Consider the following 128,568-nt stretch of genomic DNA (forward strand, 5'->3'; position numbering starts at 1 on the left):
TCTCCCCCCCCCCCCCTTCTCTCTCTCTCTCTCTCCCCCCCTCCCTCTCACTCTCTCTCTCTCAAACCCCCCCCCCCCCTCTCTCTCTCTCTCTCTCTCTCTCTCTCTCTCTCTCTCTCTCTCTCCCTCTCTCCCTCCCTCTCTCTCTCTCTCTCTCTCTCTCTCTCTCCCTCTCTCTCTCTCTCTCTCTCTCTCTCTCTCTCTCTCTCTCTCTCTCTCTCTCTCTCTCTCTCTCTCCCCCCCCCCCCCCCCCCCCTGTGTGTCTCTCTCTCTGGCCATGCAGGCAGCCCTCTGCTCCCCAGTGCCTGACCACCACTAACACCCATGAGAAACCACGTCCTAATTACTCGTTCAGCCTGACAGAATCTCCTTAATTACAAACTTCATTAGCTCCCAGGACTTTGTTTTTCTCCAGAAAAAGGAGTGTGTGTGTGCGTGTGTGTGTGTGTGTGAGGGCGATAGGGGGTGGTGGGAGGGGGTGGGGGCGGGATTTGGGCCGAGGCAGGCAAGGGGTCGCGATTCAGCACCTCTGTCCTCACCACTTTTTTTTTTCTTTCTTTCTTTCTCTTTTTTTTTCCCCCTCCATTTTTTTTTTCTTTTTTTTCCATGCCAAAGAGATGCTAAGACCCCGGTCGAGATCTAATTAGATTCATGGTGAGAATCACACACGTTTTAACTAGCCTCTGAGGCTACCCGTTAAAAGGACAGCGGGAGCTACGCTACCAGCGCCGCCGAGAATTAAATGGAGTCTGCTGCGGCCTTTCAAGTGTCAAGCGCTCTGATTGGCTGCCGTCCGCACCTCCAAAGACCAGCACACAGACCTACGCGCTCCCATGGAACCCTGCGGTCCTGATACGGCCCCCCGTCCTATATGAAGGAGTCAGGGGTTAATGTATAACACAATGGATGCTGGTCCGCGGTTTATGTCATTATCATTGTTGTTTCAGCGGTCGCGTAAATTACCGTGTGTTTCAGCGTGCTGGACTTTAGTTAACAAGTTAACTTATAGATATATTGCGCATTGCAATGTTAGATGTAACTTTATTTTCTTGTTTTGACAGCGTTCCGTGGGAAGGTAGTGAATCAGACATGGTACGCCCCACATTGGGGGTTAATGGTTTACTTGAGAAGCCCAAGCCTCTACTGTAGTCTGTAGTACTGCCACTGGCTTGGAAGATTAAACGTCACACAGAGGAAGAGAAAAGGTTAGTGTTAACCAGCCACAGTCAATTGTGTGGGGTTAGTTATATATACAATGCACAGAACAGATCCCGGTAATGCACAATATCGCGATATTGATAAGTTATAACTTATAATTCATTTGTTTTTTTATACATACAAAAACAAACAACCATTGTAATGACTGATAATTAATAGGTAGAAGTTCATATTGTTTAACTTCCATAAAACAAGTTGAACAAGTCTTCTCAGTTCTGACCACATGAGCACTGCATAATGCAACCTTTAAAAGAACGACGAGCCATAAAGCTTATTATGAGATGATATTAGGAACTTCCAGATCATGTATTTTTCCCTGTCCTCACCACTGATTTCAAATCAATTTCGATTCCATATCAATGTGATGGCTAGCTCTAGCATAGCCTACTTTCTGCTTCTAGCGAACAGTTTTTTTTAACCATTACAGGTTAGGTGGAAGCTAGCCAACATCAAAGTCCCAGAGTCCAGCCACTGCAGAAGTAATCATTTTTCATGTTTAAACGGAAACATTAAACCCTTTCCAGTTAAGTTATGCTTGTTACCTCCCCTTGAGAAGTCCATTTTAGATTGTTGGGGAAATGTTCTCTAGCAAATGATGTTCCCTTCCCTCGGAACACTCTGTGGGAGATGAGTGACTTTGAGCGAATGATTAGCAGCTTCGATCTGAGGTAGGAGATGGGGGGGGGTTACTGATTTTGCGGAGGCCCCACGGTGTTCGCTGATCAGTAATAGATGTCATATCCAGGATCATCAACACAAATCATTTATCATAACAGATCATTTACACCGTCTGGGATGAAACACAGTCCTAAAGTGTGTGTTTAGAGGGTTTAGAGACACAAACCTAAATACCTCCGTTCGCTCTACAATTCTTTTGCTTGATATGGAAGATAACATTAACATCTTGGTTAGGTCTCAATAAATGTGTCAACCAAGTCAACAAACACGTACACTTTGTTGTGGTTCACCAAGCAAAGGGAAATTGGCACACATGCACCCAGACAAAGTCATTATAATCATGTAACTATTCGTTCTTATGCTCCAACTGATTGCAATCTCTGGCCAACATAGCTGTGGTGTATATGCAGGAGTTCATGCAAGACTATGGCTATTATGACGGCTTGATGTGAACGGGCGTTGTGCTCAGTCTCATAAGCTGTAGGTCTGAAAGGCTACTGGGAGAGTACAGCTATATTTGGCCCTCTCACAAGTATGCTGCCTCATGCCATTCAATAGTGCACCAACATTGGCTGAGATAGTGCCAATTGGATGTATAACTACATATCATGATGTACTGGTATCCTTATAAAGTATAAGGATACAATCTTTAATTGGGAATGACCAAGAACAAAATTTGAATAATAATTTCAACAACTAAGTATCCATGGTCCACAATTTCAACATTAAAGATTTTGTTTTTTGCTTTTCTTTGTTTATTTGTTGTTGACTCTTGCTAGTTAAAGTTACCCTTACATGGGCCTAGTCTTTGTACTAATGCTACTTATAATTAATAACAATGTTCTTATTATTTTACTCACAAACATCCAGTTGTGCCAGATGATTTGTTGAATAACAAGGACGTTATTATGGGACAGCTGTTTTAAGCAAAGCAATACCGAACCAGCAATTGTAGTTTAGCGTTTATAAAACTGAAATTGACTATTCCCAGGCACCTTCTCTCACAGCTACTATTCATATCACACATTCAAACATGAGCATACTTCAAGAATGTAAGTCCATTTCATATTCTGCGAAATAAACTGATCCCAGTTCTCGGAAAAAAAGCATTTCAAGTCCTTATTTTAATGCAAAAAAAACAGCGTGAACACCTCCAGCAGAACGGGGAGGGTTACCCCGCCTGGCCCCCAGCGAGGCAGCACTCCTGGACAGTCATGCACGGGGGGCCAGAGCCAGCCAGACGCTGGCTGCCCGTCCTCCTCTCTCCCCCACTGCTCTCCTCTCGGCTAGAGCCGCCAAGAGGGGGAGACACTGCTACATGCACCGCCCAAGCGGCCTGCCAACAACAAGAGGCCGGCCGGCGGGGGGGAACAGGTGCCCATAGTTTCACCTGTCTGCCGAGGCACTCGCGCCCCGGCAGGATATGCATTTCACCTCTAATCGTTGCCACATTTGCAGCACATGGAGGAGACGTGAGACTGGCCAGTGTGCGGGGAGGAGGAGGAGGAGGAGGAGGAGGAGGAGGAGGAGGGATGTGTCATCATCCCGGACGTGGCACACAAGATAAACGAAACACCAAACATTTTTGTTATGTGTTTGCCTTATTAGCGGCAGGTTATTGTGCGTGCACGCCTGCTGCCGTGCGTGTTAATGTGCGCGCGCGGATGTATGTGTGCATGTGTGTGCACAATGCATGCATGTGTTGGTTTAACATGGAGCTCTCAAGAACAAATACCCGGGCAGGCATGTGTTTATGTGCATGCATGTGTGTGCGCGTGCATGCATGTGTGTGTGTGCGTGTGTGCGCCTGCATACGTGTGTTGGTTTAACATGGGAGTTCTCCAGCGCAGACCTCTGAGTGAACCCTGGTCCCCACGACCTCGTGAACTGGCCCGGGCCCCTGCAGCAGGTGAAAGCGAAAGCTCATAAAACCTGTGCATTATTGTCCTGAGTACCTGCTGGATCTCCCATGGCCACTGGTGGAGCGCTGGAAAGACCCGTATCATGGCTGGAAATGTGGGAGGGGATTCTCAGGTCAGGAGACACAGAAGAGTTCAGCAGGCACATGGGATATATTTAGGGAGGCCGATGTTTGTTTTATTTAGGGAGCGAATTGAGGATTTTCCAAACTGCAGGGGCCCTGAGGTATTTGATCAGGTGTACAGTCCGCCACATGCTACCCATTAGTGTACCGGGGAGAACGCAGGTTGCAGATATAACCTATCAAATGTTCACTGTTTCAAGTTGGAGACTTCAGAGGTTCTGTTGCCCTTCTGAAGTGTTTGTAGGCATGGGGGGGGGGGGGGGGTCAGTAGAGCAAGCGAGATTCGAGCCCTACCCGGGTAAATCTTGAAGCAAATGCTAACGTAGAATATTATAGTAAAGCATACAGCAATTAATTCGATTTATAGCGCAGAACAGTGTTGTTTTATTTACTATTGAGGAAGGAAGAAAGAACCTTGCCTTTAGATCTGAGGTGTTTTTGAACCCCGTTTTAATGATGATAGGCTATGTATGAATATTTAATTAAGAAATGGCCATTTTATCTCTGCAGGCCAGAACATGGCTTTCACTTATAAAGCCTTCAACGCTGCCTGGGTCGGCTGAGCAAGTAATCGTGTTGCATAAGTATAACCTTTAATGTGATTCATCAGCTCCCAGAATCTACCCTATATTTACCACCTTAAATACAATTGGCCGCATTTGGTCTGATTGGATTTAAGATGCAAAAAGTCAATGCGTTAATTGTGGCACCATCTCTTTAAAGAAATGGAGTCGGGTATAAGTCTAATGAAAGAAATTACAACTCTACAAATGAAGACGTGTTATAGGCATACAGGCCTGTCTAGCGATATACATATTTACTAAGACTATACCAAATATGGGTCATCAATAAAGGGAATTATTTAATAATAAAAAATCGACTGAATCGTAATTATAAAAAAGTTCCTGCATTTAAGTAAACATGAAATGCGTATTGTAGGCTATGGTGCAGAATTGAAAATTATGAGACCTATATTTTAAACTATTAGAGAGGCTATCATTTCTAGACGGAAAAATACGCGGCTCTATAGGCCCCTATATAGGCCTGATCCACATGCATTCATGTTAAGAGTGTGTGTAGAAAACCTAACTAGTGTGTAATATACTATAGGGCTGGCTATGTAGACCTAGAAGCAATATTCGAATTACATTGAACATCTCTTTCAATCCATAAAAGATCAAATACGATAGGGCCAAAGTCTGTTAGTCTTTATGGGGGGCGGTTACAAAGTGCTTTCATAGTTTGTTAATCCGTAACAAGAAAAGCTCCTTGTAACAATTGCCAATCGTAAATGGTCGTGTGGTCATCTGAGCACATGACGGTCAAACGGGCCCGTCCCGCCCTGGTTATTAATAATAAAGACAGAAACTCCATCCGGGCCACCAATGTTTAATGTATTATTATGTAAGCTATTTGGAGGGTGATTATATGGTAATTGCTCATTAGTCTTGTATATTTATCGCTGTACCTTATGTCAAGGCCAAGGGAATTGTGTAGGGTTCATTCTCTCGTTTCAAGGATCAATTTCAAATGCAATTTGTGAAACGGGGAGATCAAGTTGTTGGTGACGTCACCTTCCGACAGCCCAGCGCGAGGCTGAGACACATGTGGCATATTTAAAACATTTTTAACTTGACATGATTCAATTTGGCAAAAAAAAAATTGAAATGATAGGCTTCTGTAAAGGCCTAGGTTGGGACCATCGCCTGAAGCTGTTGGTGTAGGCTATGCGGTTCCCCTCGGTGCAGCCCAACAGGGAGATGGAGCAGAAGTCTCTCTGAGACGATCCTAACGCACGCTACAAAGTAGCCTTTTCCCCAACTGAAACGCTCCAACTTTCCCTTGAACCATCATCTGCAGTGTGGAGGTCAACTATTCAGTGATAACGTGTTGGGCCTCCGATCGAGTTGCTCGCATAAGCATTCACATGACGCTGTACAGCGTGCGTAATTATACCTACTAATTGCAGATTAGAGGTTTTGGGTCAATGAGGTCATTTGATATGATGGACTCGGATACTCTGCTCGGATAATCATTTCATGTGCTATACGATCACCAAAAGGGCTTGTATAACTTCAGGTCCGCATATGCACACTGTGGGCCTATCCACCCCTAAAAGCGACATAATCTAGGATTATAAACTTGGCCACTAATCTATTGTCTCGTTTAATTTCCTCAGCCACCAATCCTGAAACCGTGTTGATTGATGGTTTCCTTGCTCTCAACACGTTTGCTTCTGGAAGCGCAGAGTTTAAGGTTAAGATAAGCGGGTCACTGTGGTGAGGCCTTTGACGCTCATTGTTGCATAAAATCCCGTCCATTTGTGGATGTGTCGTATTTAAACCTCACATCCACATTTAATTATTATTCTTATTTTTAGGTTACCCTTTAGTATTCCCCATGTTTCATAAAGGGCCTTCAAGACACATAACCATGGCCCTATTACAAAACGCATCACACATCCTATACTGTGCTGTCCAAACTTGTGTTGGCTTTGTTTCTGCAGACGCTCCGACCGATGCCGGCACCGACACTGGCTCATTGTTTGATTTGAATTGACCATAGAACCTATAGAGCGACAACGTTTAAGCCTCAAACCGACTCCATGGAACCAACATTAAGTGGACGACTAGAATAACATTCTTGTGTTTAACATTAGGTTAACAGAACCATAAAGCCATGAGTCAGTGAAAATAATGTTTTTCAATTTGCCCGCACTATAAACCCATAGATGTAGGATTTATACTATATTTTTTTCTTGTTATGTTTATGCCTTGCCTTGAAGCATTGTAATAATGGAAAAATTATTACGGGTAAAACAATAAAATAGGCCTACACAGAAAATATATATCCATGCACAAACAACCAACAAAGTAAAGCCAACATTTAGCAGAAGTATTAAACGAGGGACTGTTAATAAGGGAGCCGCTCCCCGCTGCTCCGACGCGGCGCACTGAACGGAAAGTGCGCCAAATTTGTTGTGCAGCGGATCAAGGCTCACCGCCTTCACTGCACTTTCTTTATCTTAATTCCGACTTGAAAAGATATAATTATCTAGTTTGAACAGGACCGCTATCAAATCCTTCTTTAGGCTGGGTGGGGAGAAGCTGGAGTGGATTGGGAGCTCTGAGCCGCTCGGTGTTGCGGGAGATAGGAGTAATGAAGTTGTGGAGTCCGGAGATACAAAGGGCATTAACCTCATTAGCATGAAACCTTTTCTTCTAACTATTGTGGGACCCTTTCAGTCCTCTAATCCCCCTATTTCAAAGCTGGGTTTGTAATAAAGCTTTTAGGTTTTTTTTTCCAGAGCTAATGGTATTCTCTAAAGATTTTTTATTGCGGTTATAGTGTAGATAGATAGGAAATTCCCTATAGTTTTTATAAGAGTCCCGTCCCGCCAGCGCCCAATACCAGTTTACACACGCGCACCAACGAGAAAACAATAATTAAAAAAACATATTTCGATGCGTGACAAATGTTCTGAATGTCTTCGAAAAAAAAGAAAGAATCCTCGTTGAATGAGCTATGAGTACAAAATGAATATTCAGCCTATGTTAAGGTGTATTTATTAGTTTTAATTAAGGAGTTAATTTGCTTAACATAGCCTAATAATAATTAACACTGTGCATCTATATTATTAGTATCACCTATAGCACTATTTAGCCGATACTCCAATATAGTGCAACCGTTTGGCTGTTCAATTAAAACACGAATTAGACAAGACAAGGTTTCAACAAAGATCCTATTTTGTGGCACATTGCAACCTTTCCTTATCGCATCGTGAGGGGTAGTCAGATTGTACTAAATTATGTCCAGCCGAACCCTTTGGATGCATGGATTAAGAGATTAGAGCGGACCACTGGGCAATGCATCCCCTTTCCCCCTCATATTACCCGCATGATAATTGCCTAAACTGATTTGCACTTTCACAAAAGCTTGTAGGACTCTTTGTGGTTGGAGCAGGCTAGACGTTAGCTCGGAAAAAAAATAAAACCATCAGAACGAGAAACAAACGCCCCCTAAAAATACAGAAACCCCAGATTTCAGGCACAGGTCTAAACGATGACAGTGACTTTAGATTGGTGGACTTTTATATCTGCCTGTTTTAGGACACTCGTTTGTTTGGATATTACAATTTAAGAGCTGAATTAGGCTGTATCTTTTGTTGTAAGAATACCGCACACAGGCTGATGGTCGCTTTAAAAGTCGCTTAACAAGACCCTCCTAAAATCAAAAGCCCTATATGCTCAAGCTGCGCGCAACATATTGATAAAACTTTATTGACAAAATATTGACAATTACATACTTCTTGGAAGTATACTTTGTGTTAAAATTGTAGCAAACTTAACACATACACAAATTATTTACATTCTGTAAAAGAAGGTTGAACAGAAACATTAACTTTTAGTATTTCTGTACATGGAATAGGCTCAGTGCTTGGAGTTTTCTCGCCTCGGGGGCAAAAGCTCTCAGTTAGTCCTTGGGGCCACTTTCACGGGAGGGTCGAGTCCTGCCGGTCGGCCCGGGCCAGAATCACGGATTGGTAAAGCTTTAGGTTAAAGGAATGACCGTATACCTTTTTCATTGACGTACTGTAATCTGTGGTGTGATAAACTTTCATAAAGTTTTTGAATTGTCATTTTCTGTTCTCTTTTCTTTAAAACACTATAACGCAGCACTGCTACTTCATGTTTTCACAATCACTTTTACACGAGAATTATTAATTAAAGACTGCACACTTTGTAAAAAGGAAAAAGCACAACATCTCTCAGTTTGAAAATAGAGTAAAAACAAAACTGTTTTTTGAGAAGTTGGTCAAATTAAAACAACTACCAGAGGGAAACTTCTACCATGCAGTTCAAGTTTTACAAAAAAAAACTGTTTTGTGTTTTGGTTTTTTGAGTGAAAACGTTTTTAAAAACCTTCAGAAGTGCAAATGTCCAATGTGAATTGGAGTACAAATTTGGGTTTGTTGACGGGGGTAGTGTGTAGTGGTGGGAGGGTGCGTGGGAAGGGGTCAGGGAGGTGGATCGATCACTGTGATGGCCTACGGTGGGAAGGCCCCCTTCTCCGGGTACAGCCCAGCCACCGGTACGACCTCTCGCCCGCAGCTGCCGACCTCCGCACGTTTGAATTCTGACATTGGCTTTGTACCCCCGCACTGTCTTTTCCCAGCATCTATATCCATGTCATCCTTCACGATGCTGCTTGTCCCAGGTCAAAGTTTGTCCTCTTTTTAATCGTCCGAAGTGACGTCTATTTCCTCCGGACTGCCCTGTTTGGTGGCCAGTCTCCAGCGGTTGATGTGATGCGTTCCCTTCTTCTTCTGCTGCGACTCGGAGCCCTCCTCTTCCAACTTCTGCCGTTTGAACTTTGTTCTTCGGTTCTGGAACCACACTTTTACCTGAACAACAACAACACAAAAACGAACACCGTGTCATTATTGGATATAAAAAAAACGCGCGCAACATAAAACCAACACCAATTTATGCATATTAAACGGCGCGCACGGACGTGCGCTATAGTCCAGTGCTTACTCGGACTAATGACCCAATATTCAAGCAGGCCTAGAGAATACAAGATCTCAGTGAGCTTGTACACATTTAGATTTCACAAATGACACCAAAACAACACAGAACACTTGAACAACACGCAGCCACAGGCCTGCGCGTAAAAACGCAATACTGGCCATCGCGACGTGCGCTAAACTGCGCTAAAAGTGCGCCTATACTGGTCTATCCAAACGTGACGCTGATCGATGGGGCTGATGTACTGCACTGGCTACGTGAGTGAAACAAATAAAGCGTTTAGGTCTAGTTTTCAGTTGACCATTGTGGCTTAATTTTCAACACGTTTAAAGATGTTGACACATATGACAATGGCCTGGGACATTAGGCCAGCATCATCCAGACCGATCAACGCTCTGTGGGCTTTGTTAACAACGCCCTGAAGGTCTTCGTAGCAACTCAGTTGTATTTAATATGCCTTCTCTGGGCTAATTGAAGTAGGCGATGGTTCATTTCTCCCTTCAGCGGCTCTATGGGCCCCGTCTCTGAGAGAGTCGCTGCTGACACGGGGGACAATAGACGGGGACAGGGTCCACAGAAGCGCCGCTTCAAACGCGCTCTTAAATATGAGCTCTACGGAGAATCCATTGAACCTCCGTCTTGTTCTTTGTATGGCGAGTCCCATAAAACGGTTAACTGGTTAATCACCCTCCATTTTGCACAGAAACATCCTCCTTAGTGCAGAGCAGCCCCTATTTAGAGCACGGCAGGCCTGATCCACCGGCTGTGAGCTTCAGTCCCACTAAAGTCAGCGACCAACAACGTGAAGGCCAATAGGTCGTAGGTGCGATTTTTTAAAATCCAATTTCTATTTGTAATCCATCTTAAAGGTTAGGCTATTTCACTAGGCTATTTCAAAACCAAAAAAATGATTAATCATTAATTAAACACAAAAAAAGGTAAAAAATATATATATGTTCAGGTTCGGTTCTTTGGGAAAATATTTTCTTAATAACAAGAAACATAAAGTCAAATAATACGTATTGCCAAAGTGATTTTTTCCTGGGTCACTACGGCCCATGCCGACATTAAAGGCCTACACACACAATCACCTCTGCAACGACAACAGGCCGAGACGTGGACAACAAGCGGCCTACTCTAAGATACAATATAACACACATTTACGCATGAAGACGGGTGATCGGACGGAGCTTTGGGCGACTCTCACCTGAGTTTCTGTGAGGCTGAGGCTGTGCGCGAGCTGTTTCCGTTCGGCCCCCACTACGTAGTGGTTCTTCTCGAACGCGTGCTCCAGCCGGAGGAGCTGCGACGGGGAGAAGGCTGTGCGGATTCTTTTGGGTTTTCTCGCCAGTGCATTGTGCAAAAGGAAGCTTTCTGGACTTGTTTCGTTACCTGCAAACGACCAAGGTTTTTTTCATTAGCATCATGTGTGTGTTCTCATGTTGCCTGACGAGACACTATAGCTGCCGACGTGCACACACACACACACACACACACACACACACACACGCGCACACACACACACACACACACACACACACACACGCACACGCACACGCACACACGCGCGCACACACACACACACACACACACACACACACACACACACACACACACACACACACACACACACACACACACACACACACACACACACACCATGCACAGCCGCAGCAAAACCGAGGAAATAATCGGAGACCATTCGTGTAGAATCACACAACGTCCACACTTTTTTAAATTGGGTTTTAAAAATAAATGATGAAAGCGATACATCATTTATTTGGACTAATACACTCGACCTCCACCTTGGTCGATAAAAGACATGCCCTTTTTTAAATATAAATGTGTCTCCTCCAACTAAAAAACCCTCCGTGCAGGTATACGAGCGTGCAAACAAACGTGTTAAAACTAGAGATGTTCATTATTTTTTAAATAATCGATAGTAGGCTATAGTAAATAAAAAGATTGGCTGATGGTGGTATAGGCCTAAAACCCAGTGTGCCGCCACTGGGTAAATATAACCAGACTGTCCAGTGCATTAAAACATTTTAGATCAGGATCATCTTACTAGACATTTATTGTCAGTATTCTCAGTATTTTACCAGACAGAAATCGTTGCCTGGAAAATAATTGGACTATAAATTCTTCGGATGAGAATCGGCCTTTTAAAAGGAATATATGTTTTAATACGCACACACATCAGGATTATTGGTGGGTGTGAATTTCATTAAAAAAAAGGTTTCATACTATCTAGCAATTAATTGTAAATTACGTTGGGGGTGAAGCCCATTTCGCTATAAGGAAAAATGTAATAAAACGTTTATAATTTAGAAAACTACAATAGGCCTACAAATAGGAAACAAAAAATATTTCAATAGTCCCGTGGACATCCCAAATTGCGTTTTCAATCAAATGACGATTATGCCTTATTAGACCAAATTATTTTCTTGAATTGCATTTGACTAAATGCATTGAACGTTTTTTTTTATCAAAATGTAAACTCAAATTTAATTCTATGGATGTTTTCTGTGCCATTTGACCTGGCAAGAAATAAAGAGGGCTAATACAATGTAGGCTACATGGAATCGACCATCACTATGGTTACATTAATATTTAGCCTATTCAGGCCTCATTTAATTCCAACCTCGCTTTTAAAAAAAACCAACAGTGCATGAACAGTAAGCATCGAACATTCGATTACGTGTAAATAACAAGCAAAAAATTCGCAAACCTACCTTGGAATCGGTGGCCCAGGTACCTATATCTATGTATCAACCAGGGGTAGAAAGTGGACGGGTCCCTTTGCTGGCTGGCGAAAAGGGGGTGAGGGCTGCTGTGGGACGAGGAGAGAGGGTGGCCAGACAGGGCGTGGGGAGGGGGAACCGAGTGCACCGGTACACCCGAGTTAGGATGCGATACCGCCTCGGCGAACACCAAGTCCGGGTTCGAGTAGACGCCCCGGCCGCCGGAGTGAAAGCCGTTCAGAAAGGGGTTCATCTGGCCGGGGTTTGCATAGCTCAGAGCGGCGGGTCGGATGGGCTCCTCGGACCTCGACACCGGTAGCGGATTATCCTTCGCCACCAAAGACTCGATGGTGAAACACCTCTTGGGTGTGGGTTGAAACATGGTTTGATGGTCCAGATTCCCCAGCTTAAGTTGGAAGTGTTGCAGTCGTTCCTCGTTGAAATACTCCACCACCACACGAACACACACGCTCACCCGCGAGAGGAAAGTTTCTCAGCAGCACAAGTTGGGAAGGAAAACGCGACGATACAGAAAGCCCCAAAAACAAGCAAATCGCAGTAAAAGTGGGACTACTCCAGACAATCCATGGATGTGATCGTTTCCCCCGTACCGGTTGTGCAGCCGATTTGTTAGTTCATGAGCCTAATTAGTGCTGGAGTCCCATAAACAGCTTCCTCTGAAGCCTGTAATGGCATGGTGATTGGTCGCTTCTACTCCCCTTAAGGTTGAGGGAAGAGGCTTTAAGTGCGTCAATAGAAACGCGCACGGAGAGGCGGACTCGCGCAAAAAGGGAACGGATTCGTTCAGAAGCCCATCTTCACAACATTTCACCTACTCAGCTGAACCAGTAGAAAAGCTACTCGAGGTACTTACGTTTGCATTTATGTCCAACGATAAGGCCTATGAGACTCCGACTTGGAGGAGAGGGTGGGGGGGGGCATGTAGGGTTAGCGTAGGCTATACGACTTCTTCTAATTATGAGGGCTATAAACAACAATATTTCGGTATTTCTGCGTTCATCTATTTGAGGACACATAGCATACATAGCAGTGCCAATCAGCCCCCAGGATAATTTGCACCCATTTGTTATTCCGTAATTTCTCCCAGCTTCATGTTTTTGGAACAGCACTGGCCAGACCTCTTTATTCTCTGTTATATATGTTTTCAAGATATATTTACTAAATCGGAGAGAATGTTTGATGTTTTTTTTTTACACACTGGACGTTATCCGTTTTACCACAATTTAGCAAAATCGAGTTTGACATCATTTTATATAATAGGCCAACATCAAACATACAGCAAACAACGCAATATAGCCCCATCCGCAGATGTAGTCCCATGTCATGCGGTTGGTATGTCAGAACCGAGATACACACAATGCTGGGACTACATTGTTAAATTACAGGTTCAATTAGATTTTATTATCGGGACTTTGAATGTCGTCATGTCTAATTGTATTTATTTAATTTTTCAATGCTATTTTGGATTCATCTTTAGGTTGGCCAAAATTAAGACGACCTTGAGATATTTGTTTAATGCTACAATACAAGTGCATTATTCATTTCTGTGTTTATGCTTGACCAGAATCCATTGGAGTTATTTAAACCTAGCTGGAATTAAAGACTGCAACACTAAATTGTACTTGACAAATGGTCATTGTGTGTTGCTCGAAAGCCTTCACAGACTAATATAAAAATCATTAACTCAAATGAATAATAACAGGAGTAGCCTAATTAATAGGCGTGGTTTGCTGGATTGTTTTTGCCGTCGTGCAAAACCAAATATCTTACCGACCTTCCCTATGCCAGGTGTTCAGACTTTGCATAGGGCATATAATATTATGTTATCGTAGAATATCTGACATATCAATATAATGCGATTCGGACGTGTAACAAATATGAAATAGTAGAGCTTATAAATGTAAAAAATAATAAAATAGTTTGTAAAATATATGCATGCATTCATTATCTTTGCTCCATTATAATCCAATTATATATAAATATATCACATATATACTCTGATTGGCAAAAAAAGGCGGCTTCCTAGAAATTAGGCCTATCGGTTTTAAGTCGGTGACCATCAACACCGTTTGTGAAAATAAAATGCTGAACGTGTTTATTTGTTTTAAAGAAATCATAAATTATCCGTTTTTTCTTTTCAATTGAACATTTTTGTAATTATTTTTTACAATTATATAAATGCAAATAGGCCTACAAATGCCGTCAGTAGCCTCGAGGTTTACCTGGCAAGTTCAATATCAGCCATGTGAAGGCGATTTGAGATTTCTAGGGGATTTTTAGACTGGTAATAAAAATGTATGTATTTATAGCCTACTGATGGATCTAATATAATCAAATTTAAGTTGACAACTCTTCTGTTAGGCTGAGAAGGTATCATATGCATCTAATGACTAGATCATTGCCTTTACAAGTCGAAGTCCTTCGTCCATGGCGTACTAGCGTCATCCAGTGGACACCAGATCGTGGTGCACTCAAATTTTACAATGCCGCTTAAATCGTCGAATCAAAAAAAAAAAATCCCCGCAAACGGTTTGGGCAAATTAGTAACTTTATTGCAGACGTAAAGCCACTTATATTCAGATAATTGTATAAACAGCAAGAAAATGTCTTAAAAAAAAAGAATTTGGACAAAATTGGTGAGCAAACCGCTTTATTAATAAAGGCTTCATCATGTACACATTCAATCTCTTGTCATACAGTTGAATGCTACAAGATTGAACCAATCCACGGATTTGGAGAGTTATTTTATAGTCTAACCATGCACATCAAAATGGAAATCCCAGTTAAAGAGTTTATGAAGTTCACAAGATGACAAGGCAATATACTAATTCAGATTAGAAACTTGGCGTTGTATTTATTCCATCACCAGAAAGGTACTACAAGTCCACAGTTGTAACAGGTCCATAGTGGAAACAAGTTAAACCATTATAGAGGTACAATGCAATTTCGATGTGTGGTGTATTTTGATCCAATTAAATAATCATTCTGCGCAATGACACTCCAACACACCGGGGGCAGTCAGCCACAGACAAGATTGGCCACTCAGCTACAAACTCACAGGTGAAGCAACTGATGTAATGGCGGGTTGCACAACCATATCCTCACAGGAAAGCTGAAACTTGCACTCTTCATCATCTGCTTATTATATATATATATATATTTATAGATATATATATTGAGAGAGAAATCAAAGAAAAACATCTGGAATTACTAATGCCTATAATAATTGTACCACTCAAAGTAATCATAATGAGAATGGGGTTGTACAAAAGCTTTGCCACCAGTGTGCCCGCGAGCCCCTGGGGTCCACGGGGGTCCACGGGGGGCCCCTGGGGTCCACGGGGGGCCCCGGGGGGGCCAGGGGGGGTCGTCTGTGAGCAGCGACCGGCCGCCCTGTGGCTCAGTGGCTCAGCGGCGGACGGTGGTCCAGCCGTCATCGTCCTCGGGGGCCTCTTCCTTCTTGACGGGGCGCTGGGGCTCCTTCTCGGCGGGGGGGGGCGCAGCGGCAGCGGGGGCGGCGACGGCGGCAGGAGCGGCGGCGGCGGCCGGGGCGACGGCGGCGGCCGGCGCGGCGCTGCTACGCCAGGCCGCCTTCTCCCCCTCGGCCTCTCGCACCACCTCGCGCTCCCTGGGCTTCTCGCGCTCCTCCCGCTTGTCGTCTCCGCCGCGCCGCCACAGGCTCCCTGGGGGGGAGGGGGGGGCACGCAGCACAGGGTGAGAGCTGAACCACAGGCCTGTAGCGCGGGGGGAGCCGTTACGGGGACAACACTACACACCTTGGAGCGATGGAACCGGCCTTGGATTTAACAAATCGAGTTTCGCAAAAAGAATAAGACCATTCCATCCGTCATGTGGACGTGATAAAGGTGCATTAACTACCCCCCCACTGCTGACCGTCTGACTCTAAGGCCCAATCCCATTTCTACCCCTTACCCTTACCCCTTCAAAACAAGGGGGAGGGCTAAGGGGAAGGGGTAAGGGGTAGAAATGGGATTGGGCCTAAGGAGGTTGAAGAGAGCTTTAAGACCAGAGAGGGTCCACATGCAAGGGTCCTCAGAGTCAGTCCTCACACCTCGGCAGATGGAGTCTATACTTTTAGGGATTCTCGGCGGTTTACGAAGGGAAAGGGTGACATCCAGTGGTCACTGGTGATAACGCAGCCCTTTCTGGTCAGGTTCCAAACCCAGTGGGACGTGGTGGGGTGAACTGAAGAGAGCTAATTAGTGTACGTTGCTGTACAACCACAGCTTGGAATCCTAGTCTCGACGACATAACGAGTGCACCCTACACTTTGCAACCTGGTGCACTCAAATCAGCCAGAAAGAGGCAGTGTTAAAAAGGCTTTGAAACAATGGCTAAGACGCCCATCTGAGGCACGTCTTAATTATGATCATCGTCATGTGTGTGACCGTTGGATAGTTGTGTACATTATTTGAATGATTGATGTCTGATTTGCTGCTTCTTGTTCTTGCCCTCTTCTTCTGCCCCACAGGGACCACAGCGGAAATAAGCCTTCGGGCTTTATCGCGTCGTCCCTGACTATTTATGTATTTTAAATGAATGACAGAGTGCTGTTCATATTTTATATACATCAATCAAACAATCAATCATCCATCCATCAATCAATCCATGGGCCCTGTGCTCACCTTCGTCGTCTCTGGGCGCCGGCCTCGTCTCGCGCTCCCGGCGCGGCTCATCGCGGCGTGGCTCGATGACGCGGCGTTCCTGGCGTTCCTCGCGCTCCGGCTCCTCGGTGCGGCCCCTCCAGCTGCTGGTCTCCTCCGTGCCCCCCCTCCTCCAGGCACTGGCCTCCTCTCTGGAGGACACAAGGGGAGCCTGGGGGTTAGCACTGAACCAAGCAGGGGTCCTCAAAGGTTTGACAGCTGAGGGCCAATTTAGGAACCCAAAATTTGACTGAGGGCCACCAAAGGAAAAATATATAAAATCAGGCGGGAAACGCCGTCAGCATCCCAGTGGTTAACAAAACCATTGCACCGTGGACCTCTGGGAGGGAGGTCAAGTGAGGTCTAAATCTCGAAACTGAGGTTCATCCTTTCAAAGTAATGTACAGTCGGATTAAAACTAACAAGTGTAACGGGATTTTATTGAAAGCTAGAGAGAGTCGACTTTTGTCTTTATATATATATCTGTGGTCGTTTAAATTAATATAATAATTTAAAAAAAAAAATTAAAATCTGGTTTTTCTCCTTACATCTGTATGTCATTGCGGGCCGCCTGGAATGTTTCTGCGGGCCTCCCTTTGAGAACCAACGGTTGAAGGCGGTATCAGCCACGTTGGGTGACCTCACTTCTGTTGGTGTTGAATAGAGGTCCCAGACAAACAGAGCCCACTCACCCCTCCCTCCGTGTTTCATGCATCCAGTAAAAACTACCGTGAGCGCAGCGCAAAACCCCACAACACGCACCCCTGGTCGGTGGTTGGTTGGAATACTATTTAATTTGGTTTTGAGCGGTTGGCAGTACCATTTGTTTTTGTGTATGATATCGGAGCATAGTTTTTTGCGACGGCCTGCTTATGGGGCGGGCAGCAAGCGGAGCGTGAGGAAAGATCAGATGAATGTGATCATTTATGTTTCGGCCTAGCATCGCTGATGCAAACTTTAAGGCTCAGGAACCCTTCGCAGGTTTTTTGGAATAATTAGCTGTTTAGAGTTTGAGCCTACAATATTTAACTTTTTTCACAATTCAGATTTTCTGAGATTTGGGGGTTTTAAGTTTAGTTTCACCTTTTAAGTTGAATTACAGAAATGAATGATCTTTTGCACGATATTCTAAATGTTCCAGTTCCGCCTTTAGGCCAGCATAAGGTGAGACCGTGTGCTATTTGCACACCTTCTCAGCAGAAGACATTTTTCATTTACATTTTAGTTTAATTAACCCGGAATACACATTGAGGGAAAACCCCTCCTTTGCAATGGTGCCGAGGGTACAGTGGAGGTTAATACATAGACTAAAAACAAATAAAGTAAATAATACAACTAAGTAAACCAATACATGTATCAGCATCAATTTGGATCTGAAACCCTCCCAATGGGGAAGACTCCTCGTACTACGCTCGGGTGGCCGGCGATTCAGGGGGGGGGGGGGGTCCATAAAGGGCGGGGCCTACCTTGGTGGAGGTGGGCGGCGCTCTCTGGGCTTCTCCTCAGCCTCCGCGGTGTCGTCAGCGCCACCGTCGCGCGGCGGTCCCCAGCTCTCCTCCCGGGCCTTCTCCCGCTCCCGCCAGCCTCCTCCTGATGGTACAACTACAACCGTAAGTCCACCGTACACCGAGAACTACAACCGTAAGTCCACCGTACACCGAGAACTACAACCGTAAGTCCACCGTACACCGAGAACTACAACCGTAAGTCCACCGTACACCGAGAACTACAACCGTAAGACCACCGTACACCGAGAACTACAACCGTAAGTCCACCGTACACCGAGAACTACAACCGTAAGACCACCGTACACCGAGAACTACAACCGTATGACCACCGTACACCGAAAACCAACAACGTTTTCCCATTGTTTGTTTAAAAGGATCCCCATTAGCTGTCACCAAAGTGGGATGAGCTAGTCTTCCTGGGGTTCACAGAAAGACACAAAACATAATACACAAGAAAAAAAAACGTTAAAGTGTGTCCCATGAGCAGCCTCTAGTGGTCCGGGGTGCAGCTACCGTTAGAGCGGTAGAATTAACACACGATAGCTCGGTTGTACGACGGGAACTTCTGAAGGACAGAGATTCCCTTCATGGGACACCCTCCATCCCATGTTCCCTGAGCGACTGATGTGCAGCAGGTGAGTGCCGGGTCCTCTCTCGCCCTGCCCCTACCAGGTTTCCCCAGGGGCTTCCAGGGCGTGCCGTCGTCCGCGCCCCGCCGCGGCCCGTCGTCCCCGCCCCTCCTGCCGCCCCGCTCCTCGTCGGCGCCCCTGCGGGGGCCCCAGTCGTCATCCCGGCGGGGCCTGGAGTCCTCGGCTCCGCGGCGGGGGGGGCCCCGGTCGTCCTCGAAGGCCCCCCGGCGGGGGGGGCGGTCGTCGTCGAAGGCCCTCCTGGCGGGGCGGTCCTCCTCCGCCGCGGCCGCGGCCCTCCAGGGCCCGCGCTCCTCGTCCACCGCCCTGCGCGGCGGCGGCGCCCGCTCCTCGTCGGCGCCGCGGCGCATCGTCCGCTCGTCGTCGAAGGCGCGGCGCAGCCCGCGGTCGTCAGCGGCGGCGCGGCGCAGGGGGCGGTCCTCCCGCTCCTCGTCACGGCCCTCCGGCTTCCTCTCCCTGGAGGGCGGAGAGCAGACGGGTCATTCATCAGACTCAAACGTAATAGAACGCCATCTGCAAATCGCAACGCCAGCGACTACAAATATAATACACACCGATTAGTATTGTTATTATTTTTTGTTGATTCGTTACAATTACTGACTGGAGATCAGTAAGATCTATATTTATTTTTCTTTTACAATTTTAATAGTTAAATAAAGATGTTATAATAACAATTCTTCTCTCTACATCGGCCTGGCCTAAAGGAAAGCTCTGTTTATATGTTGACTGCTTCCAGTGTTGTGCTGGTCATACTACAGAATGATCCAGTGCTCTTTTGGCGAATAATACAGAACAGAACAAAAAATATGCATATTAAATCGCGATATTGGTCAAAAATAAATTGCAGTTAGACTATTCCCCCTCATGGTTCCGCCCTACAGACGAGTGATCAGCGCACCTGTCAGGGGCCCCTCGGCGCCACTCCGAGTCTCCGCCCCCGCCGCCGCCGCCCGCCGCCTCCGTGCGCTTCCTCCATCCTCCGCCGCCGCCACCACCGCCGGCGGCCGTGCTGGCGCTCTCCTCTTTGTCACCCCAGTCCTGCTGGAAGCAGAGCGGTGAACCCCGGAGCCAACGGGGCGATCCACACCAACGACATTCATCTTAAAAAGCCCGCCAGGAGGCATACTTACAAATCCTACCACGGCCATACCAAGACACACCTGGCTCTCTTGTGATTGGCCGGGTTGCATGCAACTCAATTGGACGCTGTGAGCGTTCGCGAGCGTCACAAAAGAGCTCTAACCCCCAACTCTAACCCCTAGGAGCTAATATCAAGCCTGTAAAAGCGCAGTACTCGAATCCATAGACAGCAGAATCAAAGATGTGTGACGGACCAATCAGAAACAGAGGCGGGCGTGTCTTTTCGGGGCGTACTGGCGTTGCCATAGTAGGATTGGTAGATTCGCTGCCAGGAAAGGGGCGACGGCGAGGCGAGGCGAGGCGAACCTTGGTGGCGGGCTTCTCCTCCGGAACGCGGCGCTCCTCCTCGCGCCGGCTCTCCCGCTCCTCGATCTCCTGCTGGCGAGCGCGCTGCTTCCTCTCCTGCTCCTCCAGCTTCTGCAGCTTCTCCTGGTACTCGCGCTCCTCCTCCTCGCGCTGCTCCTGCTCGATGCGCTCAAGCTCCTCCCGTTCTGGGGGGGGGGGGGAGGAAGAGGAGGAGGGGGATAAAGACTCGAGGAGTTTGGCCGGTAGAAACAAACGACGACTCGGGATTCGTTGCTGTCGTAAATACGTGAATCGTCAGGTAGAGTCCAAACGTAAAGAATTATAACAAATGTAAGCTACAGATGTCGACGTAATATTGATTTCTGTCTGGCCACATTCATTTTAAAAAGAATGATCGACAGTGTGTACTCAGGAGCCGTTAAACCTCACAAAATATAAAACCCCACCAAAAATAAAATAGGTTTTCGATATTAACTGATTAAAGCCATGGTAGGCCATTTATAATAAATTCATGTGTTGAATTGTTCTTGACATCCGGACAGCAATCCCTGGGCCTTCCCAGCGACCCTCTGCCAGTGCTCTCATAATGCAGACCTGAGGCCTCCCCACGCCGGCAGACCTGATGCTAAAGCTGACGAGTTACTGCCCCGTTGTGGGGTACTCGTTAAGGCTTGCTACCTTCAGAATCTAGCAGCCTCTGGATCTTCCAGACGAGGGCCGTTCGCCCGTGAGGTGTGTGATCCCGAGCGGCCTGCAGGGGGCGGTAGGGGGGCCGGGCGCTCACCTTTCTTCAGAGACTCCTCGTGGATGCGCTGGGCCTCCTCCTCCTTCTGCCGGTAGTAGGCGGTGCGGCGGTCGTCCTTGCGTTGCCGCTTCCGGTCTTCCAGCCGCTTCTTCTTCTCATCCACCACGCGCTCCTGGAATGCCGCGAGTTTTTCCTTCAGACGGAAAAAGAAAAGAGGCAATTTGTTTAAATTGATGACCTCGTTCGACAAGCTGTGAGCGCATGCGTCTGTACGAGGGGTCCGTGTGGAGGGGTTCCCGGGGCCGTACCTCGTAGATGAAGCTGCGTGCTGCGGTGATCTTGGACACAAAGTTCTCCTTGTCCTCCATCATCCTGGACATGCGCTGCTTGTGCTCCAGAGCCTTCTCCCGCTCCACCTTCATGTTGCTGATCTGAGGGGGAGAACGCGCGTCGTCACGGTTACTACAGGTTCACAGGCGGCCGCCCGGCTGCCCTTCCTCAGTGAGCAGACGTACCCGCTCCTCCTCCTGCAGCTCCCACAGCTCCATGTCCTTGATGCGCTGCTCTTCGTAGGCCTGCTTGATGAGGGGGATCTCCTCCAGTCGCTTGGCCCGCTCAAAGTAGTCGATCTAGACGGAGCAAACCACACGTTGTTTAATGTTCCCCGCGTCGCTCCACGCAGCCTTCGTGAACCAGAGGAGGGGTGTACGACGGCGGACGAAGCGGACCTTCTTCTCCTGGTTCTTCAGACGCTCCTGCAGCTCCCTCTTCTCCTTCTCCAGCTGCTCCACCTGCTTGGCCATGATGAAGTCGGGGTCCAGCTCCTCCAGATCCTGTTACCAAGTCGACAAGTTAGTTTGATGCTAGTCCACTTGGGCCTCCTCGTGTTATGATTCCTATAGCTACTCTGCAGTCTGTCCAGTAGTTATTTTTGCATTATCCTTGTGCAGCACTTTGAATCTGCTAAATGAGTAGAAGTAAATGCACAGAAGTGTTTGTGGCGGACTTCTATAAAAGGAGATCTATAAGGAAAAGCCCTTTTTAACGATTGCACTACTGGTTAGATTTAAACTGCATTTCGTTGTACTGGTTGTCCTTACTTGTCCAATGAAAATAAAGTTGAATCTATCTAATCAACCACGTCATCCGAGTGCGTACGACGGGGATAGGGCCGCCCAGACAGGCCCGTTCAAAGGGACTCACCTCGATGTCGATGTCCTTGAAGGCCTTGGCTCCCAGCTCCGTCTTCTTGATCTGCTCCAGGCGCTCCCGCACCGTCTTCTTCTTGATCTGCTCGTGCTCCTGCATGATGCGCTCCTTCTCGCGCTCCTTGGCCTCCTGCCGCAGGCGCTCCTCCTCCGCCTTGCGCACCTTCTGCTGCTCCGCCTCGCGCTGCTCCAGCTCCTCCTTCTCCCTCTGGATGTTCAGGCTCTCCAGGCGCTCCTTGCGCTCCTCGATGGTCTGCCGGCGGGCCAGGATGCGCTGGTGGTCCTTGCGGCCGTTCTTCAGGTAGGCGGCGATGGCCAGCTGGCTCTGCTCCTCGCGCTCCGTCTAGAGAGGGGGGGGGGGGGGGGCACAGAGAGAGGCCAGAGTCAGGCAGAGGACAGACACCAACACCCAGGGACTTAGGGTGTACACATCAAGCCACACAGGGACCACAGTGGAAATAAGCCGTTCGGGCTTTACTGTGTAACCCCTGACTATTTATGCATTTTAATGTATGACACAGCGCTGTTCATATTTGATATCAAAATGGTAAAATAAAAAAAATATCACACGTGGAGTGTGTTGATTTGGACGTCTGAGAACCTCAGACCGAGTTCCCCATTAATCTTTTAACAAAAGATGAATTGAAAAAGGACGAGCGATGTTCTCGTCTTACAAAGGGCCCCAGCGAGGGAACACTTGGTGAGAGAACAGTGGATAGGCCACAGGGTCCGGGGTTGGGCAGGACGGGCACCCACCAGGATGGAGGCAGGCCTGATGATCTGGATGGCCTTGGCTAGCGAGGAGGACATGGCGGTGAGCTGGTTCCGGATCTGCGCCGAGGGCATGTTCTGCAGGAAGGGCCCGACCGGGGAGTCCTCTTTGGTCGAGTAGTTCAGGTCCGACCCGAAGCGCAGAGTTCGAGTGGAGTGGTCGATACGAACCTGGAGTCAAATAAAGGGATATCGTTTTTATTAGGGGTAGAACAGTACGCAGAAGTCACGGTTCAGTACTAACGCTAAGGTCCGCTGGGGAACACTAGACCAGACTAGAGTTAGCTGTATAGAATAAGTGTACTGTTTTTCTTGACACAGTCACATAACCACGCCTGATTAAAAAGGAAAAAGAACAATAGTATTCCATCCATTATTGGGGTAGGATTGTAAAAACATCTAAGCAAAACATTTGTCTTATCGTTGGTTTGCACAACATGTTTAACATGTTAAGTACAGTGCACCTCTGCCTCAACCCGAGCGTACCTGCAGGTCACAGTGGCGGGCGGCGTCCACGATGGAGCGCTCCAGCTGGAAGGCGTCCACGAAGGGGACCAGGGAGGCCAGGCGGCTGAACTCGATGCTCTGGTAGATCTGGGCCACCTGGTGTGCACGGCGAACAACAGCAGACGTGGTTAGGCTGTGTGCGGTCGGGAGGGGACACGTAACAAGGTGTTCTCGGTGGAGTAGGTAGGGGGGGGGTTGATTGAAGGTGGGGGTACAGTGGGGGGGAGGTTACCTGCTGCAAGAGCCGGAGGATGGTGTTACTCTGCAGATGAGGAACATACTGCTGCAGGTCCGACTCCTTCTCGGCCTGGTCCCTCACCCAGTCTAACACCTGTGTGGAGGGCGACCGTGTTCAGTAAGAGACCGCGAGGATCCAAAGACTCGGGTAGAGGACAGGTTTAGGACGCACGTGTTGAGAATTGATTTGTTAGAAGACTATTTAAAAGAAGAGTTAAGATGGATAAGTTAATAATAAATAAGTTAACATTAATACTGATAGTTAATATTCAACATTTAGATTGACAGTTCATGTGTCAGATACATATGTGGTTAAAAACAGACTATATGTCATTATGATTTGAGAATTGTATTGAAATGGACCTCATTACCCAAAATGCATTGGGCTAGGCTCGAAGTTCGTTCTTGTCGAGCAATCATCTGTTCAATGATTTTGCTGAGCATGCACACGCTGTAATTACCCATTTTTTATTTCACTAAAACGTCTGAATTTCAAACCACGTCTTGTTTCGTTATTCTTAGTCGTTAAGAAGATGAATGCACAACAGCATGTTTCGCTTCTACCAACTTAGGCTCCCCACCTTGGTGACTCTTCCGCTCAGCTTCAGGGGGTGGAAGTCCATCTCCAGCCAGTTGTACAGCTCTTTGACCTCTGGTAGGATGTACTGCAGCAGGTTGAACCGCACCTGTTGCACCCACAGTGAACAGATTAACATTCAGTCCAGAATACGTATTCAGTGTATAGGACGGGCGGACCCAGAGTCCCGTCGACCGTAGTGGACTCGTGTGGCGGAGGACAGCGCACCATGTCGTTGATGAGGCTCTGGCGGGTGGGGGGGGACTGCAGCCCCAGCAGGGTGGCCAGACGCCGGTGTTTCTCCACGATGATGCCGTCCATGTCCAGCAGCCGGGCGATGTCGGTGCGCTCGGGGGTGATGGGGATGGACAGCGTGGCCAGCAGGACTCTGGTGGACATCCTGAGCGTGGGGAACAACCAGGGCTTTAGTGGACTCATTCCATGGTGGGACAACAGGTATGCAGACCATACAACCCCCAAGATATCTTTAGGATTAGGGAAGCTCCAAAAATTACCCGATATCTTTATTGATATAATACTAGTTATTTTTTTGCATATTTAGTGTTGAATTACAATTTGAGCTCATCTTGAGGTTTTATCTAATCCAATATGAAAAACCGTACGCACAAACTGTTGCATTGGGGAAATTCTAATGTTTTTTTCGTAATAGTACTGGTTGACGACGCCCTAGATGTGATGGATGGTTACCTCTGCATCTCCTCTTGGGTGAGATTCTTGCGCATCTCCCGGGAGAGGTGGTAGAGGCGGTGGAGGGTGCAGGCGTGGAAGAGAGCGTTTCCCGACTTCCAGAAGACAGTGGACACCTTGTTGTAGTAGTTGGCCATCAGCTGGGGCTTTGGGGGCTTCTTGGAGAGAGCAAAGAGCCCGTGGATGTCCTCCACAGCCTTGAAGGCCTCCTACCCCAGGGAAGAAACAAGCAGAATCAGGGACACATCCTCGATCCTCTTTACGGGGGTCAGGTGAAATGATGAGTGCGTGTTGGGATTTATTGGGGGTTGATGGTTATTCAATAAAGTACGGAGGACTGACCTGCCACAGCTCCATGCTGATGGCGCTGTCGAGCTGGACCAGACGGGTCTCCAGGTGCATGGACTGGCTCTCGGGGTTGTTGAGGTTGATGGCGGTGCTCTGGTTGTGGTGGCGCTGGATCTGGCCCAGGTGCATGCGCAGGTTGTCGCAGAGCTTGCGGAACTCAGCCTTGCGGGTGTACTGCAGGCAGAACTTGAAGGCTGGGGGGGGAAAAAAACATAAGCTTGTTTACACATTGGATTGAAAATAGCTACCGATTAGAAGTGAACATTTCACAACCCTATTAAGAAACTGAATGTTATCCGCAGAGGTGTTTATGTGTTCAGCGGGCGGGTCTACCTTGCTGGGCGATGTCATGGTAGAGGCGCTCCACCTTGGAGTTGTTCCTCAGCAGATCCAGACACTGCCTGTAGGACTCCCACAGGAACTTCACCCAGGGGGTGAGCAGCAGACGGTCGGTACGGTCCTGGGTGTCCTCTCCACTGACCGCACTCAGGAGCACACTGGAGTCCCACAAGCAAGCTCAGTGTGAACACGACCCCACGGAAATACACAATGTGACTTAAGCTCCCACAGGTTAACCACGTGAAATATATAAAAGATGACGTCACAGTACCAAGTACACAGTAGTAATCTAGTCAATTTCAATGGCTTAATTTTAGTCTCGAACACAATTAATAAATGGCTACTTTGCACATGATCCATGATCCACCCAGACTCACCTCTCGGGGGTCTGGATGTTGTCCAGGTCCTCGATGTCCAGAACCATCTGCTGGGACTCCCCCTTGGCGGTCTCAGTCTTCTCCTCGGCGAGCTTCAGGTACGCCCTAACCACATCCTCAAGAGACTTGATGTTCACCTACAGCCACGGAGGGGGAAAAAGTAAGTCCTCGCATGTAATCATAACCACCCAGATAACAACTTTCAAATTTGCCACGTAGTCTCATTCAAACCTGCTGGCAGATGTTCTTGTACTGGTACAGGCCCTCTTTCGCCAGGTGGCTCTTGCGGAGATCCACGCAGAGCTCCAGGTACTTGAGCATGATGGGCTCGTGGATCTTCTGCCATGTTCGATGCTTCTTGCTTTTGATGACATCGTAGAGAACATCCAAGGCTGGCTGCTTCTTGCCAACCTCCAAGAACTCTGCAGAAAGGCACTGTAGTTAGTTTATCATCCGTATGCTACAGCGAGAGCGCGGAGGTGACCCGGTGGGAGTAGGACATACGGGAACGTCATCGTCATGTCAGCGTAGGATACCTCGTATCTTACAAAGAACCCGGGACAATGACAGGCGTGTAAAGGTGTCCTTATTAAACAAAAACAACTGAAGGGCAGATCACTGGATCTATAATTGAGGTTAAGCTAAATGAGGAAGGCTACTGACGTTCCCATTCCCCACTATTGCATTGCTAACCGCTGTGTGGCAGGACTCTGTGTGCAATATGGCCTCCACGCCATTCCAACGAATGCTAGCACCTAGCTAGCCGCCGCTGAAAGCGACGTGCTGCTACAGCGAGGATGCTATCGTCAGCTAACCTAGCTTAAATGACCGGTGCCTTCATAGTTCTACAACAGGGTCCATGCTTACCGTTTGCTCGTTTGAGAGCATTCTCCGGGCGTTGAAAATAGGCCGGCATTTCGGTGGCGTATTAGCGAAACTTAGGATCGGCTGACTTGGGTGAATTTTACCAATTTCACCAGTCCATCCGGGCCAGGCAGTAACCCGCTTCAACACGGAGTCGAGAAAGGAAAAACCTCGTGAACGGCCTAGCTAGGGTTGCCAGATGAAAAGGCAGAAGCCCCCTAATACAGCGTTGCACAAGTGCATCTTTATAGTTACAATACACATTCATATATTGCATTGTTCTGAATGGATATATTTGCAATAATGACATACATACCACCTTTGGTGAACCATACACAGTGTTTGTGTTTTTTTTGGGGCAAATGCAATGTTTTTTTCATTCATTACATATATTAATCACGATTATATATATTAACATTCCCAAATCACTTTTGTTCATATGAAGACCTACTGATAGAATCAAACACAAGTGGTTTTGTTTTTAGAAACTGAAAAGGCAAAGAAATAAAGACAACTTCTAACATTGAAATTGAACTGTGCTCTATTATTGCATTTATTATTTTTGCTATACATTTTTTAACAAATAACAGTGCATATATAGGCCAATATATATATTTATTCATCTATATTTATTAATTAACTATTTTATTTTACTTTAATGAAGTAGTATAATTTGAGATAATAGTTTGTGTCGATTTATTAGATAAACGTTGTCAAAATCGTATCTGATCTGTATATAATATATGTATATCTGTATATTGTCTTTTTCTAATACTGTATCTTCCTCTGTCTCTCTTTTTCTTCGACAACGGAAAATTATTACTCATTATTACTTATCTTCTGACCGACCACAATACTGGCAACCCGGTATGAATGTATATTGCGCATGTGCAACAATGCCATCTCTGTGACTGGTTGCGACCATCCTGTCTCCTCCCAGCGAACATCTCGAGTAAGGAAAACGGAAGCGACCTGCATAAGTAAGCAAAGTCTGCTGACAGTAAGCAGAGGATAACTTCCCTTGTTCAAGTTCATGTACATTAGGTGGTGAGCAGGCAGATATATCGAGCAATCATCGCGGTTATATATTGTGAATTGGCCGAAGGACAAGGTAGATTACCTTTGCACTGCACTCATATTTACTGAATAAGTTGCAGGATCTCTGCTGACTCCCTCAAGTATCTAACCAGGTATGTCAATTATTCCAGGTATGGAATATGGCATCATCTGAAGCACACCTTATGCTAAGCGTCGGACTAATCGGTAAGCAGATCTCATTTTAGTACAATATGTTTCTTCTGTTTAGCTCTCTTAAACCTGTAATAACGTTAGCTCGGCGCCTTGGCATGTCAAATGGAATCACATGATAGCATTGTGATCAACAATACACGTGAGTGACTCCTGGTTTACAAGGTGGTTTCCCAACATTTCAGGCCCAACTTTATGTTAATATAGGTGATATGGTCACAAATCTTCCAAAAGCTCCCAATGCTTACTTGGTTTTATTTTGTTAACACAAGAGAAAGACGCGAATGGAGACACGTTGTGGGTGTGGTGTTACCCCTCTGTCACCGCGGAAGTGAGACAGATCCTCCTCAGCAAGTGCTGCCTGACCCAGGATGGTCGGGAGCTCCACTCCTTTGTATTTGGCCAGTTCCGCCGGACCTGGTACTATATTACCACGGTGGAAATACAGGAACCGACTGCCCTAAAGAAGGTAGGGACACTTATCAGTAATAATTACAAAACATACTCTTATTGCAGCTGTTAATGAGGTCATCTGATGCCAGTTGGCTGAACACATCTTTAATTTGGTGTATGCATTTCCTCCTTAGGTTACACATTTCTCACTAGTTGTCACCACGAAAGACTTCAACCCTGAGAAATATGCTGCTTTGAGTAGAGTGTTATGCAGGTAAAATGTAGACTCGGTATACCTCTGTTTTGCATGTTTGCAAGAAGAGGATTGTGTGGTTACAGCGTTTTTATTCCCCCTCTGCAGATTGTATAACAAACATGGCAGTCCAGTGAAAATGATGGAGAGTTACATTTCGGTTCTAACAAAAGGAATTTGCCAAAGCGATGAAAATGGCTCATTTCTTAACAAGAATTATGATGTCAGGCTGGCCTATTTAGCAGGTTCCCTCAAAGGTAAAACATACAATAATTGATCGTTTCTGCCCATGTGTGAAGGATGTGAGAGTCAAGATAATGATAAGATCATTCAGTTATGGTTCCCACTATGTTCCTATGTTAAGATGTCGTGGCCCAGTTTGGAATGGAGTCCATTATCCTGTATACAGCCCTCATGCTGAAGAAAAGAATCGTTGTCCATCATCCTCGAATCGAAGCACTGTTGGAGTTTACGAGGTAACTATTTGTTAGAGAGAGAGAGAGAGAGAGAGAGAGAGAGAGCGAGAGCGAGAGCGAGAGCGAGAGAGAGAGCGAGAGAGAGAGAGAGAGAGAGAGAGAGAGAGAGAGAGACTATCCTATCCTATCCTTCTGTCTTCCCCAGAGCGTTGCCTGCCTTTACGTGGCATAGGAAGGACTGGTCGATCCTGTACCCCTACCTGCACCTGACCGAGGTGGAGCTGGACGACCTCAGGCAGTGCCCAGGTGAGGAAGCCCACAGACAGGGCCGTCCACTGGGTGTGGCAGCTGCCCCACCTTGACCTGTGGTGGGTCAATGTTTCTTTCATATCAAATTATGAAGAAAAATAAAATAAACAGGGGGCCATGTAGATTTCAAAGGCAAATTATTAGGTAAATTAGTTTTAAAACAGATTTTCATTTTATTTTTTATTTAATGATCTACTTTCGAGGGACTTCTTTCATTTAGTATTGTCGCATGCCAACATGTCCATGCATACACTATAAAATACACAAATACCTTGACTTGTTTCAAGCATTAAACGATGCCTGATCATGCATTTACCCAAGCGTTGAAAAGGTGACGGAAATGTCACTGATTGTGGGGCTGTTTTTTTCTAGCCAACATCCCCACTGAAACAGGCCCGGACATGTTTTCAACAATTATGCCATTTGACAACAATGGTGGTTTGGGGCGTTTCATTGGCGATGAAGGTCTTTCTGCTTGTCTATTCCTCCTTAAAGACTGTATTTTCAACATGTTGCGTGTTCTCTAGGATACGTGGCAGGGTTCACCAACCCAGAGGTCGGCAACAGGGCAGATCTATTTGATGTGTACGTGAACCTCCCAGACAGCACAATCACTGTGTCTCCCGACGCCAAAGGTTTGTTGAACATCAAATGTAATGTTTGGATTTTAACACTTAAGGGCTGATTATGGTCCTACGTTCACACAACGCAAGGTTGTTATGGAACCCGTACGCCCTTGCAGACCCTCCTTGCGTCCACCACAAGGGCCGGACGTGCGCCTCTCAAAAATTTGAACCATTCGTTGAGGCGACGCAGCAGCAAGGCCTGTGATTGGTCCGCTTGCTAAAACCCGACTCAGAGCCATAAAGGTTCACGACTGCGTCGAAGCGTCTGCGTGGTCATTGCGTTGCGTGAACTTGGAACCATAATCAACCCATCACACTTAGAATCTTCAAGTAAACCAGGGTTCAAAACGGTCCTTCTTAATTTTTCCACTCTGCTGCCACAGAGGCCTTGGCTATGGGGAAGGTTCATAAAGACATCGGTCAGCTTATGGTCCAATCAGCAGAAGATGCTGAGCGAACGGACGCTCAGGTGATCAAGGTAAGAATGTACGCAGGGTATCAAACATGAAATGACAGCTGGAAATGTTATCGTTGCGGAGATGGCCCTCCAAAACCACTAACCATGAAGTCATAAAGTTCACCTTTGGATTCTACTCCTCAACCTCACGGCCTACATTAACATTAATTATTTGACTGTCATGCATCATAAGATTGATGCACTTTAAGTTTTATGTAGTAAAGTTAAACAGGCAACTCTCAAAGAAAAAAAGCAGAGCTCTTGTTTTCTTTTGAGTCTGCTCAACCCTGAATGGTGCATCGTTTTCCATATTCTGTTTTGTTGCATTTCTCTACTTTTATTTTTACTTTCCGTTTTTAATTCACAGGACATTTCTACCAAGACTAAAGAGATACTTGCTAGCTTGATGTCCCTGGCGGCAGAGAGTGAAAATTCTAAAATAACGGTAGAAGGCTTGAAGAAACATCACTTCCCCCCCGCCACGGAGAACTTCCTGTTTCACCTGGCGGCAGCTGAGAGACTCTTAAGGATATGACTTCTGCCTACCTGCAAACATACTAATCACGGGACGGGACCTCCTCACTGTCTAGGGATTGTCATGAGGACTCACTGAATGCGCCTAGGCTTCTAACCAGTGCCATTATTAACAACTTGAGCGGGATTAAATACTACTACTGTTCAATAGAAAGTTATGAAAGGAATATTTCAGTTGTGAGAATTTGTTTTCAATCTTGTTTTTACTAATAACTTTTGTTCCACCCAAGTACAGGCAATATAATGTTTTTTTCTTCTCAATCACAATTTTCCTTTTGGTTCAGGCCTGACTTCTTGACTGTACTGTCATATGCTAAATGCAACCAGGGATGGACAGTTTGTTTTGTTGACATTTCTGCATAATCATTTTTACTTTGGAAGATCCAAATGCCCAAAACTGTATTTTTGTGTCTAAATATGTTTATATTAGTCTGTGCTGTGCAATAATATGTAGTTTACATTTGGAAAAAACGTATTTTCATGAATTAATGTTTCTTAGCAAAAATAATTGCACTCCATGCATCCATTAAATACATTTATTATCAAAACAATGAGTGGATTTTAATACAAACATTTGTTTAATATACACTAAGAAGCACAATAATTGCCCAGGTTGTGCTATATATTCTTCATGTCTCCCCAAGATATTACCCTTCCATTTGTCGTTTAAAACACCAACAGCATCCAATACTCCTGGACAGGAAGCGGTAAAGCAGAACGATAATGGGACTGACGGTTTCGATGTCTTGGTGTGCGAGGTTATCTGGAGTCAATGGGTAAAGCCACAGGGGTCCATCGCTCCTCAGAGCCCCCGGTGGTAGAACAGCTCGCCAGCGACAGCGGCCGCCTGCAGCTCCTTCTCCAACTTGTCCTTTTTAATCTGCAGAAGAGGGAGGACGTGAGAGGTGTGGTGTCTCCGACCCCCGGTGGAGTATGGAAGGGAGAGGGAAGATGAAGCCTTACGGTTCCCAGCTGGGGGAAGATGCTGAAGGACAGTGGGATCATCATTCCGAAGACCATCGCCGTGCTCACATGCCGAAGAGGCGCTCGGAGCATGGAGTTCTGGTTGAACAATCTCGTCCTGTAAACCAACACTCTGCTTAGCAGGAATTTCCTTTTGGAATATCTTTTATATCCACTTTAATATAATATCAATCATGTCTTCACAGATAAATCTAAATGAAACCCTTCTCCAAGTCATGACACGTGGTGAGGAAAAATGTTGTGCAGCAACAGGTGTGCTTCACAGTTCAAGGCCCAATCCCATTTCTACCCCCTCCCCCTCCCCCTTGTTTTTAAGGGGTAAGGGGGAGGGGGAGGAGGAAGGGGTAAGGGGTAGAAATGGGATTGGGACTAGATGTGTCCAAAGAGAGGCCGGGGGGGCACTGCCACCACGGGGAGGACAGACTTACTTCCCCGTGAAGTACACCAGAAGGTTAGGAACAGCAGCCGATGCACCCAACAGGACTGCTCTTGACCACGCAGTGTCCCTTATAGCCTGGATGCACAAGTCAAAAAGCAAGTTAAATGCACTGCATCACATATTTGAAACGGGAGGGAGAGGGTTTGAATCCTTACTTTGTCTCCAGCTGCTCGAGAGATTCCTACAGAAGCGCCGTTGGAATCAAACACCTGGATTCCATTATCAGACTCTTCACTCCTGATGGTAAACACGCTGAAGAAGCCCAGGGCAGCTGGGGAAGGTTCCACAACTTACTGTGAGCTGGTTTCATTTAGAAAAACGCAGTTTACAATGGGCCTAAGTTTGAGTTTCATGCAAGAGTAGATGGTTCAACAAACAAATGACCTGCCTGAGAGAGGAACCGGCACGATCGACCTGAAGAAGAACAGCAAGGATTGGCTCCCGATGGCAAATCTTTGGATTAAAATGAATGGAAGTGCCTGAATAATGAAGATTTTTATTTAATTTATTGCATTATTCTTTTAATATGTGAAATATACAACAAAAGTATACCATATGTTATGGGATATCACGTTGCAATGGGGAAACAAAACATGAAGTTTGATTGACGATCGAAATGCAATGTCCATAGAAAACAAGCAGTACCCACCCCTGCACATGTTGTGTAGGAAACCGACCCTCCGATCAAAAGAGCCTGTTTCAAAGACATCTTCTTGGCCTGCCGGTCAGAGATAATGAAAGAAAAGGCAGATAATGCAAACGAACCCACAGGAGATTAGCCCAGCTGGCCTATCTCCTGCAATTCCTCAAATAATGCAACTGTCCAACGGGCTGGCTGACACTGGGGTTTATCGCATAGGGTTACACCCTTGTCAGACCTTGCAGAGGACTTTACCGCCTAAACATGGTGTACACCTGTTTTAAGCAAACAACTGTGTCTTTTGTTTGAATATGTTAATATTTTGGCATAAATCAGTAACAAAACTGTACCGTAGCTTAAAAAAAAAAAGAGCGATTACCTTTTCTGAAGAAGAATTTCTATGGACATGGTTAAATCCAGCCATGTAACTCTGCAACAAAAACTGTAAAAAAGTGTTGTTGTTTTTTTAGAATCATCTGAGGAATATTTGGACATATTCTTTGTTATGTTTGGTTAAATGGGGTTTCTACCTGACAAAAAAGAGCAGACTTGACACTGCTGTGAGGCAGCAAGCTGGCAACGACCTGGGAAAAATGTGGTTCAACATTAAAATGTTTTACTGCCAATGTTAATAGTCTATGTAAACTAATAGAACAGGGAAAAATACATATTTTTATTTGAATAATATAATAATATAGATTCAGCACTATTAATACACATTTTCTTACCAAAGGAGCCGATACAGGCAATAATGCTAGAAAACAATTTGAAAAAATAGCAATATTAGCAGCACAAAATGAAAAGATCATGTAAAGTTTCAGTAGGCATTAAAAAGATGGTTGGGTTATCTACCTGGAGGGCGGAATGCAAATGGAAGCACAGCCCCAGAGTCAGCATGAACAGAGGACTGTTGGAGAAACAAAACTAGACAGTTTACTGAATGTCTTAGCAGGAGAGAGGGTTGAGGTCCCATTATAATAGATTCATCCACAACCATCCCTTTGTCATGCTTGGATATAGTCTGACTTGTTTCTGAGATTTTCCTCGAAGTGACAACATCATTGTTGTTTTCACTGTTTTGGGCCATTTTGAAAATACAGTTTTTCCACATCCAATCTCCGCCTCTTGACAGGTAATCAAATCAACCTTATTGTATTAATTCTAGTTTTATTCTTAGTACCAAAGGGACATGTTAGTATCAAGTCCACATCACTTGAATGCAATCCCTACAAATGAATTCTTACTTCACAGTGTTGTCATTCCACTTACAAGAGATAAGGTCCACGCACTTCCATCCTATCAGAGGACAAAATAAAAATATTTAGCATACAGGTTTTAATTAACTATGATGTATTTAAAAGATTGGGGGTTGACCATGTTCCTTACCTTTTCATTTATTTTCTCAACACTGCCAACAGTGACACGGGCGTTCTTTATTTCAGCCTAAGCGAAATTAAACATTAGAGAATACCTGGACTTCAGTGATAAAACACTACGGTCATTAAAACGTCTGCTACTTACTTTTGAGGAGAGCAAGGAACTTGGATCAAGGAGATTAGCCCATATTTTAAGTCGACTAAGGAACATCTGAAAAGGGGTTCAGATGTACATTTTAAAGGAATATCACAACCAATATCGACAGTGTGATTGATAGGGTGATAGGGTGATTGATAAAGACAAGGGAGCCTCACTGAAGCATCCCATATCGTTATGAAGTCAATGAATGATGCTCAGTGCAGGCTCTATGGGATGCAGTACTTTGCTTTGCACATTATTACCTGTCCCTCACTTTTCCAGTACTGCAGGTTGGGATCCATTTCAACCCGTGTATTGCAGATTATTTACGTTAAACGATATTAAGTATACAATACTATGACATATTATCCCAAAATTCTCCCATGCTTTAAGGTCAAGTTGTATTTACAAAATCGTTTCCGCCTTGTGGGGCGGGCCTGTTCATGCGTTGCTATGTAGAGTCATTCTGCGCCAATTTTACGCATACATTCCCAAACTATATTTTCGCCTCCCATGCCGGGAAAATATTTTAATACACACCATTTTATAAATATATATTTTAATTTAACAAAATACACACATTTTTTGCGTTGGAATATGTTATAGACAACATGCGCAGATAATGGACGTAAAAAACTACTGAGCACACCGGCTGTCAGTGTCATCATCCAAAATGGCAGCCACCGTAGGAAGACTGCTAAAGACCTCTGTAAGTGGATACGGTTTAATTAAGACTTGTTGTCCATGTTTGCTGTTAAAAAATGTATATATTTTACTGAAAAATAGGGTCAGTAGTTCGGTTTAATGCGACAACATTTTGAATGAATTATAGTCATGTCCAGGCGCTTTCTACGCACTTTAATTGGAGACGCGCATGACATGTCATATGCAATACCCTGCAAGTGTAGAAGTCATAGAGAAGTTTGTTTGTTAGATTCATTTAATGATATACTTTTGAATGGCAGTGGGAATCTATATCTCTTCAATGGGGAATTCAATTTCCAAAATTCAAAACAAGGATTTGTTAGTGAAATATGATCCGTGTGTGTAGGCAAGACTCGCAGCGGGAGGACTCTCCAGAACGGCCAACTGCACTGCCCTTCAAAGAGGCGGTTTCTCCACCAGTATGTACCATGTTCAGTCCAAGCCCAACTTCTTTGATGTTTTGATACATTTCTGCTCAAGAGGTTAAATTTAGGCCTAATAGTGTGTTATATATTTTGAATTTGGACTATTTAGAATTTGTTTAGAATTTGGTCCAATACATTTCATTGGTCTATTCACGGTATTTCTGTACACTTTCTGAACTTTGCTTCCAATGGGTTCTTTACTGACGAGCTAATTCAGATTTTGCACAGTAACCAGGAGGAACAAGAGCTGATGGTTGCAAAGGTTGGCTAAATGTTATCTTTAACTGACCATCTCAGGCACAGCCAGATTTGCTGCCGCGGTCACTCATCCGGCACCGGCCTTTAAAGGCACCGCCGTCCACAATGGAGAATTCAAGGAGATGAGCCTGGATGACTTCAAGGGCAAATACCTTGTCCTCTTCTTCTACCCACTGGATTTGTGAGTAGTAAGACTTTCCTCTCATAAATGCCCTCATCGCATCATTATAGATTATCTAATGTTACACAGTAAGTAGGTCTCACAATGCATATGACTATTTTTTTAACCAAATAATATTGAATTGCTTATTAAACAGGTCTTGTCTATGCTATGGTAATATGTATGACGCAGTGAGTCTTTGAATTCAAACTTCTCTTTATTCGACTTTGCAGCACCTTTGTATGCCCGACTGAGATCATTGCGTTCAGTGACAAAGCGAACGAGTTCCACGATGTCAACTGTGAAGTTGTGGGCGTCTCTGTGGACTCTCACTTCTCCCACCTGGCGTGGATGAACACTCCACGCAAGGTACGCTGACCCACTTAATATTCACTGAATAGATTGTACTTGTAGTGCCCTGTTGTAGTTATCATGAACAGCGTCATGGAGTTCCTTTAATCGGTTGTATACATTTATTTTTAGTTGGTCTCTTGTCTAACCCTTTCATCCCCATTAGGCTGGGGGGTTGGGTCACCTCCACATCCCTCTTCTTGCTGATCTGACCAAGCAGATTTCCCGGGATTACGGCGTCCTGCTGGAGGGTCCCGGTATCGCACTAAGGCATGTCCCTGCTCCAGCCTCATGACAGCGGGGTCGTTTGAGCTCACACAAATGTATTCATGCTGTTGTGAATGAACATTATCTTTATGTTCACACATTTTAACATACGTTTAAAAAAAAGAAATATATATATTATTCAAGTTTTGAGGAGGTAAAAGTGATCAGTTTATAGTTCTAGAAGTGGTCTGAAGGAGAACATAAATATATTACGATAAAAATGTTTCTTTCATATATTTTTTACTGACATTACTTTGTCAATGTCAAAGTGACACAGAAAGTGTCTATATATTTGATCCATGTCAATGTTAATGGTGGTTCTTCTGCGTTCCTCCAGGGGCCTGTTCCTCATCGACCCCCAGGGCGTGGTGAAGCACATGAGCGTGAACGACCTGCCCGTGGGCCGCTCTGTCGAGGAGACCCTCCGTCTGGTCAAGGCCTTCCAGTTCGTGGAGACCCACGGAGAAGTCTGCCCCGCCAGCTGGACTCCAGAGTCCCCAACGGTGAGCTCCATCATGAATAGATCCCCATCCAAGTCAATGTGGACGATACTCGCCCCCGTTACAACTTTGAGTAAAGCCTCTTCGTATCATGCTGGGTTACCATAAGCAATGCTGACAGGATTAACAATTCCTTGACACCGATTTAGTTTTACTTTTCTTTTGATTCATGTTTTCTTTCATGCTTGACTTCTTGAAATTGACCCAAAACATATATTGGTTACGTGATAATGCCCCATGATATGTCTTAACTCAAATCTCTCTACTTAATCCATGAGACGCCCAAACAAGTGAAACCGTTTCTCTTCCATTGCAGATCAAGCCAACCCCTGAAGGGTCAAAGGAGTACTTTGAGAAAGTCAACTAAATAAATGTGTCAAAAGCTTACTAAATTGGCATATCGTCCACATCAACAAAAACCATAATGTACCCTATCATAGATCAAGTGTCATTTGTCCTTATTTCATGCTCAGTTCAGTAATAAATATTTCAGTGTAATTTAGAGATGCCTCCTTCATTGACCATCATGCTACATAACAGTAACAAAGCCACTCTTACATAACCCCTGTACATAAACATGTTTATTTTGTTTTTACAGCAAGTTAATATGCAGATTTGAAATGTCTTAAAAGACATTGGTACACAACGAGGTGCCAAAAGAAATCAACTTAGTGAAGAGGGGGATGTTAAATAAAAAAAAAAAAAAAAAGGCATTATCAATTTTCATACATGTAAGGTACATACTGTATTTACAGTTGGGACGCATTTGAAACACTCTGCATCTGGTAATGAAAACATCAAGTGTACATTAATTTCACTCTGTACAATATGTTTACAGGAGGGAGACCGACTACTGCTCCCAGTCCTTTGGACATTCACGAAGATGTTTTTGGGTTAGGCAACGAAACGTGTGTGTGGGGCTTACCAGAGGTTTTAGAGTCTTCTTAAAGCTTATAAAATTATATGTAAAACACAGACAGAGGAGACGCCCTTTCTGCAGGCTTTTCCGAACCTCTTTATACAGTTCATCCTCAAATAACAAACCCCAAACGCATAGCTGTCTCCGGTTAGAGATGCTCAGAGCAAACCAAACAGCGCGGAACAAAGTAGAGTGATGAGCGCATCGTTAGGTGGAGACTTCATGCAATTTCAGGCAGGATGTAACAGAGCCACCAGCCCGACCCCAAGCACCAAACACTAAACTAAAAGAGAAACTGTCCAGAACAGAATGATTGGTTTAAAAAAAGAAAAGAAAAAAATGAAAACCCTGTCGTAAATCTGTACAACGAAAATACATTTGGGATCTACATCTAAAAAGGTACATTATGGTTATATACACTTTTCCCACCTATCCATATATTATCTTTACAAGTAGACTTCATTCAAACCCAAACACTAAGAAAACAGACTACGTAGGGGAAATGGAACTACGTCAAAACATCCATTTCAGACAATCTGCGTTGAAACGTACCTCAACTGTTGGGTCAGTTCAGCTTCTGTTTAATAATTTGTTTTGAGCAGGTGGAAAAAAAAAAAAAAAAAAACTACAGCAGGACTAAAAATAACTTCCCTCAAAAACGGTGAGATATTGAAACGGAGTATGCATTGTCAAAAGAACGTAAGGTGTGTTGGGACGGTTACGAGAGCTCCTTGAGGTTGGATGCATGGCGTTTCTCGGCTGTGGCTGTACCATCTTCTACCAACCTATGCATTTACTCCCCCGTCGTTTACGGTAAGAGCGTGAGGAGACCGAAAAAAACAATAGTAACCATATTCAGTGTGACTCAGTAATACAAAATAGCATCAAGTCCGAGCACAGACACAAACCTCCCTCTCCGATGTTCCAGTACAATAGAACAAAGGCTTTCGATACACTTAGGCCTCTTCACTGAAGAGAGCGAGACTAATCCATCAATAATAAAGATCTATGTTCTCAGGTCTCAGGAGGGACTGGAAGGAGCAATCACCACATCCGTAAACATCTGCCCCAACATTGGTTTCAAATCGTTTGATTAAAAACAGAACCAATGTTTCGCGTCTTGCCACGCATCCGCCCGTATTCACCCGTGTTGCGGCATTGAAACTCATTCTGGAAAGAAGACATTTGGGGAAAAGAAGACATTGTACAAAGTGAGATTACATGAAATCTCTTTGCAAAAAGAAAAGGGAGATAAAAAAAAAATAAAGAATGACTTGTGCCCGCCGCCTTGGTCAGGATGCCCGTGGTCAGATCTCCCGGTCCTAATCGATTTTCACGTTTGTGTAGATCTTCCTCACGAAGGCACTTGTTCCGACGTAGCCAACGGCACCTGCAGGAAGAGTGAAGCCTTTAAATCCAAGACCTTAACTGGACACCTCCCCAGCTGTACTCGGTCCGTTCCAATAGCCTCGTCCATGCCTATCATCTCAGCAGTTATCAAGCCCTTTAGCATTGGGGGTAACCTTAGATACTCCCGTGTCAAATCATTGACAGAAGTACAACAATATCCCTTCAACCTTTTGATAAACCCTGGATGGACCACAGAAATCCTTGTGATTCGAACACAGAGGGTCAAGGACTTGACTATTCCTGGAAAGTCCTTGAATGTCCCGAGCACTCACCACACATGATTCCCAGGGAGGTGCTGAACACCGCCATGTAGCCAAAGTAGAAGGAGGTCTGGAACAGCCCGTACATTCTGAAACAGCCAAAACAAATAGAAGATTAGGTCGTTTAGAATAGTATATAGGATTTTCCTTACGACTAAGCTCCCTGATGGTCAACGGGAAGTATTGCAACGACTAGTCGGTAACAAAGAAAAGGCCCAGAAATCGGTTCAAATTGAGCCACTTACAATCCAAGAGGCTTGTCAATGTTAAAGATTTCTATATAACAAACTTAAATGAGGCTGATAAGTAATCCATTTACATTATTGCAATGGGTTCTCATGCAGCAAATGGAATACGCGTCGCACCAGTCAAACTGTTAGGTAGGGGTACAACAGCTATGTGTTAGCAGTGAAACGGTGGACTGTGTCGAGTACCTCAGTGGGAGTGGTACTCGTTTGTACATCCATGGTCGTTTAGCTATAGGCCTATAATTAATAACAGGTATTTAAATGGGGCGTTGGAAAGACCGACTGATCGCGAACGCCAATGCACACGACTGCACTCACCATGTGGAGAGCGCAGTTTAGAATTATGAACCAGATTAGATTAAATCATTAAATTAATGATTCAATGTTTTGTGAAACTACACGTCTGTTTAGGCCTATTAAAAGCCTGGTCTAATTATACTAGTTTTAAAGTTTATAAAATCACATGTAAAATAAGAACAGTTTGTTCCCCTTCAGCAGGCTTTTCCGGTCCTCTAAGGTTAGTCCATAAAAAACAACAACTTGGTGTCTCAGGTTTAGAGATGCTCACAGAGAAGAAATTAAACAGAGCGGAACAAAGCAAAGTATGATGAGCAGCAGGTTAGCTGGTTAATAACAGCCTCCAATGTTAGCCGTTATATCCTGCCAGAAATGCCCCCCCCCCCCCCCAAGGGAAAAAACTGTCCAGAACGATTGATAAAAGTAGAAAGATTCTGTAAAAAACGAAAATACTGCATAAAAATACAAGAATCAAGAAACAAGAAACCTATCTGCATATTCATTGGAATAGTGCATTGCCACGATTTATACAAATCGGCAGAAGTGGTTTCTCAGAGAAAACAATTAAATCAACTTTTAACCAACGGCAATTTCTGCTATCGAGCAACGACTATTTTATCTACAGCAATCTCCAAGAAGATAAATTGAAATTGCCCGGGGAAGGGGTGGGGGGACGACTCACTTTGTTTTGAAGAAATAGTAGTAAAAGGAGTACATGTAAACATATACAGCGGTAGACGCTGCAGACAGGAAGCTGGTCCATTGCCTATGAAGAGAAACATGAATAATAATAATTAATCAGATGAGTTCTACAGGGGGCATGAAACAGCCCAACCAGGGATGGACTAGAGGCATTCCTGCGCATGTCATTTCCATTAGGCCTGCACAATTCCGGGAAAAATATGAATCACGATTTTTTTTTAGCTTAGAATTGATATCACGATTCTCTGCCAAGTTTATTTTCTCACGATATGTAATTTTTATTACACATAACCCCAGAAAAAAAAAATGGCAGTACCAAACATCGTTTTTTGGCACTTCTAGCACGTTGCGTTTCATATGGCCCTTTACAAATGATTAAAGTGCAGTATCAAAAACGGTGAAACTTAGAAATTAAAAAAAAGTAAATCAAATTAATTTAAACATTTAATCCACAGGGGTGTGAATCGAGATCACGATTTTATAGCGATTTATCGCGCAGGCCTGATTCCCATCGTTGGTAAACCAATCAGGCCAACGTATCGGCCGTGGCGGAGCCTCACCATCTGTAGTCCTCGGCGTTGAGCAGGAAGTATGTGCACACGATGGTGACGCAGACCGTCACGATGCACAGGATCACCAGAACCAGCATCATGAAGCCGTACACGTAGTAGATCTTGTAGGCCCAAAAAGATGTGAAGATAAAATACCTAGGGGGAAGGAATGGATGAGGCCGGCAGAGCACAGAGGAGTGAGGGGGATTTCATTACACAGACAAACGGACCCAAAGACACACACACAGTCTGCTTCACAGAGCACACACACAAGGCTTACATTTCAATGAAAATGGATCCGAACGGCAGGATTCCTCCAAGGCAGACTATGACCGCCGGCTCCATGAACCTAGGGGAGCACAGTGACACGAGTCACATCATTTGACTTTAAGACAACGAGAAAATAAATGAAAAGTACTTCAAGAGCATTTGGACAGATACTATTTGTATATACACGCATGTCTTAACACCAAACCAAAGACTAATACAGCCCAAGTCAACATCTACCATCTCAACCAGTGTCTGCCAAAGTTAAGCTAGGAGGCCCGTTAAAGGTATAATACTTTTGGTTGTTATATTGTCATTATCATTTCTTATTGCAACGTGACCGCCGATACCAGCACAATTTCCTTTTTACTACAAAGTTCAAACCTGTCCATAGTTCCGGTTTTACATATTACAGTGGAAGGAATGCTGGCTCGCCATGCAAAACTGGTATGAACACGCCTCGCTCTAGAATACCTTCTTCTATAGCCATTAAAGTGCACTGCATACCGCACATACAACAGAAATAACCCAAGGGGACGCCCTTCTCCCATCACGGCGGGAGGGTGCGTTGATGCCTCGGCTGCAGGTGGAGAGATGCTGCTTCACAGCCACACTACACCCAAGCCCCACTCACCACTTCTTCTCGGGGATGGGTCTGGGCACGGCGTTCACCCGGCAGGGGAAGTTAGGCTGGCCGGACAGATTCCTCCCCAGAATGGTTCCCACCAGGTTGAGCGGCAGGATGACGAAGAAGCAGATGCAACAGACGGCGACCTGGACAGAGAGAAGCAAAACAAGACGCGTTGCGTTCACGGCCGACACGGAGCTCCTGGGGGGGGGGGGGGGGGTGTTCCTGGAGGGAGGCCGGCGCCGGGTTTCTAACTCACAGAGGAGGGGAACTCACCATGGTGCCGAAGGGGATGGCTCTGGACGCGTGATAGTACATGGCGATGAAGTTGATGAAGAAGGCAGTGCCGCAGACCATAGCGGGGATGAGGAAAGCCCCGATAAACATCTGCTTGATCCATCTCCTGCCTGAGCAGACGGAAGTCAATAGCACACCGTTTGGTATAAAGGCCCACCAGAAGCACGAAATGGCCTAATTAATTAGAGAGCGGATGACTCGGTGAAACAGGAAGTAGTGAGAAGAGTTCAGGAAGAAGAGAGAAGGGTTTATGACTACCTCCTTGCTTTGCATACAGACTTCCCCCGAAGTAGCCGTTGACGGGAGAGGTTGCAGCGTACACGAAAATGGCTGTGCTCAGCATGGATCCTCTCCTGCAGAGAAACAGCCCATAAACGTCTCAGAGCGGGCGACTCGAGAACCCCACACGTCACGGCGATAGGACCAACGCTATGCATCCCCGAGCCCCTGGCCACTCACTCCGTGTACAGGTCCTCGATCATGGCCACGATGATGACGATGAAGGACACGGAGAAGATCTGGCAGCCGGAGCCGATCAGGGAGGAGAAGAGCATGGGGTGGCTGGAGGGCCGGAACACGTCCCCGTGGACCTGCTTCCAGCCGTACTCGTCGCCCAGGTCGCGGTCCTGGAACCAGGCGGAGCACAACATTAAGAACAGCAGTGCCCTCACGTCTGAGCTGATGGGGCCTGGTTACGAGTGGACGACTGCTACAAAACAGGCTGCACATGAAGCAAACTGAGACTACGGCAGGGCATGGACAACGCGCTGAAGCCCTTTCAAGGGCTGCCGAGTTTCCATGGGGAAGCATGGATGGTTCATTTGTAATGCTTAACTGTCGTCAGTCACTCAGGGAGAAGAAAGACTCAAGACAGTGCCAGTGTTCTGTCCCATGCTTGGCCAGTGACAAAGCATGGGCAAAGCGTGAGTGTGCTTGTGGGCGTGTCTTATTTTCCCTCTATCTTCCCAGGTCACGGCCCTCCTTTGTTCCTTATTGGGCGGCCAGACCACCAATCCAAATCAGCTACGTTATGAAAACTCCACATCCCAGGAAGTCTCTCTGGACTTTGTTTGCCTAAGCTACGTGTCGAAGGCTGCAGCTAAAGTGATTGTCTGTTTAGCCGTGTGCTACCGGCTCTCCATGTTGTCCTCCCAGGGAAGGGCCCTAGGTAGGCTGACGGTACCCTTTACACCGCCCACACACGTAGATAAAACCCTCGTCTAGAACACTACATGGGATACCTTCAGTGTACTATTGCTAGCTAGTCTAGTCAGTAATACTTTGTTCGTTAGGCCGTGCGCTTCAGTAGTAGTTTTGTCGAGTTGCTTTTATTTTTTCCCTTCTCTCATTTGGGGTCCAACTACATTATTAATAGAAAAACAAAGGGGAAGGGAATTCCCTTTAAGGATATTGTCCTGGAATCAAACTTTAACACAAGACAAACAGATCAATGAATATCTGCAACAGATGTACCAAAAACCATGAAGTACTTCCTTACTGTAATCTAGCAATTACTCCAAGTGCCTTTGAGTGCCTAAGATTAATGTGGAATATTAAACCAAAGCATTTCGTGTTGGAATTGACATATTACTGCATTAAAAATATGAATTTAAAAAGCGCAAACTGACAAGTATGTTTACCATGTCATCCATTTCCTCTTCTTTGCTGTATCTGGCGTAATCCTTCCGCAGCGTTCTCATCAGAATCATGGACACCAAGCCCACCAGGAAGATGACCATCATGAAGGAGTTGAAGATGGAGAACCAGTGAATCTGAAAGCAGAGCAACCACCTCAATCTCCATTCACTAAATCGTATCACACATGCAAAACTAGATGCAAAATTGGCAACATTTTATTTTATCGCTAAAGTAGGTTCAGTGCATTCATTCATAGAGTGCTGGGGAGAATTCTGTTGGAGAAAACAGTAATAGGGCGGAAAACAAACCACATTCTTACAGAAAAAGCAGACTGTCTGGTAGTCAAATGTAGTCTTATTTTGAAGAAATGCCCAATAACGCTGCAATAACAAAAGACCACTTACTCTGTGCTGAAAGAAGGAAGGATCAAGGTACTTGTCGAACCGGTCTTCAAACTTAACGTCCGACTTCTTCCACTTGACCTGCAATGGGTTCAACAATCAGCAATGTTCTGCCTTGCACTTCTATGGTCATTAAGCTTAATTGCCTAGCTAGCAATTTGAATCTAGCCATTTGTCTTTTTTATACCGTAACAAAACCTATGGTGGCATACCAGTGCGGAATAATCGGGAGCAAAAATGACTCTGCGCGTTGCGCACTTTCGCTGCACTCACGGGCAGTACTTCTCTGCTTCGGGGAGCGATTAATGAGGCCCCTGTCCGTACAACTGTTGTTTAAACTCTTGAGAAGGGATGCACCGAAATGAAAATTCTTGGCCGAAACCGAACATACTGAAACAGTTTGCCGAAGGCCGAAACCGAATTCCGAATGTGGCTTTTACTGTTTTTCATTCATTTTGCTTTAATTTTTCACCATTGCATAAATCAAACAATTAAATGTCCTTTATAAACTTTTTTGTCTTGCTTTTCTATAAAAAAAAAAATCAATTACAAATCTGATACAAAATATTGAATCAATACTGAACGTTTTCTAACATTCCAGCAGACATTATAGCAAGAATTTAAGAACAATGTACCTTTAAATAAATGAGTAAAACTTATTTTTATTTTTTATTTAAAAAAAATAAAATAAAAATGTTCGGTGTATTATGTTTAGCCTTTTTACTCCTTCGGCCGAAACCGAACATTATGTTTTGGGCAATTTTCGGCCGAACATGTTCGGTGGCCGAGTATTCGGTGCATCCCTACTCTTGAGTGTTTTCTTGCACACTCTTGATATTTATTCTGCTTGCGCATCCGTTTTCCTTTTGAAACTTAGAAGGCAGATCCAGCTATGGCCGGTGTGTACCTAAATTGATTGGTTACACGTTGCTGTATACGTCAAAGCACCGCTCGGATTCCTTGGAAGACTTCTTAGGGAGTATATAAAATATTAAACAGACCAGGAAATAAACGTTAAAAATACTGAGTTAAGAGTAATTTGCCATAATTAATCAAATTATAAAAGGAAACTACATGAATTGTAAGCATTGCATCGCTGTAGTTAGTGTAACGCAGTTATTAATGTGATGATAATATATGATCGCCTAATGAAAACTATAACAATTCGTTGGGTCGCGCGATTAATACGTCACTCGTAGGCGCGGCACTGTTTACAGCCAGCCGCCGACAGGTTGGTTCACGGTTCATGCACGCCGATAGCGAGCTTTAGTGAGAGCGACCACAGCTTGTATTTTGGTCATATCTTAACACTGGACTGTAGGCCTATATAAAAGTGTTGTACCTTCACTGTCTTTGGGTTAAAAAAACTCCTTCAACACAGTATCCGTCTAGTCCAACAAAAAACTCTGTCAGCTGCTGCTGCTGCAGACGTTGTGCAGACGGGCTCGGAGTCGGCACTGCGTGCATCAACAGTCACTCAAAGCAGCGGTAGTAATCACACAACCGGACGGTGTAGAAAGTCCCATCAGTTAAAAATAGTAATCCAGTTTTTAAATCCAAGTTAAAATCGGCATGATGTAGAGCTAGTTAGCTTAAAAAAATGTAGCAAACAGTGTCAAATGTGATGGGTTCAGGTCGGCTCAGTAATGTGATTGATGTGTTCAAATGCAACATAAAAAAAATGAAATTTGAGATTTTGGCGAAAACTTGTTTTCCCAGCTGAATAAAATAGATAGTAAAGATGGAATTATGACCAGTTTAAGGTCCTATCTTGAGCTATGATCATCTTATCAGCAATTAAAGCAATAATACAAGTTCTATTTCAACAAAATAATGGATAAGTACCAAAAGGGGCATCAATAAAGACTTCGATCCTTAAGGAGTCTCGAAAATGGTATCAATATCAATAAAAATTAACGATCTGAGAGAAATTAAGATGATTTAATTTATTTTTAACCGTTAGTATTTACCGGTTAAAGATCTTATCGGTTAAACGGTTAACCATGGACATCCCTTATATCCCTGTGTACATATAAATGTATATCATACATTGTATGTTGTTTTTGTGTCATCCCAGTTATGCTTTTTTATCATTTAACATTACTTTTAATAGTTCCAGGACGTTGGAGCAATAACCTGGTGTTTTGACACTTCAGTCTGCACTGTGAATTTGAAGTAATGTTCAGTTTTTGAATAAAGATGCGGCAATTACAAATGTTTCTGTTTTTATCCGATTCATTGATCAATCGAAAAAATAATCGACCGATTAAATCGATTATTAAAATAACCGTTAGTTGCAGCCCTACTTCCACAGCCATTTCTTGGGATTCAGAGAAGGCAAGTCGACTTGTCTACGCACTGTTCTGCGCACGGGAAAAGTCAATTTTACTTGTGATTTTCTACAGTGGCATGCCGCCGTTAAAACACAACATTAAAACACTATTTTGTAAGGTGGTTTACCATTGTCAATCCCATAGGAATGAATAGTATTCAGTACTCACAGAATAGGACATAGCGATTCTCGTGTTGGGCACCAGCTTGACTTTGCCTTCACTGGTCAGGTTGACGTCAACAATCCGGTTCCCATTAAAGCCGATCTCCAGCTTCTTGTACGTCCACAGGTAATGGTCCTCTCCATTTTCATCGGCCTCACCAACAATACCTGATCAACGACACACAGATCATGCTTTTAAAATGCCAGAGGTAATGGGGTCATTGGTTGCAAGCAATACCATTCCTGTTTGGTAGGTGTTAGGATGTTATGTGAATCTGTGGACTGGCCATGGAATCAGTAATAAATTGATTTTCATTTTTCATACACCTTCAGGTATGTTGCTCTGCTATTAGACATTGCAGAAAGGAAAACTTAAGTCTACTCCCTACATTATTTTCAGCACTTGTGGTATTAAAGCCACCATAAATACAAGAAACCGGATACAGGGTTGAAGTCCATATTTAGTTATTCTGAATAAACAGATTTACGTTGTGTTTGACGTGTGTAGCGAGTTATATAAGAGCTCTCGCCCCACCCTTTGTTCAAATTACAATCAGGTAACAGTTGCACTGTTTGATTTACTCTGGGATGGGCCGAAAAGAAAGGCATATGACAAGCCATGTGAACTTTTAACTGTCACAGCTTATTATGTTACTATTATACAGCACTAAGCACAATTCTTATAAAAATCTAACTTATCTCAAGAATTTACACTGCAAAATTAACCAGCTTTGGCTCCTATCTCAACTTACAGTAAACTATTCAAGCACGGAGCTAATTGGCACGATATACAATGAATGAAAACTGGTTCTTCCTTTGGCATCAGGTTAAACAAGTGTTCTAGGAGGCATGAGGTGTCAAACGGATACAAGTTTCCTGCTTCTAGTTAAACAAGTATATAAAAGATGCAAACTAATTGATAGTACATACTGTAAATTTAGTGCATGCAAGCTTTCCTTTCGAATGATTCACAGATGCAGGCATACAAAAACCCTGTTAATAAATCGCTCCAAGCTCCAATCAAAGCTTTGAGCGATTAATGAACTACCAATACTGTCTGAGCAATAAGTATTACTTACCCCAGATGGGAAGGTCATCGATGTACATCTGGTACCAGTAGTGATTGTTTATGGCGTAAACAAAGGCATCCCTTTTGGCTTTGTCCAGCTCAATGTCACAGTATGAGGTTTGCATGACTTCATCTAAAAAAAGAAGAGAGCACCAAATCAACGTTGAGATCCTTCAAATTTAGAAATGTGGCCAAGTGTTCCAGTTAACAGTTAAATACCTTTGAACTTTATGTCTAGTCCGCTGAACTCCAGCTCCACTCCTTGCAAAGCTTCTCCAAGAGTCTCGTGGTAATGACTGATGGTCTTCTTGGTGCCCACACAGAAGGGCAAGGAGAAGTACTTGTACGTCTCTTGTCGGTTATGGTAAGGCCCCACCGTATTCATCCATAACACCACCTCCTCCTTGTCTACGTACTGTAGAAAGAAATGGCATTTGATCACTTTGCTGTTGGTTATGGCTGAATAACCAAAGAGTTTAACCAATAATAAATGTTCTATAAAAATGTTGTTGTGCCATATGATAAACACTTCAGGGATTAAGCGCAACCTAGAGATCAGGGCGAACTATTGGAGACAGCTGAGAGCTTGGTTAACATCCGTTGCGTTGTTTATTTCAATATATATTTATTTGGTAGGTTTAGAAAAGAAATAATATACTTCGTAGACTTGTGTAAATCGTTCCCTAGTTCAGTCCACAATCAAATGGATAAAATAAAAATAGCCATAGTAAGCGACATCTGAAAGCAACGCATGGAATGAGATTTATGCGACATGAAACAAGCTTCTCCATAAGCATCAGTTGCAGAAAGCATTTCACAAGTTAAACGGTGGAAGACCAGACTTTTTTCAAGAAAGAATCACCACGAAAAGGCCCTGAACCGGCTTGAGAACAGGAAACAGAGTTCGTTCACACATGCACCACACCATAGGATACCAATGCCATTAGAAAGGCAACCAAATGATTAACCCTATTTAAATGTCAAACGTAAATGCAGTTTATCTGCAAAACTGGGCTCGGGTCTGCAGCTTCCGAACTGACTGGGGGTCGCTAGCTGGCTAGGGTTAGCTAGCTAGCACTAGCAAGCAGAAAGATGTCCGCTATGTAGCGATGAAATGTTAATGCGAGCATTAAACAGTCAGAATACAGACCACCAAAACCCCAGGCTGCCAAAAGAGTTAATGAGTTGTCACCAGTTTAACATCGTTATTGTTGATTGTCGCTCGCTATGCAGGCTAATGTTAGCGTGTCTCACACTAAGCAGACACGTCCATTATTTCCAATACAAGCAGGGCTGCTCTTTCCCTCCGGCCTCACAGACGTCTTACCGTATGCTCGTGTTCATCTGCCCCCACAGATAATAGTGAACACTCTACTACGAAAAGCACCGCCACTGCAATCTTCCACCTGGAAGACCCCATTATTTTCGGCAAAAGAATAGCGAAAAGACAGGGATGTTAGCTTTGCACGGCTATCCCACCTCCTTCCTGGTTGTATGACAGAAGCGATTTTTTAAGGGACGCTGTCGTACGCATATGGCGTAAAGGAACCCGTGCGCATTCATCGCACAGGAGTGTGATTGACTCGGGGACGTCACGTGGAGCCGTCCCTCCACTCACGTTCAGCAGCGTTGGCTGCAGCGATGATTAACACAACCGCTTCCACATCGTCCGCAACCTTCAGCCACGTCATCCGATTGCCAAGAGAGGAGCTGCGCCTTCACCTTTGACAGGGGAATTCATGGGATACATTATCCTCATAACGTTGAATTGTGCTTGTAAAAGTACATTTATCTAAAATAAATTGAAAGAAGACCGTTTAACTCCAACATCTGTGCTGCGCAGTTGTGGAGATCTGTGTTTTAGTTGTAGACTGAATGTGTTGTTTATCTTACTCAAATAGTCAATACTAATCGAATAATGATCACTGACACATATAGGCTATATATATATATATATATATATATATATATATAGCCAGTTATTTGAAGTAAGCATACACTCCAATCACATTATGACTTGCTTATAAATATTTTGAGGACAATGTTTTTCTAAAAAAGTGAACAATGGGTTTTATTTTATTTATTGTTAAATTATATATATATATATATATATATATATAGTTAAATTATGTATATATAATACGTAATCGATATCATATAGGCCTATTGTTTTCAAAGTCTACCAGATAAATCTATCTGAAATGTAGAATAAGTGCTTTAGTTTCATGGCAATAGGAGCAAGGATTTAGCCTTTTTCTTAATACAACAACAATTTAACAACTATTGTATGATCCTCATAAAGTAGAATAGTGCTTGTAAAAGTACATTGAGTTAATTTAAATACGGTTAAACAGTTCAAAATGTAACATCATGAAATGTTAAAAATGAAATAGTTTATACTTTTTTGGTAAAAAATAAATAAATTATACTCTCACAACTGATAAATAATAATTTTAAAGATTAGATTTATCATAAGTCATCGGGCATAATTACTTAATATGTTTTCTGTATTCTTGTCTGACATTATAACCAGGTATGTCTATGTTCATTACACCCAAATCTCCAGTAGAGGGAAACAAACACTGCTTTATTTTTGGATTATTTGACCGTGGTGGAAACATATTCATTATCACTATATCATTATTAACATTAGATTTAATGTTGACCTCCATTGTTCCCGGAATCCGAGGCCTTTCTTGAGATCTTTACAAAGCAAGCATGGCTTCAGTTAGTGTACACAAATAGGGTCATTGTTATCGTCCACAGATCGATGTAATTAAGTTGTGTAGTGCAAATCAAATCACAGGCTACCTTGCTCCATTAATCTGACAGCTGGGTTTTTCAGCCACTCTTCAAGGGGAGAGGAAATGTAATAAATTATTCCCCGGGAGATAACCGCGGAATAATTATTGTAATGAGACGTCTTGGAACAATTTAATTTGGAAACATTAAAAAAATGGCAAAAGATATGGCAATGCCCTCTTTCTTTTTTCTAAAAGATTGTGCCTCATCGTACGGTACAACGTTGATTGCATTCCCTGCTTGAGTACCAGCTTCTAGTTATTTCTTACCCAGTTCTGAGATTGTGTCCCAGATGACAACAGCCTGAGCCTGCTTTGAGCCGACGGTAACGCCAGGCAGCGTCCGTGGTCAAGCCTCCCGCCGTTGGCTCTCCCTTATTAGTTCCAACAAAACATAACCCGTGAAACAACAACAATGAACCTGCTAGATTGTCCGATTTGTATTCAAACTTGTTTTGCTCTTTTCAGAATAGAACAAACTGATCCAGAGAAAAACAAATCCCAAGTATATTGGGCCATGGTTGGAGGACTAATATTCTCTCTAGGCCTAATTAAGAACCTAAATCTTAACTTAACAAAACAGCACAATCTTCAATATACAACCTATTGTTATTTTTCCCCCATCTTATATTAGATGATTGAATACGATCCCATAGTAATGGGAGTGTAAACCAACCTCTGTAATCCATTGACAAGACACTGTCAATGATTCAACTCAGTTGACAGATAAGCCATGCTAATTATTTTGGTATTTTTGATCTTTTATATTTTTATAAAAACACTATTTTGCGATGATGGCGACACACGTTCACAAGTCCCAGGCGATTCTGGGCTGCCATGTTTTATATATCAGTCAGATATACATCCGTATGTATAACATAAATATTCCTATACAGATTTTGATTTAACACATTTAATAGTAACGTCTGTGTTCTACCAAGATATGAATGAAAACTGGATTTCCATCGTTCAGGGATCTATGGCACCATGCAGAATCCTTCTCTTGAGCCCTTCCCCATTTATTCCTTTGGACAGTGTGCCCTAAGGAGCAATGGTAGTAATAATAATACCACAGAGCCTGCAAATAGAACTTATCTTTTCAATCCTTACTTGAAATGGTGGGAGCATGTTCCATTCGGCCATGGACTTGGGAACACACGATGAGCTAAGGGAGATTTATTCCTCAGTGGTGAGGTGCATGTTGAAGGTGTGTGGAGTACCGATGAGGACCCAGACGCCCAGAATAATCCATCTCATTTCAACTCGTTTTGGTGGGATTTGTCGACTCGTCTGTTGATCCCGAAGGCCAATTCACCGCAGAATCATTCAAATGATAAACAAATGGCAGAGCCCACTTTCTGATCACCATGGGATGGTGTCTCAAGCACACACGTTTGACTGAATTTCCTGCTAGACTAGCAGGAATGGAGTTTAAGGCCCAATCCCATTTCTACCCCTTACCCTCCCCCCTCCCCCTTGTTTTGAAGGGGTAAGGGGTGGAAATGGGATTGGGCCTAATTCTACTCTCAAGAATTGTAAGTGTAGTCAGAATTGTTTGAACTATAGCTGTTCTTTAGATTTGTGAACTATGGAAGCACATTATATTCAAACCCGCCAGCTTCCATTGCTGAAAGGAGCAAGAGGGATGTCTGTCACGAACCGCCTCGTCTCAAATCCTTGCGTTTGAGTCGAGATCGCTGTGTGTAGGAATTATGTTTCTTTCAAATCCACCCCTGATCCGAATCAGCGGCAGAGCTTCAGAGGGGGTCACACACCAGACGAGCCAATAGGAGACGTGTCTAGCAGATGGAGAACGCACCCCGGGTGCTTCCAGTTTAATAGAATCCCGGTTCATGAAACTAAAAAAGCTGGTTTTGTACATTGTGCAAGAAATGTCGCGTTACCACCAGGGTATCGTTTCCTCCCTCTTTTAAAAGTTTTTGTTAATCAAAGCAGGAGAAGTACACAAATCGGTCGCACCTGATAAAAATAGTCCTGGTCTTCCCCGTGGCCTCCTCTCGGTCAGAGCGGAGGAGGCCAAACATAAGCCCTTATGGGCCAACGAAGCACTGACACCCCTGGTTCCCGAGGTTCACCCCACAGGGCTTTCGTAGAGGTGCTAGAAATGGAAATAGGAGTGGCCTCGGAGTTCCCCCGTTGAGTCCCTTCCTTCGAGACTCAGACGAGGATTCAAACTCTGCAGGCGATCTTTAGGAGAGTGTTCTGGAGCAATTTGTATTGGAGCCAAAGGTTTGGAATAACGGATATACTACGGTGTCGCATGCCTTCTACAAGCTGATGGCTTATAACGACACACACCTCAAACCCACCATTATACTAATCCATGAAACAGCGTGTGCACACACTGTTTCACGGTTTCACACAAACACTGTTTGTGAGAAACCAACTCATTGTCAAGCTCAGAGACCTGGGTTATTTTTTAACCAAATTATTATTATTATCAACATAAATTTACCAATACATACACATATTTATTTGTAAGTATTGTGAATAATTCATCAGCACCAATACTGTTTAAGAGAAAAGAAACAAAGTCATTGGAATTATGTTTAACAGAAATCGAACAAAGTCATTGAAATTATATTAACGTAATAAAATGTATATCCTTAAGTGATGTGTAAATTTACGTCATCGTTCCCTGCATGGCAAGGCCATTCTGAAGATCTTCACGACATTTCTTCTGTTGTAACCACAAAGTTCCTGTTGGGAACACAGTCCACATGTTACGGAATCATTTCGATTTGCCAACCAAACCTCTCATCTATAACATGTGTATAGTGAAATGTTTCTCACTTGATGATGGCGGGCAGGCGAGGGTCTTTATATAATCCATTATGCAGATACCCCAGAGAGCCTTCAAACGTTACCATCCTGACTCGTTTGTCATCCTGGACACTTAGCGCTGCCTGATACATCTGGAACAGAAACCCAGCACTCACACACAACAATGCCAACAATAATATTACCGCTATTATAACAGTTGTTATATACTGGCTCTTCTTACCTGTTCAGCGTTACGAAGCGTAGTTAAATGATCATCCTCTGAATGAAGGAACAGAAGCGGGTTCCTCATTTTCTTTACACTGCAACATTATGAGAGCAAGCCATTTGTTGTTACTGGTAGTCATGAACAATCAGCTTGAAGTCACAATGAGAAGCATTTCAACTAGCTCAATGCTTTAAATGACCTGGACATATCTGTAGTCAATGCTGAAAGTGACATATTCTACAAATACAAAATGCTGTCCAGCCCATACAACCCCATAGCCCCTCACCCACGCCAACTCAGCCAGCTAAGCTGAGCTGTTCGCCCAGGCAGCTGCACTGCCAGCTACATTGTACTGAATTTTTTAAATCTCCCGCCGAACCAGTAGGAAGGTCTCAATGCTACACATTGCGACTCTTAAGTGATGATACATATTTTTTGGATGGGTCACCAATCAAAGCAATCAAAACATACTTCTCGTCATTAGGGAAGATCATATCGCCCAATTCGTCTCTCAATATGAGCCTTTTTATCGTCCATGAATACTGGGAATTTTAGAAAAGATGTGGTGAGATATGCAGTGAAATTGGTCTGACATGAAAATCCATTACAGAAATAGGCAGAGCAAGGAGAGTTTAAAAATATTACCCTGTAGAAGTAACTTTGAGGCTCTGCCCCCCGTGCATTTTTAAATGCACCTTCAAGGATCACACCGTCAACTAGCACACCTTTAAAAGACATAGATGAAGAATGTGTCAGTGTGATCTTCCAAAGATGAACTAAGTTGTTTAGTGCAAATCAAATCATACCTTGCTCCATTAATCTGACAGCTGTGTTTGTAGCCACTCTGCAAGGGGAGAGGAAATGGAATCACTTTTCAATTAATACCCGACAATGAATCGTATCATTAATATTGTTATGATATGTCTTGGAAAAATTGACCTTGGAATCATTCAAATTATTCCTGTCATTAAAAGGGGTTATGTCAGTTCAACTTTGATTGCATTTCCTGCTTCCCTAGCCAGGTTTTGTAAGTATAGTCAGAATTTTTATTTCTTCAGATATGTGAACTGTAGGTTGGTATATCTAGTCGCAGAAAATATGTATTCATATAAAAAATAACCTTATTTTATGGATTACAACTTAACACACCTGCTCCTGCAAGTTTCAAATCTGCGATTCCCTCAAAATATTTTTGCCACAAATTTCCCTCTAAACGGCAAATATTAATATTCTCAGAAATCCAGATGTGGCTGGCTAGTTCACAGACCTGAACAGTAGGTGGAGCTGTATATCGGGGAGAAAACTCTATATACAAAAAAACAGCAGCTTTCCATTGCTCATTTGAGTAAGGGGTCTTTACATTGCTCATTTGAGTAAGGGGTCTTTACATTGCTCATTTGAGTAAGGGGTCTTTCCATTGCTCATTTGAGTAAGGGGTCTTTACATTGCTCATTTGAGTAAGGGGTCTTTCTGTTTCCAAACCATCTTGACTCTAATCCCTGTTTAAGGTGCAGTGTGTAGAATTGAGTGGCACCCAGCAGTTAGGTTGCAGATTGCAACCAACTGAATACCCCCACTCACCCCTCCCTTTCCAACGTTGCAGGAGAATCTAAGGTCGCCCATGCTGACCTGAATGTGTAAAGGGCTCTTTATGGTTCCACATTCGCGCAACGCAACGTCCTTGCGGACCCTCCAACGCAAGGGCCGGACATACGCCTCAGGTGATGCCAGTAACGCGTTACTTAATAATGCCGGAAGTGGTTGAAAGCCGTGTGTCAGTGTGTGCACCCAGGGCCGTAGCACCAAATTCTGGGACCTGTATACAAGAGGTACTGATGGGCCCCCCCCCGAATTCCCCCTACCAGCCCCCTGCGCAGAGTTTTTTTTTTGGGGGGGGGGGGGGGGGGGGAAGAACAATTGTTGACAAAACCGGTTGTCATTTTTTATTTGGAGGTGGCAGGGGGTGTTGTCGCAGCTAAATGTAACTAATAAAGTAACTTGTAATCTAACTTAGTTACTTTCAAAATCAAGTAATCAGTAAAGTAACTAAGTTACTATTTTAAGGAGTAACTAGTAATCAGATTACTTTTTCAAGGTAACTGTGGCAACACTGAACGCCTCCCAGAAATTGTAACCTTACGTCGAGGCGACGCAGAAGCAAGGGCTGTGATTGGTCCGCTCACTAAAACCCGACGCAGAACCATTAACCTTCACGACTGCGTCGAAGCGTCTGTGTGGTCATTGCGTTGCGGGAACGTGGGACCATAAAAAGTCCTTTAGGTGCCATTCGGTACTTCAAAATGATGGCATTGTCGACGACACCATCGCGTATAGCGTTAAGTGATGAGTGTCAGTGATTTTTTAAACGTTATTTAGTCTTTAAAACTATAGTCCATCAATTAGTTAGTTTATAGATCATCTTGATGTCAACATAGTTAATTATTCTACTTTGTCACTACTAGTGACTACTAGTGACTACTACTACTTTGGACAACACCCTCTCATTCGCACCCCATATTCACAACATCACCCGGACTGCATTCTTCCACCTCCGCAACATCGCCAGACTCCACCCATCACTGACCCAATCCAGCGCTGAAATCCTAGTTCACTCATTTGTCACATCACGCATAGACTACTGCAACGCCCTCCTCACCGGACTCCCCACCAAACTTATCAACAGACTGCAGATCATTCAGAACTCAGCCGCCCGGATCATCACCCGCACCAAATCATCTGACCACATCACCCCTGTCCTCATTCAACTTCACTGGCTCCCAGTACACTACCGCATCCAATACAAAACCCTACTCCTCACCTACAAAGCTCTCCGCAACCTAGCCCCCAGTTTTCTCTGCGACCTCCTCCAAGAATACACTCCCTCCCGCTCCCTCCGCTCAACCTCTGCTGGACTACTATGTATCCCCACATCACGACTCACTTCAATGGGTGCCCGGTCATTCAGCTGTTCAGCACCCAGGCTCTGGAACTCCCTCCCCCCACACATAAAACAGTCAGACACCATTTCAACCTTCAAGTCACAACTCAAAACTCACTTGTTCAAACTCGCACACAACGTCTAACTGATCACTGTTTTGATTGTTTTTTTTTTTATTTATTTCTTATTGCTTATGTTTATTTATTTATTTATTTATTTATTTTTTCCACAATGTCTTGCTTTTTAAAAAATGTATGATGACTATATGCTCTGTAAGGTGACCTTGGGTGTCTTGAAAGGCGCCTCTAAATTAAATGTATTATTATTATTATTATTACTACTAAAAGAAGACTGTAATATGCAGAAAACAGGAGTTAAATCCTATGTTTTTGTCAGTCTCTGACAACCATTTTCCACACCGCTCTGAGCGCATGTGGCTTAGTGTGCGTGATTGTGTTTGTTTGCGTCGGAATGAGGGCACTTATGTTTGATTTTCAAACTGATTCAGAAAATGACACATCTTCAACTCCAAACACCAACCAACAACTTCACAAATCGTAGAAAACAGTTACAATAATCCGTGACAATAATTCTGGTAGCCAGGTTCTAGTTCTTTCTCACCCGCTTCCAAGAGAGTGTCCCCAGATGAGCACTCGGCTGCCTCCGCTGTGCTCTTTGGCCCAACGTTGCAGCCAGACAGCGTCCTTGGTAAGGACTTCCTCCGTGGGCTTTCCAGTCGAGTCACCGTACCCTGACAGAATACCAAAAGATGGTGCTTACACTCATCAGGGAATTGACTTAGCTATGGCTTAACTTAACATATCAAACCTGTACATCTTGCGCCTGTACTATGCCACTGTTATCGTCGGGCATGGACAAAAAGGCCTGACGCAATTGGACAGACCTACAACCAATCAAATCTAAGAAACGTGTGAGCCATCAGTAGCAGCCATCTTGGTTGTTTCTAAAAAAGACCCAACAGTACATCCCATAGGGTGCTTGTACAGCCAATAAAGCGGCCCCATATTAGATCAACTGTTGTGATTGGTCCGACCAAGTCCAGGTCTGCTGGATATCTGTCTGAACAGGAGGGGGGCTGGATGCATTTGCTAGAGCAAATAAAGCATGAGCTCCCAGATTCGTATTGTTCCCAGTCTACGTACTTTTTCTCCCCCGACCAAATTAATTCCGAGACCTGAATCAACGGAAAACACCAATTGATTCAGAGAACTGAGCAAATGGATAGTTGGCTTTAATTCTAGACACATACGATTTAATGTCTGCATTGAAAAATATAATTAACATATCATTGAGTTTACAGGCCTATGAGACAAGGACCAACCTCTGTAATCCATTGACAACACATGGCAACCAATGGAACTCAATACCTGTTGAGACAAATTAATGTTTGATGAATTCCTTTCACATTTTCCATAGCTATAAAATCCTATTTTATGATTTCAAGGCGGTTACTCACGTTGACCACTCCAATGCGATGCTTGGCTGCCCTGTTTGAACGCAAACACATTTCAGTGAGAACCGACTGCTAACAACTAGTTTGGAGTACTTACTAATTCTATTGCTGTTACAATATAAATAAACCTGGTACCTTGTCTGTGTTCTACCATGTAGATAAATGATAACTGGACTTCCATCTTTCAGAGATCTGTGGTACCATGCAGAGTCCTTCCCTTGAGCTTCTTTCCACTTACCATCCGGGACAGTGTGCCTTGAGGAACAACCGTAGTAATAATACAACAATAGAGCTCGCATTAGTCAGCACTTCAAACCCTTCCTTGAAATGTAGCCTTGGGCTTGCAAACACACCATATGCCAAGGGAGATTCCTTCTTCAGGTTCAAGGTACATGTTGATGGTGTGATTTAGTGCCAGTTCAGCCGGATGACTGAGATCAAACACAAATGGTGCTCTGACTGCAAATATATAAATAAGTCAACAAAGGATTAATGGAGATACGTTTACAGGGTACTTTTGCATGGGTGGATTTGAACACTGATTTCCAGGAGTTAACTTACTTCGATGATAATATACACGCTGCCTTATTATTTCAGGAAGCTCCTCCAAGATAGGCATCATAATAAAAATAGCACAAAGTGCAAATGCGCCACTTTTTACCCAAAACCAGTATTTTGATCTGCAGGGAGAGACCGAAGGGTATGTGAAAGAGCGTCTGAGGGAACATGGTTGTTTATTACCAGGGGGAAAACCAGTGGGCATCGACATTAAGGTCTTAGAGCTCATCAGCCATTTGTAAGGCCATACTTTGTTTGTTTTATTGAATAAGCTGCAGTTATAATGGTTATGATTTGAATGATCACAACTTTGTCAGAGTAAAACTTACGCCAGCCCCTTCTTTTCCTGGCAAACGGTTGTTTTCGTCTGCATGCGAGAGGATGAGGACACATTCTCGCCATCAGAATGTTCAGTAACTCTTTTCCTCATTGTACTTAGTAATTACTAAGTAAGTAGAGTTAGTATGTGCAGGGAATATGAAATGACTGCGGCCTGAACTCCAACGCGTATCTGGACTAGTGTCTTTTACCAGCGGGGGGAATACAATATAGCGAAAATCCACCTCCGTCATATGTTGGGGGAGGCGCCAAGTAGTTGGAGAGAGGACCATGCATTGCATCGCTATCCCGGTAATTTTCAGTCTTTACTTCCTATGAGCAGCCGACTCCCTGAAAAGCATGACTGTGACAAAATGTATGCCCGAAACATGTACACATCTTTATTTTTTTTCTATTTCAGTCATAACCATGGATTTCAGACGGAAAGGGATGGCCCTTAGATTTGTCCCTCTTACTCGCCGCTAAACCCATGCATCAGAAAGTCCCGCCCTCTCCCTCGCCAATAACGGCTAGCTTGTAAGTCCGCCCTTTCCGGTAGACCCCCATGAGACCTCTGAGCTCGTAATCTAATAATGGGTCTCAATGGAGAGAAACGAGCTATTTCTTCCTTCTCAGAGACACACAAAGCGTAAACAAAAATGGAATTCCCATGAAAACGGACATTTCTGTTGCAGAAATAAAGATATATGTGGAACATTCTGCAACAGCTCAATACAAATACTTGTATGTTTGTTCGATAATTGTTGATCGGCAAAACCTTTTTTAGAAGTTTATTTCTGAATATAATTTAACTTAGTACGTGATTTGACGATGTAAAAATAGCCTACATGTCCTCATATGTCTTCATTTAGAAGTCAACTAGCAAGTCCACCTTTTGACCCTGTCAATAGTTTTGAACTAGCTGTAATGATTTACTAGTGATGATAAAAATTATGAATCCAATCACTTGTGCGGAGTGTTTGCATAACCACCTACAAAGTGAGAGGGACTTGTGTGTGCATGATCAATGATTTAGTTTCTGTGACTTGACAAAAACAAGTGGCTAGAATTAGCAAAATGTACATGCAAAGAAACCCTTATTTTCTAGGACTCTGCCAGCAGGAGAAAGTTTGAAGTGGTTACATTGAAAATACATATGCAAATAAATATTCGGCATAGCCGACAGAGAGAGTCCGGGCTGAGGGGGAGTCTCCCTGAACCTGACGGCTAAGGTACACTCCAAAGGTCAGATAGAGAAAATAAAGAAATCACAGAAGTACACACACACACACACACACACACACACACACACACACACACACACACACACACACACACACACACACACACACACACACACAGTATGCAAAATACATTGTCTGTAGATGCACGCCGTGCACATCCACATTGTGCACGTGGCTGTATAATCAAGTAGGGACGGTTTGGACCAACCTTCCCCGAGCGGCAGGCTGAGAGAGCCAGAAGAGGAGCCTTGCTCTTAGCCCCAGTGTCCTGATCCACGCAGATCATCTGGCACCTTCCACATCGACCTCCAACCTTAGTGTTTAAGAAGCACATAAGCGCACTATGGAAGCCCTTGTTGTATTGGATTCATCTTTTGTGTTTTTTGTCATGTATCCATGCAGCCCCACAACCAATCGATTCATTCCGTCATTCATTCATTAAATGCATCAGATGCGTCAGCTCACAAGAAATTGAGCGTTTCCGATGATCAGCTGTGACCAAGAACCCTCTTCGAATGGCTCCACTCCAGCGGCAACCAAATTGGCTCGAAAGCGGCTGATGAGATCCTGTCTCTCGAGAGGCTGGCCGTCTTCCGAGGATTCCTGTCTGTTCGGCAAACAGCGGACACAGAACGTGGAAGACGGCATATCCATTTCCATTTGTTGTTAATCTCAGAGCATTGAAAAACATTGACTTATTTTGTGTTAAAACCAAGTTAACCTGCTTCGAATCTGTTCCTGGATGAGGTCCACGCTGGCCTGGTTGATCAGGAGATATTGAGCTTCATTCACAAGGGAAAGCACAGCAGTGGAGGCTGCTGAAAGGGCAACAGCGTGCATTACCACAATTATTTGATGCAGTCCAGTTATTCCCATGTTTCACTTTAGTACATCACAGCGATTTTAAAGAAATGGAATAAAATGCACCACAACTGATTTTACATCAGTCCTCTTTATCAATACAAAACCATTTGTATGAAAAACTAAATAAAAACATAAAATGTAGTGGATCTGACGCCAAGCTTTTGACAAGCTTTTTGCAGTTTTACCTGTGTTCAATCTTTTCTGCCCTCCTCGGATAGAATCGGGACTTTGTCGTATCAGACAAAGTCGACATCTTCGGATGTAGCGGTCACTCTGCTTAAAGAGTCCTGGTGGAAAGATCGGCAGAAGAATATGGTTTGATGTTAAGGCTTCAAGGTCATTGGGGTCATCCGAAACCTTTGCGATGGGTCTGTCATTTAGTATTGCCTCTACCTCACAAAACAGCATCTGCAGGCCCCCATCGTTCAATACCTGCTGTCCAAGAACTGAGGTGAGCATGCTTCGTACTGAGCGAATCAGATGTTCCCAAACACCACCTTGATGTGAAGCAGCTGGTGTGTTAAAGCTCCACTTAATTCCATCTTGGATTTTCACATTGTTCAGCTCTACAAGGCTTTGTTTTAATATTTTGTTCGCACCCACGAAATTTGTGCCGTTGTCGGATCTCAAACTCGACACAGGGCCTCTTCTGCAAATTAATCACTGTATGTTATTAATGCAAGAGTGTGTGTCAATGGAGTCTGCCACTTCAAGGTGCACCGGATGACTGGTCAAGCAGGTGAAGAGCACTCAATAACTTTTTAAAAGGCTTCTTCCTCTTTTGACTGCGATTGGGCCAAAAAATCAACTCCCACGTTTGTGAAAGCGGTCTTGTCTGGCATAACCCTCTCTTCAGGTAAGTCTGCCAAGTTTTCCTCTGTGGCGTCTACACACAATACGTTTGAGTCGCCTTTCAATGAGGCGATTTCACTTGCAAACCTTTGTTTCTGAACAAAACAAATGATTGCCTTTTCTGCTTCATCATAATCTTGTGGAGTCAAGTTTTTTCCTACAAGAGTGGCTTTAGAACTCTGAAGTTTCTGTTCCACAGAACATTTAACTCTGGCGTCCTCATCGCTCTCAGCGGCTTTGAGTTCTTTCCTCTTTTGGCTCAGAAGCGATAGAACTCTTTTAAGCTGAAGGAACCAGGCAACAGCCACTTTAAGCTTCCTCCATGATGAGAAGTAGTTGATGAAGTGGTGTGTGGCATTATCGGCATATTTGACAATGGTATTCACTTTTTTTTCTCTTTTGACCTTGGGGTCATCAGCAGGAATCACAGCTGGATCCATGTCCGCTACAGGCCACTCCATTTCTGGCAAGTAGAGGAACTCTGGGCCTTTAATCCATCGTGATCTTGTAAGGAATTCCTCAGCTCTCATTCAACGAGATGCTTTATCTGCAGGGTTGACCTTGGTGTTTACATACTTCCACTGGTCCCCGTTGGTGGCTTCTCTGATAACAAAGGTATGAAAGCGCCTAGTTTCATTACAGATGTACTTCAGAACAGTTGTAAGAATCCTAATGGATCATATAGGGAGCTGACCACAGACAAAATGCCTCTCCTGGTCTGTGGACGTTCCCGTAATGCAGTCCTGAAGCTGAACTGGTTAGATTCCACACACCATTGCAATCCCAGTGCTCTTACATCTGTTGATCTGATGTCACCTGGGATTGACGTCAACACAGAACGGCTCTTTGTCTCCCATTTTTGGAGGCTGAATCCACCTTTGTTACAGAGTGCTGTCAAGTCTTTCACAATATGTATTGCATCTTTCTCCGTGGCTGTGGACTTCAGGCAGTCATCTACGTAGAAGCTGTAGTTGACTGTGCTTATCACTTCAGGAGGAAAATCAGATGCATTGTCCTCAGCAGCTCTCCTCAAGGCATAGTTGGCACAACTTGGGGCGATACTGCTCTAAACAGGTGTACTCTCATCCGATGTTCCACTGGCTCTAGATCAGTGATGCCACCAAAGGAAGCAGAGGAAGTTCACATGTTTATCAGGCCCCTGTACCTGATAAAACATTGCACGGATATCAGCCATGACTGCCACAAGTTCTTTCCTGAAACAAATGAGGACCCCTACAAGAGAGTTGGGGAGATCCGGACCCTGCAGAAGCTAGCAATTCAGGGATGTTCCTTTCTATGTGGCTCCACAGTCAAACATGATCCTTATCTTTCCTTTGGTGGGGTGATGTACTCCGTGATGAGGGATGAACCACACTTTTCCATCATCCTCTTCCAAATGATCCGTGGATACTACTTCTGCATAGCCTTGGTCCAACATATCATTCAGAAATGCGGTGTACTCCTGCTTAAACTGTTGATTTTTTTCAAAATTCCTCTTCAAACCCTGTAGCCGCAGTTCCGCCACAGAGCGATTATTTGGTAGCACAGGGTCTTCTTCTCTGAAGGGTAAGTCTATGCAGTAATGACCATTTTTCATTTCTGTTGAACTTTTTATAATCCCCATAAATGTAATGTCTCCTCTTGACAACTCCAACTGCTCCTCTGATACGTTCTCATTAAAGTCTTGGTTGTATTGTTTAATGAGCATTTTTTCGAGGCGTGCCTCAGAGACACGTTTCTTTGTTGTAACAACAGAGCAGCCAGTCTTCCCTTGGTTGATATCTCCACCACGAACTGGTCCATTAATGACCCGGCTGACTCTTGTTCGGACTGCGTATGGTCCTTCGCCTTGGCTGTTGATCAGCTCCCTGGGTTCCATCACTTTTGCTGCATCAGTGCCGATGAGCAAATCCACATCTGCAATAATATCGTGAAGCTTTACATTCCTCAGATAAGATCACTTTTCAACATCTCCTTGACGGGGAATGTTCAACCTTGACACCGGCATAGTATTTTGAGTTAAGGTATTAGGCCACTCATTAAAATCATTGGAATCCATACCAGACCCTTCCAAACCAGTGAATATGGTGGTGCCCACAATCTTTTGCTGACCCATTGTCCTTAGTACGATGTTGGCTGGCTTGCCTTTCAAGCCCAATTTCTCTGCCAAACTGACTGTACAGAAGGTACCGTAACTCCCCGGGTCCAGAAATGCATACGTGTGCAAAATTGTGTTACTCATGTGGGCAATAACTTTGACTGCACCAATGGAAATGACAGCATTGTTCTCATCACTGGCCCCTTTATGCCCACATGTCTGAGGCTGTCCAGGTTAAAAGCTTAGTGGAGAACTCACAGATGCTTGTATTTCTTTAAAGGATGTACTTTTATCCTTTATCTCAATGTGAAGTACTGAGGGATGCTTCTTCTGACACACATTGCAATCCAAGCAACTCCTGCAGGCTTTACTTATGTGGCCAGGCTTTAGGCAACCAAAACAAATTCCTTTTTCTATTATGAAAAATATCTTGTCCTGATGCATCTTCATCCTAAAGAGTGAGCATTTCTCCATCGAGTGACTTGTCTGTTTGCAAAATAAACAGCATTTGATGTTACTTGGAGTAGAAGAGGATTTGATCTCATTGTCATCATAGCTTCTATCTCCATCATTCACTGCAGTGATGCTGGTGGCAAACGTGCTTCTTTCCTTCCTTTGATTTGCATAATCTGTATTTGGTAGGGGTGTGAATCTTTGGCTTCAGACGATTCGATTCGATTAACGATTCAGTAGTTGGCGATTCGATTCGATTAACGATTCAGTAGTTGGCGTTTCAAGGACAATTATTTTTTTTTGGAACGATTCGATTCGATTCTGTAAACCACGATTCGATTCAGTAACTTTTAACCAAAATTCTATATCCGTGAAATAAACATGCAATAATGTGACACCCCATGTCAATTTTACCATTATTCTTTGCGAAGCCAAAATGCTTCCACACTTTGGATTTCAAGTTTGCTGGTGCATTAACAATCTCGCTGCCGCTCTCTGCCATGTTTGAAATGCACCAGTAGAGGGTGAGGGAGAAAAAAAACTCTTGTGGGATTTCCTTGCAAGCGGACTAACTGATGACAGAGTTACGGATTACCGAGCTGCACTTCACAAAATAAACATGTAAACTAAGTCTTAAACCATTAATCATAATCGATTCATACGATTTAAAGCATTTATATCGATTATTGGTGAAGCCAAAGCGATCATTCTATTTATTTATTTTTGCAGATCGATTTAGTTGAATCGGTAGGACTGACAATCGATTCATCGATGCATCGCATGAATCGTTGCACCCCTAGTATTTGGTGCTTTTTTCTGGCTGGCAGGTTGTGATTCTTGAATGTTGCCAATAAGCGGGTGAGAAACAATCTTGACTTGTTTCTCCAAAAAGGACACAAGGTCAGTGAACACAACTCGTCCTCTTTTCTCCTGCAGATCACATGTAACCGTCCTCCACCTTTCCCTTAGCTTATAGGGCAGTTTCAAATTAATCTTTCTAAAGTTGGATGGCATATCCAACTCCTTCATATACACAATTTGCTGTGTTAAATTGGCACAACCTCAAAGACCAGAGACAACTATTGCAGCGCTTACACGTGCTCTGTTTTAATGGGTGGCCAGTTGTGAATTGTATCCATATATGCTGAAGCAATTTTATGTCCATTTCCAAAATGCTCAGTAAGAAGGGATTTAGCCGTTTGATAGCCCCGAGCAGGGGGTAGATGATGACAGCTGTTAGATTTCATCTTATTTCTAAACTGTTCGTATAGACTCTGCGTTGTGTATTTTCCGTCGTAGTAGTAATTCTTGAAGTCGAAATCAAAGCAACTTGACAGGTTGGATCAGAGGGTTGAATAGATGGTTTATTCCAGGATGTAATTCAGCGAGATACAGACTTAGGTTGAATAATCTATAGTGGACGCGGTTGAGGAGCAGTTTTGAGACGTGTTCCTTGGCTGTCGAACCCTCTTCTCACCGAACCAAAGGGTTGGGGCGAGTATTATACACAGAGATATATGGCCCTGGCTATGTCCCAGAGGACCAGGTTGGTTCATCCTTTTTGAGACATAACAAATGGCAGAATGTTGGAAATAACACCCTGTATCAGTGTGAGAGGCACTGGCCTGGGGGTAGATGCCAGGGGGTAGATGATGACAGCTCTTCACCAGGCCTCTGGGCTGACCCCTGGTGTACTGTTCCAAAAAATGCAGGCGGTCACTCCAATTATCTGTTTTTCCTTCTATGCCAACTTCAAAAGCTCTAATGAAGGATTGAAACTGCAGCGGATCACCATCAAACACATGAATATTTAGATTTTATATATAGATTTTGCTAAACCAGCAATGTTGTGATGTCATTCTGACGCTGCATGATGGTCACAATCTCATTTTGGGTGTTATGGTTGCTTCCTAGATTGAGATAGGATTCACGTCCACACTGTTGAGCATCATGAACCATTTGTGTGCCTTGTGTTGGAATATCTGTTGCAGGTCTGAAGTCAATTTGTGTCACAGCCATTTGTTTAGGCCTGACAACCAGGTTCACCCAGACTTTTACCTTTGTTTGCATTTTTTGCGACAAAAAATTTGCATGTGGACTCAGTTGGCTTGTTATTTGAGCTTGGTTCCTTTCAAAGTAAGAGTTCATTCCGTTGGATGCTTTAGAACCACACTTTCAGTTCACCTCCAGCACATGAGGTTTTGCATTGGCTACTGCCAGTTCGGTTTCCAGAACAAACGTTTCCTTTTCTTTTCTTAGTTCCTCTCCTTTGGCTTCCAGGGAATGTTTCCTTGTTAATGCATTCATCCACTCTGTTAGTGCTGCCTTATCAGCTTCAACTTTTATTCTTGCAGAGGAAGTGGAAGATGAGGCTTTGGATACATGAGAATTGGTTATGTAATGAGATCCCTTAGGACATGAAATGTTTGAAACACTGTTCTCTGGATTAATTACATCAGAAGCAACACTTATGATTTCTGGAGGTTCGTTAACATTTTCTTTTGTTTGCACATATGGGTGACCGGCATCAGGTAACCAGTTCTTAGCTTCTTCTGTAAAATCACAAAACGTTTTATTTTTTGCATGAAAATATTTATTTTGTCTTTCAACTTCCCTCTCGGGCAGGTTTAAATTAAAAAAAGATTCATGTGTTTCAGTTGCTTCCTCATAGCATTGAATGAACTGACCCAGCTGATATTGCACTGCATTCACATCGTGAGTGGATTTCATCAAGACACACATTTGTTCCATGTACTTTTTTGCTTGTTTGCATTTTAGAGACCTATCTTTTTTGGCAAATTTCGATGTGGAATACCAAGCCTTTGGCTGTAAGCTTCACGTTCCTGTTTTGTTTTTTTGTCACAGTGTCGGACATTTCCATGTTGTCTCAAATTAAATTGGCACACCTTTTATTTTCCTCTTCAACACAACATTTGTCACACATCAGACATCTGGCTTTGCATCAGTGATTTTATGAATGAATGCTCTATGAATGAGCTTATCTGGTGACGTAGTGGGCATCACCATCGCATACTGGCTAGTAAACTTTTTGACTTATTTACACATCAACTTGCTTATGTGGTACACTCAAAACCAGACCACTATTTCAAGTTGTAATTTTGAAAGAGTTTATATGTAAAACCGGTGATCATTAATTTATATTTTTGAGTACTTATTTATCGCTAATTGTTATGGTCTAATTGTGGGGACCGGGAGTAAATATTTGTTGTGAGACAAAGCGTTAGTACTGGGAAACGGAAGGGTGGAACCAAAGTGTGTTGCAGTCCGGAATTCTATGGTTGAGGGGCACTTCCGGTTCCTCGCCAGACGGATTTCGGAAAAATGAAAACAAAGCTTCATTGCTTCATTCCTGTACTGACATCTACCTGCTTTTCAGGTTTGTACCCTGTGAAAATCACACATATTACTATCTTCCTGAATCGGAACATATTATAAACAGGTTGATAAACTTTGGGTACAGTTTTAAGTCTGTAATGTCGATTTATGAACTTTTGAAAAGTCCTTTGTCTGTTTCGCGCCAAACGGCTTTTTGTGTAAAATTGCAGTTGGTCGTTCGCAGAGAATATTATTGTGGCAACACGCACATCGTAGAGCATGATTAAGTTTACTTTGGCTCTGAACACCTGACATAAATGTTTTAGAATATATTTCATGTGATTAAGAGGTTGATGACGTTATGATAGGATATCTTATAGAGTATAAGAAAAGTGTTTATATGATGTGTTATAGCTATATGCTTAGCCTGTCAGTTAGGCAGACCTATCAACCATTGTAGTGCAGGCAGTGGTTTAATGTAAATTCCCAAAGTGTTTATTGTCTATTGTCGTAAATGGGAGAACAGTCTTTTAAATGACAAGTGTTATTGTGGTGTAAAGCCAAAGTATATTTAGGTTTGAGATTTTATTTATTATATAGGAACAATTGTTCCTATATAATTTCACAACAGTGTGAAACAATAACTCGAGCACTCCAATAGTGTTACCGTTTTCCACTACGGCTTTGAGAGGGAATTTGAGAGGGGAGCTTGTAAGCGCAAGACCCCGAGTTGATCTGGCTGCCGAGTCGATCTGGTACCCACAGCTGCTAATCATCAAAAATTAAACACATCAGAATCCAGACAAATAATCAATGCTGCCAGCTAACCTCAATCGAACGACTTTATCAGACGTGTACATCGCACAGCCACATCGAGAGACTGCCGCAAATTTTGGGAGTATAGGAGACTAAAAAGCTGGTTTTGTACATTGTGCAAGAAATGTCGCGTTACAACAAGGGTAACGTTTCCTCCCTCTTTTAAAAGTTTTGGTTAATCAAAGCAGGAGAAGTACACAAATCGGTCGCACCTGATAAAAATAGTCCTGGTATTCCCCGGGGCCTCCTCTCAGTCAGAGCGGAGGAGGCCAAACCTAAGCCCTTATGGGCCAAAGAAGCACTGACACCCCTGGTTCCCGAGGTTCACCCCACAGGTGAACCTTATAAGGGAACGGTTTGCAATAAGGGATACACTACGGTGTCGCATGCCTTCTACAAGCTGATGGCTTATAACGACACACACCTCAAACCCACCATTATACTAATCCATGAAACAGTGTGATATTCTGCATCCCCTGTTCCTGTATTAATATTGCTGTCTTTTAAGTGTTAAGCATCCTTTATATAGATGTATACATGTCTCTAATGTAAAGAAAAGAAAAGGAAAGAGGCAGGCCTTTTACTGTTTGTGTGAAACCATGTCATTGTCAAGCTCAGAGACCTGGGTTATTTTTTAACCAAATACTTATTAACATACATTTACCAATACATATATATAAGTATTGTGAACAATTCATCAGCACCAATACTGTTTAACAGAAATGTAAGGGCAATCAAACAAAGTCATTGGAATTATATTAACGTAATTAATGTATATCCTCTCAATTCATGTGATGTGTAAATTTACGTCATCGTTCCCTGCAAGGCGAGGCCATTCTGAAGATCTTCACGACATTTCTTCTGTTGTAACCACAAAGTTCCTGTTGGGAACACAGTCCACATGTTACGGAATAATTTCGATTAGCCAACCAAACATCTCATCTAACACATCTGTATAGTGAAATGTTTCTCACTTGATGATGGCGGGCAGGCGAGGGTCTTTATATAATCCCATATGCAGATACCCTAGAAAGCCTTCAAACGTTACCATCCTGACTCGTTTGTCACCCTGGACACTTAGCGCTGCCTGATACATCTGGAACAGAAACCCAGCACTCACACACAGCAACGACAACAATAATATTACCGTTATTATAACAGTTGTTATATACTGCCTCTTCTTACCTGTTCAGCGTTACGAAGTGTAGTTAAATGATCATCCTCTGAATGAAGGAACAGAAGCGGGCTTCTCATCTTCTTTACACTGCAACATTATGAGAGCAAGCCATTTGTTGTTACTGGTAGTCATGAACAATCAGCTTGAAGTCACAAGGAGAAGCATTTCAACTAGCTCAATGCTTTAAATGACCTGGACATATCTGTAGTCAATGCTGAAAGTGACATATTCTACAAATACAAAATGCTGTCCAGCCCGTACAACCCCATAGCCCCTCACCCACGCCAACTCAGCCAGCTAAGCTGAGCTGTTCGCCCAGGCAGCTGCACTGCCAGCTACATTGTACTGAATTTTTTAAATCTCCCGCCGAACCAGTAGGAAGGTCTGAATGCTACACATTGCGACTCTTAAGTGACAATACATATTTTTTGGATGGGTCACCAATCAAAGCAATCAAAACATACTTCTCGTCATTAGGGAAGATGACGTCATTGGCCACTTCGTCTCTCAATATGAGCCTTTTTATCTTCGATGAATACTGGGAATTTTAGAAAAGATGAGGTGAGATATGCAGTGAAATTGGTCTGACATGAAAATCCATTACATGAAAAGGCAGAGCAAGGAGAGTTTAAAAATATTACCCTGTCGAAGGGATTTTGAGGCCAATACATCTGTACATTTTTAAATGAACCTTCCAGGATCACAGCGTCAACTAGCACACCTTTAAAATACATAGATGAAGAATGTGTCAGTGTGATCTTCCAAAGATGAACTAAGTTGTTTGGTGCAAATCATATCATACCTTGCTCCATTAATCTGACAGCTGTGTTTGTAGCCACTCTGCAAGGGGAGAGGAAATGTAATCACTTTTCAATTAATACCAGACAATGAATCGTATCATTAATATTTTTATGAGATGTCTTGGAAAAATTGACCTTGGAATCATTCAAATTACTCCTGTCACTAAAAGGGGTTATGTCAGTTCAACCTTGATTGCATTTCCTGCTTCCCTAGCCAGGTTTGGAGTTTAATTGTACTCTTAAGTATTGTAAGTGTAGTCAGAATTTTTATTTCTTCAGATATGTGAAATGTAGGTTGGTATATATAGTCGCAGAAAATATGTATTCATATAAAAAATGACCTTATTTTATGGATTAAGACTTAACACACCTGCTCCTGCAAGTTTCAAATCTGTGATTCCCTAAAAATATTTTTGCCACAAATTTCCCTCTAAACGGCAAATATTAATATTCTCAGAAATCCAGATGTGGCTGGCTAGTTCACAGACCTGAACAGTAGGTGGAGCTGTATATCGGGGAAAAAACTCTATATACAAAAAAACAGCAGCTTTCCATTGCTCATTTGAGTAAGGGGTCTTTACATTGCTCATTTGAGTAAGGGGTCTTTCCATTGCTCATTTGAGTAAGGGGTCTTTACATTGCTCATTTGAGTAAGGGGTCTTTACATTGCTCATTTGAGTAAGGGGTCTTTCTGTTTCCAAACCATCTTGACTGGAATCCCTGTTTAAGGTGCAGTGTGTAGAATTGAGTGGCACCCAGCAGTTAGGTTGCAGATTGCAACCAACTGAATGCCCCCACTCACCCCTCCCTTTCCAACGTTGCAGGAGAATCTAAGGTCGCCCGTGCTGACCTGAATGTGTAAAGGGCTCTTTATGGTTCCACATTCACGCAACGCAACGTCCTTGCGGACCCTCCTTGCGGACCCTCCTTGCGTCCACCGCAAGGGCCGGACGTACGCCTCCAAGAAATTGTAACCTTACGTCGATGCGATGCAGAAGCAAGGGCTGTGATTGGTCCGCTCACTAAAACCCGACGCAGAACCATTAACCTTCACGACTGCGTCGAAGCGTCTGTGTGGTCATTGCGTTGCGGGAACGTGGGACCATAAAAAGTCCTTTAGGTGCCATTCGGTACTTCAAAATGATGGCATTGTCGACGACACCATCGCGTATAGCGTTAAGTGATGAGTGTCAGTGTTTTTTTTAAACGTAAATATACTTTAAACACTTTTGACGAATATGTGAATTGAATGCAGAACCTTTGAGTGTTTTAGAATACATTTACAGTCAAAAATGAGTGTAATGTAAAATAAATAACTAACTCCCAATGTGCTGCGCTCGTGAGCAGTGACTAACACGTGCGTGCTGAGCAGTATGGTCTCACCGTTAGAGTCTACAGTATAACAAATTAACATGGCCTGGGACCTAAAGAAAAACAGGCACAACATGCTCAAACAACGCGTCTTGTGTACATTGGTGAGGTGAGCGCGCAGCTGCCTGAGCGAGCGTGCTTTCATGTTGTACGGTAAAATTCGATCTCCTCTTTTTTACTCCAGCTAAAGTTGTTAGTTAGCAAGGCGAGTAGGAGCGCAATCTGCAGGATACTAGGCGCAATAACATTTATAAAAATAAAATAAATAAAAAAAAAAAAAAAAAAACATTGGTTGTAATCGGCGTCTTTTTGGCCGATGCCGATTATCTTCAAAAAGGCTATAATCGGCCCATTAAATTGGCAGGCCGATAAATCGGTCGGGCCCTAGTCACTACTACTAAAAGAAGACTGTAATATGCAGAAAATAGGAGTTAAATCCTATGTTTTTGCCAGTCTCTGACAACCATTTTCCACACCGCTCTGAGCGCATGTGGCTTGGTGTGCGTGATTGTGTTTGTTTGCGTCAGAGAGAGGGCACTTATACGGTAATTGTGCTTATACTTGCAGCTATAGTACTCTTCGGATACTTATATTAAAATGCCTGAAGCTCACTCACGGCAGCATTGGACGTTGAAACACAAATGTATTTATTCTCAAATAATTGTAATTATTATCAGTCTACATCACTCCCCGATACGCGCATGTCATGCAGAAAGAGACGAGAGCTACAAGAGCCGCAATCATGTCTTGTTGTGCGGTTGGTTGCAAAAACCGTTTTAATAAGACTAACGAAATGCAGGAGTTTTACAGGATACCATCGATTCGCACCCCATTTAAGGCAAACAGGAGACGTCTTTGGTTGCAAGCTATCAGAAGAAGCAATTGGAACGAGCAGATGATTAAAGGCTAGGCTTACTACCGCCAATAAATAAAACGGTATAAAAAATAAAAACTCCGAATACCAACCAACAAATTTACAAGTCTTAGAAAACAGTTACAATAATCCGTGACATTAATTCTGGTAACCAGGTTCTAATTCTTTCTTACCCGCTTCCAAGAGAGTGTCCCCAGATGAGCACCCGGCTGCCTCCGCTGTTCTCTTTAGCCCAACGGTGCAGCCAGACAGCGTCCTTGGTAAGGACTTCCTCCGTGGGCTTTCCAGTCGAGTCACCGAACCCTGACCGAATACCAAAAGTTGGTGCTTCAACTCATCAGGGAATTTAAAGGGGACCTATTATGCTTTTTCGACTTTTATGACCTATAAACGTTGTTATAATGATTGATAGTCATGTTTACCCATACACAAAAAACGATGTAGATTTTCGGGAAACTCTTCCTCTCATCTGGGCGCTTTCAGCATTCTCTGTCAACGCTCCGTTTCGTCCTTCTCCGCCCCCTCGCCCCCCTCCTACCAACCCAACTCCGTTGTGATTGGTTACCTTCCTTGAGGCGCGTCCGCGGGCCGATTTGACCAGGCATATGGGGGCGCGGCAGGAGTGCCTCTACGTAGATGATTTCCCGGAAATGTGAACAAGTGAATCGCAAACGTTGCCCCGAGTGTTTAGCGCTCTGCACAGCCACCCCAGACTGTCAGCAGGGAATACGTCGAAATGCATGTACGTCATTATTTGACACTAGTAGTAGTATGGTTAAACATGACTATCAATCATTATAACAACGTTTATAGCTCATAAAAGTCGAAAAAGCATAATAGGTCCCGTTTAACATAACAAACCTGTACATCTTGCGCCTGTACTATGCCACTGTTATCGACGGGCATGGAAAAAAAGGCCTGACGCAATTGGACAGACCTACAACCAATCAAATCTAAGAAACGTGTGACCCATCAGTAGCAGCCATCTTGGTTGTTTCTAAAATGACCCAACAGTGCATCCCATATGGTGCTTGTACAGCCAATAAAGCGGCCCCATATTAGATCAACTGTTGTGATTGGTCCGACCAAGGCCAGGTCTGCTGGATATCTGTCTGATCTCCATGACCCAAATCAATGGAGAACAGCAATTGATTCAGAGAACTGAGCAAATGGATAGTTGGCTTTAATTCTAGACACATACGATTTAATGTCTGCAGTGAAAAATATAAATAACATATCATTGAGTTAGGCTTAGGGTTTTTGAGACAAGGACCAACCTCTGTAATCCATTGACAACACATGGCAACCAATGGAACTCAATACCTGTTGAGACAAAATAATGTTTAATGATTTCCTTTCACATTTTCCATAGCTATAAAATCCTATTTTATGATTTCACGGCGGTTACTCACGTTGACCACTCCGATGCGATGCTTTGCTGCCCTGTTTGAACGCAAACACATTTCAGTGAGAACCGACTACTAACAACTAGTTTGGAGTAGTTACTAATTGTTACACTATAAATAAACCTTGTACCTTGTCTGTGTTCTTCCATGTAGATAAATGATAACTGGACTTCCATCTTTCAGAGATCTGTGGTACCATGCAGAGTCCTTCCCTTGAGCTTCTTTCCACTTATCATCCGGGACAGTGTGCCTTGAGGAACAATCGTAGTAATAATACAACAATAGAGCTTGCAATAGTCAGCACTTCCTTGAAATGTTGGGTTGCAAACACACCATATGCCAAGGGAGATTCCTTCTTCAGGTTCAAGGTACATGTTGATGGTGTGATTTAGTTCCAGTTCAGCCGGATGACTGAGATCAAACACAAATGGTGCTCTGACTGCAAATAGATAGACAAAGTTAGCCTATATAAATAAGTCAACAAAGGATTAATGGAGATTTGTTTACAGGGTACTTTTGCATGGGTGGATTTTCAGTGAGTTAACTTACTTCGATGATAATATACACGCTGCCTTATTATTTCAGGAAGTTCCTCCAAGATAGGCATCATAATAAAAATAGCACAAAGTGCAAATGCGCCACTTTTTACCCAAAACCAGAATTTTGATCTGCAGGGAGAGACCGAAGGGTATGTGAAAGAGCGTCTGAGGGAACATGGTTGTTTATTACCAGGGGGAAAACCAGTGGGCATCGATATTACATAAGCTCAACAGCCAGTAAGGCCATAGGCCTACTTTATCTTTGTTATATTGAATAAGCTGCAGTAATACAATAATGGTTATGATTTGAATGATTAGTAAAACTTACGCCAGCCCCTTCTTTTCCTGGCAAACGGTTGTTTTCTTCTGCATGCGAAAGGATGAGGACACATTCTCGCCATCAGAATGTTCAGTAGGCCTAACTCTTTTCCTCATTGTACTTAGTAATTACTAAGTAAGTAGAGTTAGTATGTGCAGGGAATATGAAATGACTGCTGCCTCAACTCCAACGCGTACCTGGAGAGTGTCTCTTACCAGCGGGGGGACTACAAAATAGCAAAAATCCACCCCCCTTGGGGGAGGAGCCTAGTAGGTGGAGACTGGAGAGAGGACCAAAAATGAGGACCAAAAATGAGGAGGACTGAAAATTCTAAATGTCCCCGGTCAGAATGACCAATGGAAATGATTCTCTGCACAATTTGAATTGTGTTTAAATATACTACAGTGGTCTTTGTTTAGCTAATTCATGTTAAACAATGAGGGTTTTGATTGTCGGGTCGGGCCTTTGATCGAGCGTTTGTGTTTTTTTTGTTTTTGTTATGATTGCTTTATTGGCCTAATCTGAGGAGAAATCTATGCCATAAACAGAAATATTATAGGCCTTTATTACACGGGTCTTCTCAATGCCGTTCACTTGCATGGGTAGTAGTCCGGTAACTTGTCAACCCCAGCGTCTTCGTTTGCTAAGCGACGACATCGTCTTTGGCGGACTACTTCACTGCTCATCAACATTTTGAACTCTGGTAACGAATAAATGGTAAAAAGACACACCATCTGAAGTTATTTTCCAAATAAGATTTGAAAAGCTTTGGAAGTTTATTTACAACACTATTTACATGGTTCGAAGTAGTTCACTTTTTTAATTTTTTAATACAGTTCAACGGGACCGTTCCGTCTATAGAGATAGACTGTGTTTTATTTGAACTTTGATATTGTTTTTGGACTGAGAAATCGTTGAGTGACCTGAGAGTTCTGAAGCCACGTTACGATCGACGAGAGAAGATGGCGAGCCTTTCCCAATAGGAGCTGAACTACTATCGTTTGGCATCTCCCAGATTCATCTGCCTTCTGGAGGAGGACACACGCTGTTCGAATCAGTTGCGGTAGGGCTGTTTGGTGCCATCGTTATTTCGACCATGAGTGGATTATATTTTTGCAACATTAACCCAACGCGCACGCAGTAAGGGTGGACTCATTCACCCCAGACACAGACTACACAACGTGGTCAGTTTTGTTAGCATCCATTGATTGCACGGACGGCAGTGTATTGTCAAGCTTATGTTTTATTGAATTGTTGAACTGTGAACATTATCCGTGAATGTTATCTTTGTTATTTTTGTTTCATTGTTATTTTTACTGGTGATGTGATTGCAGCTAATTATATGATATAACTAAACCGAAGCTCACTGGTTCCGTTAGCATATAACTAGCAACTAGAAAAAAACAAATATCTGATTACTTGATTCTAAATAGGCCTATTGCAGCTGTTGCACCTATTGCAGCTATTGAAACTTGACCCATTGAAATTATTGAAACTAATTAATTACAAATTAGAGCATAATGATATTGACATAGGAATTCAAAATACATTTAATGCTAATTACATATAGGATTTAAAGAAAATCTTGTTGATAATGATTTAAAGGAACTCTTATTTAAAAATAAGGTAACCATTTAATTAAATTGAGTTATCTCTGAAACTAGAAACTAAATAACTTTAAATGCAACTTTAAAGGATACCTCACTTGAAGAATTTCCTTGAATTGAATTGATATTTCTGACAAGAGATTTACAAGTGTTCCAATTGCATTTAACTGCAATTGTTGTTAATCAATGTATGTGTGTGTAATGTAACTGTCTTAAGGTACCACTTTTCTATTTGTTTACTTTTCTACAAACTTATATAAACAAGCCGGCATTTAAAACTTATCTGATGGTCTGTGGTGTTATTTTGCTGTAATTACTGTGTTAACTTCTACTGCTCCCTACGTTACCTGGAGACTGGTCCTAATTCTCTCAAACTTAACTACAGCTCGTAGTAAGTGTTACAATTAATGGCGAGCCAGCCAGGAGTAGTTTATTGTTAAAGTATAGTGAATTATTAGCAAGATAAAGACATCTGAACACCCAGACCTTAAATAGAACCAAGTCCGGTCAAAATGGAAGTGGTAGAGACAGAAAATGTAAAAGTGTTTAACTCAGTCATTGTTAGTGGACTTACTGACACAGACGAAGACCAGGATGTCACTGACTTCTTGAAGCAATATGGACGCATTGCAAGAATTCTCAGAGTGGATGAACCCGAATCTCCATACCAGAAAAATGCTATTGTGGAGTATTAGACTGGAGATGCATTGAAAGCCCTTGAACTCAAGCTTCCATATGATTACATGAGACCCACTGAAGTGACATATGAAATCAGGGCCCTGGCAAGTGGAAATTGTCCCCAATTTTTTTTATAGAGAAGCAAGACAAAAAAGTTTATAAAGGACATTTAATTGTTTGATTTATGCAATGGTGAAAAATTAGAGGCCCCAGCGTCACATGCATCATACAGACTCCGACAATTCTCGGGGAAAACCCCTTGCCCCAGTCACAAAGTAGATTTTGACACATGGCGCAATAGCGTTGAGCTCATCCTCAAAGACCCAGCTCTGTCTCACTTGCAGCGCTCAAGAAGGATTTTGGAAAGCTTAGTGCCACCAGCGGCCCACGTTGGCAAACCTGTAGGCCCACAGGCGTTGCCTACTGCCTACCTTGAACTACTAGACTCTAGACTGTTTGCTGTTTTCCTCAACACATTCCAAAACACTGGAGAGACACCCTCCCAGTTCTTACACAGGCTGCAGACCATTCTCACCAAAGTACTGAAGAGAGGCGGGCTATCTGCCAATGAAGCTGACCGACACCTCCTGCGCCAGTTTTGCCGGGGGTGTTGGGATAATGTGCTGATCGCTGACCAGCAGCTTGAACGAAAGAGAGACAACCCACCTCCATTCACTGAGTTGCTACTGCAGCTACGCATAGAAGCAAGCTGCTAAGGAGAACCGAATGAAGAAGCACCTTGGTGTGTCAAAGCAGAGAGGCAATTAGGGCTGCAACAACAAATCGATAAAATCGATAAAAAACGATTACTAAAAGCGTTGGAAACGTCATCTATTCGTTGTGTCGCGCGATTAATACGTCACTCGTAGGCGCGGCACTGTTTACAGCCAACAGGTTGGTTCATGGTTCATGCACGCCCACAGCGAGCTTTAGTGTTTGCGACCACAGCTTGTATTTTGGTTATATCTCAACACTGGACTGTTGACCTACATAAAAGTACCTTCACTGTCTTTGGGTTAGAAAAACTCCTTCAACTCAGTATCCGTCTAGTCCAACCGAAAACTCTGTCAGCTGCTGCTGCTGCAGACGGTGTGCGGACCGTCAAATGAGCGCTGAAGACAGTGAAAACGGTCCCAACTCCAAACGCAAAGGAAAGGAGAAGTTTCCAAGTACAAGACCCAGCAATGTGAACCTACCAAAGGGACTTGTCTGAGCTAAATACACAGCTTGTGTGATCATCGAAGAACAAACTTGTAACTGCCTTCTCGACACAGGGTCCCAAGTGACCACAGTCTCACAATCGTTCTATGAAGACAACCTTCCCAACTTGGAGATCCATCCTTTGAACGAGCTGTTAGAAGTTGAGGCTGCAAATGGTCAAACTGTGCCATATTCAGGATTCATAGAGGTAGACATCACCTTTCCCAAGAACTGTTTCGGCTCCCAAGACTACTGTGCCGACACTAGCATTAGGCTACCAGGAAAAAAAAACACAGTTATTCCTGCTGGTGAAAGCTGTATAATAGAAGCCATAGCTCATGTTAATAGCCAAGCTTCAGACCGATGGGTTGTAGTTGATTACCAAACATTGTCTCCCTTACCTGGAGGCATGTTAGTCACTAGTTGTATACTTAGTCTGCCTGACAATCCATCCAAGAAGCTGCCTGTGGTAATGTGTAATGAGAGCAAACACGACATAATCCTTCCAGCAAAGAGTGTCATAACTGAAGAATATGCGCTGCAGGAAGTTGTGCAGAATAAACACAGAACATCCAATACTACACTAATGCACGCCCACAGCGAGCTTTAGTGTTTGCGACCACAGCTTGTATTTTGGTCATATCTCAACACTGGACTGTTGACCTACATAAAAGTACCTTCACTGTCTTTGGGTTAGAAAAACTCCTTCAACTCAGTATCCGTCTAGTCCAACCGAAAACTCTGTCAGCTGCTGCTGCTGCAGACGGTGTGCGGACCGTCAAATGAGCGCTGAAGACAGTGAAACCCGTCCCAACTCCAAACGCAAAGGAAAGGAGAAGTTTCCAAGTACAAGACCCAGCAATGTGAACCTACCAAAGGGACTTGTCTGAGCTAAATACACAGCTTGTGTGATCATCGAAGAACAAACTTGTAACTGCCTTCTCGACACAGGGTCCCAAGTGACCACAGTCTCACAATCGTTCTATGAAGACAACCTTCCCAACTTGGAGATCCATCCTTTGAACGAGCTGTTAGAAGTTGAGGCTGCAAATTGTCAAACTGTGCCATATTCAGGATTCATAGAGGTAGACATCACCTTTCCCAAGAACTGTTTCGGCTCCCAAGACTACTGTGCCGACACTAGCATTAGGCTACCAGGAAAAAACCCCACAGTTATTCCTGCTGGTGAAAGCTGTATAATAGAAGCCATAGCTCATGTTAATAGCCAAGCTTCAGACCGATGGGTTGTAGTTGATTACCAAACATTGTCTCCCTTACCTGGAGGCATGTTAGTCACTAGTTGTATACTTAGTCTGCCTGACAATCCATCCAAGAAGCTGCCTGTGGTAATGTGTAATGAGAGCAAACACGACATAATCCTTCCAGCAAAGAGTGTCATAGCTGAAGAATATGCGCTGCAGGAAGTTGTGCAGAATAAACACAGAACATCCAATACTGCACAACAAGGTAGTTCCCCAAAGTCCGCCGAGGATGTAAAGCTGAACTTAAACTTCGATGGCTCACCACTTCCAGCTGAATGTAGGGAAAGAACAAAAGGAAAGCTACGTGCTATGTCAGAAGTGTTCGCTTTACTCAGACTTTGGTCGAACAGATAAAGTGAAGCACCAGATCAAATTGAGCAATGAGACTCCATTCAAACACAGATCATGACCCATTCGTCCACAAGACATCGATGCAGTACGGAGACACCTGAAAGAGCTGAGTGAGGCAGGAGTAATTCGTGAGTCAGAGTCACCGTTCTCCTCACCTATAGTGGTGGTCAAAAAAAAGAATGGAGATGTGAGACTCTGCATCGATTACTGCAAATTAAATCTGCAGACAATAAAGGATGCTTATGCCTTGCCTAACCTAGAGGAGACCTTCTCTGCACTCACAGGCTCAAAATGGTTCTCTGTCCTAGACCTCAAGTCGGGCTATTATCAGATCGAAGTCGAGGAAACTGACAAACCCAAAACAGCCTTTGTGTGCCCATTGGGATTCTGGGAGTTTAATAGAATGCCCCAGGGAATAACTAACGCTCCCAGCACATTCCAAAGGTTGATGGAGAAGTGTATGGGGGATATCAACCTCAAAGAAGCCCTCGTCTTCCTAGATGATCTCATAATCTTTTCAGAAACTCTCGAAGAGCATGAGACCCGTCTGCTCAATGTCATGAACCACCTGAAAGATTATGGCCTAAAACTGTCAATGGAAAAATGCAAGATTTTGCAGACATCCGTGAAGTACTAAGGACATATTGTGTCTGAACATGGTGTTAAAACAGATCCCCAAAAGATTGAGGCCCTGAAGACCTGGCCAATCCCAAAGAACCTAAAAAAGAGTTGCGCTCATTTGTAGTTTTTGCTGGATATTATAGGCGATTTATCAATAACTATTCTACAATAGTAAAGCCGTTAAATGACCTCACTGCTGGGTACCCACCCCTTAGAAAGAGCGACAAACCAAAAGAGAACACAGACCAGTTCTTCAAAGCAAAATAACCCAAAGCTGGCATATGTGTTACACACTGATGCAAGCCGTGGATTGTCGAAGAGCAAATCTCGTTACCCAGCTCACAAACTTGAGTTCCTAGCCCTCAAGTGGGCTGTAACTGAAAAGTTCGCTGATTACCTGTATAAAATCCCATTCACAGTGCTCATGGACAGCAACCCGTTAACTTACCTGCTCACCACAGCCAAGTTGGACGCAGCAAGCTATCGGTGGTTGTCTGCCCTCTCCACCTTCAGCTTCCAGCTTCAGTACCGAGCAGGGAAACGCAATATTGACGCAGATGGTCTCTCGCGACGTCCCCAGGCTGAGCCTGTGAATGATCAAGTCTCTCAGAAGGAAGAGGAGCGAATTCGTCAGTTCATACACCCCCACTTACCTGAGGACGAAGTCACTCGTATCTCCTCCACCACTGTCAATGCAGTCTGTGAAAGACATCTCGTCTACCCTCCTGTAGACAGTCATAAGAACGGTCCTATCAATCCACTGGTAGCATCTCTTGCCATGATGGCTAAAGCAGTTCCAGACAGCTTTGAACACTGTGATGGATTTCCTGTAATTTCCAGTATATCAGAGGAAGATTTGAAACAACAGAGAGCCGATCCTGCCATCTGGGAAATCCTCAGTCTGATGGATACTGGGGAAACCCCTCCTCCAGCTGTTAAGAAAGAGCTGCCAGAGCTTCCCATGTTCTTGCGAGAGATGAACAAGCTTGAGTTGAAGGATGAGATTCTCCTCAGGAAAAGGCAAGTCGTTTTGCCTGTGAAGTTCAGAGACATGGTACTGAGAAGCCTTCATGATGACATGGGTCACATGGGTCTCGACCGAACCCTTGACCTCACACGATCCAGATTCTTTTGGCCCAGAATGGCTACTGATGTTGAAAGGAAGATAAAGACTTGCAGCCGCTGTGTACGTCGTAAAACACCACCAGATAGGGCAGCGCCCCTGGTAAACATCCAAGTTACAAGACCTCAGGAGTTAGTCTGTATGGATTATCTATCAATTGAACCAGACAGAAGCAATACAAAGGATGTGCTTGTGATCACTGACTTCTTTACTAAGTACGCACTGGCAATTCCAACTCCCAATCAGAAAACTTGAACAGTAACAAAATGTCTGTGGAGAACTTCATAATTCATTATGGCTTTCCTGAAAAACTACACAGTGATCAAGGGCCAGACTTTGAGTCTAAGACAATCAAAGAACTCTGTGATCTAGCAGGCATTAGGAAAGCTAGAACAACACCGTACCATCCCAGGGGACGATTTAACAGAACTTTACTAAACATGCTGGGAACTCTCAAAGCCCAAGACAAAACTCTAATATAATTGCACCAAACACGAGACGACCGGGTTCACGCCATATGAACTCATGTTTGGGCGACAGCCTCGGTTGCCTATTGATCTTGCCTTCGATGTCCCATTGAACAGCAGCAATCAGAAGTCTCACTCTGAGTATGTAAGAGCTTTGAAAACCCATCTTCAAGAGAGTTACCAGCTTGCTAGTAAGAATGCTGCCAAGACTGCAGCCCGGAACAAAATGAACAAAAATCAGATTCGGCAGACGTTTCACTGAAATCCACCTTGGATGTGGGTGATCGTGTACTGGTCAGGAGCATTCGTCTGAGAGGAAAACACAAGCTGGCTGACAAGTGGGAAGAAACGGTATATGTCGTTGTTAGCCGGAAAGGGGACCTTCCAGTTTACACCGTCAAGCCAGAGAACAAAGACGGTCCCCTCAGGACGCTGCACAGAGACCTCTTGTTACCATGGGGTTTCTTACCAGCTTCTGAAGAAGAACCTACAGCTGTGTCAGACAAACCCTCAAGACCAAGAACACGTCAACATCCATCATCTGATCCTGATGAGCAAGAGACAGAGTTTTACTCTGTTGAATATGGCTTTGTTTCGTATCCCTATTACGATCCAGTCTCCGAACCGATAACTTTCCCCCGGGAGTACACTAGGAATGTGCCTTCCCGAGAGCAGCCCAGTTCTCCCTTGAGCCTACCTGTATGGGCACTGCAGCAGTCTCCAGCAGCGCTCCAGATGAATCTGGTGAAGCCTCATCAGGAAGTCCATCCCTACCTAATATTGAAATGGAACCTGGACACTTACCCGAAATGGAACATGGGCACTTACCTGAAATGGAACCCGTCACCGTAAGTGACCAATCTGAAAAAGACAACTTACCTGAAAAATCAATAGAGCCATCTGTGGAAAGAACAGAACATGAAATGGAAACAACTGATGCTGAATCCTTACCTGAGAACAGGTAAGGATGGAACAGATACAGAGAGATGTAGTGAGTCTGAACCTGCAGAAAATGGTGAAGCCACACATCAAGATGATACTGTGATTGATGAAGACAGGAACGAGGAAGATGGAGGTGAGATTCTTAGTGACCATTGTACAAACACTATTTCAGAGTTTGAGTACAGCTGTCACTAAATCCCTTCTAGAGCCTAGTTTTACATCAGTATCCAAACCCAAAAAAAGGTTAAGGAACCCATTCAAATATGCAAAGGGACTTGCATAGATTTAAGAGGGGAGGATGTAACCTCGGTAAAAATAGGTTAAAATAGATATCCTGTTACTTTAACAAAGTGCAGTGGATTCAGCCAATCATCCTCATCAGCATCCTCATCGTCATCCGCTTATCCGGGGTCGGGTCGCGGGGGGAGCAGCTCCAAGCAGGGGGCCCAAGACTTCCCTTTCCCGGGCCACATTGACCAGCTCTGACGGGGGGATCCCGAGGCGTTCCCAGGCCAGTGTTGAGATATAATCTCTCCACCTAGTCCTGGGTCTTCCCCGAGGTCTCCTCCCCACTGGACGTGCCTGAAACACCTCCAAAGGGAGGCGCCCAGTGGGCATCCTTGCCAGAAGCCCGAACCACCTCAGCTGACTCCTTTCTAAGTAAAGGAGCAGCGGCTCTAATCCGAGTTCCTCACGGATGGCTGAGCTTCTCACCCTATCCCTAAGGGAGACGCCAGCCACCCTTCTGAGAAAACTCATCTCGGCCGCTTGTACCCGCGATCACGTCCTTTCGGTCATCACCCAACCCTCATGACCATAAGTGAGGATAGGAACGAAGATCGACCGGTAGATCGAGAGCTTTGCCTTGCGTCTCAGCTCTCTTTTCGTAACAACGGTGCGGTAAAGCGAACGCAATACCGCCCCCGCTGCTCCGATTCTCCGGCCAATCTCACGCTCCATAGTACCCTCACTGGCGAACAAGTCCCTGAGGTACTTGAACTCCTTCACTTGGGCTAAGGACTCATTTCCTACCCGGAGTAAGCAATCCACTGGTTTCCTGCTAAGAGTCATGGCCTCAGATTTAGCGGTGCTGATCCTCATCCCAGCCGCTTCACACTCGGCCGCCAGCCGATCCAGTGAGTGCTGAAGGTCACAGGCCGATGATCCAATGAGGACCACATCATCTGCAAAAAGCAGTGACGAGATCCTCAGACCACCGAACTGCAACCCCTCCCCACCACGACTACGCCTCGATATCCTGTCCATGTATATCACAAACAGGATTGGTGACAAGGCGCAGCCCTGGCGGAGACCAGCACCCACTGAGAACGAAACTGACTGGCTGCCGAGGACGCGAACACAGCTCTCGCTTTGGGAGTACAGAGATTGGATGGCCCTGAGGAGAGACCCCCTTACCCCATACTCCCGCAGCACCTCCCACAGTTTCTCCCGGGGGACCCGGTCATACGCCTTCTCCAGATCCACAAAACACATGTAGACTGGATGGGAAACTCCCAGGCCCCCTCCAGGATCCTTGTGAGAGTGAAGAGCTGGTCCGTAGTTCCACGTCCGGGGCGAAAACCGCATTGTTTTCAGCCAATCAGAATGGCTGTAATGTTGCGCATCCGTGAATTCTGAAAAAATCAACGCAAACTTTTCAGAGAAGCAAGACGCCATTGAACTAGAACCAGTGAGCGACATAAAGTTACGAACCAAAACCTTGTTGTTAACCTTTATTTTCCATTTTTGAAAGTGTTTTATGTTACCGATCCGTCTATAGAGATAGACTGTTTTATTTGAACTTTGATATTGTTTTTGGATTGAGAAATCGTCGAGTGACCTGAGAGTTCTGAAGCCACGTTACGATCGACGAGAGAAGATGGCAAGCCTTTCCCAATAGGAGCTGAACTACTATCGGTTGGCATCTCCCAGATTCATCTGCCTTCTGGAGGAGGACACACGCTGTTCGAATCAGATTTGCGGTAGGACCATGCGGTTTTTGGTTGAAAACCAAAAAAAAGGACTGTTGAAAACCAAATATCTGATTACTTGATTCTAAATAGGCCTATTGCAGCTATTGCAGCTATTGACATATTGAAATTATTGAAACTAATTAATTACAAATTAGAGCATAATGATGTTGACATGGGAATTAAAAATACATTTACTACTAATTACATGTAGGATTTAAAGAAAATCTTGTTGATAATGATTCAAAGGAACTCTTATTTAAAAATAAGATAACCATTTAATTAAATTGAGTTAACTCTGAAACTAGAAACTAAATATAACTTTAAATGCAACTTTATAGGATACCTCACTTGAAGAATTTCCTTGAATTTAATTGATATTTCTGACAAGAGATTTACAAGTGTTCCAATTGCATTAAACTGCAATTGTTGTTAATCAATGTATGTGTATGTAATGTAACTGTCTTCAGGTACCACTTTTCTATTTGTTTACTTTTCTACAAACTTATATAAACAATCCGGCATTTAAAACTTATCTGATGGTCTGTGGTGTTATTTTGCTGTAATTACTGTGTTAACTTCTATTCCTCCCTGGGGCCTGGGACTGGTCCTAATTCACTCTAATTTAACTACAGCTCGTAGTAAATGCTACATCTCCTGGTTGCCTTAAATGGGGTGCGAGTCGATGGTATCCTGTAAAACTTCAGCGTTTCGTTAGTCTTATTAAAACGGATTGTGCAACCAACCGCACAACATGACATGATTGCGGCTCTTGTAGCTCTCGTCTCTTTCTGCATGACATGCGCGTATCGGGGACTGATGTAGACTGATAATCCCTCAGAGTCCTTGGTTGCTAAGCGACGTCAACGTCTTTGGCAGACTATTTTTATTAGCTGATCAACACTACGAATGCTGGTAACAAATAAATTGTAAAAAGACACGGTGTAAATGTATTTGGCCATATGCTAAAGACGTGTCTAGTTCACCGTCATGAAGGCTGTGTTCAGTAAAATAAATAGTGATGTTTTAATAATTTGCATTGATTTCATAAAAATCAACAAGCCTCTCCCTGTGTCGTTGTGTGTGCGTGTATCCGAGGTGCGTGCGTGCGCGGGGGGTTCTTGATTGACCGATTTTCGAATACTATTCAAATACTTCTCAGCGAATATTGAATAGTATTTTTTGCCAGAAATGCACATCCGTAGTACTTCTCATTTTACATAAGTGGAATGCCAGTAGAAAAACGGTAGGTGCCAGTATGAACTGGTAATTACCATTTTACATGAGTGGCATGCCAGTGGAAAAACGGTAGGTGCCAGTATAAACTGGTAATTACCATTTTAAATGAGCGTCCGGCTGTTTTCAAAAGCATCTGTCATTTCAAAAGCAACAACAAACAGATCACACATATCCTAACAACAGAACGGACAAGAGAAACATATGAATCCCTTTATTTATGGAGTGTGATATGGTGTCAATAAAGACCAAATATATATAGCTTTACATTTACGGCAATACTTGTCTTGAAATTATACGGAGGAGGCTGGGCGTGCTGGTGTCATTGTTGGTAAGGGAAGTTACCGTTCCTGAATGGCAGTTAGCGTTCCACCTGAACGGCACGTGCCGTTCCTGAACGGCATGTACCATGGCATGTCAGTGGTCGCGGTGGTGCATGCAGAAGGCCAATGAACGATCTCGGTGCTACTGCTCAATGGAGGGAAATTCATTATTTTCTGGTCCCAGTCTTTTTATGCCCTGGATTACACATATGTTGTTTGTGGATTTAAATTATAATTTTTGGGGGCATCCTGTTCCAGAACACCCGGAGATGAGGTTTTGACTCAGTTTCACAATCGGATATGCAGAGAGTAATAGACAGATCAACAGGTTCCAGAATTTCCCACCGGGATAATGAAACTGTAGACTGCCTAGACAGGCAGTGTCCATTGCACACAAAACCTTTTAGAAACTGTTGCATTTCTTTGCCTACCGTGAATTATACAAGGACAGTAATGAGCTATTTCTTCCTTCTCAGAGACCCACCAAGCGTAAACAAAAGTGGAATTCCCTTGAAAACGGACATATCTGTTGCAGAAATAAAGATATACAGCATGTGGAACATTCTGCGACAGCTCAATATAAATACTTTTATGTTTGTTCGATAATTGTTGATCGGCAAAACCTTTTTTAGAAGTTTATTTCTGAATATAATTTAACTTAGTACGTGATTTGACAATGTAAAAATAGCCTACATGTCCTTACATGACTTCATTCAGAAGTCAACTAGCAAGTCCACCTTTTGACTCTGTCAATGGTTTGAACTAGCTGTAATGATTGATTGATAAAAAAACTCCTCGTGCGGAGTGTTCTTATAACCACCTACGACGTGAGAGGGACTTGTGTGTGCATGATCAATGATTTAGTTTCTGTGACTTGACAAAAACAAGTGGCTAGAATTAGCAAAATGTACATGCAAAGAAACCCTTATTTTCTAGGACTCTGCCAGCAGGAGAAAGTTTGAAGTGGTTACAGTGAAAAGACATATGCAAATAAATATTCGGACAACACAATCACAAGGAGAGATCCAAAGTTCTGTGCAGTACAGCAGAGCCGACAGAGAGAGTCCGGGCTGAGGGGGAGTCTCCCTGAACCTGACGGCTAAGGTACACTCCAAAGGTCAGCTAGAGAAAATAAAGAAATCACAGAAGCACACACACACACACACACACACATTATGCAAAAGCCATTGTCTGTAGATGCACGCCACATTGTGCACGTGGCTGTATAATCAAGTAGGGACGGTTTGGACCAACCTTCCCCGAGCGGCAGGCTGAGAGAGCCAGAAGAGGAGCCTTGCTCTTAGCCCCAGTGTCCTGATCCACGCAGATCATCTGGCACCTTCCACATCGACCTCCAACCTTAGTGTTTAAGAAGCACATAAGCGCACTATGGAAGCCCTTGTTGTATTGGATTCATCTTTTGTGTTTTTTGTCATGTATCCATGCAGCCCCACAACCATCGATTCATTCTGTCATTCATTCATTAAATGCAATCAGATGCGTCAGCTCACAAGAAATTGAGCGTTTCCGATGATCAGCTGCGACCAAGAATCCTCTTCGAATGGCTCCACTCCAGCAATGACCAAATTGGCTCGAAAGCGGCTGATGAGATCCTGTCTCTCGAGAGGCTGGCCGTCTTCCGAGGATTCCTGTCTGTTCGGCAAACAGCGGACACAGAACGTGGAAGACGGCATATCCATTTCCATTTGTTGTTAATCTCAGAGCATTGAAAAACTTATTTTGTGTTAAAACCAAATTAACCTGCTTCGAATCTGTTCCTGGATGAGGTCCACGCTGGCCTGGTTGATCAGGAGATATTGAGCTTCATTCACAAGGGAAAGCACAGCAGTGGAGGCTGCGGAAAGGGCAACAGCGTGCATTACCACAATTATTCGATGCAGTCCAGTCGTTCCCATATTTCACTTTAGTACATCACAGCGATTTCAAAGAAATGGAATAAAATGAGCAACAACTGATTTTACATCAGTTCTCTTTATCAATACAAAACCATTTGTAAGTAAAACTAAATCAAAACTTAAAATGTAGTGGATCTGACACCAAGCTTTTGATAAGCTTTTTGTAGTTTTACCTGTGTTCAATCTTTTCTGCCCTCCTCGGATAGAATCAGGACTTTGTCGTATCAGACGGCAGGGCTGTCCCAGGAAGTCGGAGAGCCACGTCGCGGCTTCGTCCCCGGAGTCCACTGTCTCCACCCTGGAAGAGGAGAAGGTCGGTGAATATTGTGTCCCAGATTCTATGAGGATCATTTGGCCCTCAGATGGGTTTTCCAGGGCACAACATGTACCTTCAGAACGTCATTATAGTCCCTTTACTTTGGACTTGTGTCAGAAAAGTATGGCAGAAAAGAGCAGTAAATACTGCACTTCTTTTGTAAATAATTCGGCTCTCTATTCTTCAGAGCAAATTTAGCAAACGGAAAGCTAAATTGCTTCAAATCAGTTGAAAGACTAATGCTGTGTGATGTTATGTCACAAATATTATATCAAATACCACACATTTAGAAAAGGCCAACTAACCTGTCACCACAAACTTTGCTTTGACACACCCTTTGAATTGTCTTCAACGTAGCTGCGCTTTCCAGCGGTACCGAAAGGTTCTCCATCCCTACAGGCAGAGTTCAATCACACAGCATTGAGGGACAGGAGCAGAGGCAGTGGTTTGTTTGTCAAACGTTTCGTGTCGGGGTACGACCCCAGTGCACGCCCTGACCTGGTGCGCTCAGTGACAGCTGCCCCAGGGGGAGCTCGACCCGCGGTAGGATCTGGCACAAGCGCGGCTCCCTCTTCTGGCTCAGACAGACCCCGTGGCCGTTGACCACCATCCAGCTCCGGTCGAACAGCAGCCCGGAGGCTCCCAGCGGCCAGTCGCACACCTGGCAAACAAAAAAGGAAGAAAAGAAAGGATAGATGGTAGAAAATCGTTGAAACTCCATGCTGTTCGTGGCATTCCTATAATGAAACACATCCATCCTCGCTCTGATCCTGACAGGACGGGAGAAACATCATTTCGGGACTGGAGACTTCGCCGCAGCATCGGCCGTCGGTCGGTGCCGTAGCTCAGCGGTTGGTTAATGGAGCCAACAGCAGAAACTGCTGATAGATGCACGGTTATGATTGTACTGTTACAGCACATCAGTGTCTCGGATGGCAATGTTGGAGGCCCATCCTACATCCTGCACATAATATGATGTCACACATCGTAAAGCCTCTAAAGTACATCTGCCGACACTGCTCTAGCAGTGTATACGTTGTTGTCACAAAGGTCAGGATCCTATACGTGAAGGGTTATTACATGCTTAAAACCTAATTTATACATTGTCATCAGATGGGTCTCACTTTGGGTTAAAAGTGGGTGGGGCCAGCAGCGGATTGGATTAAGGAGGTGGCTTCATGTAGTAGGAGGGACGATTCATTGAGAATAAGGATTCAACGTCATTGATGACTTTCAATTATGTAGTGGTAAATCTTACACTGGCAACATGAAAATGCGCTGCATGTATAACTTATACACACAACTAGTTTCATGTGTTGGCATTCTGTGAAAGATGTGGTGGACACAGACCTCAAATGCCGCACACGATTTGACAGGGTAGATGTAGATGTGGGTCAGTGTGTAGGGGTTCTTCGGGAGGGTCGTGTCTACAGCGCTACTTGGTCGTACACATCCCTCCAGTGATGGTTCTGCTGGTCTGCGCGTTTCAACTTCCTGCTTAATGCCGCCATTGGCCGACAGTTTAATTGAACGTTTCTGATGCGAGTTTCCACAAGGCCCAGTCTTTGTTTGTCGTAGGTTTTCGAGCCTCACTCGGTCCACTCGGGGCGGCTTCTCGACAAAGCAGTCCACAACGAAGCTCAGGAAGGTCTGACAGTCGTCGAAGGTCGACATGTAGCCGAAGGAGACGCGCACGGAGCCTGTGGGCTTGCCGTCCACCAGGTCTATGCTGTCTCCACAGACATGGCCGGCCTGGCACGAGAAGAGAACACAATCACATCTACAACCATATTTGATTTTTTTAAAATTGGACTTCCATTTCACCCGAAATCCTATTTTGTTTTTTCTCACCTTGAGATTGTTTTTCACCTCTTGATCGGTGATATCCAGGAAGTGCTGGCAGGCCCCGGTGTTGCAGAAGCATCCCGTGCGCAAATGTATGTTGTAAAGACTGGCCAGTTTATCCACCTGAAGTCAGTGTAAACATGAGCCCATTCGATTCTTAATTAGCATTGAGTATTCAAACATAATACCCATAATCCCCAAATGTAAACAAACAGACATCCGAATCCAGACAAATAATCAATGCTGCCAGCTAACCTCAATCGAACGACTTTATCAGACGTGCATATCGCAAAGCCACATCATGAGACTGCCGCAACTTTTGTGAGCATTAGAATGTTCGACATTGTGTTTGTGGTAATGGTCTTTGGGTCAATGTTTAGGAATGAATCTTTAAATATTCTGTCATTACGGGAAGACGGTGTTGTTTGAAACTGCCAGTGTTTCTCATGCGGGACATGGAAAAAACACGTTTTTATTAGCCTTTGTTTTGGTATGTTCACATTGTCTTGAGTCAACCTGATATTAAAAAAATTATGCATTCTAGTGCAGAATACAAGCCCTATTGAATTGAAAACTTGTATTGTTGATATTAGGACGGCAACGGCATAACAGAATGTATTTTGCATTAATGATTTTATTTTGACAGGGGAAAAAATAAGAATGAAATGAACAAACTGCACCTGGGAGTAACCAATTATGTGTCCACGGCAGTCCAACAGGTTGAAGTTGAGGATAGCCCCCTGTGTGTCTGGACTGTCAAACTGGCCTTGGGTGTACATCTGAGCCACGGGGTGCCCGTTACCATGGCAAAGACTGGAGAGCAGCATGTGAGTGTAGCGTGCTAGGCCGAAGGCGTGCGGCTGGATGTGGTCCATTCCTCCTGAAGACAGCGGATACAGAGAAGGGGCTGTTTGAGTATCCTCGACGCTGATTATAAACACACACTTCAAGGCCTGTTTGTGTTTACAGATCCATTTCCCTCCTCCCATCTGTCTAGCTTCCTTCTTCCTACCTGTGATCCTCTGCAGGGCATCAAAGCTGTGGTTCAGGGCAATAATGTCCAAGAAAGAAACACTGCCGTCTTCAAACCTTTAGTTTGTAGAAATCAAAAAACGAATTATAATAAAATGTTAAAAATACATTAATAAACACTTGAATGCATTCAAAGCAAATAAAAAGGGAAACGATGTTTCCATAGCTAAGAGCTACCCATATGGTGCAGCCGTTTGTGTGTGTGTGTGTGTGTGTGTGTGTGTGTGTGTGTGTGTGTGTGTGTGTGTGTGTGTGTGTGTGTGTGTGTGTGTGTGTGTGTGTGTGTGTGTGTCTGTGTGTTTACTTAATTCTCATCACCTGTCACAGACGTTCGCTGTGGGCACAAAGTAATCTTCCCCAGCCAGGTAGCCAGCTGCTGTCCCCCCGCCGAAATAGCACTTCTTCAGGCGGGCCGCGGCCTGGTTTCGCACCAGCAGCGCCCCCAGGCCCGTGGGGAAGCCAAACATCTTGTAGAAGGAGAGCGGGACAAAGTCGGCGGCGCAGCTCTGCAGGTCCAGCGGGGAGCATCCCACGTGCGCGGCGGCGTCCAGCAGGACGAACCAGCGGCCGGGGTGGTCGCACGCCGGGTAGAGGCGTCTGGCCCGGATGCCCCGCACATGACCCAGGGGGTACTTCCTGCCAGAGAAGTTGCTCTGTGCGGGGTAACAGAACAGGTGTGGCGTCTGACAGGCAGCGGGGCCGTCATGACCCCCCACGCCCTCCACTCCGGCCCTCGCCCGGCCCTCTACCTCGCTGGGGGACACCGGGATCGGGAGAGCCCCCTGCGCTGAGGCCGGGCCGCGGATGCCGACCACGGAGGTGTGATTGTCGGTCAGGTAGCAGAATAGACTGCCTGGCTCGGTGGCAGTTGGGGCGCTCCACGGAAAGGCCTCCGACACTAACTTCAGGCCCGCTGTGCTTCCGGAGGTGAAGATGACGGAGTATTCCTCAGGGGTGGTGTTGAAGTGCTGCAGTATCCTGTCAGGGGGGGGGGGGGGGGGGGGTCGTATCATGTGACTGTTTGCATAGTTAACCCAGTGCAAATGCAATGCAAACAAAGTTAGTGATCTGGTGAGCAGGTTGTAGTCCCACCTGTATCTGACACGGTCAACAGTGTCATGGGTTAATGTACTGCTGGGGTTGTGGCTGTGGGGGTTTCCTGTGTGTAAATATGGTAAACATGTAAACACACATCAAAGATCAAGTAAATCTGAAATAGTGATTTGTGGGGGTATACTGGTAACCACGTATTTTGGGTAACGTCATAGTTTCGCATGGGACAATATTTAATAACATAGTGTGGCATAAAGAGTACATGGCTACAACTCAACTTTTCTTACCATATACGTTCTTTGAAATGTCGAGACAAAACTCCCTCACTGCTGATTCGGGATACAGAGTTGCGCCTGCGTGGTCCAGGTAGGTGACTCCTGCATGGAAACACCAGACAGGCTTTAAACACGCAGAGTCCCCCAGAACACGCTCCACTTTATAGCACGCAAATTACCTTTAATCCTGGTAAACTCATTTTTGATCACGTCTTCCAAGTTTTCCGAATAACCACTGGGACTGCAAATGTCCCTGAAAGTCTCAAGAGAGCAGAGATTTCTGAACTCCATTGCATACGTTATTGCCGCTTCGCAAGTTGAACTCCTTGTGTTTTGACAACCATTTGAGGAGAGTGTGTCAAGCCAACTCGGTCAGGTCAATGTCCACGTTGATACAACGGCGAAACCTGGGTTTGACCAAGATCATGTCGAAACAGTTTTCCTCGCATACCTTCTTAAATCAATGATGGCCAATAGGTTGCGTAAAGGGACAACTTTTAACATATGTAGCCTATGCCTCTACACTGGGGTAGACCTCAACCGGCTGTGTTCCGTGTGCAGTGTATGTTGTGGATAAACACTATACACTATAACACTTAAACAAAATACGAGAGGTCGACAAGGACAAGGTTTCAGAGATAAAGACGTTATTATCACTTGAACAGAAGTAAACACGAAACCTGAGTTGGTTTGCAATGAGTTCCTGATCTGGCATCAGGCTACAGGTTATTTTCTCAAACGGTGTGGCTTCCACCTACATGCACTGACGGTGCACTACAATCACAACTCTTTATGCATCGCACTCTGACACCTCCGTGTCCCCCATCCCAGTTCCCCATTAATAAGCAATTCCTCTGAATTCTCAGTACATAACAGTGTAAAGGAGTTACATCTTAAACATTACAGTAATATCATATGGAGGGTGGTAAAATACTACGTGATCAAACGTAGTAAAGTTGATCAAACGTGATCAACTTTATTAATTAAACTGATTAAAAAGAGAGATAATAAACCATAATAAATAATGAACCACACGATGAGCCATGTATAATCAAAGAAAGATATGACTACACAGGCACAATGACAATCTACTAAGACAATAAGCATGCATTCCAACAATTGACAACAACTGTATGTGGTTGTGAAATACATTCATGAAGCAGGCAGTGTTTGACTCTAAGTGTCGTATTAACTAGTTACCTTTTACCTTTTCGTTAGTGTAGGCAAAGTGAGAGACAGACCGCAGGGGGCGCCTTTCTCTCTCCTTCGCTGCCCGGGTACATCTCTGGATCAGCAAATGGCGTAAATGAGGGACACGGGAATGCCCCTCTGGGTGTAGTCCTTTGTTGACCTTTCCTTCCTATGGGCCAGATAATGTCTCCTTTATGACTCCATGTGGTAAATACATTAATTCAGCGTTTAACATTTAGCTTTAATTGTGACAATACTTAGTTAACCTTAACATATAACTGAACTGAAAGATAGACGAAGATAAAGATGTGTTAAGGAGCCCCTAACAAAGGATTGTCATAAAAGACAAATGGAATTCCCTTGGAATAGGGCCCTGAGCTGCCTTTTCCTTGCCTTTTCCTCACTGGTTTAAAACATGTAGGGCAGATATGACTTGTACTTCTTCTAAACCTCAGTCATTTACTCCCATATGTACCGTAGGGATTGCCTACCATCGCCCGTCTGGAAGTGTATGAAAAAACAGAGGAGAGAATAGTAGCACAAGTCTTGCGGACCAGCTATGGAGCAATCATAATACTATGCTAACTAATTCCCCTCTTCACAATCGCCCAATCAACTCTGCATATTTTCAATTTCGAACACATACTTTCCAATTACTTATTTCTGATAAGCTATTCTCCACTAATGTAAGTGAGCGTTGATTTTAAGTTGTGGATGTCCTTTACAACTGCCTTTGTAACATTTATAATAACATAATTACTTTAAATTAACGGTGCCCCTCTGTGGGTAATCAATGTATTCTAATCCGGGTTTAAATATAATCCCAAATGGTGTAATCCTTTGTACAAAAAGATGGAACCACATAATGTTGTCTCACATGGCTAACAGTATTTTAAAAAGACCAAAGAAAAAAAGAATTTGGGCCTACCAAAATATCGCATTTGCACGCATGCACACACACACACACACACACTCAAACACACACACACACACACACACACACACACACACACACACACACACACACACACACACACACACACACACACACACACACACACACACACACACCAACACACACTAACTCAGACACACATAGAGCCACAGTCCTCTGGATCTATGATTCCAAGCATACTGTAACCACCATCAACTGTTTAACACATTGAGTGTCTAATGAAGGGTATTGATTATAGACCCCTATAGGGACAGCTTCTGTTTGGGCTCTTCTTGGGTCTGGGGGTCATCTTCTGCCAGCCATGGCCCCACAGCAGCCAGCATTGTCTGCGTGCAACGCAGTGAAAAGTAATTAAATATGCCACTTATGCTTGGCTGAACCATTTCCCCTTACAATGTGGGAGGCAGACTGAATACATGTTTCTGCGCAGAAGGGGTTGTATTGTATCCGCGATGGCCTCATTAAGGGCTGGGGCCGAAGGCCTTGACGTTGGGGGAGGGGTCGTGTTGGGGAGAGAGGGGCCAGAGCACCCCATGAAGACATTGTGCTGAACAAAACTGAACACCTCAGACATCACAGTGTCCCCTGGTCCCCCCCCTCCCCCAGCTTTTTCTTCTCAATTAGTGCCCAAGGCTGTCTTGTGCAAAAGAAATGAGGATTTTTACACAGAGGGATTTATTCTTAAAAAAATTAAAGGGGAAAGCAGACTTTGTTGAAACAGGAAGTTCATTGAGAACCTGGTGATCAGCACAGCGGTCATGCTGGGTTGTCTGTCACACAGTTACACGTGATCTTCCTTCTTTCCTTCCAAAAGTTCACATCCTTTTCTTCCCTGTGATCATCCAGCAGTGCTTCCCTTGAAGCAGTGCATCGATTGCAACCTTTTTTTTCTCGATTGTTTTTTCTTTAAAGGCACCTCTGAATGTGTGTGCGTCTGTTTGTGTGCGTGTGCTGTAAAGTGTAACTGTAGCCCGGTCATCCATGCTGGCCGGCGCCCAGAGCAGAGAGAGTCTCCCTCGCTCTGCCCTCCGGCCTCGGGCGCCCGGAGAGGAAACGCCTCCTGCGTGGAGCTGACAGGGAGCATTAAGGCGAGGGATGCGGGTTCACTTGCCCTGTGTAGGGGCTTAGCACCGGGGCTAAGCTGAGGGACTAATAGCAAAGCCAGCCCTGCTCCAGCCGCCCTCCGAGGGCATTTGGGAGCCATCTGGCCACACTCGGTGGCAGAAGCCAACAACAAAAGAGGGGGCAGACCGTTCGCAGCGAGCGACGGACTGAAAGGTGAAGAACATTCGCTCAGAAGATACGGCAGCCAGGAGAGGCGGAGAAGGATACGAGAAGTTGAGAAGGAGGAGGAGGTTGGTACTTTTTATGCTTCTCATTCTTGGTGTATTACAGGCCCCTGCAGCCACATTCAAGATTTAAAGGATCAGGCGCCTAACTGATCCTGTTTCCGTTGTTGAAAGACCAGAATAGGATTCTTATATATATATATATATATATATATATATATATATATATATATATGAATGTGTAATTCTTCTGCAAGATATGAGCAATGCGTTGCTTTATTATGGGGTCATTGTGCATTTGGTATAGTCCAAAAATATGGTTGAAAGGGTGGCAGGGCCGACAGCCACCAGAAAGGACATATTTGTCCCTTTCTAGTTTGCACTAGCAAATTAATGAATGAATGCTCCATAAACATTTCCACTGTATTCTCTACTTAAATGTGTGTAGTACACATTTGGAGATGATAGTACTCTTCCATTCAGGTCACCATGGCTATGTCGAAATCTAAAATTAGATATGAACACATTTTTCCAGTTATCAATGGTACCATTGATAACTGGAAAAATGTGGTCATGTCTAATTTTACTGAATTACATCGCTATGTATCATGCTCTAATAGTAGATTATTTCCTCAAATGTATTGGTTTTGTTATGCCCAACAAGAAATCGTATGGCTAGACAAATGATAAATGTTTACCCGCTGTGCTTCCTAAGGGCCTTGATACAATAACAGAGAACTACACTAATGGGGTATTAGAAGATATTATTTGCCAAAATATATTCACGGAAAACTCTTTCTTTGTTCAGCTCAGGGTTATTGTTCTACTTATTGCCCGAGTGTGTGTCTCCTTGCATTGCATCAAGTGTGTTCAGTTCAGTGTGGTCATCATGGGCTAATGTTTGGTGGTCCTTGTTTTGTTCGGAAGTCTTGAGCGAATGCTGACGTGCCAGGGGTGACAGAAATGGGTCAAAAGGGTTTTAGTATTATCTAAACAAATCCTGCTCTATAGGATTAGGCCACCACGGCAATGTTAGGATGAGGGTTCCCTTTACCCTAACCTTGTACTGAGACAGACAGACAGACAGACAGACAGACAGACAGACAGACAGACAGACAGACAGACAGACACACAGACACACAGACACACAGACAGACAGACAGACAGACAGACAGACAGACAGACAGACAGACAGACAGACAGACAGACAGACATACATACATTCAGTTGGGGGTGAATGCCACCGAACTGTAAGTTAGGAAGTTAGGAAGTAACTGTGATTACGATTCTGTGGCATTGTATTAGTAACAGCAATGTACTAACATCTTCGTCATATTTGTTCACACACCCACCCACACACACATACAAAGACGCACACACACACACACACACACACACACACACACACACACACACACACACACACACACACACACACACACACACACACACACACACACACACATAAACGCTCATAAAATCTCTTGTAGTTATTGGCTATAACTGGATTGTCATCATTGCACAGAGGGTGAGAGAGTGTTCAATAAAATGCGGTCTGGCAGATAGCAGTGTGGGCAATGTCATAAGGTGCAGTTAAATCAGAGGATATTGACCAGGTGCAAATGGCCTTGTACATATACTTCCATTTCATTCTCCGTCGCAATTTACTAATGTAAAAAGCATGTTATTAATATTTTATTTGACCATGGCTAAATGTCATCCGTTTGCTGCAAAGAAAGGACACATACACAGCTCTTAATTGTATTGCCGTTTATCAAATATAATCACGTGGGCCATGCTTTGGCCACTTTAGTGGTCGGTTTTTTAGATGTGGAATGGGGATAGGGAATTCATTGTTCATTGTTTGCTTGAGTATTTTATAGAGTTAAAGGTCAGATATGATATCATTACACGAAAGATAGAGTGATTGTATTGCTTGGAGGATTAAATGGCCACACCGCAGTGCCCTCCACCAATGGTGTATCCCCAGATTGCATCATCCCGGTTCCTGGAAGAATTTGTGTAATTCGTGTTCGGCTATAAATTCTCTCGCTAATTTGGGAAGAAGTCGATTCAGCCGAATTAGAACATCAAGACGCAATTAATGTAGCCATAAATCAAGTGGCAAATGAATCCAGACCAACACAGTTTTCTATTTTATTTGTTTATTTCCCAATAATCATATGCAAATTGAAAGTATTGGTTTGGCAGGGTCTGCTTTAACACCATTTTTTATTGACCCCATAGTACATGAATGTTTATAAGCTGCCTGCTAACCCTTTAATGTAATAGGGCTTGTACATCAGAATTCCTCATGAAAAATGTAGAGGAATCAGCACAGTTGTGGTCCTGTATAACCCTACATCAACACACATTGTGCCACATTTCACTGGAGAAACCCTGTCGCAGTTTCCCCATAATGACAAATAATTTCACGATTAATTATTAACAATGACCAAAAAAGCACTAACATAATGAATGACATTCCAAAATGGCGACGGCCATTGCGGTGTGACGTTGCGATGTAAAGCCCTTTAAGTAACGCAGCCATCTGTTGAACGAGTTCGCTAACGGCAGCCACCCCTCAACACTTACACCCACAGACCCCGTCCTTCGTCTTAATCCCTGAAACATGGTGTCATTCACACAGTGAGACCTCTGTGTGGTTTATGTTGTTATATCCGGAAGCAGTTCTCACTTGCTCCCCGTTCCCTGGGGAACGGTGTCTTTCTTTATGTCTGAGGTCAGGAATCCCTGTCGCTGAACGTATAACACGGGTACTTCTTTCACACACCGACAAAACCGCGGGGAGACGAAAGTAATCAAACAGGTGTGAGGTGTGAAAAAGGATGGTTGGTACCTATAGGATGAGGAAAATAGCTTGCTCTCAATAAATAAATGATGATCCTATTTTGTTCCATTGCCTTAGTATCGAGGGTCATCACAGAGTCACACGTAGCGCTGGCAACTCCATATGGAAATCATAGCTCGCTGTGTCTCTGACCACACACAGCAACACACCATGAACACATCGAAACATAGAGAGCCTCACTTTATGAGAAGTGGAGCGCACGCGCTCACTCTTTTGACAAAGCAAACTTTTCACTGTTCGAGTGTCATGGGAGCATGTTAATACAGTACGACTCCCCAAGGGCACTCACAGAGTGTCCTCACATCCCCCCGCCTGGAATACGCAATATGGAAGAGAACGTTGCTTCCCCTTCGCAGGGGGTGATTGCATCAAGATGCTAATGTATTGAGCCTCGAGTGAGCCGTCCTCTAAACTCTGGTGATGGCGGTGGTTCATTTCTCGGCTCTGTCTCCCGCTCTTTGCAGAGTGTTAACGCTAACGACTGAGAAACAGAGGACATGTCTGATATGGAGGAGCTGCAGGGACCGGAGGCGGGCCCCAACGTCACACTCACCCTGAGGCTCTTAATGCACGGGAAGGTTTGTGACAACGTTTAGTTTCAATCTGCCCATTTTATGAACGACTCATTCTAAACGGGTCGAATCCCATCAGCGGCTCAGATAATAAGACATGCCTTTTTTGTGCTGCCGTATAATCATGCTTTTTTCAATCTCATCTCTATTCACAGGAAGTGGGCAGCATCATTGGAAAGGTACTGGAATTTGATTATTCTGTCCAACCCTGTTGTTGTCACAGTTCTTGAGAATACTTGGATCATCTCTGGTTTACACAAAGGATGACTGTCAATACAATCTGACTGTCAAACAACTGTCTAATAATTATGATTAAATGAATTCATTATTTGTCAAACTAACATTCATTGGCTGGTGAAAAGCCGCCCTCGTTCATTACTTTCATATCGACATCCCATAAATGACATGGTGCCATGAAGCGTCTGATTTATGTCTTCTTCAATTCTTCCAGAAAGGAGAAACGGTGAAGAAGATGAGAGAGGAGGCATGTTCATTATCCGGCAATAGGCACCAATTACACCAAAATAAAAGCCCCAAAACATTCCAAGTCAGGCGTTTTAATTGGTTCATTGTTATTCCAGAGTGGAGCTCGCATCAACATCTCTGAAGGGTCGTCCCCGGAGAGGATCGTCACCATCACAGGCCCCACTGAGGGCCTCTTCAGGGCCTTCTCCATGATCGCCGAGAGGTTCGAGGAGGTCTGTGGCAGAACATCTAAACAGCCCTCGTTACACTCCCAAACAAACACAGGATTCACCCCGTGGCTTAAGACTGGATTTTGCTAAGGCATGACTTAAGAAAGAATTGGTAGACGAAAGTGAACTCTGCGCAAGCCGTCTGAAAGCCCTGTGCTCTCTCCCACTCCGGAACCCTCCCACAGGATATTACTGCGGCGATGACAAACAGCAATGTGACGAGCAAGCCGCCTGTCACCCTGCGCTTGGTGATCCCTGGGAGTCAGTGCGGCTCGCTGATTGGCAAAGGAGGCTCCAAGATCAAGGAGATCAGAGAGGTATGCACAGCTCCTCGTTTCTCCCGTCTGTCATCCGACTTTATATTTCCCTGTGGATGGATTTATTGATTTATGACTCTCCCCAAACAAAAAAATCACGGTGACAGAATATGATCCTCGACTTTAGCTCCCTATCCAAATGCGTTTGTTTTCTTGAAATAATAATGATTTTGTTTTTAAATAATTATGTTTATGTCCTTAAATACGTCGGGACATAACTTTCCTTCATGCCTAAATCGGTCATAATAAGTCATATAAATGTATGCCAATAAGGCTTTCTTACCCCTTGTGTTCGATGTGTTTTTTCCCCATTTCTTCCCCTTGTGCGGTCTGCTCCTGTGGCCTTGTTGCAGACCACGGGTGCCCAGGTGCAAGTGGCAGGAGACATGCTGCCCGACTCAACAGAGAGGGCTGTCACCATCTCCGGGGCTCCGCAGGCCATCACCCAGTGTGTGCGACACATCTGCTCCGTCATGCTGGAGGTAACAGAATGTCCCCGCAAAATGTAGTCATCCTCCCTTTTATAATCACTGCAGTGTGAAAGAGTTGTCCAAACCCCATACCAACAACGACCAAACCACAGGGTTTGTGCAGTAGCTAATTGTGTGAATGTTGATTCGTTGTGTTGTTGTTGCATTAACTGCTTTGCCTATGAAAGACGTTCTCTCTTCGAAAGAACGTTCTTTAAATTCTATCCCTTTTTGGGGGAAATGTCCTATAACATTTAGTAAACTCTCCCTTTATAGAAACAAAAATATGAAGTCAATAAGCATGTAATCCCTTACTTGCTAAAATAGCTGGGGCTGCGTTTATTCCCCTCTGTAATTTACAGCAGTATATAAAATGTGGGTTAATTTCATCCTCCAGTCACCCCCAAAGGGAGCTACTATTCCATACCGTCCTAAGGGGCTGGCTGGAGGCCATGCGGTACTATCTCAGCAGCACGGCGCACCAGTAAGTATCCCTGCGTTGTCTGAACACTACTCTCCCATCAGCTTCCTCAGAGCTCATAATCCCCAGGATCTCTGTCAACTCGAATATCAATTAGATGTGTTGGCTGCGTGGTGACCAACAGAATGTCATATATGTATTCACCACCAGAGGGAAACCTTCCTATTTTAGTACAACAGAAACACAAGTTCTGCTGACTTCTGGTAGTAAAAAGATAAATAGAAGTTTAAAAAAACAACAACCAATCAATTCTAAATTTGAAGCACAGCTACAAGGAAAAAGATGATGTGTCTGGCTTGGCTTCTGATTAGTGCTGTCAGTTAAACGCGTTATTAACGCGTTAACGCAAACCAATTTTAACGTTTTTTATTTTTTTTTGGCTCAAAACAAAGAAGCAGTAGCCCGACTGCTATGTTCAAGGCAGTATGTTTGTATGTTCATCGTTTAATTGCACTATAGGCTTTTTTTTGTATCGTCCTGTTTTGATCAGTAAATGCCAATGTTGTTATCAATAAAAAAACATTTGCACAAGGCAAGCCGATGTTGATAAGAGCATTAAAATGAGAAAATTTAATGGGACAAAGAAACCAAGGGATATTTAGCATAGAAAAAATATTTGTGATTAATCACGATTGCTCGCTAATATAGTTAACTATGACATTAATCGCGATTAATTATTTTAATCGCTTGACAGCACTACTTCTGATGTACGCTACTCCATATTATGTCTAACAACATGTAGGCATTCTAAGCCTTACACATAACCAGTGAGACACCTCATATTATGTAGCCTACATAGAATCGACCACAATAAGGAAATGTTAAGCAACACGGTAAATAGATCCAAATGTAATATATATAGAAACATATTCGACATAGTGAAATCCACTGGTGCAGCATTCTTATCATATCGCAGGATTTATAGTAAGCTGATTGAGGCTAAATCAAGATTTACGGCACGAAGCAGCCGGCAGAAAGCATAACCGTAATGAAACGGTACAGAATGGTCGACCTGCTCACAAATGCTGGCGTGCTGTATTGCTAGACTTGTGAAGTGGGGGGTATTTGATTGATGTCAAACTCAGCAGTAGACTTCGTTGTAATACTTTTTGTGGCGCTACAAATCTCCCAGAGACAAAATGAAACGAAACGAGAAGAGCAAAACGGTTCTGAATGAGAAAAATCAATGTCATCATAACAGCAATTCATTCTTATTTCTTTTGTGTGTGTCTCAGGCGTTCGCCATCCCAGGTCATCCGGGGCAGTATGCCTTCCCCCATCAAGATGTAAGTGTGTGTTTGGTGGAGCGGTCCACTCTACATCTGTTCCCGATGACCTAGTCCTGCCCATTCCTCCCGAGTTACCACCGCACCCTCTGTGTCCCTCTTACTCAGCAAGAACGACCGATGAACTCCCTGTTCTGCTGACGTTACTAACACTAACAAGCCGCTGCTGCACGCTTTGATTGATCACATATCTAGTCACAAACACCACCACACTGACCCTCTAATGATACAGAACAATCAGCCCCTTACGCACCACCATAGACAACAACACACCACTGTGCTTTTCACCGTGAACTGCCACAATAACTTGATTCTTTCGGAGAAAATCTGAAACCTGCACATCTCTCCGCAGTGACACAATCATCCATCTCGTTTGTGACCCTCTGATTGGCTCTCTGTTGTAGTTTTCGGGCGCCTCTGAAATAATCCAGTTTGATTGGTTAGCTCTAACTTCCTTCCTACCCTGCAGTTGACCAAGCTTCACCAGTTGGCTATGCAGCATATCCCCCTCCCCTCCCTTGGGCAGAGCAACCCTACCTTCCCTGGTACGTACCCAAGGATCCCTGGGGAAGTCCATGTCTCCCTGTCTCTCTCTCTCTCTCTCTCTCTCTCTCTCTCTCTCTCTCTCTCTCTCTCTCTCTCTCTCCCCCCTCCTCCCATCTAACCCCTCTGTCTCTCTCTCTCTCTCTCTCTCTCTCTCTCTCTCTCTCTCTCTCTCTCTCTCTCTCTCTCTCTCTCTCTCTCTCTCTCTCTCTCTCCCTCTCTCCCCCCCCCCCCCCCCCCTCTCTCTCTCTCTCTCTCTCTCTCTCTCTCTCTCTCTCTCTCTCTCTCTCTCTCTCTCTCTCTCTCTCTCTCTCTCTCTCTCTCTCTCTCTCTCTCTCTCTCTCTCTCTCTCTCTCTCTCTCCAAACATATGCTTCCTTTTAAAATCACACCATCACTGAACCCCTTCTGTCCAAGGACGTCCAAGTCTGTTTACATTGTCACAATAACAATTCTGCCTCCTGTGGGTTTAAACGATTATGCAAATAGCGTTTATTTTTATAAACATAGGTAACCTCTAGATAATTCTCTTACCACCCCCTTGGAGCTGTAAATAGATAGTAAATAATATATCACGTACTCTTACATGATGCTGCTATTAAATCTGAGAGCACACAAAGTAGCTTGTAGAGACCAAAGCTTTGAGAGGGTGAATCGTTTCATAGAATATTGTATTATCCTCTGCAGTTATTTGCTATATCAATGATAAGAAGATTGCAAATTGTAAAAAGAGAAAAGATAACAGTTTGAAATAGAAATGTGCTACAAATTGAAAGAATATTTTCAGCCTGTAAATATCATCCAATTTCTCACTTACAGTACTTAAAACCCCCAAATTCACAATGCCGTCTGCCCAATTCCCTTCATAAATCCTGAAATGTCCCTTTTCCCTCCCTTTCCCTCTTCTACATGTCTCCCTTAATTCTAACATTGTCACCCCCCCCCCCCCCCCCTCCCCCCTATTCCCATCCTCAAACATCCCATCGCTACATCCAACAACTAATTCAACTTCCTATGACTACTAACTACGAGACAGCACTCTGGATTATCTAAGCAACACAAGAGAGCTTTTCTTAATCCTGAGAGGTAATTTCGATAAGCTGTTTGGGGTACACAAGAGCTGTGTTTTGCTATCAAAGTGCCCCATTGGTCTTTGTGTATTGAGCCCTGTTGTGTGTGTTCATGATATTTTTGCTGCTTACCGAATGCATGTTCTTTAGTAATCATTCCGAGTGCATCGGGGGAACGAGAGCCACAGAAAGATAAACCAAGTCAGAGCGAACAATGAGATCCATTAGCCGAACACAGGTGTTACTTTTCACTGTCTCGCTTTGCAGGATTCGATGCTTCCGCCCCGACTAGTTCACAGGAGCTGGCCATACCGAACGATGTGAGTGACCCTCCCTTCTGAGTTCCACTTAGACGCACATCACCATGACACCCCTTAATGGTATCTCTCCCTGTGAAGCTCGAACTTGCCCTCCCGGGTAATGAAGCAAGCCCTGCCGTCCGTAGATTTATAAACAAAAACAGTCCAACACAGACGCAGTGTGCTATTAAGCTCTGCAGATTTCCTTTCAGAAACAAATAACACTTAATGGGGCCTTAAAAACGGAATATATACAGATTGCCATTACAGGTCAAAGCTGCACCAAAGAATGTCTCTTTAGGTGTTTAGGATCATTTAACTGTGTATAATAGTTTCAATAATATACAACAATAACATATCATTATAACGTTTGCAATTTGGTATGCAGTGTAGGTTTGCAATTAAAAAGACAGCATTAATTCAAGGTGTTGTTAAATGTCACAGTGACAGTATAAATCTATTTCTAGTGATTATTTAATCTCTTTTGAACATGATTAAATAAATGCTGTCATTCATTAACACCCAACAGGCTCCCATTTATTATGGTGCATGAATGCAAATGTCAATGTTTGCATTTCATGTTTTTTAAATGGTGACAAAAAAAACCAGTAGCGCTCGTAAGTCAAATTAATGTTTTACAGCAATATGTGCCCTCATTACGGTTTGATTCATAGGTCTAATCCAGGCACTGGGGCAACTGTCTAATTGTCTGCTTTGTAAATAGTGTGTCGAACCAGGCTTATTTTTACTCTCCCGCTCTGCCCAGTTCATTGGCTGCATAATCGGAAGACAAGGCAGCAAGATCAATGAGATCCGCCAGGTCTCTGGAGCCCACATTAAGATAGCCAGCACATCTGATGGCTCACCCATGCGGCAAGTCACGATCACGGGCTCCCCGACCAGCATCAGTGTGGCTCAGTATCTGATCAACGCCAGGTAAGCCCCCCCCCGTTCTCCGCCTGGCCTCGCATCACAAACCACACTTAAAGTAGCCTGGTTCTCGGTCGGGCTGGGCTTGAGTTAGCTGCTGGTCACTGCTCCTTTTCTACTTGACAGCATGGCAATCCATATGTTCACTTCTGTAGTTTTTAACACCTAACATTCCTCCATTAATTCACTTGTTTTCTCCCCCCTCTCCCCCTTTTTTTGTCTCACACCCTTTTTCTCTCCACTGTCTCCCACCTCCACCGCCCCCCCCTCTTCTCCAACACTCCCCCGTCCCCTCCCTCTCACCTCACCCCCCGTCCCCTCCCTCTCACCTCACCCCCCTCCCTCTCACCCCACCCCCCTCCCTCTCACCTCACCCCCCTCCCTCTCACCTCACCCCCCTCCCTCTCACCTCACCCCCCTCCCTCTCACCCCACCCCCCTCCCTCTCACCTCACCCCCCTCCCTCTCACCTCACCCCCCTCCCTCTCACCTCACCCCCCTCCCTCTCACCCCACCCCCCGTCCCCTCCCTCTCACCCCACCCCCCGTCCCCTCCCTCTCACCTCACCCCCCTCCCTCCCTCTCACCTCACCCCCCTCCCTCTCACCTCACCCCCCTCCCTCTCACCTCACCCCCCTCCCTCTCACCTCACCCCCTCCCTCTCACCTCAACCCCCCGTCCCCTCCCTCTCACCTCACCCCCCTCCCTCTCACCTCACCCCCCTCCCTCTCACCTCCCCCCCCTCCCTCTCACCCCACCCCCCTCCCTCTCACCTCCCCCCCCTCCCTCCCTCTCACCTCACCCCCCTCCCTCTCACCTCACCCCCTCCCTCTCACCTCAACCCCCCGTCCCCTCCCTCTCACCTCACCCCCCTCCCTCTCACCTCACCCCCCTCCCTCTCACCTCACCCCCCTCCCTCTCACCCCACCCCCCTCCCTCTCACCTCCCCCCCCTCCCTCCCTCTCACCTCCCCCCCCTCCCTCTCACCTCACCCCCCTCCCTCTCACCTCACCCCCCTCCCTCTCACCTCACCCCCCTCCCTCTCACCTCACCCCCCCCCCTCCCTCTCACCTCACCCCCCCATTCCCTCCCTCTCACCTCACCCCCCTCCCTCTCACCCCACCCCCCTCCCTCCCTCTCACCTCCCCCCCCTCCCTCTCACCTCGCCCCCCTCCCCCCTCCCGCGCTTCGCCTGCTGTCCCCCCCCCCCCCCAGCTTAGAGATGGCTAAGTACACCATGCAGGCCGCCTCGTCCATGGCCCCGATGGACCTCAACATGAGCTTCCCCCAGGGTGCCCAGGTGGCCGTCTCCTCGCCTAGCTCCATGGCCATGCTGGGCGCGCCGCCCTCCTCGGCCCTTAGCGTCCACTCCCCCTCCGCGCTCGCCGCCATGCAGGGCCAGCACTACGCGCTGCCCGTGTCCAGCCTGCTCGGCATGAAGTCCCTCCCCGTGCTCACCATGCACCCGGCCGCTGCCTCCAGCCTAGCCCAGAGCCTCTCCCACTACACGGCTAAGATGCCTAAGTCTGAAAGGCAGAAGTTTGCGCCCTATTAATTGTTAGCCATGGATTGTTGGGGGGGGGGGGGGGGGGGGGGGGGGGGGGGGGGGGGGGGGGGGGGGGGTGCTCTCTAGTCATCATTTGTCGATGACATGAATAAGTGGACATTTGCTCTGAATATTTATATTCCTCGTGTAGGCGACCAGTTCACACTGCCCCTACTAACCCTACGGCGGACGGCGTTTTTTAATTCCTCGTGAATCTTAGCAACTGTAAGGATCTCAGGTTGATTTACATGCTGTTGCTGATGCTACATCAGGAGGCAACCTACTGCTAACCGTAACAGCTGGGGTGTTGTAGCTCTGCGATACCGTATGTGCTGTAAGCGGCATGTGATGATCTCAGGACTGTAGACAGAGCCTCACTAGTTATTTGCTCTGCGTTAGATAACCGGTTTGATATTCAGGTTGTGTTCTGGGTGTCAGTGTGTTCTCTTCTCCCTGTTTCTGCATGGGATTACTGTCGGATACTCTCGTCCCATGACCAAAAATATAAAGGTTAGGCTAACTTGAAATGTGAAATTACCATTGGTATGAATGGCATATGCTATATGTCACATCATAAGGGACTGAAGCCCCATTTGGAGCGGATTATAGCTTCATGTCTAAAGGAAGTGGTGAAACATTTCCTTTCAAACTGTTTTAATAGATAAATGTTCTGTTATGGTCCTTTTCTACCATAATGTTACAATTTTTGAGTTGTGTTATTCTTCTTAGTCATGTGATGATTTGATGTCTTGATGTGGGATCCGGTTTTAAGTTAATCTCCCAATCGTGTGTATTCTTGTTATATTCCCTCTTTCCTTCACTAGGCTCTCGTCAATGGTAACAGGCTTGGGTGTTCTGTATTAAATTCTGATGGGATTGTCCTAAGGCCACATCATTGGATTGTAGAGGATTAGACTCGTCATGGTCTCCCTGTTGTCTAGCCTCACTAAATCATGTCATTGGTTTTGTTCTGATAAATTGAAAGCAAGTAAGCAATTAAGTAAGTTATTAAGTAAGACAGTAGGTAAGTAAGTTAGCAAGTCAGTTGATAAGGTGATAAGTAAGCATACTTACTTACTTTCTTATTTAAAGAATTAAAAATAAACATCAGTGTTTGTTGCTGGTCTTTTAATTTCTGGATGTGGTTGAACTCATATTGTAAGTTTTGAAAAATGATGAAATAAAGACTTTTTGATAAAAAAATTAAAATGTAATGTTTTTTCCTGATTTGAATTAGAAGCATTATCATGCATATACAGCGAGTCACCATTGTTGCATGAAATACAATGGAACTTGCATAATCATGGTTTTGTTTTATGAGATTTATGTCCTGTTTTCATCCATGCGACCGTAACCCAACATGGTTTTTGTTTTAAACTGTTCATTCGTCTTAATGTCAATATCTCAGGAACTGACACATTTGTGATTTTGCCTATTTGTCAAATCAACCTTGCTTTAGGAACTATATTTGATACTCCGCATCAACGTTTCTAAGGCTGATGTTCATCTTTGGTTTGATTTGGAATGCTCTCATTGCCTGCAACTCTTTCCCTATTCTGCTAGCTGCAAAACGTTGTAAATACTTAAATATAAAACATGACCACATTAACTGGACTATTTCCATTCTTTCAATAGCCCTGCTGTTGTACTATTCTGTGTTTTCCAAATTTACAAAACCACAGAGACAAAACCATGCCAACAATTATAACAAACTAAAAAGGGGTCTTCTGTATAGTAACAACGATCCTGATGTTCAGTTGTGGAGATGGTGTAACTTAGGCCTACAGGTGTACTTTTAGCCTGGTCTACTTTATAAATCCACCTAGAGAGTCGAAGTCCCGGACACCAGGAGGTGTATTCAATATATCACAGGAATAATACTGTTCCATGCTCAGCCGCCCCTAATGGCCATGTAGCCTGCTGATAAGCCGTCACTTTCCGCACTTGCTGCTCACTCCATTTTACCCTTGTCCGGCGATTTCAATGGATTTTATATACTAAAACCTAGATGTAGCCGAGATGGAGCTGTATACGGACTATTCCTACCATCGAGGGTAAAATGTTGAAGAGGGTTGAATCAATAGTTAATGGGGGTGGTGGAAACGTAATGACATTGAAGAATGTCGTTTCAACCTCGGGGGAGTCTTAGCAGTTGCACAAAGTCTTGCTCGTGTGTGCGGATGAAGGACCATGGCCACGGTGACGGCGGAGTTCAGCCACCGGTAGGCCTACTTCTCTATTCATGGTTTCGCAGGTCGGAGACACGCCCTGACTTTCAGTTTAGGCCTATATTATATTGCAGATCATCACTTATTATAGATCAGCCAAAGTGAAACGTCATCAGATGCCATCTGACGTAATTTGGATTTAGTTAGACGTGCAAATTAGCGAAATTAAGTATTTATAACAGAAATAGGCCTATACCGTATATACAAATAAACCGCATCACCGAACAGTGCAACAATATCAACATGCTTCCATCGATAATTGGCTTCGGTTTCAAAGCTGCAACCGCGCCATCTCGTGGCGAGAGGGCGCTATCAATTCCCGAGGACCAGCGGCTTCTTTCAAGTGACGTAGAAGCGCTACTGTTTTTTTTGTCACCCTTTTACGAAAAAAGTGCCAATGTAGACGGCAGGAACCTCAGCATCAGATGCACGTCGAGCTCCCTCGCTACGTGGACCACGGGGCGGACAGGAAGGACTGAATGCGTTTCACTTGTAGCTGGTAAAGTTGAGGTGGGGAGACATACGACCCGCAGCGAGCGTCCTCACGGCTGTCTGGAGCGTCAGTTTGCCGCTCTTCAGCAGAGGTAATTTGTTGCTCTCGTGTTCGGGTTCCTTGCCGACGACTGGGGACCGGGTTTGATTTCTGCCAAGCCGATAATAAAGGGACCAGGGAAGACACGGACACAATCAAGGTAACATGCAGTACTTTATTGTGCAGTCCTTTATGATTTGAGTGGAATATTGCAAAAATATTGAAATATTTTCCGTCTATCGGATAATCTTAAAGTTGAACCCCGATGTATCGACAGGTACCTTGGCGATTTGGCACCATTCATATTACACTTATTTTAATTCTGGATTGGATGCATGCCTAATGATACAGCGCGGCTGAGCGTAGAGGAGTAGAAAATGCATGGCTATTCTAACAAAATATATTAACGAGGCACTCTTATAGACTGTCTTAATAGACTGTCGTTGTTAAGAGACAACGTATGTGTTCGCGTGTGAAGATCTTATATTCATACAACATAACCCCTGGCATGAGTGTAATAACATGAGTGAATTGAGTTTGACACCGTCTAGACATGGCTAAAGTAAAGCAAAGACCTCGACATCTCTGTTTCAAATAACAATAATGATAATGATCATAGTTCTACAACCAATAATAATGATAAGAAGAATATAATTATAATTATTATTTATTATAATTATAATTATTATTAATAATAATAATAATAATAATAAACAAACATAATATTGGCTAATATGAACAATACCATATGAAGTAAAGCGTTCTACGTATGATACAGTTCAGGTGGTGGCGACACTCAGGGAGCAGGAACATTGACGGTTGTGAATGAAACACTGGTACTACACCGTTTGCTTTCCCAGAAAACCTTGATGGATTTAGGTCACAAGTAAGTTCTACATTCATACGATAAAATTCAATAAGACAGGCCTCAAGCAATCTTTTTTCAGTGAATGACGGGGAAAGAAATACTCTCCTTTTTCTCATTGGTGCAATTAGAGGACACAATTTCACACCGTTTAGCGCTGTGTTCTGTTTTCAAGTTGAGCATCATTAAATCAATGCCTTCTCAACCTTGTCAAATCCCACCAGCTCACCGTCTAAACCCTTTAAATCCCATCTTCCTCGAGCTGCTCTGAGCTGAAGTCAACCAATACTGGACTTACATAAATGTAAATGTTGTGAGGATGATATCGCTGGGCCACCAGAATGATACATATAATATATTATTCATCAACATACGTACTCTCTCTTACAGATTTGACTCATTACAAGGACAGGTTTGTTGTAAAGGGCTGATGTCACGGTTGAACACTAGTCAACAGAAAGCAGCATATGAAGTTGCTGCCTGAGGAGAATGCCTGAGGCCATGCCTTCAAGGCTTCACTTTGGTCATGCTCTTTTCCTTGTAAATGTGTTTTCATTTAATTGTATTGATTATTTAGGCCGTTTAATGTGCAGTTTTTTGTGTTCTGCAATCGGTCCAGCTATAAAAACCAGACACCAAATAGAACATGCGTCTGTCTTGAGATCAGAGTACAGGTACATTATGTCATGCATGACATAGAACATGTAGCACATGTAACATCGCCCCACTGAAGGACAGTGACACAGTCACACAAAGGAACAGGGCTGGCTAGCCTGCACTGTCCTGCTTCATAATGACATCTAATCCTTGGCAATTCAATCTCAAAGCAAAGTAAAACTTGTGCCAGTAAAGGTTCACATCCTGAGCACTGCGGTTGCACCTGTGGCTTTTCCGCCCCACAAGCTGAAGAAAAGACTCGCAGGAATACATTTAATTAATCAGCACCCACCGAAAGGAGAGCAGGTTTTAAATTTGGATTTGGAGGTGGTTTGAGATTGGCATTGGATAAATCCCAGCTGTTGTAGCGTAATGGTACAAGAGGCTATGGTTAATGGCCTGAGACATTTACACGACTTTGAGTGATTTACCTGTCTAATGATGCAAATGACTATCTTGGCAAAGGTGCCACATTCCTTCTTTCATCGCCCGAAATTGTTAGTCAGCACTCACTGGCTTGTCAGATTAACAAGCCACAAAGCCGTTGGTCTTTTAATTGCAAAGCATAGACTACTTAAGTTAGCATTTGCCACCATTGGCCATGTTTAGTTGTCGCCATTTCCTTTTTCCACTGCAACTTGATTTGTCCAGTATGCAAATATGTATTTCATGTATTGATTTCCAATGAAATGGCATTCCTAGGAGGAACCAATAGAGGGCCTTATAGGGAACTGTAGCAAGGGAACTAATGTGCTTGTAAAGATGCAGAATTGCTTTCGACTGGGATAAAGATGAGATTGCCAGCCCTGATTTCCATACTGTTAAAATTTTAAGTGTTAAGCTTCTAAAATAACACACCCAGAATGAATTATATGCAGCATTTCTCGCTGAAATATTCATCTTAGTATCTATTAGGAGACAAGGTTAGGCATTTATTTGATATGTACTTAATTTCTACTCAAATGATAATCATCTATGGGACCACTCCAGAATAAATATGCAATTTATATTTAATGCCTATAGCACAATTAAAAGTAATATCTCTCATGTCTAACAGATGTTAAAACAACATTAGCCACATAATTATTATGGTCCTGCTTGCCAAGTCCATAGCAAGATAATTTAATTAATGAGGTTTCTTAACGTACACTATTGGCCAGGGAGTAACTTAAAGGAATTCAGCGGCTTAATGTGAAAGCTCTGTTGGCACTGATATGAATCACACAAAATAAAATCATCTAGACTTGGTTCATAACATCTTAAGAATGACGTATCGAGGTGTTTAATCGCATTAATTACTTATCTCCATTGGAGTCGGACCACAGTGTTGGAATGGCAGGTATTCAGTTGTATATCATTATATATAAAATATTATTGATTATTAGCAATAAGGCTTTTAAGGAAGGCATATTTAATGATCCACAACTGAACAAACCAAGGCAGTTTACAGTTTTGAAATAAATAGCCCCTACTACCCCAGAAAAGTCGTATTGACCGGTGTACCAGTTTTGTCTGACTTCAAAATGTGTAGAACTATATTGAATTGAGGCTGCCAGTGGTCAAAATTGCCTTTGTAACAGCCACATGAACCCACACACACACACACACACACACACACACACACACATCACTGTATTGTTAGAGAAAACATTAGATTTTACAGTCTTTATGGTCAGTCAGACCATAAAGACCTGTTCAGATGTGGCATGCTATAAACGTCAGCTTCCATGAGTGCAACCAGATGAGATACCTTGAAAGGAAAGGAAAGATTCAATGAGGCAACATGTGGAATGCTCTCATTACCAACCCAGCTGTCCAAAACAGTGCAATTCCCTGGTACACATAACCCATTACCCACATGCACACTGCAATGCTTTGTCTTGCAATGCAGTTAACATAGAACGTGAACGAATTATGTATTTTTCACACTATGTTGTTTGTGAGCTCGAAACGTAACCCAGTACATCTCAGTAAAAACCACAGCATAGTTTAGCAATTGTTTGGCTAAATGTACAACAATATATATATGTTTAGAATATGGGTCTTCATTTGCAGGAAACACCAGACCAGGAATAGTTGTACATTTTTAGTTCGGTACAATGTGCTTTGCACACATCGGGCCCAGGGAATGATCACAGCCTTTTCTAATTAAGAATACTCTGTTTGGTTGCTAAGAATCTCCTCAGGCCATCAGTCCTGTGCTTCTGTGTATCGATAGCTGGCTGTGTATTCTGCTCTGATAATAAACAGGGGGGAGGCTCAGAGAATGGAGCCAAAGTGAAACTGAAGCAAGGGCTGCTGGAGCACTAGGGGTGGAAAACACAGCAACACAACAGCTGTTTGTGTGGTCGTTGCGTATTTTATAGAGCTTCATATTGCTGGCCGCCTACAGAGTCCTTCTACATATTCGGGTTGGTCAATGTTGTTCTTTGCCTGCCAACCCTTACCGTTATTAACCAATTCATACCACAACCACACATATTTAAGCATACATTTTTTGTTAGCATAACAGTTTCAGAAATGTAAGCTCCTTCTAAAGTGGTGCTTCAGAAGCTCATCTATGATTATGCAACTTGCAACGCCCACTCTTCTCGAAACTAACCATTTGTTTGCGCTAGGCCAACTCGATGTCCTTTGCAATTAGCGAGAAACAGTGAGTGCGCTAAAATACAAAGTCACAGGCAGAACCCAAATCAACATTTCACAGGCGGCCTCCCCAACTCCATCGCTGTCTGCTATCATTTGTCGACATCGGTTAAATGCAAGCTTGGCTCATCGTTAGTTTTCATGGTGTTGCATGATGCTCAATTCAGTGAATCCTCGGATTTGTGTGTGTGTGTGTGTGTGTGTGTGTGTGTGTGTGTGTGTGTGTGTGTGTGTGTGTGTGTGTGTGTGTGTGTGTGTGGGCGGAGGGGGCGGGGAGTCCATGCTTTAAGAATGTTTAAACAGCCCTCTACACCAAGCTTCTCCCACCCCGGTTCATCCCAGACTCTAGCCATGAACCCCAACCCAAGGCTGTTGATAAGAGAAGATGGGGCTTTATTCATCGAAAAAATCTTGATGTCAGTTGACTAGAATAGTTTTTATTTGAATTCCCATGAATTTTATTAAGTACTGAACTGTTTTTGTTGGATTATCCATACTGGCAATCTAGTGATCAAACCCTCCCCTTTTCAATTCCATCTTTTTATTGTCACACTGACACAGAATATATATTATACCGTTCTGGGTTTCAATAAAACATACCTTTCTCTCTTGAGGAATCATAAAACACGTTCCACTATGGCGCTACTCTATATCATTATCCACAACTTTTTTTAAGGGTGCATTTTCTTCTTCTCGACAATCTGTCAGAAAAACAAAGTGTGGACCCTGGGCAGTACCGTGTCCTCCTTGGCAGAGGTAATAACACAACAGCTCAGCCTCACCGGCGACGCTGAGGGAAAACCAAGTCTTATTTGACACACAGCCCACTGGTCTCTATTAATTCCTGCCCTCTAGTGCAGCTACAACTTTTCAGACTATTGCTAGGAAACATCGTGTTCAATTTGGATTTCGATCCAAAGCTCCATTAGAGGGTAATCCCTCAAATAAACCATATTTGGTCAAATATGGTTTATTACCATTAGTATGGGATATTGCAGCAAAGTCCAGGAAAGACATCATTTCCAATTAAGACAACGTATATTCGCGAACAAGACCTTAACTAGATCCAGGTGGGCTCGGACAATCAATCAATTCTAGTGCGTATCGATCCACAAAGAGGCCAATATCGAGTTGGATGGATGTTTGTTTGGATGCTTCTGTATGGATCGAGGAAAATAAAAAGAGGAGGCAAGGATGAATGTTGAGACGGACTGATGAGGCATCCAAGTTTAGCCCACAAGAGACAAGGCACCAACATGCACACACACCCAGGGCAACTCAGCAGCAGTGTGTGAAAGCAGCAGCCGTGACAACAGCTGTTAAGGTGGGGAGGCTGAAGCTGAAGAAACCCAAATGAGGTTATTTTGCTAATGAGACCTTGGCTCATCTCTCTCTCTCAAGCCATCTCCATCTCCCTCTCTCTCTCCCTCCCTCTCCCCCCCTCTCTGCCCCTGTCTTGTGCTATTTCACTCTCTTGCTTTAACACTTCCTCTGTCTGACACTCTAGCGTGCACTCTCTCTCTCTGGCTCTCTCTCCCTGGGTCTCTCTCTGGGTCTCTCTAGTTCTCTCTCTGGGTCTCTCTAGTTCTCTCTCTGGCTCTCTCTCTGGCTCTCTCTCTCTGGGTCTCTCTCTGGGTCTCTCTAGTTCTCTCTCTGGGTCTCTCTCTGGCTCTCTCTCTGGGTCTCTCTAGTTCTCTCTCTGGGTTTCTCTAGTTCTCTCTCTGGCTCTCTCTAGTTTTCTCAGGAATTTCCTCTTGTTCTGTCCCTCTCCCTCTCATTTGTCACTATAAATCTTTCCGTCTTCTCCCTATCTGTCTGTATTTCTCAGCTGAGAGTTGCAGCTCTATCTGTATGCAGCTCGTTCCGCTGCCTTCCTCAATACCACGGCAGCTCCAAGGATTCTGTCTCCAACACAGCGAGCCAACTATTATAGTATGGCCATATAACATTTGCCATCGCTTGATTTTTCTACTACTACCTTGACTGCTATTAATTCTTCTTTTTCCACAGCAAATACAATATATTTATTTAACAGAAAATTTAATTAAGGATTGTTTTTTTTTTCACTGCTATGTTGTACTTTTGGTTGTGAAAGGATTATCGAAATGTTTCCAATCATCTTTCAAACCTCTCACATTGTCTTGGATTTCCCATCAACACATTTTCCAGTGAGCCGACCTCTGACAGCTCCTGCATCGGTCTTTGGATAAGATCTGTTCGTTGAAGTTTACAAATCAGCCGAAGCTCTGCAGACCGATACATTATTGAGACCTCAGAACTGGGCAGCTCCACTCGGAGCTGGTCACTTCCAGGCTTCTGAGCACAGCTACCCATGCCCACATGGCCGTCACACAACATAAGCGTGCGTCCGTGATACATGAGTGCAACTAGACCACAGACGGTACCGCAGAGCCACCAGGTGCCTGATTGGGAGAAGGCCATTGAAATTCTAGGAACTTCTACAGATCAGGCGAATAAATGATAGCTCCACAGTGCAGTATCAAGTTCCGTGGAAATGCTAATCGGTGAAATCGTACACGTCCCCGTTTCCAAGTGTCTTCTAATGGGTTGGCACATTAGTAATGTTCTCCCTGTAGATCTGCCACTCATTTACATTCTACACTACTATTTTTCTAACAAAGGCTGGGATTACTCATTTTAAAATCCAACCAGACCACACTGCACAAAGTTTGTTTGAACTTGACCTAACTCAATGTCGATTGTTTTGCATTCATATTTTTTACCCTAACCTCTGATCAATCATCCAGGATACTCGGTTTCGAATCAGTTCCTGCTTTTTAAAATTCAATGAAACTCCTGTTAAAAAGGCACCGATCTGCAGTAGAAAAGGAAACCGACAAATATGTTATTCACACTTTTCTTCTGAAAAATCATTTTTCTCTCCGGTCCGTAACGACTGGAAGCAATTGATGCAAGGAAGTCTTCCGGTGTGAAGCTGCATTGATTGCTTGACACAGTCCCGCAAACACACCCTACTCTGACAATCCAATTCACTGATCCTACACGCTTCCGCAATGAACTACAGGGTGTTCGCTCGGCACGCTCTGAAGGCAGTCCTACTTTCAATTTTTTGTGAAGCGTTCGATACAGGAGCAGAACAAAGGCGATGTCAACGCCGCGTGACGTGTAACAACATACAGCGCTCTCACTGTCCCCTGCTCTCGTCCTTACAGATGGATCCGCTTGCACCGAGGATGTGAAGACTGTTATGTGAGCCAACACCAGTTACCCACCTAGCTGGTGGAGGAGGAGGAGGAGGAGGAGGAGGAGGAGGAGGAGGAGGGAGGGAGGCGGGGGTGGCGGTGGCGGCTGGGGGCTCAAGGGGGAGAGTGATGCTGCAGGCGGTTGCCATGACAGCAGAGGTTATATTTGCTCTGTGGTTCCTAGCGAGCGTGACGCGTGGCGGCCCCATAGCGCCGCTGCCGCTGCGCAGGGCCCCCCCGGAGCGCGTGCTGACCCCGGGGCCCCGCGGGGACCGGGCCACGCCCGCCTCCCCAGACCTCCTCCGGGACGCGGAGGACCAGCTGGCGCTCCGGGAGCTCCCGGCGCTGGGGCTCCGGCGGGAGGCCAACGGGAGCAGCGCGGCGCGGGCCCCCGACCCGGGCCCCCCGAGGGAGGGAGGCGGGGCGGGGGCGTCCCAGGAGCCGCCCTGGAGCGAGCGGGACAACCGGATCGACGAGGGCCCCACGGGGGACCGCGTGGACCTCTCCCAGGAGGCCATCGACGAGTACGCCTACCCGGACTACCGCGGCAAGGGCTGCATGGACGAGAGCGGCTTCGTGTTCGCCATCGGGGAGCAGTTCACGCCCGGGCCCTCGGCGTGTCCGTGCCTGTGCACGGACGAGGGCCCGCTGTGCAGTAAGCCCGAGTGCCCCCGGATGCACCCGCGCTGCGTCAGGGTGGACACCAGCCAGTGCTGCCCGCAGTGCAAGGAGAGGAAGAACAACTGCGAGTTCAGAGGCAAGGTGTACGGCTCTCTGGAGGAGTTCAAGGTGAGGCCGTTAAACCCACTCACTCACTCCTGACATGTGCCCAAATCATCAGGGAAAGTGCTGACAGCACAGTGCCACACCGCTACTGCACTAGTACATTTTAATGGTAGCGCAGCATGGGCACCTGGCTATTGCCAATGCTGTCCTAAAGGGACAATGGCCGAGCAACAGAGCGCGCCATTTGTTGCAGACAAAAAGCCTCCATAAGCCCTCTCTACTAGGGATGCAATTTACAGACATCCTGAATATGGATGCGGCAAATTTTTTTCTTACTTGCACTACTCGCTGTGCGACTTTGGTGTGTGTGTGTGTGTTTGTGTGTGTGTGTGTGTGTGTGTGTGTGTGTTTGTGTGTTTTTGTGTGTGCGCCTACGTTTGTGTGTGTGTGTGTGTGTGTGTGTGTGTGTGAGTGTGTGTGTGTGTGTGTGTGTGTGTGTGTGTGTGTGTGTGTGTGTTTTTGTGTGTGCGCCTACATTTGGGTGTGTGTGTGTGTGTGCCTACGTTTGTGTGTGTGTGTGTGTGTGTGTGTGTGTGTGTGTGTGTGTGTGTGTGTGTGTGTGTGTGTGTGTGCGTCTCTCAGTTCAGCTGTGGATTGAGATGCTGCTAAACTGATGAGGGAAGAAAAAGATCTTTAATGTTTCATTATTCAACGCCCTTTCAAGGGCCCACAATGAGTGGGGTGTCTGGCCTGTTATGAACTGAATGCATTACTTTTACCAGCATTTATGTCCTGATTCTGTTAGAATGACTCCACCTGGAGTTAAGGGCTGATAAAGGGCTGGCACGAAGCCAGCCCCGAGTCTTTCTTTTTTGTCTCTAAAGTCTCGTCTTGCGACTTAATAAACCAACAAACCAAGGAGAAGGTCTCTCGACTTTAGCTGGAGCCAAAATAAGCAATTTCCGTGCCGTACCAGAGTGCAGGGCATGCGTTGCCCAGCAAGCCACAGCAACAGGAACAAGCGGTCATCTGACATATTTATTTATTTATTTCCTGTAATGGCTGATTGCGGCGTTCCAGGGGGTTACTGTAAATACTGCCTGGCCCCAGCTTTCACGGTGGCTAGCCATGCAAAGCCACTGCACACCTCTGCAATCTACAGCCAGGCAGACAGGCTGCTGCGAACAGCCGAGCCAGGCTGTAGCCTGTGTACAAACGGCCAGCAACGGAGGCCAGAAAATAAGAGAATAGCCAACCGTGGATGGGCTTATCTTATCAGTATCCGTGACCATTATATAACGCATGGTATCATGCATCATTATATCATTATGTCACCGCTTGATTGTCCAGTTCGAGCTTCTTTCAAGCGCCGCGAACCCCAGTAATCATCTGTACTCCATTGAGGCACAAGAAATTGGATGCAACTTTCCTTTCATTTCCCTTTCTATTGATTTCCCTGTTTCCCCTGATTGTGCGGTGAAGTTCATCTCTAGACTAGGCTGTCCCCCAAAGTGAAGCGCCTCCAATAAATGCCCTAGGAAGGATGTTGTCCCAGTTAATGGACTTCTCCATCCCTCAACCTCTCTTTACATTTTCCCTGTCATTAGGTAGCTGGACTGAGAGACGGTGTGTGTTAGTGTGTGTGTGTGTGTGTGTGTGTGTGTGTGTGTGTGTGTGTGTGTGTGTGTGTGTGTGTGTGTGTGTGTGTGTGTATGTGTGTCTTTGTGTGTGTGTGTGTATGTGTGTGTGTGTGTGTGTGTGTGTGTGTGTGTGTATGTGTGTCTTTGCGTGTGTGTTTGTGTGTGTGTGTGTGTGTGTGTGTGTGTGTGTGTGTTGGGGCTGTGATTAAATAGCTAGACGAACAGACAGTGTATAATCTTGCTTGTGTGTGTCTGCGTGTGTGTCTTTGTGTTTGCCTGTGCGTGCGTACGTGGGTGTGTTTATGTGTCTGTGCGTGTGTGTGTGTGTGTGTGTGTGTGTGTGAAGGCTCCAAAGGGAACCATAGCAATTTAGAAAAAGGCATTCATTAGAATTAAAAAGCGATGCATATGGATTTCTTCAAGATGATTCCTGTGTTTGGGAGTGTGCTACGGGTTCATGTTGTGCGGTGAGAGTAACTCCCACCACTTACCTACCTCCCCCCCCCCCCCCCCCCCCCCCGGCCCCCCTCCTCCCCCTCAGGTGTCTGCGTGCGAGAGGTGCCGGTGCGAGCCCAGCGGGGAGGTGCTCTGCTCGCTGTCGGCCTGCCCGCAGACGGAGTGCGTGGACCCCCAGTACGAGCCCGAGCAGTGCTGCCCCATCTGCAAGAGCGGTGAGTCCCCCCGCCCCCCCCCGTCCCCCCGTCCCCCCCTACCCTAGACCCAGCCTGGGTACCCCCCGCCCGTTCTGCCGGCGACCTGAATCCCTCCTGCAGCAGCAGGGTCCGAAGAAGAGCAATACATTTCTTTCTGCTTCCGATGGGAGCCAATCACCAAGCTGGCTCCCCCCCCTGGCGCGCCATTGGCTGGTTTAACACAATGACGACAGGGAAGCGACGGCAGGCAGCCAATCGCGTACAGAGTCAGTTGAACTAGGCCCGTTGATCACGCCTCTTGTGCTGAAGGAAAGGACAGCAGCCTCCCGGACCAACGCGCAATCTACGAGCTTGGTCTGACCCCCCCCCCCCCCCCCCACCCGGGCTGCACCGCCTCTGGACCGGTTCCTCTACTCTGTGTCTCGCCTGCCGGGGCCGGGTCAGTCCTGACTGCCTGCTGCTGCCTTACTGCTGATCTGGCTGCAGCAAAGCGGGGCGGACACATTCATCACTGGTGGTGGGGGGGGGGGGGGGGGGCAGCGATGCATAAACGCTCAACCGTGGGCACATTTTTCCGCGCTCTTATAAATCTCGGGAGAAAGGGAGGAGAGGGGAGGGCAGAGGTTAAGGTCGTGAATAGTCCTCTCTTCATAGTCTCGGTCGGCTCGCCGGGGCCCGGCGACGGCACCGCCTCCCGCTGCCGTCGCGTTCGAACGCAGCGCATGAGGAGGTGAAACGGTGCCTCGCGTCCCCAGATAAAAAGATCACGACTCGCGCCCAGCCCCAGCTACCCCTTCAAAACAAAGCGGTAGTTCAGTCGGAGCTGAGTCTTGTTTCCCTAATGGACAGACGGGGGCTGTTAGAGGCATCAATTCATGTTCGCCGACAAGCCCGTATCTATAGCTACCTGTTGTCACGGCGACGTCATTCGATGCAGGAGCTGCGTGCCGGGGAGCTCCCGGCCGTCGGGGTTGTGGGCGTGGGCCTGGTTACTAAGGAGGAGGTCCGCCAGCGAGCCCCCCCCCCCCCCCCAAAGTAAAGACAGCGCGCCCCGGAGTCGTTCCCTGGGTGACTCTAATGCGACGTGGCACAGTCAACCTCCCCCCCCCCCCGCCCCCCCGCCTCACGCTAAACAAGAACGATGACTGGCGATATGTATCTGGATCGGGATCTGAAACTACTCCATTCCCCCCCCCCCCCCCCCCCCCCGCCCACACACCCGGTTGTGGTGTTTTTCAAAACAAATGCGCTTTAAATCATTCATGAATCACTCTGTTATAACTCGCTCGCCCGGCTCCGCAGGCGAGCGAGAAGCATCCCGTATTCACGGCCCCCCCCGCCCCGGCCTCGTGGATCTCCTCACCGCGTTAATTCATCTGATTTTAATGAAGGATTCACAAACTAACAGGTGACTTTTTGAAGACGCACGCAGAGCGGGCTAAGATGCTAAACGACCAAACTAAATCAAACCCGACTGAAGGTTTCGCTGTTCGTTACCGTCCCCGTGCGCTCGTTAAAATGCATTTTTGTCCGCGATCACCCGGCAGTTCTGCCTTCACCCTGTTATCTGAGGCCATTGGCCAGCGGGCCCTGGTCCCTCCAGCGCCACTGTATTTAGTACACAGCCAGAGTGGTGTAAGTGCTTTCTGCAGAGTGTGGCTCGTGCTCCCCAACCCCCCCCCCCCCCCCCCCTCCCTACACCCCCCCTGCTTTCATACCCCGTAGATTCTCCGGGCCCATCAATCTGTAGACAGGGCATAGATATGCACGGCCAGCGCTGTGCAGCTGGCAGGGACGCGGCCCGCGCACAGTGAGTGCGCATGTTTATTCAAAAGTCTCGACAAAGCCATGCGCTCTTTCAGGCAATAAGGATCGGGGAGGGTTTAAAGATTGCATCAGTCTCCGTATCACCATAAGGTTACCGCACGTTGATGTGTGATGAGTAGAACAGCATGTGCGCTCCATTCACAGTACTTCACGGCCCAATAAAATGACTTTTATCCGTGGGGAATCGTTTCGGTTCATCTTTTCGAATTTGGTATGCATTTAAAGAACACATCTTTCTGCCTTTCTCTTTTTCTGTGCATGCATGCCACTGTGATTTACTCAAAAGTCGGATGTTTTTTTTTCCTTATTATTGCCATCATCATCAATTCAGCGTATGACTGCTGGGAATAGTAACAATATTAATGAACTGGCCTTTTACCTTGTGTTATAGATTGCACTCCTTTAGTGCCCATTAAGCCAAGCTAGTGTTAAGGTCCCATCAATCACATGGATATCACAAACAATATGAAATTACGGATTCACACAGCATATCCTTCATCTGCAAAATGTCCAAGTAAAACTGGTAATTAGTGCGGGACAAGTTTGGTTTTGATCCTAAGTGACCATACTACCTAGACAGCGGTGTGTTAGCTAGTAATAGACGGAGAATGGATGCTATGCTATCTGTGGAAATGCTAATCATGTCATGCGGACAAGTTGTCTTCACCGCTAACACGTTTTTCAGCTGCCAAGTAGGGTACCTTAATTAGATTCAAATGGCGATATTTGCATAGTTTGTTAATACGTTTGAAAATTGTAAGTATCTTTGAGTGACTCTGATATTGTTTGTATAATGTCATTGTCCTGAGCCTAACCTGCAGGTTGGATAACAGCTGCTGCCAAAATGCTAAATGTGAACGTCGTGGATAATATATGGAAATAAGTCAAAGCCAAAGCAAGGCACCTATTTATATATATCTCTATGTATCCATCTATAGATATAAAGTAGATTTAGATATTGGACCATCCAAACACAAAGCCCATTCAGAGTACTTTAAAGGCGGGAATCACATTGTAAAGTTATTTAAAGGACAATCAATGTAACACAATAAAACACATTCAAAAGATGACTACAAACTAGAATAATAAGAAGGTTCAGAATAAATAAGCCACTGCAGACATAACTTTAAATAAAATGCTGTGGCAAACAGAAAAGTTTTGAGCCCTGATTTAAATGTAGGTTCTGGGAGTTTGCTCCAGATATGTGGTGCATAAAAACTCAAAGCAGCTTTACCATGCTTGGCTTGAACCCGGGGAACAGTAAGCAGCCCAGCCCCTGGTGAACTGAGAGCTCTGTTGCGTTCTCTACACACAGAAGCGTATCAGAGAGGAATTCTGAACAGAAACCAATTAGCGCTGTATACACAATTAGTATCATTTGAATTCAATCATCTGGCAAACACCAGCTTGAATATGAAATGGTAATGTTTTTTTATATGTATTCTTAGCGGTTAATCTCGATTCATGCTGGGTTATTTACCTATTTAATGGCAACATAGAGCAAACCAATGCTTGTCATGGCACTACCAATTTTCAACAGAATGGAATTAATCTTGGTTCAAATTACGTAATGAAGGTTGTTGTTGATCTGACATGCCAGCAGATGTTGTTTGACACGGCGCCATATGGTAAGACCTCCTCCAAATGTGGAAACATCGAGTTTGACATCAAAGCCCAACTGCCGTTCCAGCTTTGGGGACCATGTTGTTGTCACACTTTCACTTAGAAATCCTTATAATTGAGAGAGTAAAGCTGTTACTTTATCAGCAAACACTAATCCAATCAAAACATGCATTACACCAAGCCCAGAGAAGGAATAACCCTGCTGAGATCAGATAACATAATCTTGTATATCGTTTCCATACAGAACAGCAACAAAAAGATTGACAGCCAAACCGAAGCAGACTAAATATATCTCGCAGATGTTTCTGATTGTTTCAGATTCATACCTTCCATATATGATAATACGTGAAGCTTATTATTCAACTAGTCGTCCCAGCTGTCACTAGCTGTTAGTGTCAGCTCTCAGGTAAAATACCGCTCTGCCTCAATCGCTCATATAGCAGTGCCTACATTCTATTAAACTATTCAGAGGTCTGGGAGGTTTCATCTAATTATGAACAGAAATTAGTCTCGGCTTTGGCAAGAGCGTGCAAGATGGGGAGCCGCGCTTCGGGAGCGTGTTGATCGGCATCAATGCATGCAGACACTTGAGGATGAGCCGAGAGAGAGAGAGAGAGAGAGAGAGAGAGAGAGAGAGAGAGAGAGAGAGAGAGAGAGAGAGAGAGAGAGAGAGAGAGGAGAGAGAGAGGGTGAGAGAGAGAGAGAGGGAGAGAGAGGAGAGAGAGAGAGGGAGAGAGGAGAGAGAGAGAGAGAGAGAGAGAGAGAGAGAGAGAGAGAGAGAGAGAGAGAGAGGGTGAGAGAGGGAGAGAGAGAGAGAGAGAGAGAGAGAGAGAGAGAGGGTGAGAGAGGGAGAGAGAGAGAGAGAGAGAGAGAGAGAGAGAGAGAGAGAGGGTGAGAGAGGGAGAGAGAGAGAGAGAGAGAGAGAGAGAGAGAGAGAGAGAGAGAGAGAGAGAGAGAGAGAGAGAGAGAGGGTGAGAGAGAGGAGAGAGAGAGAGAGAGAGAGAGAGAGAGAGAGAGAGGAGAGAGAGAGAGAGAGAGAGAGAGGGAGAGAGAGAGAGAGAGAGAGAGAGAGAGAGAGAGAGAGGAGAGAGAGAGAGAGAGAGAGAGAGAGAGAGAGAGAGAGAGAGAGAGAGAGGGTGAGAGAGGGAGAGAGAGAGAGAGAGAGAGAGAGAGAGAGAGAGAGAGAGAGAGAGAGAGAGAGAGAGAGAGAGAGAGAGAGAGAGAGATAGAGAAGAGAGGGAGAGAGAGAGAGAGAGAGAGAGAGAGAGAGAGAGGGTGAGAGAGGGAGAGAGAGAGAGAGAGAGAGAGAGAGAGAGAGAGAGAGAGAGAGAGAGAGAGAGAGAGAGAGAGAGAGAGAGAGAGAGAGAGAAAGAGAGGGAGAGAGAGAGAGAGAGAGAGAGAGAGAGAGAGAGAGAGAGAGAGAGAGAGAGAGAGAGAGAGAGAGAGAGAGAGAGAGAGAGATGAAAGTGAGTGCTATCGCTACCATCCGCCCCAGACAGTTGTTCATGAATATCAAAGCACATCTGTGAATGGGGTCCCTTGGTTGGGAAATTAGAAGAAGCAGCTCACCCCTCTTTTTTTATTTTAAAGGCTTATTAACTTAAAACAATGCAACGTATTGCAGTTGAATTAGTTTGTTTCATAAGCTTTTATCTCTTCTTTTTTCTTAAACCTCACAGTAATTAATTCAAATCATTGAAAGTGTTTAATCAAAGGCTGTTTTTGTTTTTATCCGTCCGATAAAGGGCGTCGATGGTCTCGGGGCTCGAGTGTTTCAATTCTAAACGCCCGCCTTTTATTCTCCCAAGCAAAAAAACATGAATTTCGTTCCATTTTGAAGACAACAAAAAAATCCCAATCAGTTTGTTTGCCTGTTGTTTTCGGTGTTCCGGTCGGCCCCCATGTTATTTGAGTTGTTTTGATGTCGGGCACTTTGTTACTTCTATCGAACGGTTACAATTAGGGTCCCCAAGATGTCACACACCGTTTTTCCAAGCGCACTCATCGACTCCTGCCCCCACCATCAGCCACCTCCCTCCTGACCTTAGCTCTCGCAGGCTATCGCCTTGGCAACACACAGGGAAGGTAGCGGTCCGCCAGAGGGGACCTGATGCGAGGGGTTAACAGAGCCAGAGCTAAACGGAGAGCACTGCGATGAGAGTCCTTCACGGGAGCCCAAATCAGCTCTAGAGCGCTACGACCATCCCGCCCAGCCCCATGGAGGCTGATTCCTATCATCAAGGAAGTGGTTTACACTAAGCCTTTTGAGGCCAGGCCGTTTTCTTGAGCAACCATAAAATGAAACCTTTCTTCAAATGTCGAGCTGCCTTGGTATAAAAGCATCATTTGTCCATTCGGAGTGGCTGCCGATTCCTTCATTCCTTATGAGAAGAAGGATTTGCAAGATGTTTACCAAAGGTGACGATGCTACTTTTTAATCATTTCCTGTGTGCTTCAGCCCTAATGGCTCTGAATCGACTTCAGTACGCAGTAGACCCTTGTCTTGTTGTTACAACCCTTTGACTTTGATTTTATGACTTTGCCAATGTGGTATTCAGAGCCTGAATCGTAAATACACTGTTTTGGGCGTCTCAATTAGCTTCAGGAGAACCCGGCAGATTAGCATGCATGTTGCTCAAAAGAGGAAGAACCCTAATAGTATTAACTAAATGTAGCCTCACCGTATTAAGAAGGTATTCTTGGAACCGTTGTCTGGTGATCTAGAATTACGGTTTGGTTCAGTAAGTAGAAATACAACACAGAAACGTTACGCCCACTTTCCTGTGTTTCACCCGGATTTACTTTGTAGTTGAATTTAGAGGTGGACTTTGTAATTTCCAGTCCTTCCTGTCAAGGGCCGGAAAAGGGCAGAGTCCAGATGGGAGGAATATTATTTCAAAAGTGTGCAAAAAACGGTGTGGTATATTTGACCTTGATACCATTCTTTAATAAAGGAGCCAACGTTGATTAATTTAACAATATTACCTAGGAAGGAGAGTGTCATTCCCTGAAGTTCGTTGATTTATCACACATCATCATTAAAATATTATCTTGATAAAATTAAAAATGAGTACTCTCATGAAGAGTAGGCCTGCAGTCCAGTTTATTTGAGATATTTTCTTCGATAAT

At 44.5% G+C, this 128,568-nt stretch overlaps 12 protein-coding genes across 17 annotated transcripts; 4 read left to right on the plus strand and 8 right to left on the minus strand.

Annotated features, from left to right (window-relative positions):
• Positions 1-8,192: 8,192 nt before the first annotated feature.
• emx2 (empty spiracles homeobox 2) lies at positions 8,193-13,051 on the minus strand. Its single transcript, XM_030379477.1, has 3 exons — positions 12,204-13,051; positions 10,676-10,860; positions 8,193-9,344 (listed from the first exon to the last, which is right to left on the minus strand). Exons 1-3 carry the CDS (start codon positions 12,592-12,594, stop codon positions 9,177-9,179), a joined length of 744 nt encoding a protein of 247 aa, XP_030235337.1. The 5' UTR covers positions 12,595-13,051; the 3' UTR covers positions 8,193-9,176.
• A 1,815-nt stretch (positions 13,052-14,866) lies between these two features.
• Positions 14,867-27,372, minus strand: eif3s10 (eukaryotic translation initiation factor 3, subunit 10 (theta)). Of its 2 annotated transcripts, none has more exons than XR_003979678.1 (23): positions 27,183-27,372; positions 26,547-26,737; positions 26,316-26,452; positions 25,933-26,096; positions 25,594-25,793; positions 25,252-25,460; positions 24,772-24,943; positions 24,548-24,652; positions 23,962-24,060; positions 23,709-23,825; positions 23,208-23,393; positions 22,447-22,794; positions 21,972-22,076; positions 21,759-21,872; positions 21,552-21,674; positions 21,283-21,436; positions 20,499-20,683; positions 19,951-20,093; positions 19,075-19,508; positions 18,364-18,499; positions 16,880-17,049; positions 15,558-15,916; positions 14,867-15,527 (listed from the first exon to the last, which is right to left on the minus strand). XR_003979678.1 is itself a non-coding variant. In XM_030379417.1 (23 exons), exons 1-22 carry the CDS (start codon positions 27,229-27,231, stop codon positions 15,642-15,644), a joined length of 3,804 nt encoding a protein of 1,267 aa, XP_030235277.1. In that variant the 5' UTR covers positions 27,232-27,372; the 3' UTR covers positions 14,867-15,547; positions 15,599-15,641. The 2 variants fall into 2 exon arrangements, 1 of the variants encoding a protein (XP_030235277.1); XM_030379417.1 differs by having other exon boundaries at positions 14,867-15,547; positions 15,599-15,916; positions 18,364-18,487.
• A 718-nt stretch (positions 27,373-28,090) lies between these two features.
• On the plus strand, positions 28,091-31,966 carry dennd10 (DENN domain containing 10). Its single transcript, XM_030379466.1, has 10 exons — positions 28,091-28,290; positions 28,388-28,442; positions 28,700-28,896; positions 29,015-29,094; positions 29,182-29,330; positions 29,438-29,549; positions 29,695-29,795; positions 30,326-30,433; positions 30,808-30,902; positions 31,249-31,966. Exons 2-10 carry the CDS (start codon positions 28,397-28,399, stop codon positions 31,414-31,416), a joined length of 1,056 nt encoding a protein of 351 aa, XP_030235326.1. The 5' UTR covers positions 28,091-28,290; positions 28,388-28,396; the 3' UTR covers positions 31,417-31,966.
• On the minus strand, positions 31,938-35,433 carry sfxn4 (sideroflexin 4). The gene is made up of 14 exons (XM_030379471.1): positions 35,257-35,433; positions 35,000-35,065; positions 34,865-34,921; positions 34,748-34,774; positions 34,331-34,385; positions 34,207-34,232; positions 34,009-34,062; positions 33,858-33,920; positions 33,488-33,556; positions 33,227-33,317; positions 32,994-33,109; positions 32,828-32,913; positions 32,379-32,496; positions 31,938-32,295 (listed from the first exon to the last, which is right to left on the minus strand). Exons 1-14 carry the CDS (start codon positions 35,293-35,295, stop codon positions 32,218-32,220), a joined length of 945 nt encoding a protein of 314 aa, XP_030235331.1. The 5' UTR covers positions 35,296-35,433; the 3' UTR covers positions 31,938-32,217.
• Positions 35,434-35,581: 148 nt separating this feature from the next.
• On the plus strand, positions 35,582-38,161 carry prdx3 (peroxiredoxin 3). Its single transcript, XM_030379484.1, has 7 exons — positions 35,582-35,702; positions 36,045-36,117; positions 36,421-36,562; positions 36,775-36,910; positions 37,059-37,162; positions 37,497-37,662; positions 37,976-38,161. The coding sequence occupies exons 1-7, from the start codon at positions 35,667-35,669 to the stop codon at positions 38,024-38,026; spliced, it is 708 nt and encodes a 235-aa protein (XP_030235344.1). The 5' UTR covers positions 35,582-35,666; the 3' UTR covers positions 38,027-38,161.
• A 61-nt stretch (positions 38,162-38,222) lies between these two features.
• tm9sf3 (transmembrane 9 superfamily member 3) lies at positions 38,223-50,427 on the minus strand. 2 transcript variants are annotated; one of them, XM_030379440.1, is made up of 15 exons: positions 50,168-50,427; positions 49,060-49,255; positions 48,851-48,973; positions 47,779-47,939; positions 45,281-45,358; positions 44,879-45,010; positions 43,698-43,864; positions 43,497-43,591; positions 43,218-43,348; positions 42,948-43,087; positions 42,327-42,395; positions 42,056-42,202; positions 41,476-41,559; positions 40,261-40,337; positions 38,223-39,968 (listed from the first exon to the last, which is right to left on the minus strand). In XM_030379440.1, the coding sequence occupies exons 1-15, from the start codon at positions 50,258-50,260 to the stop codon at positions 39,901-39,903; spliced, it is 1,761 nt and encodes a 586-aa protein (XP_030235300.1). In that variant the 5' UTR covers positions 50,261-50,427; the 3' UTR covers positions 38,223-39,900. The 2 variants fall into 2 exon arrangements, with proteins under 2 accessions (XP_030235300.1, XP_030235298.1); XM_030379438.1 differs by having other exon boundaries at positions 38,226-39,968; positions 44,867-45,010; positions 50,168-50,419.
• A 3,647-nt stretch (positions 50,428-54,074) lies between these two features.
• LOC115560142 (lysophosphatidylserine lipase ABHD12) lies at positions 54,075-60,899 on the minus strand. The gene is made up of 13 exons (XM_030379465.1): positions 59,951-60,899; positions 59,625-59,743; positions 59,417-59,522; positions 59,199-59,318; positions 59,067-59,097; positions 58,932-58,977; positions 58,211-58,340; positions 55,458-55,495; positions 55,297-55,376; positions 55,123-55,193; positions 54,667-54,745; positions 54,456-54,577; positions 54,075-54,362 (listed from the first exon to the last, which is right to left on the minus strand). Exons 1-13 carry the CDS (start codon positions 60,049-60,051, stop codon positions 54,329-54,331), a joined length of 1,077 nt encoding a protein of 358 aa, XP_030235325.1. The 5' UTR covers positions 60,052-60,899; the 3' UTR covers positions 54,075-54,328.
• On the minus strand, positions 60,319-64,848 carry LOC115560166 (molybdenum cofactor sulfurase-like). 2 transcript variants are annotated; one of them, XM_030379496.1, is made up of 5 exons: positions 62,233-62,697; positions 61,905-62,001; positions 61,649-61,790; positions 61,392-61,496; positions 60,319-61,189 (listed from the first exon to the last, which is right to left on the minus strand). In XM_030379496.1, the coding sequence occupies exons 1-5, from the start codon at positions 62,504-62,506 to the stop codon at positions 61,079-61,081; spliced, it is 729 nt and encodes a 242-aa protein (XP_030235356.1). In that variant the 5' UTR covers positions 62,507-62,697; the 3' UTR covers positions 60,319-61,078. The 2 variants fall into 2 exon arrangements, 1 of the variants encoding a protein (XP_030235356.1); XR_003979687.1 differs by lacking the exon at positions 60,319-61,189 and having other exon boundaries at positions 61,393-61,496; positions 61,905-61,998; positions 62,233-64,848.
• Positions 64,849-69,614: 4,766 nt separating this feature from the next.
• On the minus strand, positions 69,615-76,308 carry LOC115560141 (lysophosphatidylserine lipase ABHD12). Its single transcript, XM_030379464.1, has 13 exons — positions 76,098-76,308; positions 75,780-75,898; positions 75,564-75,669; positions 75,361-75,480; positions 75,237-75,267; positions 75,102-75,147; positions 73,998-74,127; positions 71,582-71,619; positions 71,421-71,500; positions 71,244-71,317; positions 70,788-70,866; positions 70,577-70,698; positions 69,615-70,483 (listed from the first exon to the last, which is right to left on the minus strand). Exons 1-13 carry the CDS (start codon positions 76,202-76,204, stop codon positions 70,450-70,452), a joined length of 1,086 nt encoding a protein of 361 aa, XP_030235324.1. The 5' UTR covers positions 76,205-76,308; the 3' UTR covers positions 69,615-70,449.
• Positions 76,309-87,744: 11,436 nt separating this feature from the next.
• mocos (molybdenum cofactor sulfurase) lies at positions 87,745-95,023 on the minus strand. Of its 2 annotated transcripts, none has more exons than XR_003979679.1 (15): positions 94,485-95,023; positions 94,318-94,407; positions 94,070-94,136; positions 93,296-93,955; positions 92,958-93,034; positions 92,626-92,825; positions 91,952-92,068; positions 91,451-91,852; positions 90,599-90,761; positions 90,406-90,493; positions 89,958-90,082; positions 89,634-89,723; positions 89,380-89,521; positions 89,123-89,227; positions 87,745-88,990 (listed from the first exon to the last, which is right to left on the minus strand). XR_003979679.1 is itself a non-coding variant. In XM_030379429.1 (15 exons), exons 1-15 carry the CDS (start codon positions 94,594-94,596, stop codon positions 88,880-88,882), a joined length of 2,553 nt encoding a protein of 850 aa, XP_030235289.1. In that variant the 5' UTR covers positions 94,597-95,012; the 3' UTR covers positions 87,745-88,879. The 2 variants fall into 2 exon arrangements, 1 of the variants encoding a protein (XP_030235289.1); XM_030379429.1 differs by having other exon boundaries at positions 89,630-89,723; positions 94,485-95,012.
• Positions 95,024-97,146: 2,123 nt separating this feature from the next.
• Positions 97,147-108,855, plus strand: zgc:110045 (PCBP_like_KH domain-containing protein). Of its 2 annotated transcripts, XM_030379461.1 has the most exons (13): positions 97,147-97,806; positions 101,077-101,190; positions 101,340-101,363; positions 101,636-101,668; positions 101,766-101,882; positions 102,065-102,196; positions 102,550-102,678; positions 103,064-103,150; positions 104,383-104,433; positions 104,903-104,978; positions 106,313-106,365; positions 107,111-107,280; positions 108,488-108,855. In XM_030379461.1, the coding sequence occupies exons 2-13, from the start codon at positions 101,110-101,112 to the stop codon at positions 108,825-108,827; spliced, it is 1,293 nt and encodes a 430-aa protein (XP_030235321.1). In that variant the 5' UTR covers positions 97,147-97,806; positions 101,077-101,109; the 3' UTR covers positions 108,828-108,855. The 2 variants fall into 2 exon arrangements, 1 of the variants encoding a protein (XP_030235321.1); XR_003979686.1 differs by lacking the exon at positions 104,903-104,978 and having other exon boundaries at positions 97,151-97,806; positions 108,488-108,770.
• A 35-nt stretch (positions 108,856-108,890) lies between these two features.
• On the plus strand, positions 108,891-122,723 carry vwc2 (von Willebrand factor C domain containing 2). Its single transcript, XM_030379705.1, has 4 exons — positions 108,891-111,738; positions 118,941-119,759; positions 121,878-122,007; positions 122,644-122,723. Exons 2-4 carry the CDS (start codon positions 119,100-119,102, stop codon positions 122,721-122,723), a joined length of 870 nt encoding a protein of 289 aa, XP_030235565.1. The 5' UTR covers positions 108,891-111,738; positions 118,941-119,099.
• The last annotated feature ends 5,845 nt before the right edge of the window (positions 122,724-128,568 follow it).

Source organism: Gadus morhua, chromosome 15, assembly GCF_902167405.1.
Source record: "Gadus morhua chromosome 15, gadMor3.0, whole genome shotgun sequence".
Classification (NCBI taxonomy): Eukaryota; Metazoa; Chordata; class Actinopteri; order Gadiformes; family Gadidae; genus Gadus; species Gadus morhua.

Bases quoted from the DNA above. Each gene is read 5' to 3' on its own strand.
- prdx3 (XM_030379484.1), top strand. From the start codon at position 35,667: ATGGCAGCCACCGTAGGAAGACTGCTAAAGACCTCT. The intron at 36,563-36,774 runs GTGAGTAGTAAG...TCGACTTTGCAG, and splicing joins TTCTTCTACCCACTGGATTT to CACCTTTGTATGCCCGACTG. The intron at 36,911-37,058 runs GTACGCTGACCC...CATCCCCATTAG, and splicing joins GGATGAACACTCCACGCAAG to GCTGGGGGGTTGGGTCACCT.
- LOC115560166 (XM_030379496.1), bottom strand. From the start codon at position 62,506: ATGCTCACCTCAGTTCTTGGACAGCAGGTATTGAACGATGGGGGCCTG. The intron at 61,497-61,648 runs GTGAGCTGACGC...TTAAACACTAAG, and splicing joins TCGGAAACGCTCAATTTCTT to GTTGGAGGTCGATGTGGAAG. The intron at 61,190-61,391 runs GTTGGTCCAAAC...TATTTTCTCTAT, and splicing joins CAGCCTGCCGCTCGGGGAAG to CTGACCTTTGGAGTGTACCT.
- sfxn4 (XM_030379471.1), bottom strand. From the start codon at position 35,295: ATGGATCCCAACCTGCAGTACTGGAAAAGTGAGGGACAG. The intron at 34,922-34,999 runs GTAAGTAGCAGA...AATTTCGCTTAG, and splicing joins GTTCCTTGCTCTCCTCAAAA to GCTGAAATAAAGAACGCCCG. The intron at 33,557-33,857 runs GTAATCGCTCTT...TCTGACCGGCAG, and splicing joins GAAATTCTTCTTCAGAAAAG to GCCAAGAAGATGTCTTTGAA.
- vwc2 (XM_030379705.1), top strand. From the start codon at position 119,100: ATGCTGCAGGCGGTTGCCATGACAGCAGAGGTTATATTTGCTCTGTGG. The intron at 119,760-121,877 runs GTGAGGCCGTTA...CCTCCCCCTCAG, and splicing joins GCTCTCTGGAGGAGTTCAAG to GTGTCTGCGTGCGAGAGGTG. The intron at 122,008-122,643 runs GTGAGTCCCCCC...CTCTCTTCATAG, and splicing joins CTGCCCCATCTGCAAGAGCG to TCTCGGTCGGCTCGCCGGGG.
- eif3s10 (XM_030379417.1), bottom strand. From the start codon at position 27,231: ATGCCGGCCTATTTTCAACGCCCGGAGAATGCTCTCAAACGAGCAAAC. The intron at 24,653-24,771 runs GTGCGCTGTCCT...TGGGTGCAACAG, and splicing joins AGAGCCTCATCAACGACATG to GTGCGGTTCAACCTGCTGCA. The intron at 20,684-21,282 runs GTGAGCGCCCGG...CCCCCCCCCCAG, and splicing joins CGAGGAGTCTCTGAAGAAAG to AACGGGAGGAGCTTGAGCGC.
- dennd10 (XM_030379466.1), top strand. From the start codon at position 28,397: ATGGCATCATCTGAAGCACACCTTATGCTAAGCGTCGGACTAATCG. The intron at 29,095-29,181 runs GTAAAATGTAGA...CCCCCTCTGCAG, and splicing joins TTGAGTAGAGTGTTATGCAG to ATTGTATAACAAACATGGCA. The intron at 29,331-29,437 runs GTAAAACATACA...TCCTATGTTAAG, and splicing joins TTTAGCAGGTTCCCTCAAAG to ATGTCGTGGCCCAGTTTGGA.
- LOC115560142 (XM_030379465.1), bottom strand. From the start codon at position 60,051: ATGAGGAAAAGAGTTACTGAACATTCTGATGGCGAGAATGTGTCCTCA. The intron at 55,496-58,210 runs GTGAGAAAGAAC...CTCCCCTTGCAG, and splicing joins GGACACTCTCTTGGAAGCGG to AGTGGCTACAAACACAGCTG. The intron at 55,377-55,457 runs GTATGATTTGAT...TGTCTTTTAAAG, and splicing joins TGTCAGATTAATGGAGCAAG to GTGTGCTAGTTGACGGTGTG.
- LOC115560141 (XM_030379464.1), bottom strand. From the start codon at position 76,204: ATGAGGAAAAGAGTTAGGCCTACTGAACATTCTGATGGCGAGAATGTG. The intron at 75,899-76,097 runs GTAAGTTTTACT...CTCTCCCTGCAG, and splicing joins CAGGAAAAGAAGGGGCTGGC to ATCAAAATTCTGGTTTTGGG. The intron at 71,318-71,420 runs GTAATATTTTTA...TAAAATTCCCAG, and splicing joins CTCAAAATCCCTTCGACAGG to TATTCATCGAAGATAAAAAG.
- emx2 (XM_030379477.1), bottom strand. From the start codon at position 12,594: ATGTTTCAACCCACACCCAAGAGGTGTTTCACCATCGAGTCTTTGGTG. The intron at 10,861-12,203 runs GTAGGTTTGCGA...GGTCGTTTGCAG, and splicing joins CCTGGGCCACCGATTCCAAG to GTAACGAAACAAGTCCAGAA. The intron at 9,345-10,675 runs GTGAGAGTCGCC...GTTGTTGTTCAG, and splicing joins TCAGCCTCACAGAAACTCAG to GTAAAAGTGTGGTTCCAGAA.
- zgc:110045 (XM_030379461.1), top strand. From the start codon at position 101,110: ATGTCTGATATGGAGGAGCTGCAGGGACCGGAGGCGGGCCCCAACGTC. The intron at 101,191-101,339 runs GTTTGTGACAAC...CTCTATTCACAG, and splicing joins GGCTCTTAATGCACGGGAAG to GAAGTGGGCAGCATCATTGG. The intron at 106,366-107,110 runs GTGAGTGACCCT...CGCTCTGCCCAG, and splicing joins AGCTGGCCATACCGAACGAT to TTCATTGGCTGCATAATCGG.
- tm9sf3 (XM_030379438.1), bottom strand. From the start codon at position 50,260: ATGGGGTCTTCCAGGTGGAAGATTGCAGTGGCGGTGCTTTTCGTAGTA. The intron at 43,349-43,496 runs GTAGTCATAAAC...CCGTCTGCTCAG, and splicing joins TCTGTATGCAAAGCAAGGAG to GCAGGAGATGGATCAAGCAG. The intron at 42,203-42,326 runs GTAAGCCTTGTG...CCTTCCCCCTAG, and splicing joins GGATCCATTTTCATTGAAAT to GTATTTTATCTTCACATCTT.
- mocos (XM_030379429.1), bottom strand. From the start codon at position 94,596: ATGGAGTTCAGAAATCTCTGCTCTCTTGAGACTTTCAGGGACATTTGC. The intron at 93,956-94,069 runs GTGGGACTACAA...CCCCCCTGACAG, and splicing joins GTTGACCGTGTCAGATACAG to GATACTGCAGCACTTCAACA. The intron at 93,035-93,295 runs GTGATGAGAATT...TACAAACTAAAG, and splicing joins ACAGCGAACGTCTGTGACAG to GTTTGAAGACGGCAGTGTTT.